The 143,821-nt window shown below is 46.1% G+C and overlaps 4 protein-coding genes across 12 annotated transcripts; 1 reads left to right on the top strand and 3 right to left on the bottom strand.

Annotated features, from left to right (window-relative positions):
- Positions 1-158: 158 nt before the first annotated feature.
- Positions 159-5,145, top strand: DRD2 (dopamine receptor D2). 2 transcript variants are annotated; one of them, XM_065738310.1, is made up of 7 exons: positions 159-440; positions 2,551-2,660; positions 2,733-2,869; positions 3,024-3,214; positions 3,433-3,525; positions 4,133-4,448; positions 4,952-5,145. In XM_065738310.1, the coding sequence occupies exons 1-7, from the start codon at positions 159-161 to the stop codon at positions 5,143-5,145; spliced, it is 1,323 nt and encodes a 440-aa protein (XP_065594382.1). The 2 variants fall into 2 exon arrangements, with proteins under 2 accessions (XP_065594382.1, XP_065594383.1); XM_065738311.1 differs by lacking the exon at positions 3,433-3,525 and having other exon boundaries at positions 4,130-4,448.
- A 16,190-nt stretch (positions 5,146-21,335) lies between these two features.
- Positions 21,336-27,335, bottom strand: ANKK1 (ankyrin repeat and kinase domain containing 1). The gene is made up of 8 exons (XM_065738309.1): positions 27,148-27,335; positions 25,854-26,148; positions 25,140-25,291; positions 24,605-24,654; positions 24,339-24,494; positions 23,965-24,083; positions 23,448-23,493; positions 21,336-23,214 (listed from the first exon to the last, which is right to left on the bottom strand). The coding sequence occupies exons 1-8, from the start codon at positions 27,333-27,335 to the stop codon at positions 21,866-21,868; spliced, it is 2,355 nt and encodes a 784-aa protein (XP_065594381.1). The 3' UTR covers positions 21,336-21,865.
- An 11,272-nt stretch (positions 27,336-38,607) lies between these two features.
- Positions 38,608-52,595, bottom strand: TTC12 (tetratricopeptide repeat domain 12). Its single transcript, XM_065738296.1, is given in 23 exon segments — positions 38,608-38,756; positions 39,707-39,932; positions 41,248-41,347; positions 42,146-42,247; positions 43,090-43,158; positions 43,965-44,066; positions 44,207-44,341; positions 44,817-44,880; positions 45,082-45,174; positions 46,020-46,188; positions 46,766-46,854; positions 47,834-47,903; positions 48,763-48,951; positions 49,040-49,100; positions 49,819-49,890; positions 50,035-50,094; positions 50,256-50,377; positions 50,519-50,596; positions 51,637-51,667; positions 52,153-52,298; positions 52,403-52,474; positions 52,477-52,509; positions 52,553-52,595. Coding segments are annotated over 23 exon segments (2,202 nt in total). The 3' UTR covers positions 38,608-38,680.
- A 2,067-nt stretch (positions 52,596-54,662) lies between these two features.
- Positions 54,663-136,072, bottom strand: NCAM1 (neural cell adhesion molecule 1). 8 transcript variants are annotated; one of them, XM_065738378.1, is made up of 20 exons: positions 135,845-136,072; positions 98,602-98,676; positions 96,628-96,846; positions 95,920-96,063; positions 94,935-95,072; positions 94,344-94,461; positions 93,818-93,987; positions 93,550-93,692; positions 89,669-89,698; positions 85,990-86,140; positions 85,218-85,402; positions 84,770-84,866; positions 84,264-84,434; positions 83,729-83,860; positions 72,469-72,593; positions 71,598-71,778; positions 62,082-62,289; positions 61,776-61,892; positions 59,789-60,571; positions 54,663-57,538 (listed from the first exon to the last, which is right to left on the bottom strand). In XM_065738378.1, the coding sequence occupies exons 1-20, from the start codon at positions 135,894-135,896 to the stop codon at positions 57,418-57,420; spliced, it is 3,360 nt and encodes a 1,119-aa protein (XP_065594450.1). In that variant the 5' UTR covers positions 135,897-136,072; the 3' UTR covers positions 54,663-57,417. The 8 variants fall into 8 exon arrangements, with proteins under 8 accessions (XP_065594450.1, XP_065594442.1, XP_065594443.1 ...); XM_065738370.1 differs by lacking the exon at positions 59,789-60,571 and adding an exon at positions 82,632-82,646 and having other exon boundaries at positions 135,845-136,067; XM_065738371.1 differs by lacking the exon at positions 59,789-60,571 and having other exon boundaries at positions 135,845-136,067.
- Positions 136,073-143,821: the final 7,749 nt, after the last annotated feature.

The raw sequence follows: 143,821 nt of genomic DNA, 5'->3' as shown, positions 1-143,821 counted from the left end.
TGTAGCACGCTCAGTCTTCAGCCATCAACACATCGGAATTCAGGAGCAAGGCTGCATATGTATGACCATTTGGGTTTTATTTTACATGTCAGTGGTTGACTGTTTTTTCAACACCTTCTATGTGCAGGGTGGAGCTGGGACCAGGCAAGTTCACCTTCATGGATCCCCTAAACCTCTCCTGGTACAACAGTGACACTGGGGACAGGAACTGGAGCAAGCCGCTCAATGAGTCCAATGCAGACCAGAAGCCTCAGTATAACTACTATGCCGTGCTGCTCACCCTCCTCATCTTCGTCATCGTGTTTGGCAATGTGCTGGTCTGCATGGCTGTGTCCAGGGAGAAAGCCCTGCAGACCACCACCAATTACCTGATTGTCAGCCTGGCGGTGGCGGATCTCCTGGTGGCCACTCTGGTCATGCCCTGGGTGGTCTACCTGGAGGTAGGTGGCCCATCTTTTCCCCGCAGTACTGAATGGTTCTGGTAAAGGAGTGGAGAGGGGAAAGGTTTAGCAGCTTGGACATCAGCTATCTCAAGACGTCCTGAATTTCCCCAGAAGTGTTATTAGGAAGAACTTCTTCTCAGAAAGAGTGTCAGGCATTGGAGCAGGCTGCCCAGGGAAGTGGTGGAGCCACCATCACTTGGAGGTGTTTGAAGGAAGGGTAGATGTCGTACAAAGGGACATAGTGGGCAGTATTGGTGGTAGGCTGGTCTAGATGATATTTAAGATCTTTTCTAACCTCACTAGTTCGGTGATTCTATGTTTAAAATTTCCTAGTAGTTGAGTTTTTCAATAAACAGACATGATAGCAGATGACAGCTTCACTTGAAAATACACTGCTGTTAGGAATGCTGAATTACCACCCAATTGCATTGAAAATCTGGCCTATAAATGCAGGGATTAAGAGTGAAAGATCCCAAGTTTGTTTTCAAGACAACACCAACAAACTGTGCATTCCCAAGCACAAGAATGAGCCTGAAACACTGTGTCACACTAAAACTGCTCCAAGCAGTAGTCACGAACCTATTCCTGAAGGACCACAGTAGTAAGAAGAGCAAGCAGTTGTAGAAGTAGATTGTAAATCCAGAGCTTTTATGTCACAATATGTAAGAGAAACAGACTCACAAGTGAGCTACTTGTCACATTACTGCCGTTAGCACGTCGCTTCAGTACAGAAGAGCTGTATGCTTCTGCAGTACAGAGCTACACTTGAGTGGCACATTGTTTTACGAAAGCCACATACTCCTAAAATACTGTTTACCCGGCAGCAAGGGGCTCTTGCAACAGTAAACAGCACAAAAGAACAAAATATGCCTCTAGAGGAAAGAGCGGAGTAGCAGAAGCTGTGCTCCCCCCGTCCTTGGCTGGGATGGCTGCCTTCCTCAAGCAGCCAAGAGCTGGGATGCTGGAGACCGACAGAGAAAGCATGAGGTTGGAACTACACCGAATTTGCAATTCATTTTCAGGCATTTCATTAGGAGAGGAAATGATAGAACAGAGGCAAGCAGTGGAAGAAGCCATAATCAATCAGCTCGTAAAGTATTAATGCAAAGCAAAACAAACCCACTGATGTGACATGGGCTGTCGAGAAGCCACAATACTAATTATCACTCCAGTTAATTATTGTTTGTGTGGCACTTTAAAAATGTAAAGCATTGTGCATGTGCTAAAGCATATTAACGTGGCCACAGGCTGGTTGTGACTGTAGCTAATGCCTCTGGGATTAGTTACACTCATCTATTGTATTTCTGTCTGACATAGCACTCATGCTGTGTGTGAGGAGCTCTGGCTCTCTTTGGGCCAGCCAAGGGGATCGGTGCATGTTCCATGCACTCAAACCCATGAATTCAGGAACGTGATTTTGCACAGCCTTGTATCTAGCTGGAAACCTTTGCCTTTGGGCAAACTCTAGTCGAAGTTACTGATGTGACTTTCTCTCTTAAGAGATTTTTTAATCACTGAGTATTCATCTGTCACTCAAGCTTCAATGCAGTCATTCTTTCTTTCTTCTTCATGCTGCCTATGGTTATGTATATCAGAGCAGAAATAACCAAAGAATAGTTATCTTATTCATTCTATTTTCAAATGCAGTAGGACTCTATTTTTATTAGAGGGAAATATACATTTTCCATCACATGCCAAATACAGTAGTCCTAATAATTGCTATTAAACTTAATTTTCAAAGTTCAGTTTCAACAGCAAAATGCAAGAAGGAAAAAAGCCTACTGCTAGCTAGAAGCATCATCTCTGTCTTTGTCTTTGTCACAACAAATAACGTGTCAAAGGATTTTCACTCTGAATTAAATTCATTCCACAAAATTAATACACATTACATTTCTTCCCTGGTTCTATAAACAAAGACACAAGAGGAAGGATTCTGCTTCCCTGTTACTAATCTTTTCCAGTAGCAGATGTAATTCAATTTAAAACACGTCTAATAAAAGCTATAAAAACAAGTAGGGTTGCTTGGGATATCGCCCATGTCCATCCTGTCAGACCCCTCCATAGCACTCCTTGGGCATTTCCTGCACTGACTGCATTCTCTCTGCAGGTGGTTGGGGAGTGGAGGTTCAGTCGGATCCACTGTGATATCTTCGTCACCCTCGATGTCATGATGTGCACGGCCAGTATCCTCAACCTCTGTGCCATCAGCATTGACAGGTGAGGGCTCTGCAGCGACAAACCCAGGGCAGCACTTGCAGAATAACGCAGGTCTGTACCCTCCTGCTGCAGGTACACGGCCGTAGCGATGCCAATGCTGTACAACACCCGCTACAGCTCCAAGCGTCGGGTCACCGTCATGATTGCCGTGGTCTGGGTGCTCTCGTTTGCCATCTCCTGCCCAATCCTGTTTGGCCTCAACAAGGCAGGTGAGTTGTGCCACCTGCAGCTGGCTGTTGGCATCTACCTGGCTCTATGGGGTTGAGTGTTCCTTCCACTCTGGGCGCTCTCAGACAGAGGAGGGGGAGGTTGGTATCAGTTGGAGCAGCAGGGACATTGAGCCCGAAACCTTCTGTCTTCCAGATGAGAAGGAGTGCATCATTGCCAACCCTGCCTTTGTTGTGTATTCCTCTGTTGTCTCCTTCTACGTTCCCTTCATCGTCACCCTGCTGGTGTATGTGCAGATCTACATCGTGCTCCGCAAGCGCAGGAAGCGCGTCACCACCAAGCGCAGCAGCCACGGCCTGGACTCGGACACGCAGGCACCACTGAAGGTAAACTGTGGCTTGCCTCCTTCCTTCACTGAAAAACACGAGGGACACTTGCCTCCATTACTGCCTCTCCAGAGTAGTCCTCCATCTTAGCACCCTAGTCACACTGACTAATTTCTGCTTCATGCTCTGTGCTTGTGTTTCCATGTGCCTCCCCTACCAACAACCCTTCCTAATTACTATCTACTTGTGTAACCTATGAGCCGGTGCTTGCCCCATAGGACAAATGCACTCATCCAGAAGATGTGAAGCTCTGCACAGTTATTGTGAAGTCCAATGGGAGTTTCCAAGTTAATAAGCGCAAAGTGGTGAGTGTTAAAGAGAAGTGGGAGTTTTTTGGAGCGTTCAGCTTTCCCCTTTTCTCTCTTCTCAGGACTCAAAATGAATTTATGCAGTGTGGGAGAAAAATAAGCTAAGAGCAAAGGTTACCATTCAATCTCAAAATTTAAATATTCTTCCTGCTCCTTAGAGTGAAGCAGGGGGTTTAACACCACAGAGCTTGAAAAGTCAGACTAAGCTCACCTAAAGATCAGCTATAAAAGCCATGACATTTTAACAATTTTTGTCTCTTTGATTTTCTACTCCTCTCTATTATTTACTTTAAGTCTTGGACTGCATTGGCTGTGTTGGGTTTTGCTTGTTGATTTTGTTTTTATTTACACCATTAAAACTGAAATCAAATATATGGGAAGTGGAGACAGTGTCTCTCCAATTTCTTAACCTCCTTGTGCAGTGAATGTACTCTCACATGTAAACAACTTCTAGACCTTTCTCCAAGGCTCTCCCAAAAAGGTAGGGAGGGAGAAGAGGTGTTGACCGTTTTTCAGCATCATCCAGCTTCACTCTGTAAGAAACGTCCATTGTTCCTCTCTGTATATTTACCTGTCTTTATGGCGCGGGCATTTGCTTCTCATCCAGGAGGCGGAAAGTCACATAGAGATGGAAATGGAGATGGTGTCCAGTACCAGTCCCCCTGAGAGAACCATTGCCAAGCCAGCAGCACCAAGCAACCACCAGCTGGTTGTGCCCGTTGCCTCTAACCGGTGCACCTTGGACAGCCCTGGGAAAGTAGAGAAGAATGGACATGCCAAAGAAAACCTACACACAGCCAAGGTCTTTGAGATCCAGTCCATGCCTAATGGCAAGACAAGGAGCACTCTTCTCAAGGCTATGAACAGGAGGAAACTCTCACAGCAGAAGGAGAAGAAAGCCACCCAGATGTTAGCCATCGTACTTGGTGAGGGTGCATGTTGGCTTTGCCTTGTGTTCCTCAAAACAGGCAGCAGCCATTCAGGGTTAAGGCATCAAGCCTGAATGTTCAACACACAGTTTTCCCAGGTCCCTAAAGGAACAGTTCCACTCAGTGCATGAGAAATGTATTTGTGCAAGCAGGCAGGAGGCTCCCAGTAGGAAGGCTGCATCCCTCCAGCTAGGGATGTGGCACAGGGCTGTACAGAGGGCTTGGGAAGCTGTCCAGCTGCCCAGTGTTTGCACTGCCAAAAGACAGGCACAAGAAAGCTCATGTGCTTTCTGATACAGCTTACAGCACAAGAGGCAGCATAGTTCAGCAAGACATTGGCACCTCTGAAGGTCTATTTACAGCAGCAAAGAATTTCTTTACCACTTGGTTACTTAGGATATAGAAGGAGACATATCAACAAACAGAAGGTTTACTGTTTTCCATCTCAGAAATTTTCCAGTGTTCAGCAATCAAAATCTGTCTCTTTCCTTTTCCCCCAGGTGTTTTCATCATCTGCTGGCTCCCATTCTTCATCACTCACATCTTGAACATGCACTGCGATTGCAACATCCCCCCAGCAATGTACAGCGCCTTTACGTGGCTTGGATATGTCAACAGTGCTGTCAATCCAATTATTTACACCACCTTCAATATTGAATTTCGCAAGGCTTTCATGAAGATCCTCCACTGTTAAAAGTAAAAACATTAACTACATTTTTACGAACGAGAAAAAGAAACCAATGCCATTCACGCGCACAAACAGGCAGCCATGGAGAGGTCTGGAGCTCTTGTGCTGGGCATGAGGAGCGCAGTGGAGTGCCGTGCCCACACGCCTCGTGGCAGGGACATCGTGAGGACCTTCGTGCTGAGGTTCTCCCACCCCTCGGGGCGACCTTGGGGCTCCAGGGCATCCATCCCAGGGGCACTTCTAAGAGCTACCCTCACACTGTGTTTGAAGTGGAAGCAAAAATGGAGACACACCCGCTTGATTCTTGCCTGTGGCCATCTAACCTTGAGTGCATTAACCACAGACGCTCACAGAGCCCTGCAGGCAGTGATGAGTCACTGCTGCTGGCTTGTGCACGGACTCACCGATACGATTCTCACCAAAGACAAGAGCATCTTTTCCGCTTTGCAATAGGAGCCAGACAGAGCTTGCAGAAACTCCATACAATATCTTTGCCTTCACCTCCAGCTGACTTACCCAGCATCAAGCCCTGAGGGAAAACACACATCCACACCAATTTAAGAGGTACCCAGGTCGGTAAAGAAGGCTCTGCCACTCATGGATCCCACCCCTGCAACGTGCAATGAGCAGAAAGAGGAAAAGGAGCATAAGTCCCATGCAGGACCACTATGTCAATGTAAATATGAGTAAATAGGATGAATTGAATGGAAGCCCAAGCCAAAAAATAGGAGAGAAATTAAAGAAGTGATATTTTGTACCACACGGTATGCACTCAGATCAAACAAGACACCAATCACCACTGATTATGAGCCAGCCCAGCAGCAATTTCTACCCACCAGCATTTCATCTTCAGACTCTCTCAAGAAGTTAAAATCAGGTGAGGAGTGATAGCACGATGAATGTAGAGACATGAAGACTGTGCCAGGAGAGACTGCGCATCTGGGGCCACATCCATTTGAGATGCAAACTCGGACAAGACAAGTTAGGTCCAGTTCTTCCCACCTAACTTTAAGGCACCATAAAGCCAAGGATCACCTCAGATATGATTTACCTATGTTTCTCAACAGAGAGTGTGTAAAGTAATGTCGTGCCTAATTTAAATTATCAGCAAATGAGATCAAGACTGTGTATTTTGGAAAAAAAAAAAAGCCAGAATAAAGCCCAAGAAAGTCCCTAGCTAGACTTACTCTGTGTCCAGGTGGTACTCTGGATGGGTCTGGATGTTTCCAGCATCCCTTAACCTCTGCTATGTTTCACAGTTTAAAACAAATGGAAATCTATAAGAGCATAATGTCACCACGCTGACTGGCATTGCCAAATCCACTCTATATTTATCATACTCAGTTCACAATATATTTTGTAATTTCTCTGTAAATAAAATACAGTAAGATGAATAAAATGACATGGAAATAGGTCTGGCTAGACACTGAAGTAGGCTCTGGAGAGCTTGATGATGACAATAGCCATATGCAGAGGCAGGCTCCCTCATTCCAATCACCTGCTATTTTCTAAAGATGTTAAAACAATCCAGAGAGCAATATTATCCCCTTTTTCTCTATGCAGTTTGTGGAATATCCACACAGCTTCTGCTTTAGATCAGACAAAGACCGCTGCCAAGCAGCGCTTCTTTTATTATCTGTTTTTACTTTATTGTTAACAAAGTGTTTACCCATGGGATGGGCTGTGCTGGCTGTATGTGCTCCAGCTGTACATCAAGGAGAGACTGTGTCAGGCAGCTGTAACGCATGCTCTGAGTTGTCTTCTGAAACCAAAGCAGGAGTCCCACCTTGATCTGAAGCTTTCCCATCTAATCCGCTGTTCCTGGAAGAAGCTGATAACCAGTGTTATTAGTATTTTGCCCATGGGCTTTTATAACATTTGAAGATGGCTCTTCGAGGTCTGCTCATAGCTATAAATTTAAATTACAGATGCCTAAATGTGTAACTCAAGAGATCTCAGGCACAGGAGTCAGAGGAGTTTCAACCAGGTATGTGCATGCAGTGATGGGAATCCATTCAGACTGCTCTTAATTGAAAGATTCAAAGAATCATTGAACGAGGAAAAAAAAAACATTGATAAGCTAATCCTTATTTTTCTAACATACTTCAAAAAGCAGAAATGTGCCATTTGACTCTGAATTGTCAGGTGAGGAGCTGAATCAAAACAGAAAATTATATGCATACACACACACACACACACACACACACGATTAAAGCATTTGGAAGGTGCCATAGGTGATACTTCCTCTGTACTAACTCCTGGTGCAGGTCCTGAAATAACCTAAATGAGGATAAAATCTTAACCCTGTGGCATAACTTTACCTTCTGTTCAGTGATAACTCAGGGTGGGATGAAACCACCACCTGTACTTGCTTTCTGAATCCAGCTCAACACACTTGAGTTCTAGTTCATCTGGTGATGAGCAGCACCACAGGGAAAAGGACTGCTCAGAAAGAGATCGTGTTCTTCATAAATTTGCTAATTAGGATGAAGAAGAACAGGTGTATATTCATAGAGATTAAGTATTTTTTTTAAAGAATTATCTGCAGCCCATCATTCTGGGGAGACCTCATTGCAGCCTTCCAGTACTCAGAGTTTACAAGCTGGAGGGGAATGACTTTTTGCACAGGCTGATAGTGGGATAGTAGTGACAAGGGATTTTAAAAGAGGGGAGATTTATGTTGGATTAGGAAGCAATCCTTTCCTCAGAGGGCAGTGAGTTGCTGGCACTGCTGCCCAGAGAGCTGTGGGTGCCCCATCCATGCAGGCACTCAAGGCCAGGTGGGATGGGGCCCTGGGCAGCCTGAGCTGGTGGGGGGCAGCCCTGCTCATTGCTGGGGGTGGTACAGGGTGGGCTTTAACTCCCCTCCAACCTGAGCTGTTCTGTGATGACCATTAATCCCAATGAGATTTTAAGACACCTGTTCCTAACACTCTGGACTCAGAAGTGTTCTAAGGGAATATCTCAGTCCCTGCTGTCATTGGGAAGGCAGCAGTGTCCTGTCTGCTCACCTCCTCCTCCACAGTTTTGCCTTTCTCAAAGGCACCCACTCTGAGATAACAAGCTATAGCACGTTCCATCTACAAACCAATCCTTCATAGCTCTGCAAGAAGACGAGAGCCCATCACCTGTGGCTTTATACAGAACAAACAACTGCCAAGAGCAAGAGCAGCCTTCACAGCCTGTGTTGGCACAGCACCTGGCACGGGGACATGCAGCCCTGGGCTGGGGAGCTCCTCACAGAGATAAGGCAGCTACCGAGCATAGGGCACCGAGGTCTCCTGCTGCAGACCTGGGCACAAATATGAGTAGGTTTTCTTTCCCTGTTGCAAGGTGAATTCTGCTCAGAAACACTTGTTACAACCCTTTGCTGCAGTGATTTTGTGATTCAGTATTTGTGTCTGAAGCTTTAGTTCTGCTCATGGAGTCCTCGTTCCTGTGTTTCCTCCATGACTCACGGCTCTGTGCTGCGATGTAGTGAAGCAGCTGGGGGATATTCTTCCTGCACCCGTGCTTCCCTGCTTGCTCCCACTGCAGCTGTGGGTCTGCTGGTCCTCCTGCCCAGCTTGTTGAATCTTGCTGAAAGAAAAAGAACAGAAAACAAAACAAAACAAAAAGCCACTACCTCTGTAGTGAAAATTTCCAGTGAAGACGTGGCTCCTGGAGAGTCAGGAATGTACATTACCCAGTACAAGTGACAGCAACTAATGTCCTCATCCAGCACTGTAATTAAAGAGACTTGCACAAGCTAACCTGATGTCATCTGCTTATTTTGTTCTTTTACCAGAAGCCGTGACAAAGCTGTTTTGCTGTAATGGGTCAGTCCAGTTACACCGTATGTCATACAGAAACAACAGGAAAGGATGGGCTGTAGGTGAGACCTTGTATTATTTTCTGACTTGCTTTGCAGATTAGTTGCACTTCTTCTTTCTCCCTTATCTCAGTTCTTGCCCAGGAATCCCAACTTCTGTCTAGACAAAGCCTCAGATGTGGGGAAGAAAGGGTGCACAGACACAGGCAGAAAAGGCTCTTAAATCTCCCCAGCTCTCTTCTGGTCTAGACAGAAGCAGACTGGGGAGGGAGGGATGACAAACAGCCGGGAGCAGTCTCACTGGTACTGCTGGCACACAACAGCTGCCTGCATTTACTTCTTGGCACTGCTCAGCCCAGCCCGCAGCAGCACAGGTTGAAGGCGGTGATTGAAAGGAGCTGCTCTCACCAGGACACCATTCATCTGCCTGGCCTGCAAGAGTCATGAAAGCTGACAAATGAGCCAGACACATCCACCAACCTGCTACGAGTTTGGTGCGCAGCAAAAAACAGTTCTGCGGAACTAACAAATTCTCGGTGTCCTCATGAAGAACATACACAGAAGCTGTCAGAGCAATGGGGCACTGCAGACAATCTGCATAGGTACAATATTTTTAGCACTATAGCTAAGTAGGAATGAATATGCATAAAAGACCTAATTATGGATTTCACTGGTCTGAGCTCACCTGAGGAGAGAATTCCCACCACCAGCAGCACTGCTGAGGCCAAGGAACTGCTCACAGGGAGCTTTTCTCCTCCTGCCTTTCTCTTAACTTATGCTAGAGACTGCTGGATTGATAGAGATGTTCATTTAGGAACATTCACACTTGTGCAGTGCTTATGCCACACTGCTTCCTCAAGCTACTGAGGTATTTGGCATTTATGGAAGAATCAATACAATAGGTGCGTGTGAAGCTCAGCCAGGCTCAGCACAGCAGCAAGACCTCAACCTCAGCCTCAGCTGCCACACCAGTGGAGTTCTGTCCAAGATTATTTTTCATTATATGACAAAACAACAAAACCCACCAAGCCCTTCCTGCTGCCTGGGCTGAGCTACCAACCTAGAATTCCACTTGATGGCATTTTGGTCCTTGGCATGAACCAAAGGCCTTGGTCTACTCAGTTTCGAACCAAAGCAGGATAAAAAGGTAACTTCTGCATTGAAGCATTCAATTTACAAAATAAAAAGTATCTACAAAACTACTGAGTTCAATTCAATCGATGTCCCCATTATAACCCAACAAAGTAAGTGATATTCCAGGAAGAAGCAGCAGGACATACACACAGCAGGAAAAGGAATACCAGTTGTACCTGCTAAATTAACTCATTCTCTTTAATCAAGGCTTTAATAATTAAAACAGGTCCCTCAACTCGCATCTTTCTGAGGATACCAGACTGTCTGATTCATAAATAGCTTTTGACTCATAAATAACAACTTTCTTCACCTAAGAAAGAGTGGTGATGATGGACTAAATATAATTAAAGTATAATGAATAATTAACAGACCTAGAAATTGCTTATAAGAGACTTAAAAAGCAGAAGTAAACAAACCTCACTTGGGAGAAAATGGGGTCATAGCTTCAGGCTTTGTAACTGCACCAGGTATTTGCTACAAGCCACTCATTTAGTAATGCAGCCACAAGGCTGGTTTTACAGACCACAAGGAACCACAAAATTAATGTTTGCAAGAAATCAGATCTTGTCTGCAAATAGTAACAGTGACAAAGGAGCTGACAACCTCTGCAGATCTCTTCAGCTCCATCAAACCATAAGCTGCAAAATGTACAGGGCTACAGAGAGAAACATGGAAAGTGATGGAACGAGATGGGTTGTGATCCCAAGACAAAACAGGTGAGTTTGCACATAGACTGTGGAATCCAAGCCTAATAACTTGGCTGGCTGTAGGCAGGGACACTGGGAAATGCACTTATGGATTTGTAGCACAGCACACATTCCTTCTTGTCCCCTATCAGACAAGAGATGGTGGCCTGAGGTTGTGCCAGAGGAGGCTCAGACTGAATAGCAGGAAAAATTTCTTCTCCAAAAGAGTGGTCATTGGCACATGCTGCCCAGGAAGTAGAGGAGTCACCATCCCTGGAGGTATTCCAGAGCCACGGAGATGTGGCACTGAGGGACACAGTCAATGAGTGACATTGGTGGCAGGTGGATGGTTGGACTGGATGATCTCAGAGGTCTTTTCCAACCTCAATGACTCTGTGATTCTATGCACAGTTTTGCTATAAATGACGTTACAAGTCCAGAACAACAGGGAACCAGCTCCTGCAGTACATGTGAAGGCTGGAGTCTAGATGAGAAAGTCACACCAAATTAACCTGGGGATGGAGATTTATGACTGAATTATTATGGCTTGGCAATTTACTGTGCTATGGTAATTGAGTTTGGGCATGTTCTCAGCTGGTGGCAGATATGCAGTAAACTGCTCTGGGCTACACGTTCATTATGCTTACAGTAACTCGCTTAGCTTGCACTTGCTATGGGTTAGGACTGTGCAAGGTATTACTGTGGATGTTACTTGTTAGCCCCTGAGCCCATTTAACCCAACCCTTCAGCAATGTGCATTGTCCTGACATCCTGAACATATTGTTAACATGAAAACATTTTCCAAGAGCCTCAGCAGGTTTTGGACAAGTTCCACCTAATCTCTATGTTTTTTTTTCTGTTGTTTGTTTGACGATGGCTGTTTTGTCACTCCCCTCTCCTGTTACTTCTGTCACGTCCTGTGACATCTCCCTGCACTCACTGGCATCTCAGGGGATGAGCCTTCAGCAAAGCACAACTGTGTGCAGGAACAAGCCGGCCGACAAATGGCCCTACTCAGCTCTCTGGGGAGACAACAAATATTCCAGCAAAATGAGGCAGGTCAGGCTCAGTGAAACCCTGTGGCAGACTGCATCATTCCCAAAGAGACCAATTCCCCAAATCTCTTCTGAAGAGACTTTTTCTTTTCCTGCTTGGAGCAGACAGATAAGCTTGTCCAAAGAACAAGAATAAAATCTTCACAGTTATCAGAGAAACACTCCTCTGCCTTTCTGAAACACAAGCTCTTGTCACAGAGCAGAGCAGCAGCACAGATACCACGGAATGAGTCCAGCTGTGCCCTAGACTTAAATTCGGCCATAGCCAAAAGCTGTCAGCGTCCACAGTGTTTCTGCCTTTCTGAAGAAATGCACCTCTGGGTCAACAGCAGCAGAGAAAGGCTCATTTTATAGAATCACAGAATAATTTGAGTTGGAAGGAATCCTCAAAGGCCGTCTGGTCCCACTGCCCTGCAATGAACAGGGACACCCACAACTCCATCACTGCTCTAAGTCCAGCCTTCCTTTATTGCATCTGATTAGTGCATCTTTTTTGGTCCATCCTGGCCAGATCTTCCTCTTCTCTAAAGGGAGATGGAATCTTTAATGCAATATTTTCAGACGAGTAAGGTTTTTAATTCAGAACAATGATCACAAGTTTCTAGGATGAAGAGGTGAGACTTGTTCTGTGGGGGCTGGCTGAGCTATTTGGCCACTGGATAATCAACTGCCTCTATTAAATGACTTGCACTCATGCCACTGAGCATATCACAAGTGGATATTTGCATTCTGGAGCTATTTCAGACAAGAGATCAAGAAAAGCTCTGGGATATTCATTCCAGGACTTCTCTTCATCAAGTGGCATTGGATGGAGAGATTTGTTATAAAACCAGAGGTAAGTTGTTCTTGTTGATCCCCTGTGGAATTTGGTTGACTTAGGCTGCACATACATACAGGTGGATGCACAAAATAGGTGCACACTAAACCTAAACCTAAAGCCCCTGTCTAGTAATCTGTGCCCAGAAGTTCCAACTCCAACAAGCTGGACACTCACACAAAGAAAAGCTCTGTCCTCACCTCCTTGAGAAGGAGAGCAACTGATTAAATGCAGCAGTGCTTATTAGTGACTCATAAAGGCATCAGCAGCGTTACCTGTGAACCAAACAGAGCACAGCTTTCCAACATGGGTACAATGAGCAACTGCCTCTCTGAAGCATGATGTGATTCATTCTGTTCTCGTAGGGTTTTATTCTATTTGTAAGTCACATATGCAGAAGAACTCGGCCCATGTTGCTGTGCTTGGTAACAAAACAATGAATGTTTTGTATGCTTCTAATTTGGGACTTGCTTATTGTCAGGTGCAGTACTTTGCAACCTGGTTTAACTACAGCAACAACAGTGCAGTGCTGGAACAAAGTCCTCTGGGAGGTGATCTCAGTAACAGACGGCTTTTAAGGACAAGTTAGAGAAATGTGTTGCATAAAGCCGTTCCTGAAGACGACAGGATACCACCCCAGGGTTCCTCCCAGCCCTATTCAAAACACTCTTGGTAACACCCATCGCTGCCAGAAAGAGAGGTGCAGTTTGAGTAAAGGCAGCATCACACACAGACAGCCTTTGAAGATCCATTTGTGTGATAAAACATGGCAAGAGACTTGTCACAGCCTTGATCTCTTCATTCCCTGCTGACTCCAAGGCTGGATCACTGCAAACCATAATGGCTTGCAGCAGGGTGGGGATGGGATGGACAGTGGGGAGCTTGAGATTTAACAAGTCATCCTCAGAGCAAGAACAGAACAACAGGAAAAGGGGAAGAATGGCAGCATGCATTTATAGGCAGACAGATGGAATCACAAGCAGGAGCTGCAGGGATTTGAATGGCACTGTGCTATCATCTATTGAGCAGATTCATACTGATAAGGAGCACAGTGAGACAGGACTCAGAATGTAGGTAACACCAGGAGTGGACTTTTACTACTAAGGACAAGAGTGTTTTGGCTCCTTTCCAGATTTCCATCTGGAAATTTTGCAGATGTAATTCCAATTACATCAACCAATTTATCAACCATTATTTTGATTACAGTAATATTGAACCAAAAACATTTGATGTTTGACTAGTGCAAACACAAATGCATACTGAAATATTTCATTTCCAGTGAACACCAGTCTCCTGTGCTGCATCAGCAGTGAGAGGGAAGGGGTTGTCCCCCTCTGCTGTGCCCCTGAAAGGCCCCACCTGCACTGCTGTGCCCAGGCCTGGGGCCCCCAGGACAGGAGGGATGCAGAGCTGCTGCAGGGGGTCCAGAGGAGGGCACGAGGATGCTCAGAGGGCTGGAGCACCTCTGCTGTGAAGACAGGCTGAGGGAGCTGGGCTTGTTCAGCTTGGAGAAGGGAAGGCTGCTGGGAGACCTCATTGTGGCCTGCCAGTGCTTGAAGGGAGCTTACATGCAGGAGGGGGAGTGACTGTGTGCATTGTCTGATGGTGACAGGACAAGGGGGAATGGCTTTAAAATGAAAGAGGGAGATGTTGGTTAGATGTGAGGAAGCAATCCTTTCCTCAGAGGGCGGTGAGGCGCTGGCACTGCTGCCCAGAGAGCTGTGGGTGCCCCATCCCTGCAGGCACTCAAGGCCAGGTGGGATGGGGCCCTGGGCAGCCTGAGCTGGTGGGGGGCAGCCCTGCCCATGGCCGGGGGTGGCACTGGGTGGGCTTTAAGTCCCCTCCAACCTGAGCCATTCTCTGATTTTCCGATATTCTCCTTTAAAGAGTTTACCATGGAAAACAGAAACTTTTCAATGAAGTTCCCATGAATTACTTTCATCAAGGCAAAAACACTTCTGAAAAGAAGTTTTTCAGCAGAAAATCCATCATTCCATGATAGGCATGACAAATCCCACTTGCTCACTTCCCCTTAGTTAGGTTGTAAATTTCTCATGTGAAAAATTGTTTCTAGTCAGATACAGCACGAAGAAACCACTTAGGAAATCAATAACAGTCACAGCTTTCACCTCTCTGGAAGGAATGTGAGATGTGACAGGACCGTTCTTTGCATCCACAGATATAACTCTCCACTGGATTTCATTTGTTTATCTATCTATCTATCTATCTATCTATCTATCTATCTATCTATCTATCTATCTATCTATCTATCTATCTATCTATCTATCTATTGATGTTGATTGAGAATCATATGTGTTAAGAGTCAGGGGAAGCAAGAAGCAGGAAGCTAATAGCATCCATCATACTCCAGAGTGCTCCATGACTGGCTGAAGATTTGAGATCCTGTGGATAGAACTGTTTTCCTTTACATAAACAACCTAGGAGATTTAGAAGGTTTCAAATCTGCCACAGGAATGCAGTACTGGGGGTAGAAGCTGTTAGCCACTTGAAAGCCCACAAACATAATGCAGACACTCTCAGTGCATGGATAGTGGTTGCAAATAACTTTCCCAGGTTATGTCATTTTAACCCTTAACACCCCCACCATTTCCCTATGGGTCTCTTTGATGGAAGCAGCAGGAACCACATACAGACTGCTGGTCCAGCATTCCCAAATTATACACCCATGGCATAACAGAGTGAGGGATAGCTGCAAAAACTGCTCACAGAATTGAAGTCAGTGATACTTTTGATCCAATGCAAGGGGAAATACAACAGCAACCTGAAAAAATAGGAGAACAGAACGATTGTTTTCTTAAAAAGCTAGTAGGAGCTGCTCAGATTCAGTCTCCCAGCCAGACTTGTGTAGAGATATTTTATGTCACCCCTGCTGCCAATGTGTTTCAGCAGCAAGCATTTAATTAACTAAAGGCATTTGAAATTGCAAAAGAACCCAACTGCCTCTGGAACTGATCCTCCAGCATCTTCTACAATGCATAGTGCTAAATAAATGGAATAGACTGCGAAATCAGATCAGGAGTGAATTACACTCATTGCACATACACGTCTATAACTCTGCAAGGTGCCAGATGACAGAGATTCAGCCTGTCTGGTTTTAACTTGTTTTTCTGTTTTACAAGCACAAATCACAGAGAACCCAAGCTTCAGATGCATTAAGTCCTTTCGGTCCCACGGACAGAAGTGATGTCATCTGAACGTTGCCCCTTGGCACTGTAAAGCATGTCATTTTGAGAGGGATTTGAGCAACAAACGATTCTGTGATTCTGTGATTCAGAAGACAAGACTTTCAGGAGCAATGACTGGGGGTTGCTCAAGCAGTGCATGTTCGCTGGGGCTGCTGAATAAGGTACAGATCCAAGGTAGCACTCTCAAGCCAGGTATGCATGGCTTATGTAGGCTTATGTGAGATCATTGAATCATCCTTCATAGAAGGATTATAGAATCACAAGGTTGGGAAGGACCTACAAGATCTTCTAGTCCAACTGTCCACCCATTCCTATTGCTACCACACCATTGCTATTGCTACTAAACCATATCTCATAGCTCCTCATCCAGACGCCTCTTGAACACGGACAGAGATGGCAGCTCCACCATCTCCCTATGCAGGCCATCCCAGTGTCTGACTACTCTCTGAGAGAAAATGTTTTCTCTTATGTCCAATCCACATCAAATCATTCAAATTGAAGAAGACCTCCAGGATCATTCAGACCATCCACCTACCACCAATACTGCCTACTATCCATGTCCTTCAGTGCCATATCTCCATATTTCCTGAACCCTGCCACTCTCTCTCTGATTTCCATCTACAGACCTCAGAGCCTTTTATAGATATTGCCTACCAGTGACCTTTCCAATCCTGTTGCAGAAATTAGGCAATGGGAAAGCCTCACCTGCTCTTCCTGCCTGCCCCTGGCACACAGTTACTGCACTGGAGGAAATAACTGCAGAAAATCAGAAATGCCAATGAAAGAAGAAATACTGTGCTGGAGGAACTTGCTTCCTGAGCAAGGCAGCGAGAATCGCTGCTCTGGGTTTGCCCGGGCAACTTAACATAGCAAGAAAACAGGATTTTTATGAGACTTAAGGATCGACATTGCTGGCCTTATAAAGAATCTGAGTGGTGCACTTGAGCTGGTGGAAGATTTATGTCCTGTTCCTACTCCTTACAGGAGGCACAGCTGACACGTGCTGTCAGCATTGACAGCTCTCGGTTAAGAGATATATGGATGGTTATATCATGTTATCAGCAGGGACAAAAGACTAAACTGTATTTGAAGAAGGGAAAAGGAGGGGGGGGGGAGGTGAAGACCCATGATTAATTTTAGAAATAAGCACCAAGTTGCACAGTCACAAACTGGGGGCTGGAACGCAGTTTTCCAGAGTTTGTAAAGACTCATTTAATTTCTATAGAAACTGAGCAGCAAACAGGTAATTTTCTCTGAAAATTGCTTCAATCACCTCCATAATGCTCTGCAAAAGGAATACATTTCCCTTGTGCCTTCTTAATCCCCTGTTATTTTCATTATAAATTTAATTAAGCTCTTCTGGAGAGCGCTCCACGACACCTGAACTGAGTTTTGTTTTTCTGTCAGAGAGATGATAGAAATGAGCTACTGAATTATGTGTCAATAGAATTTCTTTATTTTGTGTAAATACTTCAAGTGACGGAGATGTTCATGTTCTCCCAGCAGTGCTGAAGGCTTTGCTCCAGCACAGCACCATGGCTGTGCTCCTGAGGACGTACACATGGATAGGAAGCTAGGATGTGAGCCGTGGTGCTTCCAGCTCCCATGTCATAGACTATAGAGCAGCTCAGGTTGGAGGGGACCTCAAGGATCACACTGTGCCAACCCCGGCCATGGGCAGGGCTGCCCCCCACCAGCTCAGGCTGCCCAGGGCCCCATCCCACCTGGCCTTGAGTGCCTGCAGGGATGGGGCACCCACAGCTCTCTGGGCAGCAGTGCCAGCGCCTCACCGCCCTCTGAGGAAAGGATTGCTTCCTCACATCTAACTGACATCTCCCTCTTTCACGCCATTCCCTCTCATTCCATCACTATCAGACCATGTGATGTCCTACAGCTCAGTGTGAACAATGAGTGCCATCAGCCTGGACAGGCTGGGAAACAGGCAGGAGCCAGTCCCTCACGCCTCACTTTCTTCTCCTCCTTTTTGGAGGTTAAAGTGTGTGAAATGAGCACCAGAAGTTCCTGTCACAAATCCAAGCCCCTGGGAGCACTCATCAAAAAAAGCCCTCCATGGACTGACTTGGGTTACTGCTGTGGGTTTGGGCTGTTCTTGGGGTTGATGGATTTCTTCATTTGTAAGATCAGGCAGACAGACATTCCTGCTGCCAGTCACATCCATCATCCTGCGGAATTTCAAGCATCGCTGCTAAGAAAACATCTTCAAAGTGGTATTGGAGTAAAAATGTCACACCAAGGGAGAGCTATCTGTCTGTGCCTCATATTTAATGTAATGTCTTTGACAGCTTAACAACAGCTAAACAGCTCAGGTCTCAGCAAGAGATCTCCAAGCTCTATGAGAATGAGAAACAAGACATTTTAATTAGAGGCAAAGCTTCCAGCTTGCTACCAGCATTGCTCTGCTTGAGGCTACGAGGAGCACTGCAGCTGCATGGATCTGAGTCCTGGCATTGCTGTGGGCAGCAGCACAGTGTCTCCCACCAGAGAGACCTATATGGTGTCACCAGGCACCTCCTGAGGACATCAAGGTGCATGGTGCTGAAGGACATTTTGCACAGAGGCAACGGTTGGTGTTGGCCATGGACCCATTCTTAATTCTGCTGTTGTTGATGACAATGTAATGAGTTTGCCTTCAGCATGCCAGTGGAGGCATAAGAATGTAATTATCATGCATGCATAGGTGTTGTCTTTTTCTTTCTCCTGTAACACAACTCCAGGCTACAGAGTTCTTTCATCTCACCTGCAGCAGCCTCTAATCCCACCCTGTAAGTCTTCCTCCTCCTCCCTTTGAAAGCTGGCACCAAATAGTTATTAAAAAAATCAAAGTGAAATTAGTAGATGTTATGGGGTTTTGTTTGGTTTTGCTTTAAATGTTATCAAAACCAGATATTCTGAAGTTAGAAGGAAGCAGTCAGCGAGTTAGAGAATCACAGAATCACTGAGGTTGGAAAAGAGCTCGAGGATCATCTGATCCAACCATCCACCTACAACCAACACTGCCCACTGACCGTGTCCCTTGGTGCCACATCTCCGTGTTTCCATGAACACCACCAGAAACAGTGACTCCTTCACATCCCTGAGCAGCCTGTGCCAATGATGGCTCTTTTGGTGAAGCTTTTTTCCCTAATGTCCAACCTCAACCTCCCCTGATGTAACTAAAAGCCATTCCCTCTCATCCAATTTCTGTTACTCAGAAGAAGAGGCCGAGCCCCACCTCACCACAACCTCAAGCCAGGGAGATGTAGAGAGCAGTAAGGTCTCCCCTGAGCTCCTCTTCTCCTCTTCTTCTGAACAATCCCAGCTCCCTCAGCCGCTCCCCATAAAACCCCATTGTGCTCCAGACCCCTCACAGCTCCGTTCCCTTCTCTGCACAGCTCCAGGGCCTCCATGTCTGTACTGTAGTGAGGGGCCCAACGCTGAGCACAGCACTGAGGTGCGGCCTCAGCAGAGCTGAGTGCAGGGGACGGTCACCTCCTGCTCCTGCTGGCTGCACTACTGCTGACACAACCAGGATGCCGTTGGCCTTCTTGGCCACCTGGGCACACTGCTGGCTCATGTTCAGCCGAGCGCCGACCAACACCCGCAGGTCCTTTCCCTCCGCACAGCCTTCCAGCCACTCTGCCCCACTCTGCAGCGCTGCGTGGGGTTGTTGTGAGCACCGTGCAGGACCCGGCACTTGGTCTTGTTGCACTCCATCCCATTGGGCTCAGCCCCGCAATCAGCCTGTCCAGGCCCCTCTGTGTGGCCTGCCTACCCTCAGGCAGATTGACATTTCCCCCAACTTGGTGTTGTCTGCAAACTTCCTGAGGGTGCACTCAATCCTCTCATCCAGATCAGCAATAGAGGTACTGAACAGGACAGGCCCCAGTACTGACCCCTGGGGAGCACCACTGGTGACCAGTTGCCAGCTGGATGTAACTCCATTCACCGCCACCCTCTGGGCCCAGCCCACCAACCAGCAGTGAGTGTACCTGTCCAAGACAATTCCACTTTTTCCAAAGTAACACCATCCACTTTCCCACAGAACATGGCTCAGTTGCAAACAATGCCCACTCACCAGCAGCACACAGTGCTCTGCTCTCACGGCTGGAGGAGGTTTCTTAGTTTCTCCCTGCCTGGAAGCAGCCCACCCCCTGCCCTGTATCTGGCAATACCCCACTATGAGTTCAGTTTGTCAAATGTCACAAGGAAAATAAATGTGCAAGGGACAAAGAGACATTTAATAGCAGTCACAGCCATTGCAGCCACCCCACCTGCTCTTTTATTTAGCACAGTCCAGAGAGCTTCAGTGGGCTGGAGCTCAGGCAAGGGGAAATGCACGCTGCATTAAGCAGTGAAATACAGTTATGACTCACATACGGCAATATATCTTCAGTCTCAGAGCACTTAAAGATGCTTCTGTTCTGTCTGCTCTGCTCTGATCAAGTGGCTGCCAGCTTTCCCAGCACAACGAGCACTTCTTATGCCTGGAGTGAGCTACTGAGCAGACCTTCCCCATATAGGGCAGCTCCTGTTGTTGTCTGGGGTGGAAAAGGTGTTCCCTGCCCTGTGGCATTTGCCCTGCACAGAATAAACAGGGCTGTAAGTTGTTTACTTGCATTGCCACATCTTTCTAGCTAAAATGAAAGAGAAAGTCATAATTCCATATGCATTCTGGGAGGCCTTGTATCACAGTGGGAGTATCACAAGCCACACAAAAACCCTGCTCACTGCAACAAAATAGTCAAATTCATAGAGGCTATACATTTTCCATGAAGGTAGTCAAGCTCTGGAAACTCTTCCAAATGGAAATCAAAAATGAATTCCCACCAGTGACCTGACTTGAGCCTTAAGCTGAGAATAGAATTCTCTGAATTCTGTTCTATATCAACAGAATACAGAATACTGTTCTGTATCAACCTGATCTGGTGCTCGATATAGCGGCCGGCAAATATCAGAGGTCCCTTCCAACCTAAGCCTCTCTATGATTCTGTGATAGCTTTTTTTGGCCCCAAAGTCTCCCAGCTAACACTGCATCACTTGCTCTGCTGCCTAACTTGCTTCAGGACAATCCCCCTGATTTCTTGCCTGTAAAAACAACCCTTAAAGTAGGACCAGCTGCATAAATGGGATGCATTTGTCATCACATCTTTTCCACGCATCCACAGAAACATCCACAAAAGCATATTATCAGCAAAAAAAATTTGAATCTAGACAATTTCATTCAATACCATGAGCAGCAATTTCCAGAGGAGCCTGTCTGATCAAAGAGAAGAGGAGCCTGAGAGCAGCCTTGCAAACTAATAGCCCGCAGCTAAGGCAGAAATGAGCCCCACCTGACTGCATCCACCAACTGCACCCATTTCCTGGCTTATCCTTCCAGCCGTCTTCGGAATGACAGCCTCAGTGTTTAAGGGATGGAGTGGAATTACTTCGCAGTGTGCTGCATTCATTTAAATACTTCTCACCAGTGAGTTTTCTTCCTTGGTTTATTTTTAATAAAGCTCTTGTTACAAAAATGAGATGTCAGAAAATCTGACACATCACTGCACCATTTGCTTAGTGCCTATTTCCAGCAGAAGGTGAGAATCTCAAGACTCAATTCCCACCTGCGACAAGCTGTTTTACACCAATCTGTTCTGTCAGAAAACAAAGAATAAAAGCAGGAAAATATGTGGAAGACACCTATATGTGCATTGTTATGTGTGATTTCAGCAGTGTCCATTTTAAAGGGGGTACACATACCTGCTTCCATCCCCACACAGTGAGTATCACAACAGAGAAGCACAGCCTAATGCCAGCATCACCAGGACAAAAGGATCTATAAATTTGAGCACTCTCAAAAATTACCTGTCATCTCCCCTCTATAGCTCTGTTTTCTTTTATTCTTTTAGTGTTTATACTTAGGAATTGCCATTAAAAATAAAACTCCCTGTAATCAGCAGGTGACAGGATATACTTAAGTTACTTAAGACCCTGATACTGGAAAATTCTAGTCATAAATGACAGATGCAGTGAATCTACAGATCTGTCCTTCTTGGAACAGTTCTGGGTCTTGAAATCTGAACATCATTCACCAGGGTCCTATTCTGCAATGTATTCATCAGTGAGTCCTTGCCTTGAAGCAACGTAATGATGTTTTCTTTCTGATGTCTAATTGCCAACTGGAGGGCTGTGCAGCCAGTAATATCTTCCACATTGAGCAGAGCACCAGCCTTGATCAAGGTCTTTATAATGGCCATGTTGCCCTTGAGGACAGCGAGGTGCAGAGGTGTCCAGCCCACTTTGTTCTTCACATTGACGTCTGCCCTGCACTCCAGGAGATTGATGACAGTCAGAAAGGAGCCTCGCTGCACTGCAAAATGCAGGGGGGCCCACTCAGATTTCTCGGTGATGTTGGGGTCTGCCCCACACCTCAGCAGCTCACAGACCACCGGCTCTTCGCTGTAGCGCGTGGCCAAGTGCAGCGGTGTCCAGCCCATGCTTCCCCTGGCGTTCAGCTTGGCACAGCTGTCTTTCAGCAGGTGGATGATCTCAGTGTGTCCTTTGAATGAAGCCAGGTGCAGGGGGGTCCAGCCTTTGTCTGTCCGCAGCTCAACATTGGCTCCGTACTTGATGAGTTTCTCACAGATGAGGTACTTCCCCCTCACCACAGCCAGGTGCAGGGCACTATAATGGTTTTGGTCCAGGCTGTTGACAGAGGCCCCGTTCTTCAGCAAATAGTGGACTACCCTGAACTTCCCCCGCTCCACAGCCACATGGAGTGGGGTCCTGTGGTTCTTCTGCTTCTTCTCCAGGTCTGCTCCCTGACTGGCAAGGAGCTTCACCAGGCTGACATGCCCAAAGCAGGCTGCCACATGGAGCGCAGTTTTCCCATCCACCTCTTGGGTGTTGGAGTCAGCCTGGCGAGAGAGCAGCACTCGGGCCACGTTCTCAAAGTTGTTCTGGGATGCCAAGTGCAGAGGGGTCCACCCATCATGCTCCTGAGCATTGACACACGCCTGGTGGTCCAGCAAGAGGCGAACAATTCTGTCATCCCCATTTTGAGCAGCGAAGTGAAGAGGTGTCCAGCCATCCTCATCGGGCATGTTGATGTCCGCACCGTGCTCTATGAGCACCGAGCAGATCTCTGGTGACCTCTTCTGAACAGCCACGATGAGCGGGGTGTATCCGCAGACTGCCTGGCTGTTCACGTTGGCTTTGCAGCTCAGGAGAAACTTCACCTTCTCCACGTTTCCCTGGATCACCACGAAGTGAAGCAGTGTGAGGCCATTCTCGTGAACTCTCCAGATCTCCTCAGACAGAATGTCCTCTGGGCTTTCCATCTCACTGTGTGAAGGTGGGACATGACTCTCCTGCTGACTGGTTCCTAAAAGCAGGGGAAACAAAACAACAGGGGAAGAAAGGCCAAGTGAAACAGTTTGGTGTGCACAAAATAGGAGGGACGGCATTATAGTTCATTTTCCTTCATTTAAAATGAAAAGTCACCCACACAGAAAACTTCCCTGAGCCATATCCTTATCTCTGGAGAGCAAGGAAATAGGCCATTCTTCTGGTTTACCTCTTCCTTATCTGTAAATGATGAAGGAGTTCTCGACTTACCACTGGTTCTGGTGTCTTGAGAGAAGATAAGCTCTTCTTTGTCACTCTCATTTTCGGGAAGGAGGAGAGAAAAAACAGTAAGAGAAAGTTGCTTGTTTGTAATATATCATTTTTGCACAGATTTCTTCTTTGCTCTAGAGTTTTGTGTTGTCATTCATGTGTTTTTTTATCCAAGCCTGTGAGCAGAGCAAATCATGACACTAATGGATATGGAGGAGCCTGAAGATATCTCAGGATATTGTGAGATTTTTCTCCTTTGCTCCAACTTTTAGATATGATAAAGCCTCCACAATGGAGGTGGAAGGAAGAATCTTCCTGTTGCACCATCTATTGTTTAGTGCAATGATCAGCTTGCTGGATTTACTTGGACTTTTCCCATCCCCATAAATGAATGACAGATGTTCACACAGGGTGCTGAGGTGCGCTGATGATAGTGATGGGAAATACCTCCTCGGGAGCTAGAAGGAAGATGGAGGGACTCAGTGCACTTTCCTGGGCACTGGGAAGCCTTGCTCACCTGCTGGTTCCCAGAGATGGCAGGTTTGTGGGACATCTTCCTGACAAGGCGCTCATTTTCTGGATCCACAACAAGGCTTTGTATCAGTGATAGCAGCATGTCTGTTTCTACAGGGATATCTGCAGGAGCAAGGAGACCTGTTACTGTGCAGATTACCCAGTCAGCACCCAGGGCTGTGGGAGTCCTCCATGTACCCTCTATGTGGGGAGGAAGGAAAGAGGGACAAAAAGGATGTGTTGACAGCAGATGGGTACCAAGCATTGACAAGGGGATGAGCACTTTAGCTGGCAGCCAGTTACATGGAAGCTTATCCCCCAGTTGTTAATCCAGGCAGCTGACCTTTGCCTAATCCATGCCCTGTTTGGCTACTACACCTGTAAAGCTTGGTCTTTGCTTAGGGTCTTGGTCCCAGCACCTCTTCATCAAGTCCACCATCTGCTGGCATTCCCCTGGCCAATCATCACTGATGGGTTCCAGGCAGGGCCTCTTGCCTGCTGCTACCTTGACAATGATGGCCATCATGTTGGCTCCTGAAAGAGTCACAGCGGTATACACTGGGGTTTTTCTCTGTGGAGATGGCTATAATAAACATATAATGAGTGTGGAGCATGTAAGGAGTGCATTCACTAATCATATTTACCTGCGTAAGGCTTCTTCTGCATAAGCACCTCCCAGATGACAATTCCAAAGCTGCAATGAGAGATTGTGAGCAATGATTCCCACGGAGTACTCATCGTACACAAACAGAAAATCCACGTATAGCTTTCATCTTCTCAAGAAATGGAAAACTTAGGAGAGGCGTCCACCAAGATGGGGGAACTAGGATTTCACCCACCACGCCCCAAAAGGACAATATTTTATGAATCATCACATACATCTCTGATGTCTCTGTCACAAAGTTTGTGCAGTGGATGAGTGACTTACAGCATTTCTCATTTCAATCTCCGTCCCTACACAGTCCATTTCATTCCTATTGGGTTATAGAGTCCCTGACTAGTGCAAGTGCATGTGACTGCATGAATGCTCCTTTGCTTGTTCTCTTGAGTCCGTGTAGTGTAGTAGAAAAGGAACTGACAGATATCCAGAATGTAGCTTTTATATGTGGGCTGCAAAGCAATTTGGCCAGAAGGATATTTGGATGCTGTCTCACCTATGTGCAGAAAGGCAGCCCTTACCTGTACACATCATATTTGATTCCTGGAGGCTTGGTGTTCTGCAGAAACATTTCGGGGGGGATGTAGCTCAAAGTGCCCCTCAAAGCAGAGCTTTCAATATATTGTATTCGGCTTGACTGCTCCATCCATTTAGACAGCCCAAAGTCTGAAATCTGCAAGCAGAGAACATGAGAAGCTTTCCCCTAATGTTCATAATCTCACTTCTTATTTTAGCTGGAGGATATCTCTGTCCTTCATGATCAAGAATATGAGGAGGTGCCTGATAAACCTGAGATAACCCAGCTAAAATCAAAGCAAATGCTTTTCACGAAGTCCAGCAGGTCAGCATTTTCTACTGTGTTCCCAGTTCTGGCACAATTAAAGCAGTGAGGCGCTGGCACTGCTGCCCAGAGAGCTGTGGGTGCCCCATCCCTGCAGGCACTCAAGGCCAGGTGGGATGGGGCCCTGGGCAGCCTGAGCTGGTGGGGGGCAGCCCTGCCCATGGCCGGGGGTGGCACTGGGTAGGATTTCAGGTCCCCTCCAACCTGAGCTGTTCTATGATTCTATGAATCTCCAGTATGATCTGGAATATATCATGAAATCTGCTGCTTCTTGCAAGCCACAGATGTCAAACATTCATTGAGTGTTCCTGAAGATCCTAATGGCTTCTGGACTCACAACAACCAATATACTACTATGAGAAAAAACTTGTCCCTGCAAACAATAAGGCCATACCTTGACATGCATATTCCCATCAAGGAGGATGTTCCCTGGCTTCAGGTCTAAGTGAAGCAAAGGAGGTGTCATGCTGTGCAGGAAATTCATAGCCAATCCCATCTCATGGATAACCCGGAATTTCAGCTGCCATGACATTTTGTGAGTGGGAAGAATTTTCTCCAACGACCCCCTGGCCATGTATTCCATCACTATGCCCAGAGGGCTGTTGCAGACCCCGTAGATAGTGACAATGTGCTGGAATTTGATTTTCTCCATCTTGGTTGCTTCATCCATTAGACAGTTCACACTGGTTCTGGGTGAAAAGAGGAGAACCAAGAGATAGTGTCAGCACTGATCCATAGGTGGAGTTCCTGTACAGCAGCTTCGGGCGATCAAAGCAGCCCTGTACCCCCCTAAAAGATTCAAATTTCCACTTGAATCAGTCCTGGGGCAGTCTAGACAAGCCTGCCCATTGCTGCCAGCTCTGCCAGACCTGCTTCACTCAGTCTTTGCATTTCCCAACCTGCTGAACAAGTCGGGGTGCCCAAAGCGTGCTGACAGACGCCAAACAGTACAAACATAAAGACTTCTAGAAGTTAGGAAGCACTCCCTGGGAATGAATCTGAGCTCACAATGACATCCTGCTGGGCTACCCTTGTATCAGCACAGTTCAGCTGAGCAAAGCCCTCTGCCAGACTTTCTCTAGTGGAACTGACCACTACACTGGTCACCCCAGCTGTGCTATTTCCAGTAGGACAGCTCATTCAGAAAGGCACAACCTGCAGCATGGAGTGCTGCACAAGAAGGGACCCATGTGGTTTCTGGCTCCCTTCTGGGCTAGTACTGCTGAGCATGGACCCACCTGCTCCCTTCCAGCATAGGGCATAGGATGGTGGATGCTGGCTGGTGCACAGCACTGCTTAGCCCCTGCCCTCTTGCTCTGGGGATATCCATAAGATTAAAGTTTCTTGAACTCATACATACAGAAGTAAAACTGATCAACTTGATTCATGATTTCCCAGAATAGAAAAAGTAAATGCAATATGCAGAGCATGAGTGCTGCAAACCCAAGGCATGGTCACTGCCAAATTAAACCATCTCCACTGGAGTCGGTAACATCACAAGAAAAGGGATATCAGCATGTGGCTTTTAACTAGACAGGATCCTTTCAGCTTGAATGCAGTATAAATTTAGAACAAATAATTTCAACAACTCAGCAAGCCCAGCAACAACAGCTGGAAAATCCTCCACTAATTTAGTTTGAGACACACATATGTGCCGGATCACAGTGCCAGAGGAGAGCGGGCATTACCTCTCCACGCCGGGGTCCTGCAGCAGGTACGGGGAGCATTTCACCGCGTAGACCGTCCTCCACTTCTTGTGCTTGACTTGGTACACGCACCCAAAGCCCCCGCTGGCCACCTTAACCCAGTCCTCCTCGAAGTCCTCTTTGCTGAAGACAGTGAGGCTGCCCCGTTGCTGCTCTGCCCCCAGAGCCATGGCAGCAGAGGCAGCCCAGCACTGCCAGCTGCTTGAGCGTGTGTGGGAAGAGCTGAGGAGCTCCTCCACTCTGAGTGTGAATGGGGAGGTGCATGGTGAGCCAAGGGGTGGGTCCCCAGACCGTGTGTGTAAGGAACATCAGCACATAAACCTGAGAAACTGCTTGAAAAGAAAGGTAAGCAGCATGGAGAGCCAGGTGGCAGGGATGAAGGAGCTGCTGACTGCCTGGAGGGGCATTTCAGGACAGGAGAGCACAGCAAAGAGCTGGTTGAGGCAGTTCAGCCAGCACCAGCACACAGGCTGCTGGTGATGGTTGGTGACCCCTCTCACAGTGGTTGCTCCCCTGCCCAAAGGAGCAGGCAGCAGCCGTTGTGGGATCAGTGGGACACTACTGGGATGGCTCAGTGTGGAATGGGCCTTTCTGCAGCTCCAAAGGGCACCCCTGAAGTCAAATCCATATCTTTCCAATTTGGAGAGAAGGATGTTATGGAGAACCATGTCAAAGCCCTTACTGAAGTCCAGATAGATGACATCAGTGGCTCTTCCCTCGTTCACTGATGCAGTTACACCATCAAAGCCACACGGTTGGTCAGGCAGGACCTGCCCTTGGTGAAGCCATGCAGGTTGTCCCATATCATTCCCTCTCTTCCATGTGCCTTAGCACAGCTTCCAGGAGGGTCTGCTGCATCATCTTCCCCAGCACAGTGGTGAGGCTGACAGCTTGGTAGTTCCTCAGGTCCACCATTTTTTTTTGTTTTATAAATGGGAATGTTACTGCCTTTTTTTCCAGTCACCAAAGACTTCATCCTTTTTCATCTCTTAACAGTCAGCCTACCCTAGCTGAGAAAGGCTCCATTTTAAGAAACAAGCTTTCATCACACACACAGCACGGAGGTGCCCACTCTTTATTAACAGCTTCTCACATTTACAATGCACTCAGGTACTGAAGCCCACCTTTGTAAGAGGCACTGCAGCGCTGGGCCCTGCAGGATGCAACTGTGTTCTGCAGACAGCAGTGACTGCAGGCACTGCCCCAGCACCACACAGCACTGCTGCACTGCCACATGCAGACACTGAGTGATTTCTTCCCAAAATCACAGCTGCATGGCTGACACGTCCTGGCAGTCCAGCACACTGTCACAGCTCTGGAAGGTTGGGATGTGTGTTACCAGCAGCCACTGAGCACCCCTTGAGCTGTAGCTTTGCACAGAACCTGCTTTGGTTGCAGATGTGTCACAGGGAAGAGGGCAAACCTTTGGGGCTGGGGTGCTGCTCCTTTGTAGCTATGTCACCCTTGGTGCACACACTCTTTGACTTGCTCTGTGCCTTAAGTCTCCATCAGGTTTTAATGACACTTGTCTGGGGCATAAACAGCGTTAACAGCTTAGCACAGGGACTACCTATGTGGGTAAGGCAAAGTCAAATGGAATGTGGTGCTAATTTCCACAGCAGTACTGCAATGCAAGGAACAATGAATGCTTCTGCAAGACACTGAACCTTGACCTAGAGGTTTCAGCTACCTGGCAGATCTGCTTTCCCTTTTGGATGGGCTGCGTCTGCAGTCCTCTACTCTGCAGTCTGTGGGCTCATGTATGCAGAAGGAAAGAAAGGAAGGAGAGAGATCTTGCTCCCTGGGTGAACCAGTCTACAAAAGCTATACAGTGTGCAGTTCAAAAGCGTTTGCTTTTCTGATTACAGTAGCAGAGGAGTGGGATCAGTAGGACCAAGCAGTTATGTGTAGTTCATAGGCCATGGATTTCTCCAAATCGTGGATAACTTAGGTTTTTGGTTTTCTGTCTGTGATGCAGCCAAAGGGAGATGAAAACACTGCCCAGGACAGTAAAGCCAGTCAGGGATCCCAGCAGAATGGGCACCAGCACGACAGAATTAGGACCTGGAAAGAGAAAAGTCATCATTCTGTGAATAGCATTGAGAGGAGAAAGGAGATTAAAACCCTCTTTCCAGCATGCCAAGCAGGTGTGGCTGCTCCTTTCCACAGGGTGAATGACAACCACGACCATGGCAGGAGGTTGGAACTAGGTGGCCTTTGAGGTCCTCTCCAACCTGAGCCATCCCATGGTTCTGTGACCCTATGATTTGGTAGTGCCCTCTCAGGCACATTGCCTGCTTTGCCATAAGGTCTAAGCTGTAAATATTCTTTGAAGAAAATAAAATAAAATAAAATAAAAAGTAATCAGACATACAAGAAATTAAGTGACTATCAGAGATGTGGCAGTGAGTCCCTGAAGTCTGTCAAGCTCATGATGTGACAAACTGAATCCCTCTCCATTCTAACAGCTGGGCAACATCTAATTAACAGAAACCAGCTGCTGCATTTCAACTATGGACTGGAAGAAAAAAGAAAGAGCTCCATAAATTGAGCTGAGACTTCAGCAGGATAGAGCTGCCAAGCAGGAGACCCACCTTCCACAGGGCTGTACTCTGAGCTGTCCTTTGCTCTCAGAACTGGACCAAATGAGACCAGATTGTGCAGGTTTCTGTGGATGTTCCTGTCCCCTGGCAAGGGGAGCAGCTCTGCTCCAACAAAGCAGTCCTGGAAAGAGACAGAGGAGCACTGAGCAGAGCCCAGCACATCCCTCTTAGCACTCCCTGCCTCCATAGAGCTGAGCATCCTAAACCCACGGAATGACCCACATTGAGCATGAGGCACTGGCATGGGTTTGGCATGTGCCTCATCCCTGGGCCTTGCCAAGCTTGGGGAAGGAAGATTTGAGGCTTTGGAAGGTGCTCAGGTCAATGAAGGAGGACCCTGCCCACGTACCTGCTCACAGCCTGCGTGGCCCTGCAGGCAGACATTGATCTCACAGTGCAGATAGGCCACAGAGTGATTCAGCATCTGGAACAGCTGGATGGTGAAGCTGCCAGCTCTGGACTCACGGCTTGGCAGTAGCTGGATGTGTCTGCATTCAGGTGGCAGCCTGGCAAGGGCAAACAGAAAACAGCTTCAGCTTCCACCACTCCTGGGTAATGACAGGGAAGGGGCAGACACTGCTCTGCACAGGCTGTCTGCCTGGTCCCACGTGAACAAAAATCCCCCAAACCTCAGTTTCCCAGCCTGGATGTATGCCTGCTGTGGAAGCCATGGTTCTAGAGCAGTAGAATTGTTTATTGGAGGTTTATTCTGCTAAAACCTCTAAAAGGGCTGGTTTAAAACCACTAAATTAAAACCACTAAAATGTGGTGCTCATTGCCTGACTCAGATGCAGAAGCAGCATAGAGGTGAGCTCCCACTGCTCACCAGGGTCTCCTACTTTTGGGCTGCTCTGCTCCCAGGCTGTGTGCTCCCCCAGGAGGAAGGGCAGGAGGATGCTGTACAACACTGCACGAGAAAGTGGGACAGCTCATTTGTATGGGTCAAAGAGTGAAAGGACAGCCCTGTGTCTTATGGTACTGATTAGAGAACAAGTCCCCCCCTCCAATCCAAAGCTCTTGGTGCAATACCTGGGCAGCAGGCAGCACACGGCGCTGGGGCCCTGCGGGCTGCTGGACGGCGTCACGCAGCAGGAGCGGACCTGCAGCACGGGCTGGAGGCTGCTCTGCACGGCCACGAGAGCCAGGAAGGAGTCCTGGGTGGGGGGGGAGCCCTGCAGCCCCAGGCTGGTGTCTGCCACGGGGCGCAGCGTCATCCGCACGGTGTAGTTCCCGGAGCCGCAGAGCTCATCGCTGACAACTGCAACGCTGCAGGGGAAAGAAGAAACCAGCTGAGCCCAGCCCTGAGCTGCAGCTGCTCAGCGCTTGGGTCAGCTTCCCTGGTGAAACCAAACAGATCTGCAAGATGTCTGCAAACAAGTTGAATGAAATGAAGAGCAGGTAGACCGTGGTGTGACCAGAACCACCTCCTGCCTGTGCACAGCCACGTGGGGATGGTCCACGTTTCGCTACCATCAGACACTCCCACATCCCAGAGCTGCATGTAGAGCTGTTTAGGAGGAGAGGCGGAGACACAAAGACTGCTGTGCAAAAGAAAGCTGGGTCTGCACGGACAGTGTTAACATCTGAGATGTGGAAATGTTTCTTTTTTTTTTAAATACATATATGAGGTCACAGCAGGATGAACTAAGTGCTCACAAACCAGCAATACATCACGCCCGTGTTGTTGAGCCCATAGAGCACTTCAGATGTTAACCCCTCCGCCCTCTGAGCACACGGCAGCATCTCCTGCACCAATTACCCGCTCAGCACGGGGCCCTCCAGCTGCACGGCACTGCGGCGACGGGCATCTCCTGGCTGTGACCCCAGCGGTGTCAGTCCCGTCACTGAGCCTTCCTCTGCTTCTTCCGTCACCTCGTGGGGTCCAACCTCTTCCTCGGTGCTCAGGGGCGGCCCCGCAGCTGATCCTGTTGTAGGCAGCTCAGAGTGCTGCCCGGCAGAGCTGTGCCCCTCAGCAGCAACCACAGCTTCTGCAGACACAGACTGCACTGGGGGTAAAGCAGCCTGGCTGCCCTGCAGTGCTGCGGGGTGCTGCTCTGTCCTCGTGTTAAATGCAGCTGGCAGAGTTGTGCTGCTTCCTATGTGTCCTGCTTTCCTTGCACTTGTACTGACATCACTTGGCTTTGGATCTTCTCCCACAATGCCCTGTGCTTGAGTGCTCTGGTCGTGCTTCGTGGCTGATGGCAGGGGAAGGTGCATGGACACTGAGGAAGGCAGGCTGGCAGGGAACCCAGAGTACATTCTCGGATGAGTAACTGCAGCCAGCAGCTTCCCAGATGTTGTTGTTTTCTTGTGGACCTTGGCTGAAAATGGAGACAGCACTGGTGTTGGCACTGGGGCCTCCATCACCACCAGGGGCTTGGACACGCTGGGTGTGAGCTCCAGGTGCTTGGCAACATCAGGGCTTATAGGAGTGGGTGATGTTGGTGCTGCCTTGGGATGAAGAGCCACTCCTGGACGGGTGGTGCTGCCCACAGCTGAACCTCTCCCTGTGCTGCTAGTGGGAGATACGGGCGACACTGGTACGATGCTGGGCACAAGCCTAGCTGGTGATGGCAGCCTTTGGAGTGGCTCAGAGCTGAGGATGCTTGTGGACACCCTCAATGGGTAATTTGTGGTTCTGGCTGTGCGCAGGCACTCGGTGCACTGTGCATGAGCAGAGGATGGTGCAGGGATCAAACCCTGGCTGGTGCCTTGCAGTGCTGGCTCCTTGCTGGGCTGAGCCCGATCCACTGCCCCTGTGATGGCAAATGGAGGCTGGGCTGGGAGTGGGGGATCTGGCAGTCCCACCACTGGCAGTGATGAAGAAAGTGTCTTGCCAGCTGTGAGAGGAGCTCTGGGGGCAGTACGGGGGCTGCGTGTGGACACCACTGGGATATCATGGCTGTGTTCAGTGGTAACTGCACTCAGACCTCGCTGGTTCATGAACAAGAGGGTTCTGTGGCTGCCTTCACCCTCAGCAGAGGGCCCCCCCAGTAAGCCTGGTCTGTCAGTGGGAAGTAGGATAAATACGGGCTTAACCAGGATTAAGCTGGAAAGACTCAGGTTTGGTAAGTCCCCAAGATCTAATAACGAAGAATTTGATGCTGTGAGGATTTGCTGAGCAGAAACCAGAGTCCCAGTGCTGATATTTGGGAACTGTGTAGGCAGAGAAGAACCCTGCATTGGAAGCAGGCATAGCATACCATCAGCATTTCGAAGAAGGAAGGACAAATATGGGTATGATGGTAACATGGTGAGGTGGTCAGCTCTGATAGCACTGAGGTTTTTGGGAGGTGCGTGGTGTGATGTACCCAACTGCTGCACCAGCAGCTGTGCCAGGTGTGCTGGGATCTCATTGGAAACAGCAGCCCCCATCGGTTCAGGATGTGTCATGGTGCTGGGCTGGCTTTCCTGAGCAGGGGGTGGGTGAAGAGCCCCGGAATGAGCTGAAGTGGGTGAAGTTGGTATGTGAAGTCCTTGCCCAGCAGAAGTGGGGATGCCCACTAACTGGGGTCTAGCGGAAGGAGCAGATGCACTCAGTGGCTGAAGTGCTGCATGAACAGCATCAGGAGTGCTCACGGCTCGAAGGGCTGTGTGCTCCAAGGTTGGTGTGCGTGGGGAGAGTGCAGATGTAGCTCCTTTTGTCTCTGTAGTAGTTCGGGATAGGTTTAAGGTGGACATCTGTGACTGGCTTACTGAGGATGCACTAGCAGAAACCTGTGGCTTCTGAGGAAATCTGGAGTTTTCAGGTTTACTTGTCATCTGGTGATCAGCATCTCTTTGCAAAACCAGGGCTGTGCTTCCTTGAGAACTCCTGTGGTTTTCTTGGGAGGAGTGCTGTTTGGTACAGCTGAGAGTCTGGGGCTCAGGGAGAGGCTGAGGTCTGTCAGCAGCACTAGTGGGCTCTTGGGATGGAGAGTGTGGTAAGTCGCCATGATCCAGGGCTCCCAGAGGCATCAGCAGGGAAGAGGAGTCCGCATGGCTTTGCAGATCATCCCACAGAGCAGGCAGCCGGGCTGTGTGTCCAGACCCGACTGTGACAGCTCTTGTTGAGTTCCTGCCCTCGCTGCCTGCCGTCCCTCGCTTCAGAGGTGAAACAGGGGAAAACTGACCAGCAGTTGTCCGTGTTGTTCTGGAAGAAACTGCATCAGGGCCCCCAGAAGCTGGCTTCAGGAGGAACGCAGAGGTGGTGACCTTAGCACCCACACCCCGAGGCTGTGCAGCTCTGCTGTCGGGCTGCGCCTGGGGGCTCGCGTCTCTTGGCCTTTTGCTGGTGGGAGATGCTGGCAGTGGATTGGTCACCATCTTATCTCTGGTGGGAAGTGGAGGTGCGATTTCTTTTCTGAGAGGATGGAAATGTACTGTTGAAGTCAGAGGAGACGTTTCAAGACTTGGTGCCTCCCTCTGCTGGATGCCTGGGGTGGACAAGGCAGCTGTGAGCTCAGGAGCACCTTGCTGCACCCCTGCACTGGGAATGGGCTCAGGGGGCCCAGCATGAGAGCTGGCTGGGCTGGTAATGGTGACAGCTTTTCCTGAGAAATGTGGGTGGGTGGCAGCCTGTGACCCCGGTGTGGACATGGGGCCGCTTACACTGCTCAGGAGCTCAGTAGGAAATAACTGTCTGTCCCGGAGCTTTACAGCTGCTGTCGTGTGCCCTTGGTCAGATCCCTCCATGTCCCTCACCAGCTCCATCGGCAGCGTGGCTGTTGCTTTTGCAGCCATCTCTGTGTGGCCAGGAATGAAGTCTGCTGTCATTTCATTGGTAGGATCAGCCACCAAAGTCTGAAAATAATTGGTCGCATCACCCAAGTCATCTTCTGTGACAGGCACTGGACTGCTCCCAGCTCTTGGTTGGGCTCCTCCAGGAAAGCTCAGGTCTGGGGCTCCACCAACATGGTGCTCGGCTCTGGGGGCACCTAGCAGACAGAAATGGAGCTTTGTCTATTTCCTTGTCCATCAACTTCCAACAGTTTGCAGCAGCGCTTTGCAACAGGCTGAGAGGGAAGTAGGAAGTTAAGGAACTGCTTCAGGAGTAGTGAGCAAAGTAAAGGGAAACCAAAAAGCAGACATACTGCCAAAAAATGGATTCTGATGGATGGTGGAGACTGGGATGTCAAGTCTATGAAAGATTATGAATTATGATTTTGTACAAATAGATGGAACTTGCGTAGCTTGGTCCCAACTCATCAAAGCAATACAAGCATCTACAGATTATGCATGAACTCACATTCTTCAATGAATTAAAGTCCCAGATAAGGAAAATGCCATATATACATAAACTCCTTTCAGGGGGACCACTCTGCTGCGAGTGACAGCAGCTCTGGGGACTTGCTTGAGGCACAATAGCATTACAAAATCAATTTGCTTACACGCTGTCTGAAGTATTTGGCCAGATAGCAGTTCCCAAAGAATGTTGTGCTTGCTCATCCCCCCATCACACACCTGAGATCCACGGCACTACAGCTAGCACTGAAAAGAAGGTGGAAAGACAGCAAATGACATTGAGACAGAGCACATCACTCACCAGAAAAATCCAGCAGCCCCGATGCAATCAGAATAAAAATGGGAAGCGTGTCCTGCATTTTGTGAAGCAGCTCCTGAGTCACCCCAGTAACAATGTGTTCAGAGGAGGCAGCTTGCTAAGCAGCCATTGATGCCTCTTCGCAGAGAGCATTGGCTGTGCTTGTTCTGAAGGGGCAGAATATTGGGTTACTTTATAAGAGTTTAGGCCAAGCAGCAACCAATAACCTGGTCCAAAAAAAAGTAATATTCAGAAGCCTGGACCAATGGGAATCAGCTGATTTTTAACAAAAGAAGATACTGTGTTCACGTGCATGACAAAGATGGAAAACCTGATTCTGAATGTGAGAGGCAGTGTGTGGGGAAGTACTTCACCTCTGAAGAAAAGCTCAACATGCTACCTGAGCCATACACAGAGGGATCAGCCTGGGACCCAGGTGGAAGCCCCTCATAAAGCAAGCTGCCCAGCCCTGTGAGCCCAAATAACAGCCTTTCTACCCTTCAAGTGAGTTCAGTTTCTGTGATTCTGTGAAGTAGGCCACAGTTCTGCTTCTGCAGAGCCCTGCAGGGTTTGTGTCCCAGTTACAGAGCTGAGGTTCAGATCAATGGAAGGGGATCCCACTGCTATGCCATCAGCCCAGAGCAGTCTGAGCCATCAGCTGATGTTATCTGCCTGGAGTTGTGCAAGGCCTTGGATGTAGTCCCATTCCACATCCCTATCTCTAGATTGGAGAGAGATGGATTTGAAGGCTGGGCTATTTGGAGAATAAGGAATTGGTTGGATGGTTGCAGCCAGAGTTGTGTTGTCAATGGCTCCGTGTCCAGGTGGAGGCCAGTGATGAGTGGTGTCCCCAGGGGTCCATCCTGGGACCAATGCCCTTCAGCATCTCTATCACTGACACAGACAGTGGGATGGAGTGCACCCTCAGCAGTTTGCTGATGACACCGAGCTGGTGGTGCAGTGGACACAACCGAAGGAGGGGACACCATCCAGAGGAATATTCCAGAAGAATGGCTTTAGAGTGAAAGAAGGGAGACGTTGTTTAGATGTGAGGAAGCAATCCTTCCCTCAGAGGGCGGTGAGGCGCTGGCACTGCTGCCCAGAGAGCTGTGGGTGCCCCATCCCTGCAGGCACTCAAGGCCAGGTGGGATGGGGCCCTGGGCAGCCTGAGCTGGTGGGGGGCAGCCCTGCCCATGGCCGGGGGTGACACTGGGTGGGCTTTAAGTCCTGAGCCATTCTGTGATTATGATACAATTTAAACTTGTATATCAGCAGAAGAGAAGGCCAGGGGGTTGTCTGGCAATCCTGTACATCCCGATTTCATTTATCACTGAGCCCTCCTGCCCTTGCAAACGCTCACCCGGAGCTGGCAAGCAGCACCACACAAGTGTCCTTTTAGTACCAGGCACCCACACACGTACAGAAGCAAAAGAAGCTCTGGGAGACAGGAAATTTGGAACAATGCAAGTTGAGGAGATAAGAGAGAAAATTATTACATAGCTGTGAATGTTGTGAGTGCAGTGGAAATCACATCTAAAAAATGAGCAACATTCAGATAAGCAGAGTAACAACAGCTCAGAGAGCACTGTAAGAGACACCGAGGAAGAGGTGATCACTCTTGAGGGAAACCAACAATAAGGCATTATCCATCCTTCAGCAGACTGATGAAGCATAGCCCAGCAGACAGTGCCTGATCTGTGCTGACAGCCCCACTGCCCATCCCGCCCCATCGCTCACCAAGGTCATCTCCTTCCCACTGCCACAGCTGTTTAGAAAGGCATGTATCCTGACTGGCACCTGGGGCAGCAGTCCTGGAGCACAGGGACTGATGTTCTGCGTTTTTTTGGTAAGCCAGTGCTTGGTGTTTGTCAAGCTTTAAGTGCAGTATTCCGTATTTGGACTTGACCAGTACATAAAGGCATCAAATATTAGTTACCTATTTGCCTTGGCCGGGTGTAATTTAATGGTAGGGATTTGAAAACAGTGAGATTATTGATCTGATGCTTTTCACTTCCAGGGGATAAAAAACAGGGCAAGAGAGTTTTTCTTTCTTCTAAAATGAGAAGATTCAGCTGCTGTTCTGAAAAGGAGATGATATCAAAAGAGATGATAGATAATTTATAGGCTACTGTTCTAGAGGGATGAGATTACATACATAGACCATCACAAGTATCAAGGACACAACTGGAAGAACTGTTTCAAAGTCAAACATGACTCATAAATGTATTACATCTCTTGGTTTCCACATTCAGGACTAAGGCCAAAATGAAGAATCGCATTTACGGTCACGTCCTTGTCTATCTGAAGTTCTGCAAGCTTGTACTAGAGATTTGTACGTAGGTTCACCTGTTTGTTTTCAGAGAGAACATCTGTTAAACTTGATAGCCTTCGACCAGCAGCACTGCTCACCATGAAGAATCTGCAGTGGATATCCTTTTCAAACTCATCTGAGACATCCGCTGAAGCCATGGGGCTTTGATTTAAGGATGATTAAAGCACACTTCTGGTGCTTTGCCTTCATGCTAAAGCTCTGTTTTATATCGGGCAATGAACTTCAGCAATAAAACTGCTACACTTCAGTGCAGAAAGACAGTTCTTCAGACTAAACTCCTCTTTATATGATTTAAACTGGCTTTTTGGAAGGACACTTAAGAAGAGCGATGCATTGCTGCCTTTCTTTGTGGGTTACAGTTAACTAAGCACTGCTCTTAATTCGTTATTGACCTCTCCAGAAAACACAGACATGGAAAGGATGTACCTTTGTGTTGTGGTCTCTAACAATTAGAGATGAACACAAGAGGCCATGAAAAAGTCCTTGGGATCAAGAATGTCAGCAACTGTTCTTACTCCACTCAAATGTAAAGGGCAAAGGGATGTGACCAAATTTACAGAAGTAATGCTGCTAAAAGAAGTCATCCTTAATTCATACTTTAACCTCATTGCCATAAGTTATCACTAGGACTTACAGCTCAGTAAATTAGTATGCTAAAATCAATTTACTCAAGCAGGTGACATCACACATGCAATACCAAAGCATAACGTAGCCCCCAGTAGGCGAGGGATTGTTTCCATTTTCTTGTAAGCTCTGGGCACCGGCTCACACCACAAAGCAGACAACCCATTGCTCAGTGGTTAAGCAACAAGAAAGGGCAGCATCATTTACTGAAGTGAATATGAGCTGAGCAGTTGTTATTTTTAGTTGTTAGCTTAGATAATAAATCATCTTTCTCTGATATTTATATCTATATCATTTCTCTGGCTTCTGTGTGTGAGCAAACACTTGAAAGTGACTGCAAAGGTTATCTGCTTTGAATTAGCTTTATTAAGGAAAGAAGAAAATGTGGAACAGCAAGGGATATTAACAGCATTTATCAAAGCCCTCTGGGGGACATCAGGAGCTGTGCACGTATTTCATAGAGGAGTTCAGGATGGCCATGCCATTGAGCTCCCTCAGTCGAAAAATATGCCTGAAAAGACAAAGGGAGAGGTTGCTGAGAGGATGGGAAGTGATCAGCAACAAGATTTGTAAGCTCCCACTGCTCTGCTACGCCCCCTGACCAAACCATCAATGAGTGTGTTAATTCCTCCTGAAGCAACATGACAAAGAGTTTCTAAATTACTACTCCCCGTGAAAAGGAAAGCCAGAGTTCCAGATAACACTTGACAATTGTTCGAACAGGCGACGCTCTGAACCAGCAGAGCAAATCAAATACGGCGTTTCCCTTTCGCATCTCTGCAGCGCTTTGCACAGCTCAGAGCAAATCCTTTCTTGCTCATTTCGGAGCTCCAAGAGATGCAAAGCACTTCTGGAACTTCAGCATTATCCTTTGTGTTACCTGTTGTTTCCTGCAGTGGTTCAGGAGGTACAGCAGCATGTAGAACTCAGCTCTAACAGCGCACTGTGTCCACCTGGCAGTGTGCAGGCAGCGGGGGCTTGGCACGCTCTTGGCAGGCAGCAGCACAGACATTCTGTGCTGACATTTATACTCCTGTTGTGCTTTCATTTCTGACCTCTACAAGCTTAACATCACTCTTCCTCTGTCTGTTCTTCCAGCACAAGTAACATGAAACAATGCAAAATGAGCTCCTGGAAGCAATTGGAGTGAGGAACAAAGAAAAGCAGGATGGTGCAGACAGCACAGCAATTGGGAATTCCAGCTGGAGGAAGAGTGACACTTCATAGGACTTTTAAGCAAGCTGCTCATCTGCCCTGGACCTGCTGCCTCTCTGCATGGAACTGACCTACACTGGTTTGGTATAACTGGATTCCCCATTTTCCTTCCTCCCCCTAGTTACAGTTCCCATAAAGGTACACATTTCCATTTTCCAAGAGTTACCAACAAGTAACAACTGGATGGTGCAGGAGAATAACAGTATTCTGCTTCTACTGGTATATATAGATAGATTTTGGCAATACCTTGGTTCTGCAACACACAGCTTCCCCAGAGCAATGGCTGCATTCTCCTGCACTGAAGTTTTCGCAGCATCACCACCAGCATGTGTCAGCAGAACCATCACAATGTTGGAATTCAGTAAGGATGTTGCTGCTCCAGGAACAACGAGGCACTGGCCAAGGCAGAAAGCAGCATTTCCCACAATCATTTCATTCTCTGAGTCCAAGAGCTTCCGCAGCACGCTGAACTCTGTGAACAAGTAAGATTTCATGTATACAAAGCACCCAGACTTGCTCAAACAGCACTGATACCATAGAATCTGCTGACATGGAAGGGACTTTTAGAGGTCATCTAGTTCAACTGTCCTACAGTGAACAATAACTTCCATTGCTTTTACCTGAACTCTAGAGCAGAACCCCCAGCACTGTTCCACAGGGAGGGAATTTCCTAGGAAACCTGCAAGAGACAAGGCATTGCTTCCCCAGGTTCAGGATGCTGTATGCTTTCTCCTCTTCACCTGTCTAGACTTCTATCTCAGCAAATTGCATCTACACACCAAGAGGTTCTCCAGCACACACTTTGTGTTTCTCCATTTCTTACACATTCCCCTGAATCTGAATGTGCCACCATTGCTGCTTGCTGAATAAAAAGATCTTGCACTGTGATGGGTTTTATAGCTCCATTCCAACAGGATTGAATCTCCTGGCAGCAGAGCTATGGCTGGGTTGGCAAAATGATGACAAAAATAGTGACTTTTCACAAGGTGAATACCCACCCAGAGTTTTGGTGAAAACAATGAGAGAGAATTGCTCTTGCTATCTGAGGAAATGGAAGCTTCACCTACAGATGACAGCAAAACTAATTTGGGTGTACAATAGGAAGATGATGCTCTGAGAGGCTTTTAATGAGTGAAAATCCTTTGGGTTCAAGCAGAACTACACGAGCTGACAATTTCTTGACAGGTTCAACCATTTAGATCATACTTAAGTATTCTCTGTTGCAATTACATAAGCATTAATTGAATCTGTATTTTAAAGCAATCTAAGTAGTGTTACACCACACAACTAGAGCAAATATTAGTAACTCAAAAATACCTCAAGACACCCACCTGTCTGATACTGGCAAACCACCTCCTCACCCACTTCCTTTTAATATGAGGCCAAATATCCACACATAAGTTGAAGGAAACTGTAAGCAACCCCAGCCTTTGGAATTCAGCTGTCTAAACACAGCTTCATCTTTTAGCCACCAACTTCTGAAGTGTAACAGAAAGCAGGTCGTATTTCCAGAAGTGCCATTTTCAAAGATTTATGGCCTCCCAAAAAAAGTATTTCAAACCATTTTATGAAAGTAAAGGGCAGTTTCTCAAACTCAAGCTTTCTATCTGATCCATGTTTGCATCCACACAAACTAATGTTCTTTAAACATTACTTAGAAAACGTGACAGAAGTCTTGCAAGAGTAAAACAGGGGTTTAGTTCTGTCCTAGAAGGGAAGAAGGCATGGGGATAATGCTGAGATTACTTTTCTACATTCTGTCTCTAATTAGTGAAGCTGTCACTTACTTTTGTCTGACTTCACCACCTCTTCTTGGGCTTGTCTGCTACTTCTTGTGCAGATGGAAAGAGTCTTTATAGCATAATTGGATGTGATCTGTCCTCCAGCCTAGATTGGGTTTAGAATAAAGTATAAACTAATAAACATACAGTTCATGCCCCAACTTACTCAAGTTCACAAAACAGTTTAGGTAGCACAAAACACAGTTATTTGTTATGCCTAAGACCATATCCCAAATAAAGACCTCAGAATGAACTGAGATTGAAAAATAGAAAAGAAACCTCTCTTCCATGCCAGCAGCATGCAGAGTTCTCTCAATCTCTGGAGCACAGTTTTTTCTAACAGCTCTGGTGCTTGCCAGTTAGAGCTAGACTGGTACAACCTTTTTTCAGGCTGATCTAATCTGCAGGACAGCATGTCTGTGCCATCTGCACCAGGTTGCATATACACATCCCACCAGGAGAACAGTGCCTACAGACTGTTACAGGTATATACTTAGGGATACATTCCTCCCTGGCCTGATTCAGCACTCACTGGTCATTGGGGCAAAGGGCTCCACTGCCTTTCAGCTGTCCAGATTTGATCACCCTAAGCTTTAATCCTGAAACAGAGCCCGCAGTAGTGGATTCCTGCATTTGCAGGTCTCCACAAGTAGAGCTGTATGGGCATTTTGTTCATGCAGAAATAACTGAGAATTTTGAGATACAGACTACAAGGCAGCAGTTAAGCTCCAAACTTCTTACAGCTGTGCTGGAGAGCCCCGGCACTCTGATGGAATGGATGCAAACACACAAAGTGACTGCACAGGTTTTTCTCCTTGGGAAAGGAGGCTGAATGCAGGGGCAATTTAGGTTTACTTTAGGGACTACAGAAAGAAAAACAGTGATATCAGTGGGATTCCCTTACCTTCAAGAATTTGATCATTTTCTTCACCACTCCTCCTTTTACTGCTGCTTCTACTGCCAGTGAGGATGCTGCCAGGATGCGACTCAGCACTCCAATGGCTCTCTGAGTAAGAAAAGCATGGGAGAAAAAAGAAAAAATATATATTTGTTTGTACAGACAACTTTATTTAAAGAGTTTTCAAATTATTTTGGTTTCGCAGATGGCAGAACAAACCCGAACTCATTCAAGTGTCCAAAGGATAGAAACATAATGAAGAACAACTTTAGGATGTGCCTTTTTTTATCATTTACTGGAAAGCGAGCTCAGCACAGCTTCTGAAGATTTCAGTATAGAGGGAGGTGAGATCAAAGCACCATTGGGACGCTCCCTGCATACTTATTTATTGAAACAAATACCACAAGTGACAATGCTGAGTCTCTAATTGCACATAAAAAAGATCAGAACAGTTCGTGTGAGTTCAGAGAGGTGAAGAGACTCCCAGCTGAGACCACATCTGCTTCCACCCATTTGCCTTGAATAATTACTCTATGTGGGAGTTACACACCATTAGTAGGAGTACAATGTCCTAGGAATGATTCACAGCAGGAACTATAAAAAGGAACAGCTGTTAAACACCCAAACTGTTCTTGCTCCTTTGCTTCCTGATTGATTTATCACTTTCTATTGAAAACCATCCAACGGATGAAACAATTTGTACAGGCTTCTACTTTGTAGGTTTCAAGGAAACACTGAAGATCTCTTGCATCAACCAGAATATCAAATAAACCAAGTGGCATGTTATTTTTTTTGTTTTGTTACTACTACTAACATTCAACATTTGTTTTGTGCTTCAGAGCCTAATGGAGAGGCTTCCACAAGGCTTGCACAGGACAGGGGCTGGCACTGAAGTGTTCAGGTCTGATCAAGTGATATGATCTTTTCTTATTCCAGAGATGCCTACTTACTGTCACAATTCTTCCATCCTGATCCCCAAGGAGGGACATACATCTGTCACTTATGTCCACAGCGAGGCACTGTAAAATAAAGCCCAGAACTCAGGAACAGCTCAAAGCATTCAAGCAGAAATGCAACAGACAATGACTTTGTGTTACAAATGGAGATGGGGTGCACACATGGCCCTAAGTTACTAACTCTTCAGCAGCTGTTCTTTTTTAATGCTTCTTTAAAGTAATTATAGGATGTGCCAAGCACCTAAGAACATTCCAGAATTGTAGACTGATGCAAAACAAGCCATTTGTGCCACAATGGCATGGTGCCATCACTTACACTGCATTTCTGTCAAAAGTGTGTGTCTGTGGGTGAATCACTGGATTGTGATGGTTGGAAAAGCCCTCCAGGACCACCCAGTCCAACCATCCACCTACCACCACTAACCCCTGTTCCTCAGTGCCACACTCAGATGTCTATGCAGGGTGGTACTAATGGACATTTCTTACATTCTTCTCCTTTTTATCTTACTTGAATCATCAAGGTCCCATAATGGTAACCATAAACACCAACAAAAATTAACAAGTAACCAAGCACCAGCAAAAGCTAATGTTGGGGCCTTAGGAATGCCTCTGCATGTTTGCTGTGACAGAGGGCTCTATAGCCACACGGTGCAGTCATGCTCCTCTCCTGGTACAGAGTTGAAGCTCATGCTGTTCCATGGCCATTCTCTCTCTCAGTCTATTGAGACTACATTTAGCTGAAGAACTTTCATGGGGCCCATGTACAGTAATAAGGGAGGAAGACCCTCCAACTGCTCCAAAATACCGAAATCTCCAAGAAAGCGATCACAGCAACAAAGCTTCCACAGAATGGCTCCAGCCTCCTTTACCTGGATGATGGTGTTTGATTCCAGCAGTAAGTTCATCATGAGGCCCAGCACTGCAAACACACACTCCTGATATTTGGGTGTGCCAACATCAGCACGTCCATCCTATGCAGAAAGGAGAGAAACGTGTGATCAATTCAGAGGCTTAGCACTGCTGGGGGAGGCACACACACATCACACAGGTGCCATTTTCGGAGGCAGCAGGGCAGAAAACACTGCTGTAAGGAGCCACCAAGCCTCCTTACCACCAGCTGTAAGCAGGCTTGCCAGCACTCGTTGTACTCAGCCATCTGCTCTCGGATGGCTGCATCTGCACACAGGTTCCCCATTATGCCAATGCAACATGCAAGGGCTGCCTGGTCTACCAGCTTGGCTGAGGCCTAAAAACAGAAGAGTAAAAACAAATTAAGAACAAATTGCAACATACAGGTGCTCCTATCTCTCCAACTGAGAGCTCAGAATCTTTCATAAATCTTTCATAGATGGCTGGAGTTGGAAGGGACCCTCAAAAGCCATCAGGTCCCACTCCCTGCAGTGCTCAGGGACACCCACAGCTCCATCAGTGCTCAGGGCCACGTCCAGCCTGACCTTGGCTGTGTGCAGGGACGGGGCAGCACCGCCTCTCTGGGCAACCTGTGCCAGTGCCTCACCGCCCTCAGTGTCAAACCTTCTTCCTTATAGCCAGTCTGAATCTCCCCTCGTTCAGCCTGAAGCCATTTCCCCTTGTCCTATCACACAGACCCCAATAAAGTCTGTCCCCTTCCTTCTTACAGTCCTTAAGATACTGGAAGGAGTCGTCATGAGACATGTTGCAAAAGAATATGTTGGAAACATAGAAATTAAGACTTTTCATACCAGCAGTTGAGTGAACAACGGTAAAACAGATGTGGAAAAGGTGAGGCGACACTGGGCTTTGAACCTGTTGAGGATTAAGAAAGCCATGTATGGACAGCTTTAGAATTAAAAAAAAAAAGCAGAGAAAAACAACAAAACAGCAACATACAGAGAAGGTAAACTGAGTAAAGAAGGTGAAAGAGCAAAGAAGGCTGGCAGCCCCTATCACAAGGTCACTTAATATATACCATTACAACTCATCAAAAAATGAAAAAGTGCAAGTTACTTTTCCTCTTGAATTAAATCCGACAGTATACTCATGGCACTGCTAGCCCGGGCATCAGTGCTGTTGACAAACATCACCAATATCTGCAACCATCTGTTATTAATAGAAAAAAAGACAAAAAAATTAAAACTGCATGTCAGCCTTGGCCTAACGATTAAAAATGTTTGCAGAGAAGATCACTGATGATGACTGTGTGGTTTAGAGGGACATGCTGAGCAAACCCAGCAGTCTCTGGGGGTTAGTGTGGGTGTTTTAACAAAAAGGCTTTACAGGTCTTGGGATGAATGTTGTATTTAACACAGTGAAGCACACACATCTGTTGGAGAATCTGTTCCGTTCATACATTGGTTTAAATCTTTCAGCACATTAAAATCTTCTCTCTGCTTAACAGGTTAAATGGGAAATGATTTTAAACTGGAAGAGTGCAGATTAAGACTAGATATCAGGAAGAAATTCTTTACTGTGAGAGTGGTGAGACACTGGAGCAGGTTGCCCAGTGAGGCTGTGTATGCCCCCTCCCTGGAAGCATTCAAGGCCAGGCTGGATGGGGCTGTGAGCAACCTGGTCTAGAGGGAGGTGTACCTGCCCATAGCAGAGGGTTGGATCTGGATGATCTTAAAGGTCCCTTCCAACCCAAACCATTCTATGAAGGCAACGGCAAGACAAGAGCAAAGAGGTAATGGGCTTTTAATTCTCTGCTTATTGAGCCTTGGCCACATTGACTCATCATAAACACCAACTGCCAGAAGAGGAGAGAGCAGCAGCCTGAAAGCATAAGCCATCAAGAAGCAACAGGGTGAGTTCTTGAGGAGTGCTGCCACACACCCTTATGATATAAAAACCCACTTGGTGCTCTGCTCAGTGTTAGTGGAGTGAGCTTTGGACCTGTGGGAGCCCAGGGTCCAGGGAGTTCAACGAATTATAGTTTCATTTGTTACCTGGATAGGTCCTGGTGCCTGAGCAACAGCCTCCTCCCATTCTCGTTATCTGAGTAGAGAGCGATGAGTGCCAGTGTCTCCTTTTGGATCTCTAATTCACCAGAACACAGCAGCACCAACAGCTGTGCATTCACATCAGGGTGAGTCAACAGCAGCCGCTGATTTTCTTCTGAAAAAAGAGGGAATCTAAGCATGATGTCACAGGTGATGAAATCCCCACCATCTCTCCTGCTCTCACTAACTACATTTTCCCTCGTGCATCAGCTTGACCCAGCGACACACGGCTCAGTGCAGGTGCAAGCACCAAGCACTCCGTGTTTTCCCTGTGGCAGTCAGCACCACTTCACTACCCCAACCCCTCCCAACCTTCCTGCAAACCTTAGAGAGACAGAGGCAAGAGATACCCAACCAACAACCCCATACTGCTAAAGCCAAAGGAGTTCACCCTCCTCTAACAGCACTTCTGCTTTTTACAGTAGAACTGCTTAAAAAAGACAAAAGAACATGATGTTATCTTAAGAGCCAGCAATAATCACAGGGAATTGACTTGCTGCCCCTTCAGCACATGTAAGACATGCACAGAAATAGCCTTGAAACTTGGCCCCACAGCAGTATAGCTCCAATCCTCAAAAATTGTGACCCAAGTGCTCTGGGAAAGTGATGCTCGTGCCAAACAACAATTCTAGACCCAGAATTTGCCATATTAGCAGAACATGAACAGTGATTAATGTTGATCACAGTTTCACCATTCCCGGCGCAGACAGCTTGCCAAAGGGAAAGAAGAGAAACAGACAGATCCACTTCAGCAGCGCTCTTTCTCTCTGCACAGAAGCCCCTAAATGAGAAACATTAGCTTGCAAAAGGAACCCAGGGCAGATGAAACAATGAGGGTTAACTCATCAGGAAAGCCTCACAGCAATGAGGATCTCCATATGAACACTTAAGCTCATAAGCTTTAACAACAGCACATTAGTTACACATTAGTTCTTAGGACTACCAGACATTTTCCAGATGACCTCCTCTAATGCCAGATCGGTGTTTTACTGAACCTACACAGCCCTCAGCACACACAGACCCTCACAATCAGTATGCAGCACAGGTAATGCATTCAGTTCTGCACCAGAGCTCTCCTGGTGAGCCAGGGCGTGAGAGCTTGGTGCAAATCTGGAAGCACATGGCAGCAGAAGAATGGCTCTTCCCTTCTCCAACCACATCACACTGTTCTGAGCCAACTTGTGCAAAATTTTCAGATTACATCTTTTCTATGCATTTTGGATGCACCCATCACCTACTGGGCAAGAGATCCTTTACAGAACTAAGTTTAGAAAGCAACTGAATTAGATTTGTTTCTTGATTACCAAAGCACAAGCTAATGGCTGCCCAGAACACACAGCAGCAGGGGACACTGGACCCAGAGGGAATCCTGGTCCTTCAGGAGTTTCAGAGGTTACACTGTGGAACCAAGGTGAAACATTTACTGATGTCTAGCAAGATATACTTAAGGCAACTATGCTTTTACTTCAGCTGTTCTTTTACAGCAAGCTTTTACAGCCTTGCTCTCACCATTAGAGATAGGGGAACTGTGCAGAAATATAAGATCAGAGACAGAAGCAGGAACTCATAAGTGCTGTCCACTGCATCCAAGAGAGCTCTATTTGTTTGGGTCAGATACAAGTCAGTCCATTCAAACATTACATCCAGTTATCTTGTGATCATTTCATCTGCATTTCGTGAGGAGATAGAATTTCCTGAAAACAACATTGTCACTTCCTCATGCTGTAATGTGCTACTGTTCTCTTCTGGAGAGCTCTTACCGTCTTATGACCTCGTTGTCATTGATGATACTGAACCCATTGTTTGTTCTAAATAAAGTTTGCTCAGTGCCTGAAAAGACGCAGAGAGAAACAAGTCAGCTCTGTGAGCCATCTGGCTGATGCACCATGGTGAAGGCAGACACCTGCTCCACTGCAACACAGTGCTGAAAGAAAAGGTCACCAGATCAACAGCTTTTGGGAAAGGACTTCTGCATTGTGAAAAGAGGGGAAAAACTTCAAGAGCACTTGAAACAGAAACAGCTTTGAAGCAGAAGACCACTCAATTAGAGTGGTCTAATTGTCTGGCATGGTGGAGAATGATTGACTTCATGGTCAAGGGTTTTTATGAGGACTTAAACAGGAGACAGATCATTACTCTTCAACAGAGAATTGCAAACTTTACAAAACTAATTTGAGACTGCTTAAATGATTGTAATAGGACAAGGGGGAAAGGCTTTAAAGTGAAAGAGGGAGATGTCAGTTAGATGTGAGGAAGCAATCCTTTCCTCAGAGGGCGGTGAGGCGCTGGCACTGCTGCCCAGAGAGCTGTGGGTGCCCCATCCCTGCAGGCACTCAAGGCCAGGTGGGATGGGGCCCTGGGCAGCCTGAGCTGGTGGGGGGCAGCCCTGCCCATGGCCGGGGGTGGCACGGGGTGGGCTTTGAGGTCCTCTCCAACCTGAGCTGTTCTGTGGTTCTATGAAATGACCAAATCCTTAAGAAGTATAAATAGCTCAGCTAGTGAATTGGTATTAATTATAAAAAATATATGGAAACAACTACTGTACTTAAATGTTGAAACAGCAAACATCGCATGTTGTATTTTTTTTAACAGAGGAATAGCTTTTTGGTCATTTAAAAAGTACTGCATTGTATTCACCCTTCTGGGTTACAACCCACCGTGGGGAACAAGCTTTGCATCAAGCACTCACACTCTTTCATGGCTCCTGTCAGAACCTGGATCCCTCCTGTATAGAAGAGGATATTCTGGTTGGGCCTGTTGAGTTTCTGCAGCAGTTCTTTTATAGACAGAGCTGCATGCTTTCCGGACTGAAACGCCTTCATGGCTCTGTCTTCCTCTTGTATTCTTTTTTCCTCCAAGTTAACCTCGTTCATGCAATCTTGGAAAGCAAAAGAAATCACAGTAAGTTGGCAAAATGTTCTGATCAGAAAGCAAGTGACAAGAGTAGGAAAACAGACACTCCTTACCTTTAAATAAACGTTCCTTTTGGGGATCGATCTCTAAGAGCTTCTGGTAGCACTGCCTGGACTTAAGTCACAAAAGAAACAGGCTCTTATTTTCAAAGAGGAACAGGGAGGTGCTGACATCCCTAGCTGTCAGTTCCAGGCCTACAGTACTGCAGAAGTCTGAGGAACAAGATTTATGGAAGGAGGCAAACCAAAGCTTTGATATCTCATTTTTTTTTGTTTTAAGTTTTTACACTTCCATAAGGATTTCAGAATGCAGAATTGAGTCTTTATTTTGACATTCAGCATCACACAGAAAGACAAAGAAACCCTACTGCTCCCTTTAGCACCTTGCAGCTTAACAGTTCACTTAACCCAGAATGCAAGGAGATCTTCAGAGCAGCACACAATCACTTCTTACTGCACAGTAGTTTAATAACACCACTGCACAGAGTGATTTAGGATAAAAACAGAAGAAATACATTTTGCTCATTTGTCACCAAGTGGCGACAAATCCCCACCAGATAAATCATGAGAACTGAGCTCAGGACTGCCTCACTGCCCTCAGGCTGACAGAGAGCAGCTGCTGCATGTTCTGTGCAAACCACTGCAAAGGACATAAGAGATAGAAAGAAGACCAGGTTTTAGAATTATTTATCTTTGCAGGAGGACAGAATTCCTTTCAAGCTCCACAAACTTTTGTGTGTCTGTGGCAAAATAACAACAAATTTTTTCTTTCACCCACATCATCACCTCAGAATCACAGGAATGGTCTAACAGAAGTGACTTAGTCAACTCACCTCATCGTACTGCTTAAGCGCCAAGTGAGCTTTCCCCATTAGAAAATAGGCTTTAATGCATTTTGCATTGCACTGTTAAAAAAGGAATTTTACACAAAATCTTCAGAAACTTCAAATATCTCCCCCCAACACATTCCCACTTCCATTCGCATGCAGTTTCTGTACTGTCAGCTGCACACACACACTTGACCTGACCACAAAACACACTGAACGTACCTTTAATGCCCACTCACAATCACCAATGGCTTTTCCATATTCCTGCATCTTCAGGTACGCCTGAAATACAGCCAACAAGGTCCTTTTTCTAAGCCTCTTCACCTACTGCCTTCTGTGAAACTCCCACAGGATGCAGAACCATCCTTTTCAGGCCCTGTGCCACTAACAGAACACAGAGCAGTATGCTGGTCGGCATGCCAGCAGCTCGCTCCCACACTGACCTGTGCTCTGTTGGTGTACAGCTCTGGCTTGTCCTTCAGCTTCTGCAGGCCTTCAGTGTACCTCTGGGCGGCTGTGTCGTAGTCCCCTTTCCTAAAGGCATCATTTCCTTTCTCCTTCAGAGCTGCAGAACAATACACACATTCCAAGTAACACTTTGGCATCTGTTTTGTCCCCGCGTGGTGACACACCTCAAACCACACCAGCCAGGTATCCCCCTAAGGCCCCTGGAAAAATTCCCCCTGGAAGAGCCCCTGGTGATTACCATTTGCTAAGCGTTCATTTTTCCTCCTTTGTTTAGCTCGTTCTTTTGCATCCTTCTCCAAAGCAGCCAGGAAGCCCTCTTGGATCCAAGAGGAGAATTGGTGGCATTTTTGATATGAAAAATTAAAAAAGAAAAATTCACTTTATTAGAAGTTAAACTGCAAATGAGAAATAGAAGTCATTTTTAAGATACATCTGAGCTGTTTCTCTACAAAGAATTATAGAATCCTTAGAGTTAGAAGGGACCTTTAAAGGCCATCTAGTCCAACTCCCCCTGCAATGCACAGGGACACACACAGCTCTGCCAGGCTGCCCAGAGTCTGATCCAGCCTTGCCCTGAAATTCTCCAAGAACGGGGCATCAACCACATCATAAGGAAATCTTAAGGAAATGCTTCAGAAATTAAACTGCAATGGGAATGTCACAGCATGACACACCTGAGCTCTCAGGGCTGTACTTTTCCATAATTAAAGAAGCCAAAAGGATGAAACCTCTCTGGGGGGAAGGGCGATGGCAAAGGTATATATGTGGGGAGGCGTGGCAGGTTGATCATATCACCTTGCCATGAACTCGCAGTGGTGTTATGTGCTCACCATGGTGGAGATGACCACTTGGTGGCTTGAAACATATGCAGCACTCCATGCTACCGCCCTAAATACCATCTTAGGTCTTGAGAAACAAGTCCTTTTGCAACATGGCATTCCAGAAAGAACTGAGTCCGACAACGGGAATCATTTCAAAAATTCACTTGTGGATATCTGATCCAAAGAACATGGCATTGAGTGGATTTATCATATCCCCTGCCATGCACCAGCTGCTGGTAAGACTGAATGCCACAAGGCAGCTCGCCTCCAGAGAGACATTTCTTGTTTTTTAATTCAGAACAACTTTCTACATGAAGCACTGACAGCATTCAATTTGTCATGCAGTGACAAATTATACCAATGGATGTGCACAGCCACATGGGTATAAGCCACAAATGTGGTTCTAGATGTGACCAGTTTGCCCCCACTTTAGTGGAGGTGGAATGAGATCTTGTGTGAACTGAGAGCGATCCTCACGGCACCTCTGCTTCAGCAGACAGAAGGGGTACAAGGGCAGCAGGGAGCACCACCTTACCTGAGCACACTGCCTCTGGGTTCTCAGAATCCTATAAAAAAAAAAAAAAAAAAGGAAATACAGCAAATGAACATTTGGATATGGACAGTTCAGTAGAATCCATAGTAGCAATGGAACAGCTGGTGAAGTACACCTGCCAGTACCTGAAGGGAGCTTACAAGCAGGAGAGGGAGTGACTGTGTACATGGTCTGATAGTGACAGGACAAGGGGGAAAGGCTTTCAAGGGAAAGAGGGAGATGTTGGTTAGATGTGAGGAAGCAATCCTTTCCTCAGAGGGCGGTGAGGCGCTGGCACTGCTGCCCAGAGAGCTGTGGGTGCCCCATCCCTGCAGGCACTCAAGGCCAGGTGGGATGGGGCCCTGGGCAGCCTGAGCTGGTGGGGGGCAGCCCTGCCCATGGCCGGGGGTGGCACTGGGTGGGCTCTGAGGTCCCTTTATGCATCGTTCGAGCTTTTCTGCTCGGCAGATGAACGAACACCGCGTGCAGAAGGCGGGAACACAAGTGCGGGGCACAAACCCGTACAGGAACGCGTGTGTTGATGGCCGTCCTGCCGGCCGCGCTCTGCTCGCTGCAGTGCCGCTCTCGGAGCCGTCGCTCCGTCTCGGCCACGGCCCCGTCCCGCACAGCGGCGTCCGCAGAGCTCAAGCCCTGCACCAGGCGGCCTGGGGAGACGCGACAGGAAAGAGAGGGGCGAAGAGTTTTCCATTTCCATTTCCCTCTCCCGTCCGTCTCACCCACCCCGCTCCCTTCCCGCTGCCGCGCTCACTGATGTCGTCCACGCGGCGGAGGAAGCGCTGGAAGTCCTCCTCCTGCTGAGGGTCGGCCAGCGCGGCCATGGCGGTGGGCGCAGGTTGCGCAGCGTCTGTGGCGTTGCTATGGGAACTACGCTGATGACGTAACTGCGCAGCGCGAATACCGCGTGGGGGGGGCACGGCCGTGCGACCAATGGGCGTGGCCATGCTGTCAACGGGCGTGGCTATATAGAAAGGGGCGGGGCGCTGTCGGCCGCCATTTCGCGTTCACCGCCCGCCGCGCGGCCGTGTGTGTGCGCCGTGTCCTGGGATGCCCGGGGAACAAAGGCACCCCGCGGGGCTCAGAGAATAAAAGCCGTTACAGCTGAGCCCCGCGCAGCACTAGGAGCCGGGATCGTCGTTAAGCTCGGGCTGTCTTGGAGGTGCCTTCCCATTCTGGGCGGTGGTGCTCCTTTACCGTTTAAATGGACACTACCACGCGTATTCCGGCCGGTGCAGGGCTCGTGGAAACACGGGCGGGGCGGTCCCTCCGCTGGGGGAGGGCTGGGGAGGGCCAGCGATGCGCACTGAGGCGCGGTTTATGCACGATTCTTTTGTTAGCTGAATTCAGTTGGAAATGAGACAGCAGAGGGAGTTGCATCTGTGTGCCGCGGGGTAGCGCTCAGCACCGGACGAGGGCGTTCCCAGACCCCGAAGAAGTGGTTTCCGTCTGGAAGGGAATTTACACTGACGGTGACTGCTTCTGTCGCGTCCCGACGTGGGGACAGCTACCGCTGCGGCAGCGCAGACACATGGGGTCACTGAGCCGCTCCGCTGCGGCGCTGCCCTGCACAGCACGCCGAGCTGAGCTCCGGGCAGAGCGCGGGGAGATCGTCCGGCCCAAGCGTCCGCCTACCACCAATATTCGCAGTGGCCGTGGCCCTCAGTGCCACATGTCCGTGCTCCTGAACACCTCCAGAAGCGGTGACTCCACCGCATTCCTGTGCACTCTGTGCCAGTGCCCGGCCAGTCTCCGGGAGAAGCTTTTCCTTCTAGCAACTTGAACCTCCCCTGATGCAACTAAAAGCCATTCCCTCTCGTCCCACTGCTATTATACAGAAGCAGCCAGCCCCCACCTCACCACAACCTCCTGTCAGGGAGTTGTAGAGGCCAATACTGAGTGACTGGTGACCGCTCACCAGCTGGGTGTAGCTCCCTCCACCACCACTCTCCGGGTCTGACCATCCTGCCAGTTCTTTACCCAGCAGAGTACAGCTGTCCAGGCCTTGGGCTGCAGCTTCTCCAGGAGAATACAGTAGGAGAAATCAATGCTTAAAACAGAATTAAATGCAGTTTGATTACTCCAGCATCAACCAGGTCCGAGGGCATGACCTGGGATACCTTACTGACCCTTTCTGAAGCCAACACACTCACACGCATACCACTCAGCCTTCCTACAGGACCTGGCTGACAGCTTCACAGCAGTGTTCAACGTCCTCATCATCTTAAGGCCTGGGACAGAAGGACAGCCTGAACAAACGCTCCTCTCCGTGGCACCCAGCACTCCAGAAGAGCTCCGTACACAACTCCTGACATCTGAAGAAGTGCAGACTGCAGGCATGACGTTTTTTGTTGGTATTTTTTTTTTTGTAATTTTTATTTGAACACAGTATTCTGACAGAATGCAAAGTCAAAATCCTCAGTTAGTATCAGTATTTACACCAGTGAGAATGGGAATAAAGGTGGAATTGATGTTTCACTCGGTAAAAAGATTTTTTGTTTTTTTGTTTTTTTAACAAGATAGAAGGCCCCCAAAAGTAGGGAATGCTGGGTAAGGATGTCAGTGGAGGTCTGAGAACAACTATCAAAACAGCCTAGTGTGAAAACCTGGGGTTTGAAGGCTCCATAGAAAAGTGTGAAAATAAAACTCCACTCTAAAAGCTGAACAACTGGATGCACTATAACCTCATCATCATTACGTATGGTGCAGCATGAAATGTAGTCACTCCACAACTAGAAGCTGATCAGTCTGAGTTGCCATATAGATATATATATGTATGGCATGGATACATATATAAACATATACAGCGCAAACGGCATCAGGTTGGTCCCTCTTCAAAGGTTTAAATAAAAGCAATGAAGCCTAAGCTACCTTGGGAATGGGATATTTATAAATTAAAACAAATTATTCTTCATTAAGGGCAAGTATAAAAACGCTCTCCAAAATTAATCTACGGGTACCAGGGATGGGGAGGTCACAGGGGCACTAAGGGAACAGGACAGACGCGGTGCTGTGACGTGGCCAGGTGCCGGATGGGGCCCTGGGCTGGTGGCCTTACATGGCAGAAACACCAGTCTGGGTGACAGCCACCACAGTGCCACCTGATGGGTGCTGAGCAGTGGCACTGGACATGCTCTGGTTCACTGCACTGAGCAGCGTTTGCTCCTATCAGCTGCTCAGGGAGGCATGATGTATGAGGCCCTAGGGACCACAGACCAAATTTCACCTTACGTAACACCACCACTGCTGTCATGGGTCAAGCATGGGCTCAATGTGACACAGGGCTCTCAAGTGAGGACCTGTCCTGCCCTGCTGTCCTGCCTGGGACACTATTGCCTGAGTGTCTGTGCCTGCATATCCAGCCATCCTCTACTTCCATCCCCAGGAGCTGAGAAAAAAAGCAAAAACCCCACACTTAGCAAATGACAAAACCACTGTTTTTCACAGTTTGAGATCATGTGATGCCACTGTAAAAGATCCCATACTCAGAAGGACACACCAGTGAGAGCGGCTCAGTTCACCCGAGCCAAGCATGGTCTCCCCAACCCCGCCACCCTTCTGCTCGTCCCCTGGGCGTGATGCAACGAGTGCCATCCTCAGCTCGGCTTTGTCATTTAAAGGCTTGTGTTCCTTCTAAGAGTTGTTCTCTTTTTTTTTTTTCCTGAATATATATATTTTTCAAATCTGAACTATCCGCTACACCTTCCACATCCAAACTATATTGAAGCTTTTTTTTTTCAATTATTTCAATACTATGACAAAAAACACGTTTCACACTAAAAGTCACGCACCCACAGTGCACAAGCTTGCAGATCTAAAGTAGAAAAAAAAAAAAAGAAAAACAAAAGAAAAAACAAAGCAAAACCCCCAGAGAAGGAGCACCTCTATACAACGGGCTGGTCTTCCTCTGCCTTCCTTCTGCTCAACCTTCTCTTCTTCCCACCCCAATGTCTCAGTGTTACTCCATGACTCCCATTGATGACCACAACAACACACGTGTGACATCAGCCCCCTTCTGTGACTGTGAAAGGCATGATGCAAAGAGCAGGGCCATCAGTGGGAGTCCTGGCACTGACGCCCAAGTGCTCAGCCATGGTTACATGGTTTGGATGCTGCAGAGCATACGTGGGTAACTTAACAGACACGATGTGCTGGAGCTGTCTCTGCAGAAGGGGTCTTACGTACGTACAGTCATCGTATGGGTTGGAAGGGACCCTTAAGGGTCATCTAGTCCAACTCCCCTGCAATGAGCAGGGACACCTACACGCTGCCAGGAACCCTCTGCTCATGAACGTCACCCGCATGAGAGCAGGACGTTATGTTTTCAGCATGACCACTCCTCAAAGGAAAACTTAAGTGCAGAAAGTCATTGCTTTTAGATCAGTTTCTGGGGACAAAGGAAATGGTAGTTACCAACATTCTTAGGAGAAATGGACGTAGTCACACATCTGAGACAAGACCAGCCCAGCCCTAACTGTACAATCTCTCTTCTGCCTCTCAAAGCTCTGGGAGGGTTCCATGAAGGAAAGAGAAGAATGTCCTAAAAAAGCAGAGATGATATTTTTCTTATGCAGTCAGGCCCAGGTCCAGCAAGGGACTTACACTCTTAATAAATTTAAGTATATAAGGAAACTCTCACCAGCAACTGTCTCGTTTGAAGTTAAGCGTGTTTATGTGGATTGCTGGATACAGACCTTGATTGGTGACAAGTGGTTGGAATATTCCCCACGCCCCACCCCCCTCCCAAAAACAAACCAAAGACCAGCATTACTCTTTTTTCTTACTCCAGTAAGAAATAATAATAATAATTATAATAATAATAATAATTAAAAAAGATAACGGGGAAACTACTGTAAACATTGATATTTTAAAATGTCTCCCTTTGCAAAGCAAGCATGCTGCTAACCTAGGATCTAGAGTCTGGATTGACTTAAAAAAAAAAAAGGCAGCTATTTTACAAATACATTTAAACACAACGAAAGTTAAAAAAAACCTGTCAATTGTAAACACTGGAGAGAACAAAAGTTGGCAAAAATTAACATAAAATTTAAAGAAATGTAGAGTCTGAATACTGCAAATTGAAATACATCCCCCGAAGCTGCAATTTTGGCATTCTTCATAATGAAAACAAGAAACCCCCAAATCAATGCCTAACGTGGAGAACAGAATTCAGCCACAAAGAGCTCATGACACTTTGCATACTGAATACAAGGTGAACAGAAATTATAACTTATTTATGAGGCTTTACCTATTTCAAACTCGACTGAAAAGTATAAAAATAAATTGTGGACTTTGTTCACTAAGTACCATCTGTACCGAGCAGTCACGCAGTACAGTGGTTATATCTGCTATTCTAACCAAGGACAGAACAGGGTCTTCTTTTTTCTTTTCTCTTTTTTTCCTTTTGTCTAAGACCTGTTGACTCTGAGCTCCTCAGCGATGCTCTAAGTGGTATTCTGCAGTTTTGCTTATCTGAATATACAAGGGGGCAGCTGAGCCCCGGATTTGGTGATGGGTTTAACCCTGTTTTTAAAACGTGTTACTTTTTCAAAGCAAGTGCACAACAAATAGAACCTTCCTAAAAATCTTAAGAAAAAAAAAAAAAAAAGAAAAACAGAGAGAACCCCCCCTCCCCATTTATGCATTTTCTGTTCTGTTTGTTTTTTAAAAAAAAGGCAACAGACACTAGAGGGATGAGATGTGTGTTGTGTTTCGTGTTTTAAATGCTTGGGTGAAGTCGTTCTGTCATGTTCTTTCATCTGTTGCTGATCATGCTTTGCTCTCATTCTCATTTGTTTGTGTGGCTTCGTTGGGGACCGTCTTCACTTCTGCTGGAGGTGTCTTAGTTTCCGTTGCTTGCACTTCAGATTTGTCTTCTACTGGGGTTTTCCTGAAGAAGAATCACCAAAATGGCACAGTTTAGAGACAGAGAAATACAGACCATCTGTGGTAGATTAGCGATCAGGAAAGCAAACGTTTCTGGAGGCACTCAAATGTGTCTCCTTGACTGAGGAAATGAGAGATGAAAAGATGAGGACAACCAAACTCACCTCCCCCCAGTTCACTTAGCTCTACTGAAATCCGTCTGAATTTCCTCCCGCATTGGGCTAGTGTAGTGGGAGGATGCACTGTGCTGCAGCAGAAGCACTGAATGCCACAGGAAAACAGGAAACCTCACAACTACAAATGAATTTGGTTTTTACCTTCACTCATTTACGCCACCCAAGTGTCCTGTTAAAGCAGACTGCCACGCTAGCAGTAGATCTGTTTTTCTATAGGAAGTCATCCCCATAATTTCACAGTATGCAGAAGGAAGGGAAACATGATAAGTGGATTTTGTCAAATGCATTTTCACAAGCATATGGAAGTTCATCACCTAATGCTGATTCATCACCTGTCCTTGGCACTTACTGCAGTATCAGAGAGCCCTGTTGGTCCAACACTCTTCACAGCCATGGGAAGTGCCACATTGGGCACACCTGGCAGTCTTCCCATTCCATCCTATTAGCTGCAAAGTCAGCCTGCTGGCTGAAACTCCACTGCACTCAACCAGAGGGTGAGATGAACCCGAGCCTATGGTTGCCACACTGGTTTCAACAAGGGGAAGCAGATGGACAGCACAGGCAGGAGGCAGTGGCAGAAAGAACACAGCTCTGTGTTCCACCATACCAGGAATTCCTTTGCATGGTGCAGACCAAGCTGCACTCACTCAGTTGAAATGTCTCCTCACTACAGGCAAATCATTTCCTACCTTGTTCAGCTCAGCACCAGCTCACAACCCTCTATTCTCTTTGTCTCTATAGCACCCAGCACGATGGGGTAGTGGCTTTTAGCTGCAGGATTCACGTTCATCATGGATGAGCCCTGTGTAACCTTAGCAAAAGCCAAAGATGCAATGTGAACTCTGCCTCCTGCTTCTGGGAGCTGCTCTCACAACAGATCTGAGCTGCCTTTTTGAATCTTAGCAATAAAGCACAGCCTTTGCAGGAGGTGCTCCTCCTGATTGAAGCTGCGGTGTCCGTAGGAAGCCAGAGGGAGTGGGGAACTTCAGTGCTTTTCCTAAAAAGAAGCTGATCCATTTTCAGTCAGCATTTTCCAGGCTTCTGCTCTAACAGCTCTGCCACCAACCACTGTCCAAACTGACACAGCAACAGTTGTCCAACATCTGTCCTGGGGACACTTCCCCCAGTTAGCAGGTGAGAACTTCATTGTGTTCTCGTTGCAGTTACGGTGTCTCTGCCAAACACAAGCTGTGCATTCATCTCAGCTGAGAAAAGGGGACTCTGTCCAGATGGCAAAAGGCTCCCAAAGGACTTCTACCACTGTCCTGCATAGGGCTATTCCTGGTGCTCTCTCAGCTGGGTGAAAAGATGAGGTCCAGTGGATAGAGACACATCCCAGATATACCATGACAACAAACACTCCACCACGTTATCCTGGCCCAAACGCAATTAGTGCTCACCCATGCACAGACAGGAGCACGCTGCCTTACCCCTTTGCATTACCCTGTTACTTTAGGTACAAATCCATGGAATGGCTTAGGTTGGAAGGCACCTTAAAGATCACCCACTCCCAACCCCCCTGCCGTGTGCAGATCAGGCTGCCCAGGATCCCATCCAAAATGGCCTTGAATGCCTCCAGGGATGGGGCAACCACAACCTCTGGGCAAATCCAGATCTCACACTGGCAGTTTCACATGGCTCTAGTTTCTGCCCTGCCTTATGCAGATGTAAGTTCTGAACAGGCCCACTGATCTGCTGGGAAATTGAATTTGGGTGGCTGTGCTCACCGAACAGTGTGAACTCACTGCCTCTCAGGACAGTACTTCCTTTGCACCAAACCAGACTGTAATCTCTTTTACAAAATAATTATCTATGATAGGCAAAGCTGCAAAAACTTAAAAAAATAGAGTCACACATTTATGAGAAATTCCTAGGTTTTTCTTTTCTCTGGCACAGCCTATTCCTGCTTTCCTTCTGGACCTTTAAAGCCAAGCCCTGCTTAGTTAGTTCACTGGTGAGTTAGTTTGCTACGGAAACAATGAGATTAGTTCAGAGAACACCCAACAAGAACACAGCACAAGCACCAGTGCACAAGAGACAACAGCACACAACCAACAGAAGATTAAAGGCAGCCATACTCGGTCTTTGCAGGTGCAGCAGGTACAGAGCTGTCTGCAGTGGAAGAAGCAAGCTCACGAGCTTGCCCGCTAGCCACACTGGCAGGAGTAGTAGTGCCAAGAGCTGCAAAAACATCCTTTGCAAGATCAATGTCTGGTGTCTTGAAGGTCCCTTCGTCCATTTTAAAGTCCTCATTCTGGGAGGGGTTCGTGGTGCTGCCTGAAGCAGCCTCACTCTTCGGATTGCTTGGGTTCTTGGCTGTCTCTGTTGGGCTCTTCACTGCACTGGGCTGCACAACTTCTTTCTCGGGGCTCTTGGTGCTTGAGACTTCCTGCTTGGGCTCTGATGGAGCTGGAGGGCTAGTGAGGTTTGCAGGGGTTGGGGCAGCTGACTTGTTGCCAGCTGCTGCTTTGGAGGTCTCAGCCACGTTAGCAACAGTGCTGGGGCTCAGCACTGCGCCTTGGTTGGACAGGACACTTGAAGACAAATTATTAGTAGCTGGAGCAGAGCTTGGGGTATCGCTGAGATCAACAAGGGGTGCCACTTTGGGCGTAGAGGAGGGTGGTGGTGGAGAGACCGGGGCGGCTCCGGCTTTGGCTGGAGTAGCCTGGCCAGGTGCCATGGCATTTGAGTCAGGGATGGCTGCGGCTGGTGGGGCAATACTGGAGGTCAGGGTGGTGGTCTCGCTGGTGGGGCTGTTCTGAGCAGTGGCAAAAGTTTCAGTGATAGTGTCAGAGTTAGTGGTGCCCGTAGTTACAGAAGGCAGCATGTCCTCAACGGTAGCTGCGGTATCGGCGGTGTGCCTGTGAAGAGGACAGGAGTAGAAGAGAAAGAGAGACAATGAAGCCCATAAACGACAGCATGGGGAAAGGGAAGCAGAGCATGAGAAGGCAGGTGGATGGCATGGCAGCAGCAGCATGGTGTGGTGTTACAACACAAACACAGCACGGAGGCAGAGAAATAGAAAGCTTTCAGAGATGAAATGCACTAAGGGCAGCAAGGGCCGGCAGGGTGACTGAAGGACAGCTAGGAAGAGAAGGAAGAGCAGAGAGGACACAACCTTCAGGAGTGGCTTCTTCACATAGACTATGCTTCAGGTCTTGGTCAAATGTAACCCTGCTGACTTGCAGAGTCTTCTCTTTTAGGCTAACTTCCTTCTCGTCCTCTTACCCCTGATCTTACAAGTAAGCTTTCTACCAATTCCCAGAGCTTGCAGCCTTGTGCCATCTGTAACCATGCAACAGCATCCCAGTGCAGGATTCCTGAATTCAGCCCATTATCTCGGCCCTGTGCTTTTGCCAGCAAGCCTAAAGCCTTCATCAAACCACACATCATCTAATTCTTCTCCTCATGTACACACTCATAATGTATACACACGCATGCAGCTTAGAGGCGATGCTTTCCACCCTTCTGACTGGATTAATCTCTGCCTATTGTTCTAGCTGGAAGAGAGGTTGCTTTAGGACAACGCCTGACAGTGTAATTACGCTTCTGCAGCCACGATATAGCACTGATTGCTTAAGAAGTACACGGATGAGAGGTTGGAAGAAACAATTGGTTTACTCCAATAGAAGCCAGCGTGCTTGAGACCACCACCTCAGGCTTATGAACTATGAGAAAACCTTTGTAAGGTAAGGTAACCGAGATAAAATCCCAGAAGGACAAGGCAAGAAAATCACAAGCATACAGATCTCAGCTACTCTACAGTGCTTTGCTTCTGCATTTCAGCATGCTTGTGGACACATCCTCCTTTCTCTTGTCACCTCACAGAGACTTCTAGCAGAGCCATTTTACCAGTGGGCCCAAATGTAAACACCATCAAAGCAGGTGGGAGTCAGCCAGAGAAGAGAGAAAACATTTTCTCCTTGCTACGTCAGAAACCAAATGTGATGATTTTAGCTTTCTTACTCTCTTCCTGCCCTATGGCATGTGCATGAGTGATCAGCAGTTAAAGCAAATGAGGGTTCTCTACTGACTCTGTGCTAAGGTGGATGAATAGCAACATACTCTGGTTCTGTCAGTGGGGTGGTCTCATTGGGCTCTGTGTGTTTTCCCCCATCATGGTTGGGGGTCCGTTCCTCTTCAGTCCGCACTTCCACAATAGGCTCCTTGGACTCATCTTTCCTGTAACAAGGAAATTTATTAGAATCACAGAGATTACACAGAGATTGGTTCCTATTCAGACCAGGCATCCTTCTGCAAAGACACACTTCAAATACTGACGGTGCCTGTGAGAAATAAGCTGCCCTGGACAGCAGATTCTTTTTTGTAACCCCCAACAAAATGGGTACAAGAAGTAATGATGGTACTCACGAGAAGGCAGCTTTGCCCTCCTCCATGTCTTTGCCCTTGGCTCCTGGTCCAGACTTGCCACATAAGTTGACAGCAATGCACATCAGCAGGCCGCATTTGTTCAGGAAGTAGCAGGTGACATCCACAGCCACCAGGAGCAGCACAAAGATAACAATGAGAATGCCTATGATGGCAGCAGTCCCCAGGCCTGATGTAGGGCTAGTGCTGGCTTTAGAGACCAAAAGAGAAGAAAAGAAAGCACTGTAGTTAGAAGGTGATCTGGGGGTAGCTATGACTCAGGCTTGGCTGTAGGTTGCAAGCATGGGAAGCTTACAAAACATGCACTTTTTCTCCAGCAGCCATGTGTAATAATCAATATTTTGTCCTATAGACGTGCAGGACAACCTACCTGGACAGACAGGTTTGCTAGGACCTGACAGGGCTTTTCCAGTCTCTACTGGCCTAAGGCCAGAGAAAGCAGACCATGGAAAAATTTTCCGCTGCAATGTGTACCCAGCTGGAACTCTGAACAGTTCCTATTCTCTTTCACCACTGCCCCAATGGACACACAGTTCCAACCTAGAACAAGGACAAGCATCATGGCTGGAAGGGAAGGCTGGGCTTTGTAGCATGACATTCCCTGGTGGGACACTGAAAACTGGGAAACATCAGAGGGGCCTGAATAATGATTAGCCCCTCATATGGTGCAAACGAGCCCACTTCAAGTAGCTGACAAGGGTTCTGCAAAGCTGCTCCCTGTCTCTCCATATATTCACATTCCCAAGGAAGCCCTTTTGACAACAGGGACTCGCGAGCTTTGCCACCTGACATCAACTTTCAGCAGCCTGAAAGAGATGAAGAGTGGCTCTGGCAGGGACAGACCAGCATCTCCCAGGATTTGAGGACATGAGGGAGGCATGCAGCAAAGCTGGGACTCACTCCAGGAAGTGAATGAAATCACTAAGGGAACCACACTTGCCAAGGTTCTCCAGCTTTACACAGGCTGGGAAGGTCTGCTAGCTTCTTCCATGGTGTCTTTCGAAACAACACGGGCAGCAGTGGGAGCTGAACTAATGAGAGCTACAGTGATTGTAAGGCAGCAGCCAGGCAGCAAGCAGTAAAATCCACAGGCAACAAATGTACGTTCACATGCATTGCAGTATAGAATCTGACCCAAATTCATGCTGCTCTCTGAAACTTACTGTTGATTTCAAAATTTGAATACAAAGGTGAGACACTTGCACAAGTAAGATCAGCCTCCAAATTTACAACAGCCATGGCAATTGAGCTGGGCCGTGTGAGTGAGCCCTCGAGTCCTGCCACGAGGCACCATCAGGGCTGCTGCCCTGCAAACCAAGCAGCACTAACAGCCCCTGTCGTACTCCAGCATCTTCACTGACCCGTCTTAAAGAAAGGATGTTCACAGGACTGTTTGGGCTGAGCTGGTCAGTAATTCCTCTGCTATCAGCTAAAACTTTCCACGTCATCTGCAGGAAGGCTGACATGGGCTGGATGTACTGGGCTGACAGGACTGTCTGTGTCATTCGAGCAAGAACTGATTCCCTGGTGAAAGAAACTCTTCTTGAAAGCCATCAGCTGTGGCTCCCCAGCCTCTTGCTCCCATGCCCTAAACACAACCCACACTTTGTTCCCCTTGTTTGATTCAGAATAGTTCTTGCCAAGCTGCTGCTCTGCAGGGAAAGCATTCTGCCTGGAGCTCATGCACAGCTCAGCATCCATCCGCTCCTCACCCAGGGCCTGCACGCTCAGCAAGGGCTGTGCATTGACAGAGCTTGTCACTCATGTTTACTGGGACAGCTGAGAAGGGTGAGCGTGTTTCTCGTTGTCCTTAGGAGCCTTATACTGTTCTTTCACTAAGATGCACTTCTATTCATTTCTACTACATTTTTTTTTTTTTACCCCCAAACACTTGGAATCTCTTTGCTGGAAAGCCCTGTGAAGCACCCCTTGCCCCTAAGGCTTCTCCATGCTGTAGCATGTGGAAAGATTAATTCTAGGAAGCGGCCTGGTTTCCACCACTCTTTTATTACTTAAAGACAGGAGTCAGAACATCCTTAGCATGAGGGAGGTAAATGTTCCATTTTGAGACAAGGTACTGAGGGACATGGGACTCCAACAGGAAAGGGAGGTTTTTTTTTTTCTTTTTTCTTTTTTTTCCTGTATTTTACTTTATCTGAAAATCACTCTGAGGTGCCCAACTCTGACAGAGCACAAGTCCAGTGAGTGCTTGGCAGAACGTCTGTGCCACAGCCCCTGCCAGCACCTCACATCAAGCTGTGTAATTCAATGAATTCATCAGCCTCCAACATACGTGGGGAGGGAGTTGGATATATCTTTTCTGTCTCCTACTGCATTCAGGATTCTCACATGGATCACGCAACAGTGAATGCAGTTCTGATCACAGCAGCTCCTGGAGGAAAAACCAAGGCTGTGTCAAACTCTTCACATCTACATCATCTCCCCGGGAGCGAGCTCCTTGGCAGGCTGCTAGAAGCCCCCATGGGAAAGCATCACACAGAGCTGCTGCTCAAAAACAGCACTGGGGGAGAAGGCTGTAAGGGTCTGGTTTGAAGAACTGAAACAACTACAACAAAACTGACTTGGGAAATGCAATCAATGTAACTTAACCAAATAAATGTGCAGGAACGGATTCGGTCATCGCAGCCCTATAAACACCTCTGAGCAGCAGAACAGTACATACAATAAAGGCACTTTATTTGAGCAAACATACAACAAATTCCAAAAGCTGGAAACAGGAGGTGGATGAGTTTAGGCCAGAAATAAGGTATGAAACTGTAACAGGAATCCTCACATGAAAGCAAAATGTCATGTCTTCCTCCACCCATTTGATTGAACATATTTGCTTCACTTCCTAAGGAGGGATGATATGGAGGTTATTTAGCGCTGCTGCAGAAAAAGGCTGTTTGAATATCCACCTTTCTCTACTTCAGATTAGTAACAGAAAGCAAAAATGGAAGGAACAGATGGGTCGTGTTCCGAACAACACGTGCCATTCCACTTCAAATGACAACAGCAGGTTCTCCTGTGTTTGTGTGCACCTATGGCCCATGTTTGGAAGCAGAGTTTTAGCTCTCTGATAGCCATTGGCAAGCACCTGCACAACTTACATTAACACTGTCAAACACCCTGCACAACTTACAGGGGAGAAATGCAAACTGCAAGTAACCATCTGTTCCACGTGACAACAGTGTCTGTTTCCGCACGGAATTAGGCCCAACAGCTTACGCTTGCTTTAACTTAACTATTGTGAAGCAGAAATACCCAGCAGTCTGCTGAAAGCACTTCTTTCACATCAGGAAGGCAAGAGATACTTCCCAGAAACACAACTGAACCTCAACATTGTCACCAACGCAGTGGCTCCTCCAGCAGTCAGCTCCTAGCACCCAGCTCAGCACTTCCCTGTGACTGCCTCCCTTTCCCAGGATGAACATGGGGTAACGAGCATACAAAAGGAGGAACTGTAAGCAGAGAGGAAGTCATATGAAGATTCTGCCTCCAGGAATAAAGCAGTCTGATCACAGCCTGACCCTTGCCACAGCATGTCTTCCCTCTGCACTACTGCAGTGCACATCTGCTGTGCCACTTACTTGGCTGCTCAGTGTACTCCACTAGTTGCAAGAATCAGGAAAGCTTCAAAAATTTATTTTTATCTAAAAAATTAGGAGGGAGCAATTGCAACTGATTTTTGTAGATGAGAAAACTATCACAGAATCATTATGGTTGGAAAAGACCTCATTGAGTCCAACCGCCCACCTACCACCAGTGCTGCCCACTGACTGCATCCCTCAATGCCACATCTCCATGGCTCTTGAACACCTCCAGGGACACTGACCCCACCACCTCCCTGGGCAGCCTGTGCCAATGACCATTCTTTTGGATAAGTTATTCCTAACATCCAACCTGAACCTCTCCTGGCACAACTTGAGGCCATTCCCTCCTATCAAACAAAGTCTCTTCTGTTTGACAGGCAGCCCAAGGAATGCTTCATCAGTATCTCCCTAAGAATGTAGAAACGGAATGACAAAATAAGAATACAGCTGTTGGCATGCTAGGGGCCGGGAGAGATCCTGCACAGCTCTGCAGTTCATCTCACATGGAATCATCTCTTCTAGAAGGCTCTGATCCCAACCTTCCCGTAGGTATGACATTCTCACAGAACACATACTTGCAAAGTTGTGTGTGTGGTGAAAATCTGAGTGTTTGAGCCTCTTCAGATTCCAGTTCTGAATGTCTCACCACTGAGTACAGAAAAAGAGCACTGGCTTTTCTGGAAGCTATTTAAAATTTTACTGACATCAAGAATAAGGCCTGGGATCTTGTCCAGTGTTGACTGCCAGAGATCAAGAATCTGATGTGTGTATCTGGAATCTAACATGTTACCAACCCACGTAAATAGGCAGTGAAAATACCACTTATGCTTCATATTTTTCCAAACACAGGGACAGGACCTCTGTTTGTATGTATCTCCTTGTTGACTGGACTGCCCATTTCCAGCTGAGCAGGGGAACCATTTAATACAGCTTTCACCCTGAAAGTGACCTGGGCTTTGCTTAGTCTCTGCAGGCAGCAGCCCACGAGAAGGTAATGCATCCCCACAATGCTGGAGGAAGAACGGCTCCTAGAAAGGTTGCTCTCTCTTCACACATAGTTATGACCAGTAATAGCTTCAGCAAGTTGCTTTTAATACTCCAGAGCTGGGTGCTCAACCTCACCAATGCCTCAACCTGTGCCTACAGACAAGCTGATATTAGATCTATGGATCAATTTAATAAACTCAGCTATGGGAAGTTCACTCAACTTTTCAGGATTACCATTACTTCCATTACACTAAGGTGTAAACTCAGAAAGCCAAACAAATCTGCTACATTCCTGAACACTGGAGGTCAGAGCGTGGCTTTATCCATTTTGTTTGGTTAAAAAAATACCCACATGCTTTTGAGTGCAATGCTTGCAAAAAGTTTTCTTTCATAATTTAGACAGAAAAGAAGTTCACAAATCATCATGAACAAGGTCTGAATAAACGCAGCAGAGTCTTAACGTGCAGAGCATGAAACGCACACATAGACAAGACTGATAATGGCAGGGTTTGTTCTTTGTCCCTGTTAGCATCTGGGCAGAAAGATTAATCTCATCCTGCACAGCCAATAGTTTTTGAGACATCCTGTACAGACAGCTCAATAACTGTGCCAACCATTCCCCTCTTTTCCACCCCAGGCCCACTTATAGAGAAAGGGAAACCCAGATGGAGAGAGACACCCATTTTTAGAAGAGCAACAGGACCAAATGGATTTCGCATCACAAAAGACAATTCATGAGGTGCACAGGGTTTTGTTTTCTTTTCTTTTTGAGAGGAAAAAAAAAGAGGGAAAAAAAGAACGAAAAAAGATCACCTGCAATTTGTTCAACGAAATGCAATACACAGAGCTCAGTAACAAAGCTGCATTATATTTACACCAAGGATTAATCCTGTCTGACAGCGTCACATGCACAGTTAACCACAAATATGATTAAGATCAGTAGTAATCATTTAGATCGTCAGGTCATTTGATTCAAGCTAATCTTCTCTGTTAAAATGGCAAGAAAAGAGATCTCTCTACAAAGTTGATAGTATAGCAGTGGAGCACCAGGCAACGTTAGACAAGCATCCATTGCAAATCTGTATGTTCTTGGGATGGATGATGCCCCAGATCCACTGTGGGTCATGGGATATCTGACTGCACATGGGGGGCCAATGAAGTCCCAAGGGATCAACCATGTGAAAGGAGAAAGAAAGAAACACCTTCAGTGCAATTCCCACAGATGTCTGTATCCATGCCACCACAGTGGGCCAACCTGACGGCCATACATTGAACCCACTTGCAGAAGCCCACAGAGAGATATGGGCAGTCAATGGGATTCTCTCTGGCAAGTTTGCTTCCCTGTTTTCACTCTCCTGGCTGACGTCTGTGGGTAGGGCTTCAGAAACCTCATGCTCAACACTGTGGTGATGAGCACCAGATGTGTGGGCAAATCAGTGAAGATCCCTTTGTGGGGCTTTTTGTGCGTGTGTGCCTGGGAGGGCTTTTTTTAAAAGGCCTTCAATACTGTACTTTCCTACAATGAAGAAAGCGAGCGAGCAAAAAGGTCTTCCTTTACATTCATTAAAAAGGGCAAATTCATTACAAGTAACAAAAGTTGTTAAAGATAAAACACCTTAAACCTTTTTTCCTTGTTACAAAATATTAACTCTTTCAAATGACACAATCCCCCCCCCCTTCCTCCTGAACTGACAGGATCCTCTGAAACAAAGTTATCTGCTTCCAACACCTTGGCAGGACCCAGGCCTCTTCAAGCAAATATTGCTTTATTTTAAGTTTCTAACAGAGCAAAAGCAGAGTCACTGCAGAAAGAAGCAATGAAACAAAGGAGGACGACGTTGATGGACTTCCCAAGGTCGCTGCAGGTGCCAGACAATGGTTCCCAGGAGGGGAAAATATGGTTGTTTAAAAAGCAAATTTGGTGCATGTGGCAAGCGTGGATGTTTCCCGTGAGATCCAAGGTGACATGTATGACGACAGACATAGGAAAGGAATAAGGGGAAGAGGGGAGGGAAGAAAGGACGAGAAAGAAAGAAAGAAAAAAGAGAGACAGAGAAAAATAGATAAAAAAAAATTAGGTCATAAATATAGAAAACATAAGAATCAAAGGTTTATTTAATTTAGTAAACTAAAATGGCTAAAAGTTAGAAAAAAGCAGTAGCACATTCACAGCGACAAAAGGGCCAGGTTCAGAAGCTCAGCAAAGTCCAAAGCTGCAAAGCAGAGTTCAAGTCGGGGTTATGGGGTTAGCAAGCAAATGAGATTAAAAGTGATGGAACAGAAGGCTCAGCGATCAACACAAGAAAATGCCTGTCTGATATTTGAAAGGACAACACCGCCTTTTCCAAAGAAAAAGAAAAACAACAATGGCTCTTCTGCAGCAAACAAACAATCCGCCTGCCTGCCCAAGTCCTTCCCCAGTGCTTACTGTACCAGGGGTTCAGATAACAGATCCGGGTGAGTAAAACCTCAGTGGAGGGGAGGCAGGCTCAGGAGCACGGCTGCTTTTTCCTTCAGCCTTCCAGCTGCCTGTGAACTGACCTAACACAATTGTATTTTCGTTAATTCTCTTATCATCCCAGGACACTGTGAAAACTCTACAGAGGGGCTGAAGGAAAGGGATGCACGGAGCCTCTTCGCTACTGCAATTCGGCGTATCAGCCTTCATTTCAACAGAGCCCTGTGACTGCATGTCAGAGAGATCTAGGCTGCCCTCTGGAAATACTTTGTTGAACATTATTAGTTTGGAGAAATCTCTGTTGGAACCAAAGCATCTGGAAATAGCTCAAAAGCCCTAATAAAAGCCAAAGGTCTACAAAATCAAGCTAGAGAAACCAAGTCACCCATGCAGCACAGACACCAGCAGTCACTTCCTTGCACCATGCCCTACTTGAACCAAGGCACATTCTTCCCAAGAAACATCTCCATTCATTTGCTGTGTCAGGCCTGCAGCAAGCTTGCAGTCTGAAAACCACCATTTCTCAAAGTGCTTCCAACATTTCCAAGTGCAACGCTGGAAGGAGCAAGCTGAGATCCTGACTGCTCCCACACTTCACATCTGATAAAGTGAGGCCAAGGAAACTGCACTCACGAATGCAGAGTGGACATTTGAAGAATTCCCGTTCTTTTAAGAAGTCCTTTCCTATTTAAGGAGGGATTTAAAAGGAATCTGAGATTACTGCTCTTCCCTTTGCAACAGACTACAGCACAAACTGCGTATTCCAAAGGAAACTGAGTTCTCAAAGACTGCTAATCCCCTATGCAGAACATCCCAGCTGTCCCAGGTACCTCCTGGCACCCTACGAGTGTGCAACAAACACCAGGAGAGAGCCCCAGCATGGAGAGGCAGCACTGCAGTGTAGAACAAATACTGCTTATCAGCTCTTGGGACATTTCCCTGAGGAGATGCACAACAGTAAATGAACCCTCAGCCTGCTGCTTCCACTCTGATCTACTGTTACAGCCTGAAGCTAAGTTGCTCTTTTCCAAATGATCCCCACCTTTCCCTGCCTCATTAGTCAGTTGTCCTTCAAATATGTGAGAGCAGTGAGTAGCAGTAGTGCTGCTGAAAATGAGAATCAGAGGGTAAGTTGCTTAATGAGTTACAGAGTCTCCTTCCAACACAACTGCCGCCTTGTTCGAACACACTTCCCAATCTGCCTTTTGCCCCATTCTCTCCCCCTCCCCATCCTCGTGCTTGCTGCTGTACACAGCTTCAAGCCCCAGACATCCAGGTCACTCATTTGGATGCTCAACAATGCTACCTGGCTCGCTCAAGTGCAGGTTCAGCACACAAACTGCACCAGCTGCTTGCCTCAGACAGGACACAAGTAGGGGTGAATTAAGGACTGAACTCTCAATGAAAGGGGAAGACTGATGAAAACTTAGATATTCTGAGCAAAAACAGGAGACTGAGCTAAGAACCCAGAGTCCACTCCAACTGCTCCCCACAGCATGGACTGTCAGCACCAATCTGAGCACGAAGCTGCTCCAGTTGGGCTGTGCAGAGAGGACTTGACCCGCAGTGTGCCTGTCTGCCTCCAGCCAGTCTGAGCATCAATTTACAGCTGGTCCAGCAATTCCACCCCCAAGGTTCTGGGTTCGTTATTAAACAGTTCAAGACTACACCTGTGTAGTAATAAACACTGACTGTCTTTTTAATGCCTGCCAGCAAACCGCAGGACTGCTAGCACCTCAGCTCACAGGGCCCACCTGTTTCTCATGGCATTTATGTTTTTACCTCATTTTTTTAGGACAGAAGTCTGCCTGAAACAAGTTTCCAACAGCACACTGATGCAATTTGGTTACCATTTCCTAACTCCCTGCCAGACGTGAAAATAATGCTACTTTAAAATTACATTTTTTTAATCTCTGTATTTAATAAAAAATCTCTGTAGGAAGATTTTCCCTCTCACCCTTTATGACTGCCAGCAAACTCCTCGTGTCTTTTTTCTCCAAAGGTTGAACTGGATGGACAAATGGGCAGTAAGCAAGCACAAAGCAGGTTTGGAAGGGAAATCTGAATTGTGAAAAGCATTGCACCAGAGATGTAAGTGGTCTCCCTTGCTTTAGTTTAAGCTGGAATCTTACTTTCTGGTTTCAGAAAGCCTTTTCTGTCCACTGCTTTTCACATCTGGCAATGCCATTACCCTGATACTAAAGCCAACATTCCCTGCGAGCAGTCAGACAGCTTTGTCATGTTGCATTCCTACCAGTTTACTGCTAATGCTGTACATACCGTAACGTGGACTACACCGCAGGTATGTACGTGGCAAAAACCAAGCTTTAGATGGGTAACCAATTATGATAATGGCTTTAAGCAAGCAAGTTGTCAGGGTTACTCAGGCACATTAAAGGATGCAGCACTGTTGCATTAATTGGAAGCAGAAAACAATGGTAAAGCTTATGATTCCCATACCTGGGATGACAGTAGGCTGAGCAGATGTCCGGAAAGCATAGTGAGCTGGTTTGGACTTCCCCTGCTGGTTTTCAGCTATCACATAAACCTCATACTCTGCATTCCAGTCCAGAGACTTGAGCATGACGTGGTCGCTGCCAGAAGGCAGTCTGATCTCTGGTTTCCATTCTGAAGAATGTTTCTGCAGGACGATGTGGCAGGTGGGGATGCAAAACAAACAGTACAATGTCAGTGGTCAGCCCTGAGAGCAGGGTAACAGCTAACTAACACATGGAAAAGTGGGAAGGGTTCTACATTAAGAGCATTCCTATACCCCTTAAGAGTGTGAAGTTGTACCTTCTGCAGGACAGATCTATCTCTGACCTTGTGTCTGGCCTAGCTTATCAGGACTGCTCCACTCAGCACTGTTTAAGATTTTCAAAGGGGTATGCAACTAGGAACTTGATGATTCCTACTCCAGTCTGAGGGAATGCAGATGTTCATTTTGCCTATAGCTATTTGAAAAACTTACTTACAAGGAACCTTAAGACAAAGGCAGAGTGGGGTAGGCTAACAAGCTGTTTGATCTCCGCTGGAATTTATGCTTTTGACACTATGTTATCCTTTTGATACCCTGTACTGGTCTACCTGCAAGACCACAGAATGGCTCAGGTTGGAGGGCACCCTGAAGATCACCCAGTTCCAACTCCTTTGCCATGGGCAGGGCTGCGCCCCACCAGCTCAGGCTGCCCAAGGCCCCACTGCACCTGGCCTTGAGTGCCTGCAGGGATGGGGCATCCACAAGACCTTAGCTTCATGGCTGCTTACACAGTCATGCCTGAGTACTGAGCAGGCTACAAACAGACAAGGTTTAGGCATGGGTTGTACTTACAGCTTTGTATTTGATCAGGTAATGCCTGATTGGGGAGCCACCATCATCCTGCTTGATAACGTTCACTTTGATGGAGTTTCCGTCCTCTCCCATTTGCCCTTCCAGTTTGGGTGCACTGGGTTCCCCTGAAACAATGGCAGATTTATGCTTAATTGTAAAAAAGAAATCATTAGGAAAAAGTACTCAAAATCAGAAAAAATACTTAGCTACATTGTATTGGGCTTTCTCAGACATATCTGCAAGACCCAAGATTCGCGTGCATTTGGTAGTTTGCTTTCACTTGATGTAATTTACCATTTTTGCACATGCCTGAACAGATTCAGAAGTGAAAAAGACACAATAATTCCATACAAATACCCTGGAGCAAAACCCAGTTCTTCACTTTTTCTGCTTAAAAATGCCAGTCTGAGTCATCTGGAAAATGCTGAGTTAGAACCTGTGTCAAACAGGCAGGATTCCCCTCTGCAACATGGATGTAAGAAGCACCATTGAGAAGTGACATGTAGTGCCAATTGTGTTTGCACTGTGCATACTGCTTTGTTTTTATACTCTCTGGACCATAGACTCACTGCTGTGGTCACTTAAAGGGGTGTGCAAAAATGGTACAAGTGCAACAACACTCGGTTCTTTTACTGGTTTACCTAATGGCAGTGAATACAGGCTATAGAGAATGAGACCCATTTCATCATTCTGTAATAAACACCTTGAAAAGACACAGTTATCTTTTCCAAATTTGCACTGGACATCAGCAGAAAACTGCAATTTTACTCTTATCTTCAGGGCACTCTGATTTCCATCCATACCCTTTCACATCCACGTCTCCAACTGCCCTTCCCTAGCCAGGTCCCCCATAGCCTTCACACACAGCCTGGGGGATGGTTCCCCTCTCACACTGCAACTTCTGTCACCTCTCCCAACAGAAATCAAACCCACACATGCATTGTGTATTTACAACATCCCGTTTCCAGGAATAATGCAGCTGACTGTTCAACAGACACGCTTTCTTCTTCCTATTATCTTGGGAATTTACTGTGCAAGAGACATGTCCACCTATTTATTTGCTTCTGTGGAAAAGGAAAACCATCAAAGAGCCACTACAACATATGCATCACATTGGCAAAAGAACTGAGATGAGAAATGAGTGCTGGTCTCTCTTTCAAGAAATGACACAGACCCCAGGAGCTGAGATCTTGCTCAACTTTGTCAGCTCTCGGATGCTTACCTTGATCCATTTCATGCAAGACGAAGGCACAGGTTCCCTATGCAGATCCCACCTGAGGTTGGACTTGGAGCTATTATTTCTACAGCTCTGAAATACCCCAAGAACTCAAATGCCACTGAAATTCAGTCAGATTTGAGAAGATTTGATTGAAATAACCGTACATCTCGCTGAAGCTTGCCAGGTTGTTCTGCAATACTTCCTTGTTGTGCCCTGTGATGCAGTCACACTGCTTAAGCCATGAATTCTGGGCTTAAAAGCTGTTCAGGAACTTTTGACCATTTCAGCTGTTGCACTCTGAAGGCTAATCTGCCCAATTTCTTTACGGGTAATTTAAGCAAAACCAACACTGCAATTATTGGTAAATTAAAGCTTTCAAATCACCTGCAGTTGGCACTTCCAACCAACTCCTAAGATTAATTGCACTCTGTTGGCTGTTCTCATTACAGGCTCATAATCCCCACTGTATTTTATATATCAATTAAGGTGGCTGAATGTTAAAAAAGCAAAAAAAAAAAAAAACAAAAAAAAAAACCAAACCCAACCCAACAAACCTCCCACACTCTGTTTTGCCAATCAGACAGACTTGAGACATTTAAAAAGCATTTCTATTTGCTTATCTGAGAGCATTTTAGAGCTGGCCACAGGGAATTCAAATACAGAGAACACAAACCTTTCTACAGGTCTGTGAATGGTGAGCACACACTTTACCATCCTAGCTCATATTGACTTATGGCTCTGACAAAGCACCTCTGTCTTTACTTGCAGTGCCACTTGTGATTTGGATGTCTGTCTTAAACATGTGCTGACAGACGCCCTGGAGCACAGTGAAATACACAATTAAGAGATGGACCAATTCTGGATGTATCCCAAAGAGAACAAGACCCAAACTCTGAAACTGTGACACTTAAGCTAAAGAGTCCGATCAAAACCAGGCCACCAGTGTCACATTGTGATGTTAAAGCTCAGCCTGTTGCCCAGAATAAAACTTCTCAAACCTAGTTCTGCTGTGTTGCTCTAGAAGGGAAAGGACATGATAACGTAGTACTTCTACTGTGATCAACACTGGCCAGCAGCACCAGCTATGGGAATGTAGATATGCATTCAGCTGCCAACAGAAAGCACCTGCAGCTTTCACTGGCCAGAAAAAGGGTAAACTTCCAATATCTTTCAAAGTAGATCTTCAGAAGGAAATCATTTAAAGAAAGAAATCAAGTACATCAAGTACAGTTGTTGTTTTTTTTTTTGTGAAACATCAATAAGAAATAGCAAAACCTAGACTGAAGCAGCAACTTAAGATTAATTCCATCTCCTTACAGGCTAACACACACTCCAGCTAATGTATCAGCTGTTCCAAGAAGGCACTTACAATCTGTGGATGCACAGTGCTTTGATGTAAGAGACATACATTTGTGTTTCACAAAGTAGTTATTTTTCTTAAAGACATAAGGATGGAATGCTCCTTTTTCATCAGTAAGCAATGACCACATCTGCCATCTACTGTACAAAGGAGGGGATTTTTGTCTTTCCTGTGAGCTTACTGAGGCTGCATATTTGAGAATCTCTTCCCAGCCCCTGTTTCTCCTGGAATTATGAATGATGAAAGCAGGGAATGCGTTGAAGAGATTGGAAATTAAATGTGAACAAGTGAGTTCTAGATGAGCAGGGGTACCTTACCCAGGCACACTGAAAATACCAGATACAAAAATACCAGATTAACCCAACAATCATCTCTCTTCCCCCAATCCTGAAAGAAAAGATCACTGCCAAGGTTATTGATTTTGAATACTGAGTTGAAGAAGCTATTACTGAAATAACTGTGTCAACACTTCTACCCAAGAACTAAATGAAAGCAGGAACAGAAGTCCTGCTCACCGTTTCCCTCATGCAAGAAAGTAGCTCCCAGGAGCACCCATGGGCTGCTGTTGTGCTGGGCACCAAGCCACCTGTGTGCTGAAACATTCATGAGCAGCAGTGCTTGGCTTCTGCCTCTATTTTGACAGACTTGATAAATGACTTGGCTGGTAACAAGACAGAGTAAGATCAACATCTCCTTCGTACTCTTTGCCATCTTTATCTCAGAGAGAAAATTATTAATAGGTAAATAGATGTTGAAGCGATAAGGGAATATTGTGCTTAAATAATCTGACTTCTTATCTAATAAGGCTAGAATTTTTTTTTCAGTGATTGAGTACCAAGGCTAAAATGGGAACGAACATCCTTTAGAAAGTTGCTCCTTTCTGATACAAGGATTTTGAAAGCTGGAGCTGCTGCTGCACTTGTGCAGCCATTCCAAGCATTAATAACTTTCTCCTCTGAAATCTTTCTTCACTGTGAGCAGCACAGTTTCTAGCTCCTGATTCCTTCTTTTCCCCATTGCTTAGGTGTGCTTTCTGCTTCAAGAAAATTCTCTTCAAATAGGAGAATATAGAGCATTGCTAACTGCTGAAACCCACAGCTGCAGCGGTGCCAAAACCTGGTAAAGAATATTCTCCTTAAATACATAGGATTTAATTGATCTTAATCAGGCAGATATCATCCAGATACAGGGCTGAAAAATTAAAAATGGGTTAGTGTGTAGTTTCAAACAAAGGAGGAAGAAGTTTAGTGGAAGGAGTTTAGTCCAGCAGTCAGCATCTCTACAATGAGTCAGTGTCAGTAGCTGAAGAGAAAAGGTTGTTGCCAGAGGTTAGAGAGGGAACTCATGCTCACAGGACATGCATCCTCTATACAGGAAAAGGGGCTGAAAAACAAAAGAGCATTATAAAGGTGTGCTACATGCCTGGGGGGATCTCCCATTTACACTGAGCCTCTCATCACCTCTCTTCTCCCACCAAACGTGGTCTTTCTGCCCAGCTACCGAAAAGCAGGTCAAATTGGTTACTAGACAACTGCAGCACTTGAGACTAACAGCTTAAATCCTTGTCCAGCTGGCAGCAAAGGACAATCCTGATCCTTGCTGGGCTCAGAGAATACAGTTGCAAACTATCTGTGGTTATTTATGCAATATGCAAACAAAAAGCTGATCTTTGCATTTCTGACCACTGTGTAAATGGGATTAGATTGTGATCTACAAAGTCACAATTTGAAACTAACAAACACATCACAGCTATCAAAGTCTCCATGATAAATACACAAAGGTGAGAAAGAGTAGGTAGAAGTTTTCAGAATGTACACAAGAGAAATGAGTATCAACAGCAAGAAATAAGGAACAAAAAAGAGAACATGCAAAAACGAGACAACCACATCTTCAGCCCTCCAGGATTTCACCTAGAAAGGGAAGAAAACCTGGAAGAGGGGCTGCTTCCACACATGCAGTCAAGCAGGAGGGTTACTGGTGTTAGTTCTGTTTTCCCGACAAACCCCAGCTCAACCCCTGGCCTGGTTGTGGTCCAAGACAATCTGGCACTTCAAAATTAATTGATTGAGGGAAAAAAAAAACAAACAACAAAAAAACAACAAAAAGCCATCTGCTCCCTGGATTTCAAAATGATTTATTTACTGGGGGCAGCAGAAAAGCAGGGCTTCCCCTCTCCCTTCAGACTATGCACAGTGTGTTAAGTGGAGTCTTCAAAAATACAGTGTTACAGAAAATAATTTTGCTACCACATTTTAGAGAATGATTTCATCTCCACATCCTGCAAGGGTCAATCATTTGCTTCTTGATTTCACAGAAATCCCCAGCTACTGTAACTGCTCCTGTTAAATGAGTTCAGACCTGGATTAATTCCTTTGCCTGGCTCTAAGACGTTGCGTGGGAGGGATGAACTGCTCTGGAAAGAAAAATGCAGTAGTACTTCTCATGTATTTACTGCTAAGTGTAGCTCCTGCCATCTACTCTGGGTGTGCCTATATACAACTTATAAAAAAAAAAGGTATCTCCTGGCCTAGCTGTGGTTAGGTTTTGAGCTCAATAGATTTATTTCTTAACTCGTAACGTAATGCTTACCAATATGCAAATCTGAGAGATGAGGAATGTCTAATCCTTTGGAAAAGCTACTAAACATGGATAGCATGAATGTATGTATATAGACATATAGCAATGAGAGCTAAAATATTGCTCAACGAGAAATAAGGTGATTTGCATCATCTGAACACCTTATCGTACAATTGCCCCAGTAGTCTGCAGTTGTCAAGCTGCTCCTGTAAGATGCAAAAGGGTTTTAGCTATTGGTATTAATGGAAAACCATGTTTTTGAGCATTACTTGGATGCCAACTCTGTAATTCTGTCAGGGAAAGAAGCAAATGACTGACCCATGTGGGCTCTGTCTTTTTTTTTTTTCCTCCCTCAGATGGCCACAAGTTGTGCCAGAGGAGGTTCAGGTTGGATATTAGGAAAAAGTTCTCCAGGATTGATGGGGCACTGGCACAGGCTGCCCAGGAGGAGGTAGGGTTGTGGTCCCTTCCAGAACCATAACGATGTGGCACTGAGGGACACGGTGAGTGGGCAGTATTGGTGGTAGGTGGGTGGTTGGGCTGGATGATCTCAGAGGTCTTTTCCAACCTCAGTAATTCTGTTCTACAAGATTTCTCCAAGCTCGGTGCAGACAACTAAAGTTTAGTTCTTCACATGCAGACAGTGATGAGCAACTTCTCCAAAAAGGCTGTAGAAGGACTTTGGAGCCATGGAATTTGGAGGACTCTGGTCATTGACCAGAGGGTATCCTCCCCCCAAATCTAGGCAACCAATCAGAACAAAGTATTTTACCTTCTGTTCACCAGCGAGGACGACATCATCAGCACCATGCAAGCCACATGACAAAGGCACATGATACGCACGCACATGATTGGTTGAAAGGAAAGTGGAGTAGGTCACATGGAAAATACAAAAAAAATTAAAAAACTGATGTAAACAATGGGCAAGGGAAAAAAATCAACAACAGAATTACAGACTAAATAAAACAGAAACTGAATTAGCCAGTATATATCAGAAACACTGGGGAAACAGTAAAATTGCCTGGAAACACAAGAATATTAAACAACGGAAAGCGCTGGGTTATGACCCTGGGAACGTTAGGCACAGCTGCATCACTGCTCATTAATACCAAGTCAGGGAAAGAACAAAAGTTATTCAAGAGAAGGACTGTGCCCCAGGACTTGGACAGCCGAAGGAATCCACAAGACTGTTGGAAAGAAAAAGGGAACACACTGTTATTCGGGAACAGTCCAGGCAGCAGAGGTGAAATGGTCAAAATCACAGCCCACGCAGTTCAGTGAAGACAAAACTTGGCATTTCACATTGATGTGTTCTCCCTTCTGCAGAAAGAAAGGTCTTCCTATTAACAACAGTAATTGAAAAAGGAAAACCTACAACGCATATACATTTCCAAGGACAGAGCTTTTGCCTGAAGAACTGCAAGGATTTGGTCAGACTGACAATTACCACCCAAAGCACACCAGCTCCATCCAACGTATTCAAGAGCACTGACTGAGCTACATGCAGTGATTTCCACTCATGAGTTCAGGTGTGCAAGGGTTTTCTCTGTCAGTGAGGAACGAAGCGTGGTGCACTGGAGGTTGACTAAGATGGCACGAGGATGACAGCAACTGCTCACAGAGATGAAAAACCCTAAAGACTGTATTACAGGAATAAAGCAAAACAATAACAAAAAAACAGTTTCTGGAATGGAGGACACCAACTCCACGCACTGCTTTCCTTCCTAAATTACTATCTGCTTTCTAATTTGTCTTTTCCATGAGTATTCCTTTGCCTCATATAAATGAGGCTACTGGGCAAAAAGATCCACTCATTCTAAAGAAGAAAGAATGTCCTATGAAATAGCAATGCAGTATTTTCCCTCACAATTGAGGCTACCTCCTGGCCCCACAGATGAACAACCAAAACAGAGCATCTGCCTCCTAAAAAACCACAAAGATTGTTAGTAAACTTGCTACTTGCTCACTTCTCCCTCTCCACCCAGCCCCCATGTCTGATTAGAATTAAAAGCTCTCTTTGGCAATGCAGACCTCATTTCAGATGTGTCAGGAGTTAAGGTTTGGCTTATTGAATCCATGAAAAATAGAACAAGAAGAGTGCCCATCGTGGTCATCAGCAGCTAAAAGTACATGTCATGTTGTATGTACAACCATGCAGCGTGCCAATCATACATAACACTTTCTTCATTTCAAAGTTCCCTCGGCCCCAAACAAAAAATAATCACACTTTGTGCTTCTATTATTTTCCATTTAGAGGTCATGGGCCATTTCTAATGCACAACATGTAAACAAACAGGTCGTTATCTTTAAGGCCATATTCACAGACACATTTTATTACTGCAGATCAAAAGAAAAAAATGGAGTTTGTAGAAATTATTAGTTGTTGAGAACACACACATGCACCACATAAACCTATGTCTTTCTGGACTGCTTTTCGTATTCCAGGTCTATATGGCAAGTAATTGCTTGAATTCTCTATGGCATCTGATTTCACCCTTAAAGGAAAAATCCCTGCTTCTGTGGTGATTAAAATCACATGATTTATACATGTCCTCTGTGTCAGGAAGGTCACTGAACTCTGAACAGCTAGTCTAAATCCCATTTTTCACTATGGTTCTTCTGCCTTCAAATTAACTATAAAATTGAAGCTTTATTCTCATAGACTGCTCAGATCCAGCACTGAAGCATCTGTTCCTGACTCAGTATCAGAAGGAATCTCACCAACAAGGCACTGAGCAAGGACAGAGGGAACCCAAATCCTGCTCCCAGCTGAGATACTGACTTCTTGTGAAGGCTCAGACATCCTCACACAGGCCAGACAGGAGCAACACTCCCTCTCCCTGCAGCCCTCTCTCCTTTATGATACTCATTTGCATCTTCTTTCAACATCCAGCACTGAAAGCTGCAATATTAACGGTCTGTCTCTAAATTCATAATCAGCAGATTATCTATTCCACATCCCTCCTGTGAAGGTGGCCTTACCTCTAAAAATCAACACATTCCTTTTGGAAATGAGCACCTTTCCTTTTTTCCCCTTGTTTCTTCTAAATCTCATATGTCAGTTTTTCACTGCATGCTTGGCAGGACAGCAGTAAGGAGAAGAGTCAGAGTGGTACCGTGCTGCATTTTAACAGCTACATGCTCACGTAACAGATTAATGTCCAGTTCTTGGTTAACAGACATCACACCAACAAAGCATCGTGCCTTAATTCCCTTGACGGAAGGCTACAGCATAACAAGCAGCACTCTGCACCAAAGGGGAGCAGTTCCCATCTACTCACTTGGTGGGTCTGTGCTTTCTGATGCAGGAAGAGGCTGAGTTGCTATGGAAACATGAAGGATAGATAGGACATGTAAAGGTGAAGCATAGCATGAAAATAAGTTATCAGAGGCATGGAGCAGGGGTGATAGGAAGGAAAGAGAAAGCCTAACAAAGAGAGAATGAGAATGACACTGAATCCTTATGGCAGATAAGTATTACCTGGAAGGACTGCAGAATTGTGCTCCCCTGCCAGGGGAAAAGGAGCCAGCTTGGGTGGGGTCTCACAGCAAACCAGGCTCCAAGAGTCTCTGCTGAGGCTTTTTTGTCCTGATGAATTCTGAAGCTCTGAATCTAATTTCAGAGGCAGCTACAGTGTTTCTGACTAATTTGGTCGTGAACAGCAACCTGGTTCACACTGCCATCCTGCTAAGCACTAGGATTCTCAAGAGGAAATATGGCATTTTTTGAGAGGAGGTAATGAAATGAAAAGCCCCTTAGGAGCACTGCTAAGCAGCTCCCTTCCAAGAGCAAAGACAGACTGTACAAGCACCAAATACGAGCATTACTGGGAAATAAGCACAAAGAAGAATGTCACTAATTCCAAAAGTCCTGGGGCAAATGCAGCACGAGAAACATGAGTTGTGATTTCTTTACTGCTCTACAGAAGCACCATCACTGCTGATCATTTCCCCTCTATTCAGCTAAGAAATAGTCTCTTTCTTTGCTGTGCTATGAGGATTTCGAGAAATTCAACCTCACACCACGAAAGTCAAGCACATCCCATGGAGTGGAACACAAGTTGATTAGAAATCTTAAAATCGAAGGCCAATAACAAGAGCTTTCACAAGGACAGGCTTGTACTCTGCTCCAGGGCAGCACACCTGGGAGCTGTCTGGGACTTTTTCCTCTCCTAGAAATCAAACCTGTACTCATCTGCAGTTCCTCTACCAGGAGACTCGGTTCTTAATCAAGGGAAGAAAAATGCATAGAAAAGAAGGAAAGTACCCAGGGATGTTAGACAGACTGCACCACACTCAGTGAGGAGATGCATGCAGAGCAAAGTCACCAGGACAACCTCTTCCACCATACTCACTCTCTGCTAAACAGAAGGTGGGGGCAGCAGCACTTGCTAAAGAAAGAAAGGAAGGTGAGGATGGGAGGTGACTCCTATTAAAATGCTGCCCAAAGGAGGGCAATTTAAGAGCAAAACAATAAGACTGTCAGATCAAACCTCCCTGGACACAAAGCACAAGCAATGGAAGCACTGCTTCCCAACTCAGGACGTGACACTTTGTCAAACCTGCATTTTGTATTCTAAATCCTTGTTTCAAACAATTTCCTTGTAATGTAGGATCACTGAACACGTCAGTCACCAGAACTCCCAGGAGTTCAAACCAACACCACAGAAGGGCAGTGGAGATGCTGGCCAGCACTCTGCATGGCTGTGAAGTACAGCCTACATAACCACTGCTTAATTATTAGACAAGCACTCTACATGAACTATTTGAATTGCATGCTGTACAAGAAAGACAGATGTTAACCCACAGTTCTGTTCTATAAAAGACCAGGATTACCCAGAGTAGGATGACTATTCTAGTGTCAGTTTTGTTAGGAAATAGGCAGTACCAATTACTTCATTTCTAATGAACCTGGGAGAAAAAAGGCACTAGATTAACAGCTATGTGTGTTAGAATAACACTCCAGGAACAGAAAAAAGAACAAAACAAATGCAGAAAGGCACTTACGTGAGTGAGGGATACCTGCAGTATTTCCATGGATGGAACAGAGACAAAAATAAGAGACAGAGATACACACACACACAAAAACAAAACAAAAAAAAAAATGTAGAAGAGATGAGGAGACAATGAATATGGAGCTGGAAATTCAAAATACCACCAGATGTCCCACATCCAACCCTATGGAGTAGGGGAGGGAATAGGAGTTATTGCAACAAAACTGGATATCAAGCACGAGGGCTGGTGTGCAATGTGGATTCCTACACAGGACCTGCTAAGCAGCAAGGCATGTGTACTGCCCCACACTGCTCAGTTCTGGTGAGGGAGAGGTTAGGAGATGAATTCAAGACCATGCACAGATCTCAGGGTCTCCAAGCATGCATATATATGAGATAGGAATATTGCTTGCTCTGAGTTAAGGAGACAGTCCTGCACAGTGGTTTCAGAAGAGTTATGAACTAGGTTCAAAGGTGTGGATGTGATGGAGGGAAGAAGAACACGCTCTAGATCTAAACACGAAGGGAATGAGGAAGAAGAACCCCAGGAACTGTGAAGGGCTGAAACAGGAAGAAAAGTAAACGTGTCATGGCACAGCATTTTACCATCTGAGTGGAAGATTGGCCAAGTAAAGCAGGCAAGAGGTTATGGGAATAATTTCATGCACTGCATGAACATCTTTAAGGAGTAATTTGCAGGAAAATCACCCTCCCTCCTCTTCTTCATAGTTCATGGAGGCTCCTTTGTTGAATTTACTGATTTCTGATTTGCAAGCAAATTCTTTATTACCATGCCCCTTCTGAAATTGCTTCTTGCTCTTATTACAACACTGCTGAACTCTCTATCACATAACCACTTCTATTCGACATAACACAGTTTATACCTATAATCCAGGGCACAGACCAGTGTGAATAACTTCCCTGCCTCCCATTTTTAAATAAGATTTTTAATTAGAGAGGAAATTCACTACAGTCAAAAAAGTTCAACAAAACAAAGGGTGCGGCAAGGTCTGCAGGAGAAGAAGGCATTGTCCATGCACGACAGACACCCTGGAAAGATGCAAGGAAAGAGAAACCAAAGAAGCAGAGGAAGGTCTCAGTTTTACTTACGAACTGGCTGTGTCTTGAAGTCGGATGGCAGGCTAATCTCACCCACACCTTTGCCGTTGACTGCAGACAGTCTCACCGAGTAGGTTGTTTCAGGTTTCAGACCACTGATAGTGATTGTGCCCTCCACATTGGCTGTTGCAGAAACAAGAGAGAGAAAGCAAAGAAAGACTCAAGTCAATCATAAATGGCATGTTCCTATTGCACTCCTGACACATTTCACCCATGTAACAAAGCTACAAAAACAGTGCAAAGAGAAAGGTCAGAGCTACCAGCTCTGTGTGAAAGAGCTGATTAGGGAGGGACAGAGCCACAGATGTTCTAGAAGAGATGTAGTGGAGCTCATAGTAGACACCAAAGGGAATCAGCACTCTACTTGTACCAAGCTGTTACTAAAAACAAATGTTAAAGAATGGGTGTGGGGCCTCAGTGTAGATACTGAAATTGCATTAATGCTGGCTTACCCCCAAGGGAAAGAAGGGTGTTTTGAGATGCAGACAGAGAAGGTAACATTTTTAATACTAATTTTCCATCTTACCTTCCTTTGCATCATACAGTCTTGAATGCCATTCTCCTTCGCCCAGTGCTCTCCACTCTGCTTTGTACTTGAGGATGGGCACCCCACCGGTGGCCTCAGGTTCATCGAACTCCACACGGGCAGTACTAGAGTAGGGCTCCACTCTGTCAATAGAAGGAGAGGACGGAGTATCTGGGGGAGAAAGGGGAAACAACCAGTGATACATTAGACATCTGGAAGCAAGGGCTGCCCCAGATGGCAGGGAAAGCAGAAAACTAGGAACACCAAGAGCACTCTTGTCATGACTTGACTAAGGAGAGGACAAGGACAACCTGACACTGTCCTCAAAGAGCTTTTAAGCATACTAATTAGACAGTATAGAAACCTTCATCTTTGTGTCTTCTCTAAGAGGTCAGAGATTCCAAGTACTTTCTCCAAAATCAAATATTTCCTTTAAGAAAAAAGGACAACCTGAAGAGAGTAGCAAGAAAGTAGCATTTCCTTATCTCCCTGCCTGGGATGCTCACCCGCCTGCACAAGAATGAACTCTGAGGATTCCTGGCCAATACGGTTCACAGCAGTGCAGTTGTAGTTCCCAAAGTCATTTTCAGAGTCAGGTGTCACCTATGGAAGAAATTAAGGAGCATGTTTGGATCAGAAGGCACTTTTCACTCTGCTAATGCCATTTGTATTTTACTGGGGAGAGAAGTACAATAAAATTAATGTGCTCCCATGGAGGGCTGCCCACAGATGGGAAAACTACAGTAGGCAGAAAGTCAAAAACAAAGAGGGGTTGGCGTATCCCATGACTTGATGCCCTTTGCATTTGTGTGCCAGAAATACTGCAAAACCTGCCACCCACTAGCAGGGCACCCTGATGAAAAACTGGGCCTCATCAACAACAGAAACAAATTACTTGGTGGCACTGAGCCTTCCTGGCTGCATATCCCCTTTCCCCTTTGTGTTTTTCCTCACCTCCAGGTAGCTTGCTGATGGAGTATTGTAAATCTTGATGTTGCTGTAGTTTGAACTGGGAAGCAGCTGTCCATCCCGGAACCAGGAGATGACAGCACTGGGGTAAGCAAATACCTCACAGGTGATGTTCACTTGATTCCCTTCCCAAGTATAGACAGCCACAGGGCCCTGAAGCTTGGGAGCATCTGAAAGAAATGTTCTTGTGAAGGCAACGTGATCCAGAAAAACTTCTGAAGGAGCCCAGTCAACCTCACTGCAAGGACTCCTTGATGTGGGAAAAGGAACCAAGGTGGGGATATGGGACAGTCTTCTCATTCAGGGGGCTACTGGTGGTGGTGGTGTTTTGTTGAAGGACATAGGAAGAAGACTGCTCAGCACCAAAGGCTGTTTCTCATGCAGTGTGGGAGGATAAGCAGACAGCAAGCTACACGCCTGGGGAAGTGCAACGCTGGTACACTCAATGAATGAGCCCACAGCAGATTCATGGCCCATAATCTTCTGAGGCTGCCAACAGCACCTCTGCTGGAGCCAACGAGTGCAACCATTTGCACGTGTGCACACAGCAAAACGCAACTCTAACAGCATTATTTCAGACTGAGCTGCTTCACATGCCCTCTGCTAATAATAACAGTAACAATAGCAATACTACTACTACTAAAATAATAATAGTACAGATTTCCCTACTTGTAGGTGCCTCCACCTCATCAGAAAACACCATCCCCCTCTGCCCACCTGACCCCCCACATACGCACCCTGCCCACCTCCCACTTACACTGCACTTCGAGGTACATGGCCTGTGAGTCCTGCCCGATGGTGTTGCTGGCTGTGCACACATACTCTCCGGCGTCTGTGTACTGGATTTCTTTGAGAGTCAGTGATGACACCCTCGCGTGGCTACGCACCACAATGCGCCCATCCAGAGTCTGGCAGAAAAGGAAGAGAGAGTCAGGGGCTGGGCAGCAGGCAGCACTGCAGCTCAGGGACAGGAACAAATGCGAGTCTACCTCACATCAACCCTCCAGTGCTCAGCACTTGGAAGGTGAAACCATGGGCACAGTGCTTCCTAAAGCAACTCAGCCTTGTTGCACAGGTTATTCAAAGCACTCAGGTAACGGGAACAAAAAGAAAAGAAATGAAGGACTGAAGTATCAGATGCTGCTACGTCTTTGAGGACAGCTGAATAACATCAAGCTGCTGCTTAGATTAACAACTGCAGAGATCCAGCTCTGGTTAAAGCATTTTTGCCAGGATGCTCTTGCAGAAAACCTTCATAGCTAGTACTGTTTCCACTCAGAGAATTTGAGACAATCTTCTCTCACTGATACTTGTTTTATTTCAGCATCCTTGAAATGGCATAAGTAGGAACAGATCCAAATCTCAGAGCTGAATCAGGCAAAATGAAAGCTCAGCGCTTTCACTAGAGCACAACACCAAACAGGTACAGCAAACAGAGCAAGCAAACTACAGGACCCTTCTAAAGACAACCTGCTTCAAGGTCTTGTGATGCTCTAAGAAAATTCTAGAGCTAACCCTGTTGATTGCAAGCCAGTTCAGAAATTGCTCCCACAACCAGGAGAGTATAGAGACATCAACGAGAGAGAGCAAAGGAACACAACATCCAGACTGTCATCTGCTCAAAGGGACTGCAGCCACCCAGGGATCCAAACCAAACACCCTCCATGCTGGATCTCCTGCAAACGTGGTTGGCTTGGAAGCTTTAAAGGACAAGCTTTCTCATCCTGTTCCCAACATGATGCAAGCCGACAAACTGAGCACCCTGCTGCCACGGACTGCCACACTTCAGACAATTAGTGCTCCGAGAGCACATTTCTTCTTGAAAGATGTGGGACAAGTACTGAGATTATGAGGATAAACCTCGAGGAAATCACACAGATGGGTGCATTGAGTTGTAGCACAAAGTATGTTTCAGATACCTCAAGTGCTCAGATCCTGCAGGCCTGAAGCATCTTTCTGTTCTGAGCTGGGGACCTCAAGCTCTGAGACTAAGTTTCTACACACAAAAAAGTTATTACCTCTGGTAGTTCTCAATACTAACCAGTTCATTTGAGCTAGTCAAATTTCAAATGAAGAAAGTTATTATCTTCTGACACAAAAACTGTTAGTATGCACATCTCTTCTTCCTTCTTCTACCACACACAGAGGTCCTCTACAGCCAATGCCACAAGCTACAAACTCTATGCCCTCTCCTGTACTTGGTGCCCTTGTGTTGCTGGAAACTGACATTTATTTCAAGAACGTATTTCCTAGAAGTGGCAGAGGATCCCACAACACTGCATTAGTCCACTGTGGTATCTTACACAGCCAAAACCCAGCTCACTTCTGAAACTATTGCAGTAGGATCCATAAACATAAAGACTTTGGATCTGCAAAGTTTCTTTGCTTTCTTTTAGTTCATGAGGTGACTATCCTGTTGGTCTGACTCAATCAGGTCAGAGTTACATTTATACATACAGCAATATATCAGCCCATGATCCCTACAGCAAAGATAACTCTACACTGTGTCACCTGCCTCTCCAGGATTCAATTCTAACAAAACAGTGCTAGACAGTTCAGATGAATCAATAACTTTACCAGTAATATAACCAATCCTGAAGATGAGGCTGTATATCTTAACAGAAAAGGCATGTGTAAAGGTAAAGGGTTATCTTTACACATGACCTCAGGGAAAAATTTTCAGACAGAACAATCTCCACGCAAGAAAGCATGCTGCCACTTCTCCTCATTCCTATTTCTGACCATCAGATACCAACAGTCCCTGGCTATTGGAGATGTGGAGTAGGTAGAAACCCGAGAGCACAGCTACTGACATTTGTAGTCCCTTCACCTAACTTCCATGGCTTAGACAATTTTGCACAGTAAGCTTTCAGTAGTGGTGGGACATCCTAAGAGACACAAGCAATAACTCACACCTTAGCAGGGCCATGGATGGGGCCCTGGGCACCCTGAGCTGGTGGGGCAGCCCTGCCCAGGGCTGGGGGCTGGGCGCTGGTCTTTAAGGTCCCCTCCAACCTAAGCCTCTCTATGGTTCTATGATAGCAGGCACCACTGCACAGTGTGTGATGGTGCTCTGTACTGACGAGTGCTACAGGTTGTGCTGAGATGCACAAAGGTGTTCTTCAAATTCCACACACCACATGGCACACGGTCACTACATAAACAACTCGAGTAGACGTTAATACAGTGAGAAGGGGAAGAGCTGAGACAGGCAGGGGATGCATCTGCACCCTTCTTCTCTGTAGGATTTTTCAGTCCTTTCTTGGACTAAAGCATCCATGCCAATCTAACAGAGTCTTCCTCACCCACAACCCTGGAAATCCTGACCATGGCCACAAACTCCTGAGTGAGGTGTCCTCTCCTAGCTATGTGCTTGCACTTCACTAACTCATCTGTAGCTCTTCATATTTGCAAAGTTGAGCTTACTCCCAGTTGTTGGGAAGGCATCACCAATCAGGGATGTAAACAAGATACAATTTTGCTTTCAACTGAGTTTTTAAGCATCCACTGGTGATAATGTTTTCATCAGTGAAACCAGTGAGGGGCATGTAATGGCAGATGATTATTTCTCAACACCACCATCAGGACCACGGCCCCAGCTGAAGAGGGCACATATTTCAAAGTTATTAGCAATAATGGGGTTGAAAAATGTACTCTTCCATACAGGAACGGTTTACAAGATTAATGCATCTGCAGCATTAGTTTTCTCTGATTTCATGACTAATCATGTCTCGGAAAGGAAGATTCCTTTTTTAAACAGTACTGAATGTGAAAGAAAACAGCAACAAACCGCACTGTATTATCCCGTACCCCTTCACTGACTCCTGAAGATGAAAGGCAGATGACAATAATTAAGTGGGAGCATTTTCTGGAAAAAACATAACTTCTGAAAGATTTAATGGCATTGATTTTGAAACAGAATATGATGCAGTTATCCTCTAAGAGAAGGCCAAACTGAAGAGGTGCCATGAGCAAACAGATGAGTTGGTGGGAGCAGAAGAGGCTATCTCAGAAAACAAATACCATCCCAGAATACACACAGTAGCTAATTCTTAAAACTCCAGAAAAGAGACATGATCCACACGTGTAGCACTGAAGAAAATGGCGAAGCTCTATTGGTCAGGCTGCAGATTTGCCTTCCCTTTCTTCTCCCTCCCCCAGCACTTTTTTTCCCTTTTTTGAAATGACAACCAGGATTACTCGCTTCCAACACAGCTAGTTTGCTCATCCAAAAATGTGCAACTACATGCCAAGCAACTTCTAACACTATTAGCTGTTTCTTTAAGGTACTGGTATTTAAAGTATTTGGTATTATTAATGCTGGTTTAGTTGGCGTGGTTGCTGGACTAGAGATTTGTTAATCTGTAATGCTCAAAAAAACAAACAAAAATAAAAACAACTAGGAAGTTTGCTAAAGGTCTGGTATGAGAGTATACCTCTTGTTTCTCGGGCCGGGTCCACGAAGCCTGGAGAGAACAGATATAGAACACAACAACAAGAGGAGAAAAAAAAGCAATAAAAGTTTATCAAAGGTTGCTTTCAGGTATCATTGTGTAAGCACCACGCTACGTTCTGTGTACATGCAGGCTCCAAGCTGTGTATCTCGTGTGTGGGGTGATCGCAATCTCCATTTCCCAACAGAACTTCCATTTAGACTTGCACTCAAAATTGATCTATCAACACCAAAACCCTCTCTCTGCCTCAATTCTTAAATACTGTGACTATTTCCCTTGTCACATCTCATCATTTCTGGAAACATGTCTAGGCTTCCAAGGGAAATAATTCTGATGACCGAGGTCACTTAATTGCAAAGATAAGCTACTGAGCTGGTTGCCACCTGGACACGCCGACTGCCATTAAGTCTGGTATCATTCATGTGCTCATGCATTTGTACAGGTTTACATGCATACTGTGAGAGGGAGGAGTCCTTCAGCTGCGCAGTGCTGCAGCAGTCTGAGCCCCTGCACAGGAGACAACCTCCAGTTCGTCATGTCCAGCTCATTAGGGATACGTGCACCCAATCCTTACCAGGCTTGGGACAATTAAGCAACAGGCATCGGTCAAACATGCACAAACCTTACCCAGAAACATACATTCACCATTCAGAGACAGACAGCAACACTGTGGACTGTGGTTCAGTCTCGCTCACAGCAACAAAAGTTGCAGAGTTCCCTTTTTCCCTATGAATTTCAGATGCTTTTTTTTTCTTCTAGTGTCTGTTTCAATCACAGCTTGATCCATTTCAATTCAGGAGTCAAAAATCACCTGCTAATATCACAGCCACAACAGCATTTTTGAATGTGAGGCACAAGCACTGCTGGCATGTGGATATAACAGCATACACAAGAGTGATGTTACAGAAATGTAGATGAAAGTTAAGGAAATGAGAATAAAAAGCACAGTATTGTTTCCACAGTGCTTGCAGTGAAAACTATGAGACTTCAGTATTAACAAATGGTACAGACAGTCTGGTTCTATGAAGTCTTTGACAAACGCAGGCTATTTACTTCTGATTAGAGGCCCGAGGTGCTCTCCAGAGGAAAAAACAAAGCTCATCAACACATGCATGAGCAGGGGCTCTGCCCAGAAGCTCCGTATCTCATTATTTCTACATATCTACCTCCTCTTGTGCACAAGTTCCTTGAAAACAGAACAATCACCATCAGAATTCAGCACTGTCCCCTTTTCATGTACCAGTCACTACCAGAACTAGTCAGGACCACCTCACTGATGTCAATGCAAGGCCCCTCTCAATTTTCTCCAGAGGTTCTACAGCACCAGCACAGAGGGGTAAAAAGAACAGATGTGCTCCAGCCTGTGGTGAGCAGCACGAGTCAGTCTCCAGGAAGATGAAGGAGGGAAGAAGCCAGCTCCCACACTCCCCCAGTTCGTTGCCTCTTTGTACTGGGCTGGTACGTACAGGGACAAGGCAGAACCAGAACCTCCATCCTGAAGAGTTTTATCTTAACTCTTCCTCACCAAGACCAAGAGACGTACAAGCTCCAATTCTGTACTATGTGGGTTCCCCAGAGGAGAATCGAGAACCTCACACATCTTCCATTTGGGAAGGACAACTTGCCATTACAAAAATGGTAATGTGATGCAGGTACTGATGGCTACACACCACAGCTGCTGCCATGGGAATCTTAAAACTTGGGTATGCCAATGTACAACACCCAAACTATGCACACTGACACATCTTTTACAAGGGGAGGAAATATACTGGAGGTGATGAGGAATACGGTATACCGGCTTAAATCAGCATTACATCTGGTAACAAAAAAACCCACATTCTTCCTCCCCACAATGGTGCACCGATAAATGCTTGAGGAAAGATAAAATGACTTGCAATGGCTTGGCTTTATGCTAATGACTTTCTAGGGCTTCTAGCTCTTGCTATCTTTTACTGTACAGATAGAGAAGAATTTCAATAGGGGAAAAGCTTCTCCTAAATAATGTGTTTCTACATTCACAACCAAAGTGTATCACGTAAAGGGTACACAGCATAGAATGTCCAACAGAGCTACTCTGTCCTGAGAATTTTCTGGAAGTCTGTACCATTCACTCAAACTTATAAGATGAGATAGAAAACAGGAAAAAGTTTAAATTGAAAAAAAATAACCCTACAACAACAAAAAAAACACACACACACACAAAAAAAAAAAACCCCAAAACCCACAAAATCACATGAGAGAAAGGGAAGAAAATCCTGCCTAGAAAGTGAATGTTGTATGACAGTAATCTTTGCCCTAAAGGTTTGAATCCATACATGAACAACACAGTGATACCTCAAACCTTTGGTTTTCTCCCCATACACCAAGATACTACCAGCACATCGAATGTCATTCTTTAATACCGATCACGGATTTAACTGTATTAGAAAGGATATAGGATATATGAGAGTCTCAAAAATGGTTAGCAGTTTTGCCACTGAGGTCTCATTAGCTTAATTAGGTTTGACAGACAGGACTCTCTGCAAACAGGCGCCCCTACAGACTTCTACTTGATTGAGTCTTATTTCAGGTCTTATATTCTTCTCCCTGGCTACGATCTAACTCCTAGTGCTGGAAGCAGAAGAGGCATTTAACTCCTCCCATCACCCTTCTAGACTGAGAAAAGACCACAAATAGCCTTCTCCTATTGAAACAGGTCCCCCAGTCACACTGTGCTAAGAGACCAAGCCAACAGCTTCCAAAGGCAACAGGAACCTCTCCTGAAATGCTGCAGGGACCTACACAAACCCTCAAATACAGAATATACTAATATTTCTCTGCAGAGGGCACCCTGATTAAAAAGTCCCACACTAACAACACAGTGAAGAGTTGACATCATGAGGGCAATATAAAAAGCTCACTTAGGAGGCGATGGAGCAGATTGTGGATGACTAAGAGTGGTTACCTCTATAAATGACTGACAGTTGCTGTCCCTAAGACTTCCAGGTTCTCAGCTGCTACCTTCATACCGAGTCAGACCCCCTGATACTCCCATGTTAGCTCAGCCTCGAAGCACCCTGTCACTATAACACTGTTAATAAGCAGTAACTCCCTACTCTAAATTGTGTCTAAGTTTTCTTCAGCTCACAACTGTCAACTTATTACATAACAATTACACAATATCCAGAGTAATAAAGTGCATCCTAATCTTCTCTGGTAAAGGGGAATTATGGCCAACAATAAAAAAAGAAAATAAATAGCACCCTTTTAAAAGAGAAAAACTGCTAATTATTTTTGCCTTTTAAGAACAAAATGGAATTGATGTGATCAACAAAACAAGTGAACACAAAGGCAGCCAGGCTTTTGTGCTTCAAGTATGTGTAGAGTTAGCATACAATACAGGAGGGCAAGAATGAATTAACAGGTTCATTTTGGTCCACTGCATTTTTGAAAGAACATCCCACACCTCTTCACCTACCACTCTCCCTGATGGTATCACCTTCACGATGACAGCATGGACAACACTAGAATCAGGGTACTCATTCCCACCTCTCAGCTTGGAAACCCTTTCAGAAGTATTTTTATGTCCTTCAGGAAACTCCTCCAAAAAGGGTCCAGGGCCTAGTGCTTTGCAAGCCAATTCAGTTCATACCAATGCAAGCAGGAATTAAAAAGCACGGTCTCAGTTTTTACAAACTTTGATGGCTCTCTGTACAAAAGGACACCCATGGGATTACTTCAGCCACAGAGCTGGCCCTTCAACAGTTAGCCTGTGCAGGACCACAAGCATTCTCACTATGGAGGGGGGAAGCACCATGCTCCTGTTTCCATCATGCAGCACTGATCTCTGCCCAAATGACCAGGGGTCTTGGGAGTGGTGGTACCTTCTCTTCATTGCTGATGTTCCGGGTGGAAGTTTTCCATGTGATGGAAGGGATTGGGTCCCCAGATGCCTCACAGGTCAGTGTGATCTGGTCCTCCAGCTCCATAGCTGTTTTATTCTCCACGTACGTGATTTTGGGTTTTGCTGAAAAGAAAAATAAAAACAGTCTTCATTCAGTTGCTGCTCAGAATGAAGCTTGCCTGTAAGCAGCAATATCTGAAACAAGCATCATGAGGGGGAAAAAGGGTTTTTGGCAGGCAAAAGTTTACCAAAGACTTTGAGATGAATGGTGGCATCCTGCTCGCCAGCCTTGTTCTCAGCAATGCAGATGTACTCTGCTTCGTCACTCTTATCCACCTTCTTGATGATCAGCTCAGATCCATCATAGTTAAAACTGTATTTCTCTTCATTATCCTCCTGCTCTATTGGCTCTCCATCCCTGCAGGGCACAAAGCACACTGGTTGTGCTGGGGAGGAGAAGCAGCCAAACGCTGCTTGTGAGGTTTTATGTTAATGAGAACTGCATTACTACACTGAAACTCAGTGTCAGAGGTATCTCCATCTCTTCCCAGCAGTAGGAGAGAAGAGCTGTGGTGTAGTGCTTCGCTGCCTATCAGCGTTAATTCACAACCCAAACTAACTGCAATTCCCTGCTAGGAGGAATTCCTTCTCTTGGGAGGAAAAATGATTCACGTTATTGCAGTTAAAAGGTTTCCCCTCCTGCCTGGTTTTCCAGGGCCTTACTGAAAACATCCATGCTCACAAAGAATCAGGACACTGCATACAACATCTTACTTTGTCCACGTCATGGTTGGCTCAGGAAAGCCATCAGCATCACATGCTAAGGTGACAGACTGGCTGAGGTTGGCAGTGGCGTTCATAGTGCTCTGCCTGGCACGCACAGAAGGAGGTACTAGAAGAGAAGGAAACCACACTGAAGTTAGAAAGGGGAGACAGAAGATGTGAGCAAGAATGAAGCCTGGAAGTCTAACTAAATCTCTTCAATATAGACAGATGTCAGTAGTGATTCAAACCCCTTCAACTGCAACGTGCAGGTTTCAACCATCAGGTTTGATGTATGTGCTCTCCAAAGCAACTGGTGTGGGAATGGAGAGATGCACAGAGAACCTGTGCAGTCAACAAAACCACCTGTAAGCCTCAACACCCCTCTAAGTCACGAGGCACATAAACTTACCCTGAATATAATCATTTCCTATACACATTTGGTAATCGTGGATGTTTTTATTTGACACAGCAGAGAAAGATTAGTAAGCTGATAGACAGAAACTTGTTGTTGTGAATGTGGAGTCACATTTCCATCAGATGTCTGGAGTGCAGGTGGTACAGATCTCTGTCACTTACTGCTCTTAACTCTGAGCCACTCACCATTTACAATGACCTGAATATCTTTGAAGTTGATCTCCCCACGAGCCAAGATGCGGCCCTCACAACGATACGTCCCTTCATCTGTTTTCTTGATGCCCCGGATCTGCAGGTAGTTGTTGGACAGCACTATAAACCGAACTAGAAGAGAGAAAAGGAAGGTTCATCCAAAGATCCTCAGGAAAGCTCACTGCATGTAACAGGTTCCTCACCTCCCCCTCATCCTTCCTGAGTTGGAGGCAAGGCTTAATGTAATGAAACTCACATCACATTATAATGGAGATGGTGCTACAATCAGATCTGATATTACCAAGAAAGAAACCAGACAGAGTTAGCAGACAAATTGCTTTGTGTTTTATACTCAAAGTACAGAGAGATAAATAGATAAAGATACATAAAACACATTTACATTTAATAAATATCAGACAAGAATCACTTTAAAACTTGCTCCTCTAGTCCAGTGGGGGAAGGGTTTGAGTCTTGTTACAGTTCCCTTGTGCCAGCAATAAACTGAAAGAGAGCTAAAGCACCAGTGCTCAGCTGGAGGCAGGCACTGGATCCTCACTGTCTGTGAAACACCAGTCTGGGAAAGACAGTCTGTAGCATTGTGAAACAAAGGGAAACACTTGCTAGGAGCTTTCAGCCCTGTTTCCTTAGGAATACAACAGAGTAGAGCATCACAGCATGCAGCTTTTCTGTCCTGTTGGTTTTTGTTGATGTTTTTTTTTAATCTAAAAAATGCTTCTAGCATTCTTCTATTGCAGTGTCAACGCCTGATGGCCATTTCTGTGGGAACATTATATTCCTGACATTACCAAATCAAAGCACCTGGAATAACAATGTTCACATCCTAAGATACTGGGTACTGTACAAATGGCTTCCCTCTCTTTCTCATGACTGCTACAAGGGGTACATGACAGTATGAGCCTGCGGGGAGATGGACATCTGACCCCTAAATGGGCAAGCACCAGGATGCCTTGCACCTTACCATCTTTTTTTAGGATGACATCCCTGCCTTTGTGTTTCCAGATGATGGTAGGAGGCAGCGAGCTGACCACATCACACACAATCACAGCATCATCTCCTTCCTTGAATTCCTGAGGAGTGGGGGCATTCTTGAACATGAGCTTTTCTGAAAGCAATGAAAGGAGAAAGTCACTGCAGCTTTTTCAGCACACATCAAGCCATGTTCCCAACTCAACCCAACTCAAGACTGAAAAAAAAGCAATGAAACCCCAGAGGGCTTGTTCTGTAGAAACCTGTATGCTCCAGAAGGGAAGATACAGCTGCACTGTACTCAACACACTGCACTGCAACATCAGAACCTCATTTAACTTAACAGCCCAGCTCTCATAACGTGTTTGTCACCCACAGAAGCTGTCGTGTACACTTTCTCCTCCCACACATTTATGATGCACTAGAATCTTTTCCTTCTGCCCCTTGCTCTCCCATCCTTCAGAAGAATTTAAACAGTAGACAAGCTGGTAAACACCTGACAAGCAAAGGTCTCAACATTCACTTCCTCCTCAATACCAAGAAAGGAGAAGAATCTTCTGAACACGCCCTTTTCAACAACCTCTTTTCTCCCCTTTGGCACTAACAGCCTTTTCTAGGAAGGTGAGGTGCTTCCCCCTTCCTAATCTTGCCTCATGTATGTGCAGGGAAAAACAAGAAGTAGTTTTGCAGTTGTTCTTACGGAAAATTTTCACATTGACGGTGGCTTCAGAGTCTCCCTCCTCCACACTGCTGACAACACATTTATAGATGCCAGCATCATCGATGTTGGCATTGTAGATGGTGAGGGTGGAGGAGAAGTCATCGTTTCGCACCACTGAGATGTGCTGTTGGTTGGGTGTCAGCTTCTCACCATTAGGGGAAAACCAGGAAATGTCTTTGTATTTGGCTTCCCCCGCCACTACAGAGAAAAAAAGAAAACAAAGCCAACCAAAGTGAGTTCCCAACTAATACACACACAGGAAATTAAATACAACCAGTAGGGAATTTAATACAACCAGTAAAAAATTCTCTCACAGTACGGTGAAGGGTCAGCTGCTGTCCTGCAAAAGTTATGTTAGGTTGTTTCTTAAAATCTAAAGGGCAACAATTTCATTTCACTTCAGAAAGGCCTTCTATGCATCCGGGGATCTCACGTCCCAGCCACTCCACTATGTATGTTGGTCAGCTTGAGAGCAAAAAAACAAGCTAAGTCTTCCTGCTCCAGTTCTGCTGCGTTTTTGACAGATATGTGCATTTGCTGCTTTGTGTACCAGAACTGTGACACTGCTGTAGTGGCAGCTATGGTATTCACCAGATTAAACCTACTGCTGCATTCAGGGTAAGTAAGCACTGTCTCTAACTGGTTGCAGGCTGCCTCTCTCTTGTATCTCATCTCTCCGCGTTCCCCCACATGGCTTTGTTATTTGGGACAAGTTCCCATTACTGCAGGGGCTTTAACTGATCTCACAGCTTTCTGAAGGTATGCATCATCACAACAGCACTTACTCAGAGTACATTTTGGTTTTCAAAGCACAGACATTAACTAATTACTCTGCAGTTAAGCATCCCCTGATGAGACAACCTCACTGTTCCTCTTGGTATGCTCTGGAGGAACTGAGGGCATTTTGCTCCCAGAGCTCACTACATCACCTGTTTGCAATATGCTGTGTCCCAGGATGCTATCATGTTGGGGTGCCAACATACCAGTTCCTCCAATCAGAAACCAGGCCAGCTGCTTTGAAGAGGGCAAGTACTAATTTGAAAAACACCATCAAACTGAAAAAACATCTTTGGGGCACATGGAACGTGTCAGCACTGCACCGCATGGTGCAGGAGAACAGCCTAGGGGAGCAAGGGAGCTGCACAAACCCTAACTTTTGTCACAGAAAAAGATTTTCAGCAGCATTAAAATCCTTAGTTGCTGAGGCAATGACTCTCAAGTGACCTGGTATTCCCATTACTGCTCTCAGCAATTGAATGGAGATACAATTTGGAAGAAAATTAACAACCAAAAACCAAGCTTAAACCTAAACTCAAAAGACCTAAGAGTTGTGGAAGGATGCAAAGTGCCATTGTTGTGGCTGTTGCCTGAGCATAGAGGCAACACTTCATTTGTTGTTTTGTTTCTTTCTCCATCTAAAAGCTGTCTGTTGGAGCTGCTTTCTGCTGCCAGCTCTCAAGGGAGAGTATATTTATTCTTCCCAGTAAACACCACAGGTTGCCTTTGCTACTTAGTCTTATAAAAAGTAAGGGAATATGAGAAAGAGAGAGAGGGAAGGAAAGAGGGAAGGAAAGAGGGAAGGAAAGAGGGAAGGAAAGAGGGAAGGAAAGAGGGAAGGAAAGAGGGAAGGAAAGAGGGAAGGAAAGAGGGAAGGAAAGAGGGAAGGAAAGAGGGAAGGAAAGAGGGAAGGAAAGAGGGAAGGAAAGAGGGAAGGAAAGAGGGAAGGAAAGAGGGAAAGAGGGAAAGAGGGAAAGAGGGAAAGAGGGAAAGAGGGAAAGAGGGAAAGAGGGAAAGAGGGAAAGAGGGAAAGAGGGAAAGAGGGAAAGAGGGAAAGAGGGAGGGAAACTTTGCATGTAGACTTGCTGCCTGAGCTTTTCTCAGGCCTATCATGCTGATCGGCCTTCCCAGCAAACCCAGACGTGCAGACACCTGATGCCATAAGCCATCACTCACCTTGACATAAGAAGAACTTGGATTCTCCAACGCTGATCTCCCCCTGACTTGGAACAATATCCACTTGTAGAGAGGCTGGAAAAGAAAGAAGGACTCAGAAGAGGGTTAGACAACAGCAGCTGTCTTCAGCAAAGAAGCTTGGCCAGGCTTCCAACCCCTGAGGCTTCTCCATGCATCCAATAGAAGAGCGTCGGACCTTTATTGGTATTTATCTGAGCAGATAGTGCCATGGGCCCCTGGGAAACTTGCAAACATTTGGAGTCACTTCCAGCCCAATATAAAGCCACACCGAATGATAGAGAAAGCACTGACTTCACATCCCTGCCCATGGTACAGCACAAGGAGTGGTGATGGTGTCAGCCTTTACACACACCCCTGAACACTGACTGGAGCAGGCTCACACACCTGCTCTGGCAGCACTGTACAGGGATTCTCTTTGCCTTTGGTGTTCTTGCTCTGATACCACATTCTCACAAGCCCAACCATCAGCCATGGTTGGGAGCCACTGGCATACTCTGGGTCCTCTGCAGCATTTTCCATGCAGAAACTCGAGTCCAAACAGCCAATGCACCCCAGATGGACATCTACAGCAGCCAGAGCATGACTAGATAAAGAAGGAAATCTCCTCCAAGACACTGACAATGACCACTGACAACTGGTGCTTTCTGCCTCTACAGGAGAGGCTGAGACTTGCCTCCAAGTTAATCCAGGCATATTTCCCCTTACTTTGTCCTACTGAAAAGCACCAGCAATGTTCTGGTCTCTTCTGCTGTCTTCTCACAGGAGATCATCAACACTTTGGCTTTTACATTAGGGATGTGTTTTAGCTTCTTTTAAATAAGAGGTGGAAGGTGTTTTGGCAGCAGAAATGATTTTCCCACGTGCAGAGATGGCCTCAAGTTGCACAAGGGAAGATTCAGGCTGGATGCCAGGAAAGCATGTCTGGGCACTGGAATGGGCTGCTCAGGGATGAAGTGGTGTCACCATCCCTAGAGGTGTCCAAGAAACATTTAGATCTGGTACTAAGGGACGTGGTTTAGTGGGGAAGTAGAGGTGGTAGGCTGATGGTTGGACTAGATGATCTCGGAAGTCTTTTCCAAGCTTGGTGATTCTATGATTAACCCTTCTGGGTGAAGCACCTATTGCTTGTAACCTGCACTCAGTGAAAGATGCTGCACTTCTGTGCTCCCTGCAACTGATTGCAGCCCGGTCTCAAAAGAAGCACCTAAAAATAATCTTAAGTTAGATAATAATTCCAGAAAGAAATGAAAATAATTGTTAGACCTTTTAGATCTCCCTTAGGACATCTTTATTTAACTCATATGTTTTGTCTGACGGTACTCTCTCTCCTTACTGTTTTCAATGAAGCGTACACTGCCCTTTCAGCTCTTGCATTCAGCCTGTTTTATTGCTGGGTAATCTAATTCCTCTCAACTATACTACTTCAGTATAATTCACTCCCAGACAGAACTGCAGATACAAGGAACCAAATATAATAAAAGGCTAAAGGTTTATTAGGTTCACCACAACAAGGGCTAAATAGCCTCCTTCTGTAAGTATACTTCTTGCTGTTCATTTCTTGTTCCCTAAATCCTTTCACCATACAACATGCTTTAGGTGGACAAGCTTTAGAAGGGGGTTGGACTAGATGATCTCCACAAGTTCTCTTCCAACCTCAACCATTTTGTACGCGTGCACAAAAAAACCCCAAGGCTGCTGCATGTATTAAAACAACCCTGCTTCATTACACTGAGGGTAGGAAATCAACAACCACTTCAGAATTAGAAAGCCAAAATGAAAGCTACTGAAACTTCTGGCCTGTGTTGTATATAACCCCATGTGACTGCTCCTTTTCTGGTTTGAATTACATTAGTACTACACGAGGGAAAAAGGAAAGCAGAGAGCTGTGGGTGCCCCATCCCTGCAGGCACTCAAGGCCAGGTGGGATGGGGCCCTGGGCAGCCTGAGCTGGTGGGGGGCAGCCCTGCCCATGGCTGGGGGTGGCACGGGGTGGGCTTTAAGTCCCCTCCAACCTGAGCTGTTCTGTGGCTCTATGATAGCTCCCCATTTTCCTGTTCATATACATTCATACATTAGGCAGAAAATGTAAAGAAATTCTGGATTTCCCCTAGCTAGATCCTGATGCTGCAGCATCTTTGTGGCCTAACAAGTCCATGTCAAATGTGTTTTTCAAGAGGCCGGAATGAATAGGTTTTATTTCTAAACTGCAGCCGTTATCTTGCAGAAAACAATCACTGTAATTGAGCTATTTCCCTCTCCCATGCAGCTAGTGCACATCTTGGCAACTTCACTGCAAGTGCTTTGTCTGCTGCGCTGTGTGTTTCCATGCTGTGGTGCATCCACCAGGACACAGAGGCATTCCCTTAGCTGCCAAACACACCTCGAATTTTAGGAACATGTGCTGCTTCAGAGACGAGCAGCTTCGTGCCCGGGGCAGCGTTCCCTGCAGTACTTAGGAAACACACGTGGGGGTTGAGACAGCAAGTCCAGAGCTATACACAGAGCGAAGGACTCCTGATAAAAAGAAGGACATAAGCTGAAAGACTTTCTGATGAAGCATCTCGATACAGAGATATACTGCAAATTAGGAGAAGCCGCCAGCTGAGCAGGGAGCTGTGCAGCCGGTGACATTCCACCACTTGTTTCCGTGGTTCTGGGACACGGTCACACTGCTTAGATCAACTTTTTCTATTTTAGGATGCTCTCCCTGCTTTCATCTCCTCTCTGGCACACATTCATTCCTTTCATAGAACAAGCTTTAAAACAAGCAGAAAAGGCCAACCCCCAAATGCTCGTTCTAAGAGAAAAAGTGCTGACACTTGAATCCCTGCCCCTTACACTTGATTTACCTTTCCCCAGGAAAGCTGCATAACACCAGTGTCACTGAACAAACTGCTGCTGTCAGAAGCACTGATTTGTCTTCTAAATAATGTCAGTGTCTCATTGAATGCTGCCACTAAACAGTGACAACGTGACTACGGAGCCAGTGGCAGGCAGTGCTGCAGCATTAAGCGGGCTGGAAAACCAGGGCTGAACAGCAGCACTGCTGGGCAGGCCCTCCTGCTCTGCTGATTCAGTCCCTCCTGCACAGAAGGTGAACTGCTCTGCAGAGAACAGATCCTCAATTCCTTCTGCCCGTAAGGGGCACCCCATGCAGCTCATTTGCCCTGCAGATCCCTGGAAACACCACTAAGCATGCAGGAACCCAGCTGTGTGCACCCAGAGCCCTCGAGTCAAGGAGACCGAAAGACACTTCTGGAAATCAGGCATCACCTGAGCGCTCCTCTGAATCATTCATATTAAGCTCATCTACAGTCTTTACTGTGCACCAGGGAGAATTCAGCTCTAATTGTTCTACTGATAAAGGCAGGTTGAAGCAATTTGCTGACCTCGTAACCTGGATAAATGAGTTCATCGTAACAACGAACCATGCCTTAAATTAAACAAACAATTGTTCCCTACTTCGTTGCTCAGTATATGCTCAGGCTAACAAACTCAGCACCGACATGGACTGTAATCACTAATTATTATTTCTGCTCTACAGTTCAGAGGAACGGAGACCATTTTTCCTCACTCTTCACTGAACAGACGCTGTAAGCCCATTTGTATTCTGCTTCCAACTTCAAGCAATAAGGGCCTTTTTAGCATCGCATAATAACTGCATTAAAAGGGCTCTTCATAATCACACAATAACACTTTTTATAGGTCTGCCCTCCCCCATATCTCTTATCTGGTTACAAAGTTCCCCAGCTCCCAAATAACGGTGAAAACTCCCCTTTGATTTGAAAAACTGTTAATGCAACTTCACATTCATCTGCAGCTAAATACAATTAGCTTTGCATTTAAACAAAGAAATGAGCCCAAATTAAGCCACGATTTCAGTACGAGGCAGGGAAAAGGTGTCCCTGCTGGGCTAAGACTAAGCCTAGCACAGCAGGCTTCACCTGCTAAGTGACATGCCACGAGCAGCAGAGATGTGCATGCTCATTGCTGGGAAGCAGTTCTGCGTCCCTTTGGCTTCACAGGGATTGCTCCACGTTACAGGCAGGAAGGCTGATGACCACACTGCTGCCTTTCTGAATCAGAGCACACAATGACACCAAACCTTTCTTCACGTGCAATCAGGCTGAAGCAGCCCATAAACCACTGACACAGAGACTCAAGCCAGAAATGTGGGTGCCACATCAATTGCTTTTGTGACAGCAAGCACAGAATGAAGTGATGCCTCTGCCATATCCTTGCCAAGAATCCTGCTCCTAGCTGCTCAGATGAAGAATTACTGGGATCAACTGGATCTAAACAGTGCAGGAGAGACGTGGACCTGAGGAAGGGCACAGAAATGGTGCCAGGGATGGAGCCCCTCCCTACGAGGACAGGCTGAGAGCTGGGGCTGTGCAGCATGGAGAAGAGAAGGCTGCGGGGAGAGCTGAGAGCGGCCTGTCAGTATCTAAAGGGGCTGTGAGAAGGAGGGGACAGACTTTATTGGGGTCTGTGTGATAGGAGAAGGGGAAATGGCTTCAGGCTGAACGAGGGGAGATTCAGACTGGCTATAAGGAAGAAGGTTTGACACTGAGGGCGGTGAGGCACTGGCACAGGTTGCCCAGAGAGGCGGTGCTGCCCCGTCCCTGCACACAGCCAAGGTCAGGCTGGACGGGGCTCTGAGCACTGATGGAGCTGTGGGTGTCCCTGAGCACTGCAGGGAGTGGGACCCTTAAAGGGAGTCCAACTCAAACGATACGATTCCTTGAATTTGAGGTTCACTTCTTAAAGTCTGCACCTTGAACCTGGCACACTTCTGAAGCACACATAAAATTCCAGAAATAAACAGAAGTGACTAGAAAACAGCAGACACCAAGGGCAAAGCACACTGCGCGTAAGGATAGGACGTGTAAAGGTCTGAAGTCTGTCAGATTACAGAGAAAGATTACAGGATACGATTACTTGAGATGCAGCATACTACAAAGGCTCAACAAACAAAGCGCTGCCTCCTGCGCAGGGCCATTGTGCCACGAGCACTGGTGAGCAGGAGGGGCAGTGGGGACAGAGCTCAGCTGCTCCGCGCATCCCATCCCTTCTCCCCATCACCATGACAACCACTCGCTGCCACCAACCAGAGGAGGGGACTGCGATACCTTTGGGGAATACGGACAGGCAGATTCACAGAGGGCGCGAATGCGTAACCACGAGAACACAAAGATGGAATTCACAACCATTTCTTCTAAGCTTAACTCATTCAGAAGTGCGTTGTACGGCTTCTCAGAGACATCAGTGGCTTTACACGGAATAGTTTTATGCCTCTTCTGATGGCATTCTTGATAAAACACATTTTCCTGCTCTGCTCACAGCCCTACTTGCCACAGCAAACATTTTTGGTTACCTGAGGCAGAGTAAGCCACGATGTTTTATGGGTCTGTCAAATCAGGGTATGGACAACTACAATTAAAAATTAAGTTACCATCTTCTGCTAAGTAGATACCTATGTGGATGAGTGGCATTGCAATGTAGGTATATTGAGAAAAAAAAAAGAGGGAAAAAATGGATTTGAAATGATCATCATTTGAGCGTGACCCTGCAACAGCAGCTAGTCCATCTTGGCAGCTGTGTGTGCACACACAGTCAGCTGGGCAGCACTGCTCCCTGCCTGTAAATCAGGCAACACTACAGCAGTAACATCCATTTGCTGACAGCAGCATGGAAGAGGAGCTGTATGTGCAGCATTTCTCACCCACAGGTCATGTGTTTATTACCCGTGAACCTTTTCTGTAAGAGGAAGGAAATTTCATTGTTAAAGGGAGAGAAAGAATCAAGATTTATCAAGTTTCTGTTTGGAAAGAGCTGAAAATCAGACTTCCACTGTGTGTGCAGTGTAAAGAAGGAGACAGATTCCTTATTGGGGTCTGTGTGATAGGACAAGGGGAAATGGCTTCAGGCTGAACGAGGGGAGATTCAGACTGGCTATAAGGAAGAAGGTTTGACACTGAGGGCGGTGAGGCACTGGCACAGGTTGCCCAGAGAGGCGGTGCTGCCCCGTCCCTGCACACAGCCAAGGTCAGGCTGGACGGGGCTCTGAGCACTGATGGAGCTGTGGGTGTCCCTGAGCACTGCAGGGAGTGGGACCTTTAAGGGTCCCTTCCAACTCCAACCACTCTGTGACTGTTTAACAGTCAGCCTTCCAGATAATTCAGTAGCTGTTCCACACAATGTCACGCTCATTTTTTTCTTCGGTGTGAATCACAGTAATCAGCTCTTGCTTTTAGTTCCTATTCATCCCAACACAGAAGTGACCTCATTTCACCCAAACTCTCGGCCAATTAACTGGGGCATTATGTGGTGCTCTGGCACTCCATATTCAGACACAGCATGATCTCACAGCCTCAGCTCCCTCTGCAGCCAGAGACTGTGCTCACGAGTCACACGGGATTACTGATTTTGAATGACATGACATAAAAATGCCTCTGCTTGTGCTTGCTGTAAGAGACTAATATCTTTTACCATTGCCTCAAAGGTTGCTGATGAACATGTCCGAACATGTCCAAGTTAGTCCTGGGAAAGGGTTGTGAAATCCTTTGTCTCAGGGACAAGCTGATGGGCATGTCCTGGGGCGGCCTAAGCTGCAGCTCAGTGGCCATTGAACACTCTTTTGTGGAACTCCCCTCCAAGGGAAGATAACCATCTCAGGTGATACTCCCCTGACGCTGCAGCTCAATGACCGGAGTGCTGCAGCTCAATGACCGGAGAACACTCGTTTATGGAACTCATCTCCAGGGGGAGATAACCATCTTAGGCGATACCCGCCTGATGCCCAAGCAGGAGAGGTTCGAGGGGTTCGTCACGTAGACTGGAGAAATCTGGGAGATAAATAGAGGGGTCCTGCAGCCACGAAGTTGGAGGGTTTTCTCTGGAGTGGCTTTCTCTTGGAGAAGCTTTCTCTTAGGAGAGACCTCCCGAGCTGATCACTGCCTGCTGCTTCCTGGAGAGGCCTTCTCTTTGGAGAGACCTCACGAGCTGATCACTGTTCGCTGCTGCCCCTCCGGGGGTTGACCCCTCGCCGCTTCTCCCGTGCTGACCCCGCACCCCTCCTCCTGTGCTGACCCGGTGCTGCTTCTACGGACAGCTGCTTGCTGCTCAGGGCTGCCCGTCGCTGCCGCTGTTCTCCCCGCTTCTGCCGCCCCTGCTCTTCTGCTTCGGACCGTCGGAGCCGCTTGCGACCGGACCGCCCCTGGGATCCTGGCTGGTGACTATCCCTGCTTTGTACAAGCCCTTGCTTCCTTCCTATCTTTCCTATCGCTCGCCTTCCCTTCCCCATCACCCTAACAGTGTCCGCCTTCCCCATCTCCCTGGTTTATAGTGGTAATAAACTGGTCGGACAAACATCTGAACCGTTGTTTCTTAATCTCACGCTGGGTATATACATAATCAAATGAACCTTCGTCGCCCTCCTTTATATTGGAGCGTGACATTTTTTAATGGCGTAGTCGGCAGGATACCCTTCGTGAGAGTGTTGTCCTTCCAGGTATAATTTGAATCCTCTTCTGTGTGTGCCTCTTGGAGTTGTGAGGAGTGATATTTTTTCATTTAAATGTGTGTACCTCTCCAAGAAGATCGCTCTAAATTCTGAATCTGGTAACTTAAGTGTGAAAATGGTACCTTTTTCTGTGTGTACCTCCTGGAGATGCAAGAAGCGATATTTTTGAAAACTTAGATGTGGACACCTCTCCAGGAAGACCGCTCTAAATTCTGAAACTGTACTGTTTATGTGTATACCTCTCGAGGACTTGTGAAATACGTGCATGCTTCCTCGGGAAGACCTCTCTGCATTTGGTGTTTGATAACTAAAGCTTTTTCGTGTGCGCCTCTTGGGTAGTGGGGAACTGTGTACCTCTCCAAGAAGTTTGTTTACCTTAGAAAGTGTTGTTTTTAGCTTTTGTCTTTTTTTGTGCTCCTCTCAGGAGCAGGGTGGAGTGATTGGAACTGTATTTACCCTTGCTTAATAGGTGTGTTGTGCCTCCCTGGGTGGGGGTGAGGTGTTAGTTGTGCTTTTGAATACCTCCTCTCTCCCTCGGTGTAGACCTTTTGTGGGTATTGAGAAAATGTGTGACAGTGCCACAATGAGTTGTGAAGATGTATTATTTGAACTTTTGGAAAAGCATGGTGCTAAACCCACGCCTCCAAGCAGGTGTCCAGCTGGAGCTCTGGGAGCTGTGTGACACGGCCTGATCCTCCCATCCCGTGCACTCTCTCCTGTTTTGTCCCATGCAAGCAGAAGGTTGATGGCACACATTCATGTGGCACCATGCAATGGTCTGCATCTCCTCCTGGAGCTGGAATAAATGAAGCAGAGAGGTAGCTGAGGCATCCAGTACTCTGCGTGTATAATTTATTTTGCACACAAAAGAGCCCATAAAAATGAACGCTCTGCTACAGTGGTTTCATGGAAAGGAAACTAACAGGTGCAGGCTGTAAACCACGGTCACTTGGCCTAAGCCATAGCTAATCACCAAGATTACAATGAGGCAGCCTAGTATTAAAACCACAAAGGCAAGACAAAAGCTGGACACATCTAATCTGCGCTAAAACCACTGCAACTCTTCTGAAGATAGCCATCAAAATTTAAGCACAAATCCATAATCCCAGGGAAGTAAAACCAGCCTGGTTGGGCCATACACATCAGTTGTCACTTACACTTCTTCCAGCTCAACACTTAGCCATGCTCATGTTTTCACTTCCACTTCCCTGTCCCCTCCAGAGCTCCTCTGTGCAGGACTGACATCCGAGCACGCCGTGCTGTGTGCCAGAAGCAGTGCTGCTGTCTGCACATTCTGCACAGAGCTCCGAGCAGGACACGTCTCTCTGCTCTTCTCCTCTCTGAAGTGCTGCTGTTGTTCCCTGCACTGCTCCACGTCCTTTCCTGGATGTAGTGGCTGTTTCCATAGCAATGCCAGCTGCCCACCCTCCTTCTTCACTGATTTTGACCATGGAATGGCTCTGCCCTGACTAAACTGCAACTCCTCAGCAGAATAAATCAGCACGAGGCTCGAGTCTGCAAGCGTCCTGATTGCTGCAGTAATGTGAGGGGCCTGCAGTGCTCTTAATGAAGCTGCCTTATAGATTTATTTAGCAGACAGATTAAATGACTACATCTGAATAAAGGCAGTGAGAACCCAGCCTCGAGCTGTTGGAAGACACAGCACTTGCTTTTAAAAAGCCATGTCACAGGTGCAGGAAAGGAGAGAACGCTCACTGGGTACCTCTGGTAACTGGTGAATGCTCAGCAGCTGCTGACCAGTCTGACTGCAAAGGCTTGAAATCTGTGGCAATACCATACAATGAATGGCAACCAAGATTTTCACAATACCACGACTTAAAAAAGGAATCACAGGATACCATGAGCTAAAGCAGTGCTTGGTACCAGCACAGGGAACTTGGAGCCAAGAGATGCCCCATGTCGGCTCTGCACCTCCAAACATCACATCCCCTCCATTGAGATACGCTCCCTAAACAGGAAAACAGAGACTGTCACTAGGGATTACACAGAGCAGAATAGCAGCTAAGCTCTTTAGGGCAGGGACTGCTGGTTTTCTCCAGGTTTCAAAAGCCCTCAGCACAACAAACCCATTGGTAACCACAGCCCTGGTGCTCTCTCACAGCACGGATGAGTTCAGCGCACTGTGAGAGTACCAGCTCCTGAAATACAAGGATGGTATCGCCAGGGTGATGTGTAACCAACAAGAGACTTCCTTCGAGCTCTGAAGTATGAGGCCCTTCTGTCTCTTAGAGCTCCCTTGTATGCATTCCCCTCCTTACTGACTCCAGTCCATCAAGCTCTCATGGGCAGAACTTTCACTAAGAGGTCTATGGCTTCCAAGATCAAGGTACGACTGCTGAATGCAGACTTTTTTTTTTCCTTGTTTAAAAACAGCAACAAACAACCCAGTGTGTTTTCAACTTGGAAGAAACAATGAATGATGACGTTAAAGCACCTCCAAACCGATCCTTCTGCAACGCTCCTCAGCGCCAGAACTGCGAATCATTCCTCTAAATGAAAGTTTCTCACTTCAGCCATCATTCCTGTCACCCTCTGTCACCATTACTCTTTTCATCACCAAAACCATGAATGCAAGCAGCCCTGAACTGCACAACACAATACTATTAAGGCTGTAAATCTTTGGTGCTGACGTTAATAGAACACTGTTTATTGGCAATGTGTTAAAATAGGGCTTTACTGGAGGTGCTGTGTAGGGGCAGATAGCGGCGATATATCGAACCTGGTGACATTTAGCTAGAAGAGCTTCCACCAGAACCTATTTCCTGCCCACTTAGCCAGCTCAGGGAAGAAAATGTCAACTAAGGAACCAAGAATTCATTTCTATTTAGTTAATATTAAATATTACATTCTGGAGTGGAGAAACTGGTGAAAGAAAGCAGGAGGGGAGGGCTGCAGGGAATGCTGGGCTTCAGTGCTCTGCAACTCTGAGGGCTCAGACCTTTGGGGGCACTCGAACATCCCCTCCTGAAGAGCAGTCCTCCCCCCATCACTTTCCAGGGCATGAAATAAAGACCTAAGGAAAACACCACTGTTATATGATACAGAACAGCAGAAGAGAAAATGCAGAAAGAATCAGACCAGTGTCCTCTGGGAGTACAAGAAGAATGAAAGCATCCTCAAACAGAGAAGGTAAAGAAAAACATACAGGAAAAAAAAAAAAGGAGTAAAGCAATCAGGGTCCTGCTGAAAGGATAAGCTTTAAGTGTCACTGTGCTGCCACGATTAAAAATAGCAAAAGATAGTGTACCACTAAAAAGAAGCTTTTATAATAATTGTTACCACTATTAATTGCTCTTTGCTCTAAAGGCCCCCAGGGAGCAGTGGGATGCGCGAGTGCCCGACTCTCCCAGATACAATATCCTGCCTTTTATCTCCATCATCAAAAACCCATGTTTGTTGTTGCAGTCAAAGTCCCAGTGCTTCATTTCCTAACCTTACCAGCACCACAGCTATGCAAATAATCACAGATTCACACAGGTCAGTCCCAACCCATCCAATTTTTGCATCCATTTCAGTCTGAGAAGCAGCAGAGCAGCACGGTGCCAAAGGAGCCTCCCAGAGCGTGCATGGATGAGCGGTTTCGGGCATCTCGCACAAAGCAGCGGGCATGAGGTGTTACATAAAAACGAAATGGATGCAATAAAGTCGTCGGAGGGGATCAATAATTTCCATTACCCACCTCCTCTGGAAGCCGCAGCGGCTCCCGGAGCGCCACACTCCTGCAGCGCCGCCCTCAGCCGCCAGGGGGCGCCCGTGTCCGCCACTCCGTGCGCTCCGCGGCCCTGGCAGCGCTCACCGGCACGGCGCGGCACGGCGCGGCGCGGCGCGGCGCGGCACGGCGCGGCACGGCGCGGCACAGCACGGCGCGGCAGCTGCTGGCTGTGCACCGCGTAGGAACAACAGCAGCAATGCAACCTGCACGCGCATCAGGAGCAGAAGAACGCAGCATTCCCACCCAATTCCGCCCCCCCCCTCCCTCCCCCCCCCACGTAACAGCGCTACTTTGTGCATCTTGCGAAGTATTTTTAATGAATGCGAGTTTTCTGCCGGGTCTCTGAACACCGTTACAAACCTGTCGGTGCCAATAACTATTAACAAGAAAAAAAAAAGTCCTCCGGAGATGCTTTCAATTAAAACGCTTCAACTTTTGTAGCGGTGACAAACGTCCCGTTACCATTTCCACCTGATCTGCTTGTATGTAGGCACACCCAGGTGCTCCGCAGGACCAGCTCATCTCACAGTACAGCATCACGCAATCTTTGACGTTGGATCACAGAGACCACCCCGCCCATCACCCACCAATACTGCCCACGGCCGCACCCCTAAGCACCACTTCTACCCGCAGTGCTCCGGTGTGCGTTCCTGGCAGAAACAGTGCAGGGCAAAGAAACACCGCTGCAACTGCCATCCCTCCTCAGGTGCACACTTCTGCCTGGGGAGAGGGAGGGAGGGGATGCGGCAGCAGCAGCTGCCTCCCAGTGCACACCACCCAACTGCTCCTGCCTGCCACTGCTGCGTGTTTTTCCCTCCATGTTTTATTAGGAACAGATGGGGCCCCTGGCTATTATATTATCAAGTCTCCCTACACAGCTGCGCAGCTCTGAAATAGTGATCTCTTGAATAAATTTCTCCTGCTACTAACAACTGCTTTCCTTGCTGTAAAGAAGACCATAGTGGGTCTGGAAAGCTCTCTTCCAGTGTCAAAAGCCATTGGATGGGTTTATTTTGAGCCACAGCATATTTCTGTATTCCACAATGAAATCCTATGAACAGATGCCAGAAACCCTGTTCCCCGCCCCCAAAAGCAACTAGTACAGCCTGCAAGAAGCATGAAGCCAATGGGCTCACAAACAGACCAAAGAGAAATAATGAACATTTCTCACTCAATGGTCATCTGACAGAAGAGACAGACGTGCCCACTAACCCTAAATTGCTTCTGTTCTGCCTGGATCCAACGAGCAAGGAGCCAACATCCAAAACTCACCAACAGCAATAGACTCCTGAAGGCTTCCAGCAATGAGCTGAGAATTGGAAACAAAGATCCACAAAGAGCAAAGGAGAGAGTACTCCATCTGATAAACGTGAAGGGGGAACTGGACCCCTCAGACATTCAGAAGGCCAAGGTACTTAACGAGTTCTCTGCTGTGGTCTTCGTGGCCATGCAAGCTTCCCATGTGTCTTGCATCCCTGAATTTCTAAGGGGGGATCAAGGAGCAAAATCCCTCCCAGCGTAAGAGCAGAGCAAATCTGAGACCACTTCATGAGGCTGAACGTGTACAAGCTCATCAGGCCACACAATATGCACCCCAGGGCTCTGAAGAGCAGGCTGATGTGGTTGCCAAGCTGCTCTCCATCATATTTGAAAAACTGTGACTGTCAGGCAAAGTATGTAGTGATGGGAAAAGGGAAATACCACTCCTGTTTTCATGAAATGAAGATCCAGGCAACTACAGGCTGTGGAGCCTCACCTGTGTGCTGGGGAATATCACAGAGCAGATCCTTCTGGAAGAGGTGTTAAGTACACATGAGATGAGTGGGTGATCTGAGACAGCCAGCACAGCTCCATCAAGGGCAGAGTGTGCCCTCTGTGACAGACTGATGGCATGGTGGGCAAAGGAAGGGCAAATGATGTCATCTACCAGAAGCTGTGCCTTTGACACAATACTGCACCACATCCTTACGTCTAAATTTCAGAGAGATGGATTTGAAGGCTGGACTATATGGTGGATAAAGAATTGGTTGGATGGCTGCTGTTGTCAATGGCTCCACGTCCAGGTGGAGGCCAGTGAGGAGTGGTGTCCCCCAGCAGTCCATCTTGGGACTGGTGTTCTTCAGCAGCTCTATCAGTGATGTGGATGGTGGGATCAGCTGTACCCTCAGCAGTTTGCTGATGACACCGAGCAGAGTGGTACAGTTGGTACAGCAGAAAGAAGGGACACCATCCAGAGGGACTATGATAAACTGAAAAGCTGGGCCCATGTGAACCTGGTGAGGTTGAACAAGGCCAGGTGCAAGGTGCTGCACTGGGTTGGGCAGTCCCAGACATGAGCACCGACTGGAGAAGAACTCCTTGAGAGCAGCCCTGCGGAGAAGGACTTGGGGGTCCTGATGGACAGAAGCGGGACATGAGGCAGCAGTGTGCGCTTGCAGCCCGGAAGGCGACAGTGCCCTGGGCTGCAGCAAAAGGCAGATACAGCTTGGTCACTACTTGCTCACCACCAAGAGGATTCTGCAAGATGGTAGAACACCCAGCACCTCCCAGTGCCAAGCCAGCTAGTGAGCTGAGTCCTGGGACCTGCAATCGGTGACTGCAGTTGGTTAGTTACCTCACTTTGAAAACTTAACTAGATTTCCACTACCTGATCTGAAGAAAAATAAACAATTAATATGCCATGTCCTGAAAAAAAAAAAAAAAAAAGTCCACCCCCTCTGCCACTGTTCCATTGCTGCCACACTCACGTGGGATCTCGAGGGGCTGGCTGGTACCTGATGTCCATGTCGGGGCCAGCAGGCAGTGTCTGGCAGCCCCAGCTGCTGTCTGGGCGGCTGTGCCAGCTGGGGGCACATGAGTCCCCATATCTCCCTCACAGGACAGCTGATTTTGATCCCATGAACAAACCATGCTTGCCCATCCTGGTGCGCAGTATGCTTTCCATGTACATAAATAACATTAACCTAAATCCCCAGAGCTTACTCAGGCTGTATTCCCCTCACCCCAATACAGATTCAGAGAAAACAATGCTTTGCTGCATGCCTGGCAATTACCTGGCATCGTTCAGCACAGCTCAGACACCGCAATTACGTTTGGAAAATTAACAGACTGAATTATACACATCTTATGGAAGCTGGGCCACTTACATTCACTGCAGAACTCTCTTATGACCTAGAAATGCTCTGACACCCCAGATTCAACCTGGGGATCTTCCTAAGGCTACTGCTAAGTAACATTTCCAGTTATATGATAGCATCCAATTACCTACCCATTCATGAGTGTGCTAGAAGCGTTAATGCAAAAGGCAAGCACAAAAATGCCAAACTGATTTACTTTCGGACCCTTTCCTTCCAGCACCCAACAAAGGCAGTAAAACAATCCACGGTTCATGCAAGCATTTATTAAGCCAGGGAGGCAGGTAACTGAATGAGCTGCCCTATGAAAAAAACCATGAAAGAGAAAGGTCTCATTGGGATGTTAATGAATGCTGCATCATTAACACTAAATTACTGGCTGCAGAGTTAAACACAGAATGCAAGCAGACTTTGAACCAAGCCAAGCAAGCTAATGGTTGCATCAAACAACAAGGTCAACCATTCTGCTGCCCCAGTTATTGAAGTGGGAATTCTTGTTGCTATAAGAGGACATTAAAAGGAATTTACTGTCACTGTCATGTTTTACATTCACTCTTGGTTACAGTTATTCAAACTATTCCACATACCGAGTTTGCAACAAAAAGAGATGTTTTGTTTCTGGAAAAACAAAGGATGACGACAAATGAAAACAAGAGGAAGAAAAAGAGACAGAAAACAACAAAGCAATGCAACCACAGTGCAACATTGAAGGAAGCATCACACTGTACAAATCAGTAGATTAATAAATTAAAGGATCTTCAATCTTGCAACAGAATAACCACGGACACCAAGGAATCCCTGAGTGTCTGTGCATGATGTGCTTCCAGCAGTACTCTGTGAACTACGGGCTCATGGCAGCGTAGCAGTTTTGACAACCATTACATGCCCCCCGAAGCACGATGCCAGCTCAGTCTGACCACGGTCTGGTCTTTAAACATTTCCAGGAGGAAACCTCAGAGGGACAGCGAAGGCACACCACCCAGCCCTCACTCCTTGTTCTGCTTGCAGTAAGAAGGAACACCATATTTTGTGTGAAAAACAGTCCTGAGACTTCCAAAGCAACCTCCTGCTGAAAGAAACATTTTGAAATAAGGAAGAGAAGAAAGCAATGAAAGTGGAAGAAGTTTCACACTCTGCATCTGATGCAGGCTTTCTGCCACATCCCTCCCTTACGATTCTCCTGCAAGAAGTCAGATCGGACCCAATAGGTGGTTCAGTTAGTGGTCCTACAGAAAAGGCAGATCTTTGCTGTATTCCAAGCTTTTATGCATCACCTGCATTGCATTCTGTGGTTAATCCCACAGCATCCTTAGGGAAAAAAAAAAACAAAAAAACCCAGCCTTGGTGGCTTTTGCGTTCAGTGCAATAAAAAGATAGCAGGGGCCGTTGGATTTAAATGGCATACTCCACAAAACGGCACCCTTAAAGAAGCTAAAAAAACCTCAAGCAATGAAATAAAACTCTTAGTATGTTCTATTTAAATCCACCACTAAATGCCACAAGTCTATGAAAAAAATCACAGCAAAGAGACAAGGACAGCAGGTATGTGTCAGAAGGGACAAGGTGGCAACAAGTGATGAGTTGCACAGCCCCTTGTCTTAGTAGGAAAACATCTGATCAGTAGTTCTGTGCTATTTAACATCTTTCCCGTGGTAATTAGAATCACAGAACGGCGCAGGTTGGAGAAGACCTCAAAGCCCACCCAGTGCCACCCCCAGCCATGGGCAGGGCTGCCCCCCACCAGCTCAGGCTGCCCAGGGCCCCATCCCACCTGGCCTTGAGTGCCTGCAGGGATGGGGCACCCACAGCTCTCTGGGCAGCACTGCCAGCAGTTTGGGCAGCTAAGCTGGGACATAAACTCTGATTTTTGATAAGAAAAATGATTATTTCCTAAGAACGATGAGCAAAAAGCTGTGACAGTTGTGAATTCACAGTCTGACCCATTGCTTCTGATGCCATCTTTGCTTTCCATCATAATTTAAGAAAATCCAAGACAAATCTATGTAATAGTTAATAAAAAAATAATCTGTCTCCTTTCCTCACCTGATGGAGAGCAAAAGAGCTGAGCATCTTTGAGGGAAAGATAAGAGAACAGGCAAAAATGAAGATACATACTATTCTAAGTCCACCCCATATCCCTAGGACCCTCGCTGTGGGCTGACACAAGCCCACCCCTCACATCTACCACAGCATGTTAGCATAACTAAAGTACCAGAGGGAAAGAGAAAGAAAAAAAAAAAAGAAAAGAAGAAAGCTGTAAACGAGAGCACTCAGGTCATGGCAGTAAATCACAGCCCTTAATTTCACGTGAAAGAAGGGAATGTTAGACTAACACAGGACCCTCAAAGAGTCCTTTGTTAAGATGGCAGCTTGTGCATAAATAGGTTTCAGAAGCCCAGAGAAAGGAGGTATAGAAAGGAAAATGACTCTGGATTTTTATTTTATTTGCCTTGTTTTATCACCATTCAGAGAGTAAAGCAGCTGAAAAAAAATCAGGCAGAGATAGAACTGACAATTAACCTTCACCGTAGCACACATGTAACTGTCTGCACTATTCCAGTGGCAAAGAGCTCTGCCAAAGAGCCCTGCTGCATCTTTAAAGGCAGGAGAGCACAGAAGCAGCAGAAGAAAAGCACAAAACATTAAGTTACACTGTCTTTATTACCGGTGCAGATTATACACTCACCAGTGATAGAGCTGCAAATTAGCTGAAGAGAGATGCTGCACTTGTGTCATCTGCCATTGTGATTGCTGCCTCTCCCATTCCTCTACTCCTCTCACAGTGCTTTTTTAGCTCTACAGACATTGCCTTGCATGAGAACTACTTCTCCTGGTATGAATGTGTCTAAATTGCCTTAAGAATGTCTGTACTGAATTGTGGAACAGTTCAGAGACCTTCAGACAGCCCTGTCTGTGCACTGACTTACCTCCTGACACTTGGACATGAGCTGAGAGTATCCCCAGAGGTCACACTGGGCCAAAGGGGAACCCAACCACCACTGCTGGGTCCTCCTCAGGATTAGCTCTATGTTCTTTGCTGAACCAAAGCCATTAAAATAGACCAAAAAAAAAAAAGCAACAAAACAGTCAAAGAGCCAAGGGCATCAGAAGCCCCCACATAAAATGCCATACCAGCAATTAGCAGAGGGGCCATGAAAGGCAATGTGCATTCTTACAGCTGTCAAACGTGAGCAGTTGAGAGAGGAGAGTGATCCCCTGTGCCCACACTGCACACCAAAGCAGACCGTGCTTCACCACCTCCACCACACCCTTCCACGCTGCATTTAACATAGACAGCTTTTCTTTTTTTCCCCCTTTCTTTTTCCCTAAAAAGGAGAGTTTGTGTGGGAATGGGAACATTTCTAATAGGAAATGAATTACCCTATTCTCTGACACCACACTCTGGTGTCTATAATTAAAGATCTTCAAAATGGATGCAGCAGTTTTCTAAAACTGAATCCCTCATTAATTACAGCCTACAAGATGATCCTGCATTGTTCCGCGCTATAAATGGAGCGGTTATCAGCACATGCCTTGACCGCTCATTAAATCACGCGGGAATGAGGCGGCTGAACTTGTATGGCACGGGCACAGCCTCGGTGCTTCTTCCCAAAGGGAAAGAGCATGCTCACAAGGCAGCTGGGCATCATTCTGCTGTAAGCTGGGCTGTTTACTAGCAGCCAGATGGGCTGCGGATGTTCCCAGCTACCTTCAGCCGACACGCTGCCAGGCTCTCGTGCTTGCAGCCTGATGCAGCAGTGCTTTTCCAGCTGTGAACTGGTTGCCTTCAGGAAACCTCCAGCCCTTCAGCCAGCGTAACTGCCTGCTGCTTTGGGAATGAATTGGGCCATCAGCCTGAACGCTCGTACTGTAAAATTAAACAAATGCTCTGTGTAAAGGGTAGGATCCTAAGGTGACTCCTGGATTTCCACCATTTCCCTGCTTGCTTAAAGACCCGAAACAAAATGGTGGTAGAGGAGCCCAAGTGCATCTAAGAGTTGGTTTGGTGGTTGTTTTTTTTGTAAGAGCCTCAGCTGAGCTTTTCTCCCACCCACCCCAGGTCACCTCCTTGTCTCCTCAGCAGGAAGGCCAGCAGCAAGCTCTGACACAGAAGCACCATGGTGCAGCAGCGCTCCTGTAGCAGTCATCTCTACAGAACCAAGCAGCTCAGTTTGCTCAAGTGAAGTCCTGGAAGACCTCCTCCAGCCCAGGGTGCACTCCTCTGGAAGTGGCACAAGTCTCTTGGCGTTGTGCAGCTGCTATTACATTTACTAAATTTAAACTAATTCCAGAAGGCTGTAACCTCCAGCACATACATCTTCCTGAGGAAGCTACGAAAAAGTCCCATTTGGTAGAAATCTTTCCAGGCTTGCAAAGCCCCTCTGTCGGAGAATCTAGTTACATTAAAATCTACGTGAATTTTCTATGTTAAAAATGCTTTCACTTCATTTGAAGTTTAATTTGTGAAAAGTGCAGAGGATCCGAACTTGCAGACTTCACTGGTAGCTGTGAGCTGCCTAGATTGCATCCTGGCAGAGCAGCACCCTGGGTGAGGAGTACCTCCTGCTGTTATTACTGAGCTCCATCCCTACATTCAGTCAATAAAGCAGGACAGCTAAGCAGGCTCACATCTCCAGATGCGGATCGAAGAATTGCTTACTTCCTCAGCTAATGGCAAAAACATGCTGCCAAGTCCTTTTCATTCCCAAGGAGAGGCCCCTCCACATCCATCACTCTTACCCTGTTCATAATCAGCATGTCAAAGTTAACCAGTGCTACAGCACAAGACATAATAAACAGTGAATCATGACATTTGTAATATCAACTGCATCTCATACGAGCTCAGTGACTAGGCTTTCATCATCTAATTAGCCCTTGAAGATGTTAACCCAGAATTAAGCATAATGAAAAGCTTAATTTTGATATATCGACGATACACATTAAACGTATTATTATGAACAGCTCTCGGTTTACAAGATACTGTACAAGTGACTGTGGTTCTGATCTGAGGCAAACACAGCAAACCAGCAGAAACAGAAGGGAATGGGGAATGAAAGGCCGGACTGCACGCCTCACAAAAGCAGAATAAACAACACAACCCGTGGACAGTCAGGAACAAACCTGCACAACACAGTGTTGTGCTGTTGTGACCCACCATGCTCAACTTTTGTGCAGCAGATGAGCCATTAAACATGTATGTCAGTGAAAAAAGATGCACGTGCCAACGGCAGCAAACTGCTAGAACCAGCTTCTTATCAGGGAACCAAAACTATGCTGGTCTGCTTTGCAGAAAATGCAGATGCCCTTCTAAATAATCAGAGGGGTGAAAGGACTGCTGGACAGACAGTCCTTAAATAAGGGAGCAGCCTTTCAGACATGCCCAGGGAATGGATTATACACAGCTCGCACAGTGTAACCCCATTAGTTTCATCAGGTCCCATATACATGAGGTCAGGATGCACATTTACCAGAAGCCCCGTGAAATTTTAATGGCAAGCAATATACAGTTACAGAAACCAATCTCCTCAGTGGAATGACTTCAAAAGTGGCAAATTTCACAAAGCCACAATGGGTGTTTGAAACAGAAGCCCTGACACGAGCTCAGCTACCCAACATGAGCAGGGATGGCCGTTACCACTCCAGCGAGCGCCCAGACTCAACGACTTCTGCAGCCATTTGTACGCTGAAGTTTTAATACTTGCTTAATTGTTGTCTGCAAATCTGAGGGAGCTGGGACAAATTCTGGAGACCTGTATTTCTCACTGCAAGATGAAATGACCCAGAGTACACAGTTCCAGAAGACACAAAAGGTGACTGATGGATTGAGCCAGCAGAGATTTCAAGGGAAATCAGAATTCTATGACACCTCCTCTGAGTTCTGACATATTTTAACAAATTCTATCATATGACAGAAATAGGATGTGAACTAGTTCAGCTGGTGGGTAAGATCCAACTCAACACAAACCTGAAAGCAAGAAGGGAGTGCAATACTGCATAGTAAATCCCAACTTCCTCATAATTACTTGATTTATTACTGTTACTGTCAGTAACAGTAGTAAAACCTGTCCTTTAAACAACAGACGTGAAGGTAAACACCCATTTAAACAAACACTTGCAGAAATCTGGGTACTCTGTTCAGTTCAATATGGTTCAGTATGAAAATGACTTTCAAGTTGCTGATATTTGCTTCTGAGTCTACATTTTCCATTACCAGCACACAGACAGAGCAGACACAAAATGAGCGACCGAACTGCTCAGCCCTTAAGAGAGGCAGAGACAGATCTTCCTCTCTTGGGTTGTGCTTGAATGAAAATTACTCAGTAGATAATACATATGAGACCATACCTAAGTTTAGGTGTCTACAGTCACCTGGCTGCCCCATGCAGATCAATCACTACGTCAGCAGCAGACAGTAACATCAATATTTTAGATGCTGATTTCTGAAACAGACGTGCTCCAGAAAAGAATATAGCAACCAATGCCAAGAATCTTCCCCTACAGGAAGCAAGCAATCTAGTTCATATTTAGATGCACTCTTGTATTATTTTGAAAAGTCTTCTCAAAGAGGGAAGAAAATACACTCTTATTTGCCTTTATTCTCACAAATTGAAATAATACTACAAAAACCATTCAATATGCATTATTCCAACTGTGAGAATTATAGGAATGAAAGAGAGCAAAAATAACGTGGTGGTATATTTGATTGGTGCTTTATTCAATGTGTCACATCAGATTCTCTTGAAAAAGCTAAAGATGAATGAATGTGTCAGGAGATTGGTACTGTTTATTGATTCAGCAAACAAACACCAATGGGAACCAGGCAAAACAGCACATATTTCTGCTCACATCTAATGGGCAAAATAATTGCAGGAAAACATATTTTAATTCCTTATTCAAAATAAATAAGAAATAAATAGCAAAGACTGATACTAAGAAGAAGAATGAGCTGCAATCAAATAAAACTCAGAAGGAACAACAAAGTATGTGAGCCATGGCACCACGTGGGCTTTTATTTGGCTGATAAAACTTGATTAAAAAAAAAAAAAAAAGACGACCAAAAGCCCTGGAAGAAGCAAAAGGAAAAAGAAAAATACAGACTAACTACATTAAAATGCCTTCATGCTGTGAAGGCTGACAATGATGTCAGTAGTGCTTAGTTCTTGAGAACTGCACTGCCTCACCGTGATCACCAAAAGGCCAAATATGGTCAACATCTTCATCTGCAACTGCAGCAAAGCACAGTGTGGCAGAGCACACCAAAGGTCAGCAACACCGAGGCATTCACTGCACAAAGGCATTACATCCCTTAAATATATGCCATGGATATCCTGGGACTGACCAACAAGAGGATCCTTTTCTCCTTCCTGGACAATAACTCCAAACAGTCAAACCTATGAAATGTGTTTTGGGACCAGAAGCGAGACCAGCATGTGAATTTTCCGTATTTGTTTTTGTAAGAAAATTGTATTTATGAATAGCTCTCTTGTTCATCCTGTGGCATCATGAAGTGTCTAGCCAAGTCCTTCACCAAGTGGGGATGAACAACAAGGAAGCAGGGTTTTTCATTCCAGCACACTGCCCCCTTCATTAGAGTCACACTAACAATACTGCCGCTAATTACAAGTCTACAAACCCCTCAAAGAAGAAAAACCTCAAATGAGTTTGCTTTGGAGCAGATGTGCAAAGAGTTCACAAGAACATTTTGTACAGCAGCAATCCTCAAAAAGAAAATGCTGAGATTACTATGCATGCCTTGAGATTAACATTTCATACGTGAATAAAATGTACTGTAGATCCTAAATGCTTACATGGTTCAGGAGGACAGATCTCAGGGACAGCACTATCAACAAGGACTCTCCCTTTCAAAACCCATCCCTACAAAAGCCTGTCCTAATGCTACTGTGCTCTTCTTTAATGAAATGAGGTGATGACTAAGGGGTCATACTAATAAAAACAAAGAAACAAACTGGAAACTCTGAAGAATTTAGTTTAAATACAGTAAGATCTCCAAGATTATACCTACAGATAGGCAAGGCACCATTTATTGCAATTAAACCAGAAAGTCAAACATGAATTACCCACTGAGAAGAGACAGTTGAAGGAACAGAACAAGGGTCCTTTCTTCCCTCAGAGGTCAATGGCCATTTTGTTTCTACACTCATCTCTTTCAAACTCCCTTTTCTACCCTTGTCCCTGTACTGGGCAGCCAGACCCAGGCTGCTCCTGAAGCAGGCACTGCAGAGATCTCCAGTTCCAGTAACATTTCTTTGCATGACAGTAACCACTCAGGAATGCATCTCTCAGCAAAGTTAACTGGCTGAAATCAGCTGTTCTCCCCATTATAGAGAACGACGTCAGTGCACTGTTGCAGCAGTGACCTCTGTGCACTTCCTGGGAGGCAGCGAAAGCCCCAGTGCAGGAAGGAAAGACTGCTGCTGCTCCAGCAGAAACGTGGCTTTCCCAATATGCCCAGTACAGCAAAGCCATCAGCATTTGCCAGTTATGTTAACAGGACTATCTTTCATAGAATGGTTGGAGGTGGAAGGGACCCCCAAAGGCCGCGTGGTGCCGCTCCCTGCAGTGCTCAGGGACACCCACAGCTCCATCAGTGCTCAGAGCCCCGTCCAGCCTGACCTTGGCTGTGTGCAGGGACGGGGCAGCACCGCCTCTCTGGGCAACCTGTGCCAGTGCCTCCCCGCCCTTAGTGTCAAACCTTCTTCCTTATAGCCAGTCTGAATCTCCCCTCGTTCAGCCTGAAGCCATTTCCCCTTCTCCTATCACAACAGACCTGCTAAAGATTCTGTCCCCTTTCTTCTTACAGCCCCTTTAGGTGCTGACAGGTAAACACATATTTTCATGATCCCCTCACCATACAAAGATACGTGACAGCTAGCTTTCTCCATCATGGAAAAAACTCAGCATCACCACATCAATAGTGAAGAACTATTCACTGAGAACTCACATGCTTTTAAGCAGCTCATATCAAGTGGAATAGATCTCGTTCATATAATTTTGACAAGTCTTAAAACATGAAAAGTTAGTCAAGTGTTTTCTAGGAGGTGATGATCAGTTAAATGAATTAAAAATCAAGCAACTGCTGCCAAGTTAAGTCTTGGCTCTAACTTTTTCTGGAAGTGCGCTGTGGGGAGACAGCTGAACAGATCACTATACAACTTGTGCTGTGGGCATCTCGTTATTTCCGTTTTTCTGTTCCTCGGCTGCATATGATAGTTTTGCTTGTACAAGCAGCGTCAGCTGTGTAAAAGGGCATCTGTACTGAACAGTGTTTTAATGTTCATTTTACATGGAGAGAAACAGTTGAGTTCAAAGACATGCAAACCACTGCCTGAATGCCAGTTAGCATTCTGCTAAAATATAACAAATATATAACAACATGAAATTAAGACAACTTTTCAGTAGCAACAGGCAAAAGACTGAATCACTGCCACAGAGGACGCTGGTAAGAACAAAGCACAGTATTCCTTCTGCAAGCATATCACTGATTTGACAACCTTTAAGGGTCCCTTCCAGCTCAAACAATTCCACAACTAAGTGATTAGGAGGCTGGTATTACAAATATTGCCATTATTTTATGTAATTCTTAATACACATCAGGAGCTTTAATTGCACTCAACTTTGAGTTCTCTGATACAGCTTTTACTTTGTTTCTGTAGGCAGTTGAATTTTACCCCCAACTTGCTCCTGTAGTGAGATGAGCATGCAGTAATCATAACCACAGAATGGCTTAGGTTGGAGAGATGGACCATAAAGCCCACCACCCCCAGCTCTCTGGACAGCAGTGCCAGCACCTCACTGCCCTCTGAGGAAAGCATTTCTTCCTTACATCTAACCAACACCATACCTCTTGTACTTTAAAGCCACCCCCCCTTGTCCTGTCATTATTAGACAGCGTACACTGTCACTCCTCCTGCTTGTAAGCTCCCTTCAAATACTGGCAGGCTGCAGTGAGGTCTTCCCGCAGCCTTCTCCAAGCTGAACAGCCCCAACTCCTTCAGCCTGTCTTCATGAAAGAGCTGCTCCAGCCCTCTGAACACCTTACATACCTGACTATTTCTGCTTCTAATGATGAGACAGTATTCCAGAATCCCACCAGCACTGATAGGAAGGCACACAACAGAATAGCAGTGTACATACCACGCTGATCCTAACACACGACATGAGGAGGGGTGAACCCAAGGCAAACTGCATCCCATCTGTGCCCCTCCTTGTGGAAAACACCTCCCACGGGCCAGCATCCTGGCAAACACTCCAAAGCATCAAAGCCACTTGAGAAACATAATAAACGCATGTAAGATACAGCACCCCTCATTACCATTACAAACTATAATGTGGCTGCAGCACAAGACAATTGAGGATATCAGAACTGCAGATCCTTTGCTCATCACAAGCATTTCGTACAATTCCATAACTCTGAAACATACTCTGATAAGAGAAACATTGCCTCGTGATGAAGCTAACTCCAACTTCTGCACATATGCACACACGTTAGGAAAGCTAATGACAACAGTGAGGAAATTAATTATCAACTGATGTTCCAGGGACACCTAAACAACCCTTCTTTAAGATGGTCATCAAGAAATACTGATCACTTTGAGATGTTTTGATAAGAACAGTGTTGAAATACCAGATTAAGAAATTTAGAGTCTTAAGGCATTTACCGTGGTGACTTCCACTGGAATGGAACAGGAGAGCCCTACCCAATTTTCTGACCTCTAAACAAAGCCCTGCCTACTCAGGATCAGTACTGACTCGTAAATGATGAGGTGCTTGGGTTCTTGTTGAGATGCATTTTTCTTCTCTTGATGGAGAACACCAAGCCTTACTTATTCTCATGCTGCCTCTATTTCCTCAAAAGGTGGTTCTGAAGGTCTTCCGTGTCAAACAGTAAACTGAAAGCTTTACATCACCAACACACAAATAATTAAATATGCACTTCAGTGATTTTTCCTCATGAACGTACTGAAAGAGGGAAAACCAAATCCAAAGAACAGCTGCTACAGGAAGCAAACACCACCGTCCAACCGAGAAGCTCCAAAATAGGACAAACCAGGAGATGTTAAAAGGAATGAGGCATCTTTCTATTAAATAAGCTCATTAAACCAAGTACACAGGAGGATGTGGTGTGAATTGAAATGAACCCACAGGTGATTTTGTTATCAGCCATTTCCTCCTGGGATGTCCTTTAGTTCATCAGAGATAATGAACTGCAATCACAACTATAAACACTTTTCTAAAGAAAAAAAAGAAACAGCCACTGGTTAATGACAGGGTATCTTCTGTGGGAGGCTAATGAACAGATTAAAAACCCAACGAGGATACTTCTCTTACCATTACACTAACAATGAAATGCACACGATGCTCTGCATCGCTCAAATCCCATTAGAGTTCTACTCTTAATCACCTGTTCTGTTTCCCCTTTTCCTCCTAAAATTGCTGCAAACTGGCAAAAAACAAAATCTCAAAGTTTGGTAACAGATGGTATGAGAATGCTGCATCTGATGTATGCATAAAGTATGAATTTAGTCACTTCTGTCATTTAGACAAACAACAAAAAGCCCTGTGAGAACATGACTTGTTGTTCTGAAATAAAAATTACTGCTGTCGAAAATACAAGTGAGACCGTATTAGTAAGCCTCCTTGAAACCTGGCAGTCAGATACAACTGTTCAACCCCATATAGAAAACTCTGAATATAAAGCCAAATATGTTTATGGGGTTCAAAATTAACAAGTAAGAATTTAATTACCCACTGATCAGTATTTCTGAAGTTTCTTCTTGCTACGTGTTCACACCCATTTGGTGCTTCCTTTCCCTGGAACCGGAGCAGACCTGATCATCTGCAGCACCTGAAGACCACAAGAAGCTTCAGCAGTATGGGTCACCAATCTGCACCTAGGATGCAGCTCCTCCTCTTGGCCAACACCTAAGGGATGCCTCAAGTCACTGCTTCTGGAAGCTGAGAGCCACAGCTGCATTCCACCAGGCTGCCCATCCCAACATGAGCTCTTACTCCATCTTTCCTTTTATCAGCACTTGTAAGGAACAAAGAGATCTCCATCTCCCATTGCTTAGCTCTACTTGAAACATCAGCCACAGGTTTTGGAGATATTCAGTAAGGAGACCATTTAGTTGGCAAGGTGAAAGAAAAACCTCAGTTATCCTCTTTTATACCGGCTCCAGACTTAATTCTAAAATTCACAAATTCTAAGCAGAAATAGCAGCGTTTTGGCAAAACACAAAGTCACTTCAGTTAGAACTTTTTCCACAGTCTATCTCAGCTCTAGAATTTTTCCCCTTTGAAGTACAATTCCCCCTCAATTAAGATTTTTCTCCCTCAAGAAGGCCAATTTCTCCCTTCTCATCTATCAGCACAAAAAGCCTGCTGCTTATAAAACTGCTAGATGTCTGACATAGTGCTGGAGTTTAAATTCCTAAGGGATTTCCAGCCAAAGGCTCACATCGAGTGCTCTGCCTTGCATCTTACTCAGCACTAGGAACTTAGCACTAAACAAAGAAACAGCACTGAGAAGCAGTTTGAAGTCGGAGCAGTGATCCATCTGTCCCTCCCCACAGCGCAGCACACGGTGCAGCTGCCAGCTCCAGGAGCACGAGAGCTCGAGCACGAATTGCTTAGCTGGGAATGACATCATGATTTATAACACAATTTTCTAATTCTAGAGCAATAATCCATAATGAATCAGATGAGGCTTATGTGGGACCTGCTTAGCTTTTAACCGGAAAAAATGGCGTTGTAATTCTTCTCATTTTGTGAAATAAGAAAAAAACGTAAGCTCTCATAACAGAAAAATGGAAGAAGCAAGTCACAGCTTCAGAGATTAAAATTAATCCTTTCATCAGATGATGACAATACATTACGAACAGGATGATGATGGGGAACAAGTGGTTGGTGCACAAGCCTTCCTTTAAAAGGACATGCACTCTAGCTGCAAGAAGTGGTTTTCCTGCCTCAATCTACTGTTGACCTTCATGCTATTTTCCAGCTTTATTAGAAAAATAAACAAACAAAAAACCCAAACAAAAGAAAGCCACTGTCTTCAGGTGCTTCCAATTGAGATGTCCAGAACAAACATATTTCTCATACAATGCCACATCTCTGGGAATCCTAAGGCTCTCGGTGTCACCTCCTCCATCCCTCCATGGCCTCATTCCACACTTCAAGTTACCTTTTTACATTACTGATGCACTTTCCATCTATTTCACAGCCCTGCTGGATGGTCTGGGGGCCTTTAGAAGCACTGCCTGCCTCAGCAGCACTCAGCTGAACACCACGGTTTCCTTCCAACGAGGACAGAGCTCACTGTTCTGTTTTTCTAAACATGCAAAAAACACAAAAAGGTGTGTGTGGGGGGGGGATGGGGAAGGAGGCATATGCAAAGCCTGGTTCCAAAATTCTTTCCCTTGCAAATTTATGAGCACAGTGTTTTCCATCTGTTTTCAAAGAATGGAAGATAATAAATTACTATTCCACCTTCTGTTCTGGCAAGCAGACCTCGCTCTCGCCCCCGCCGTGTCCCAACCCACCACCCCCAATGGCCATCCCCACGAAAGAGTCAAACAGACTGAGACACGCTGTGCAAAACTTCCTCCTTTTGGGTTAATTTACAATTAGATCAGTGGTGCATCCAAAGAACAGCAGGCACCCAGTGCCCCAGCCTTGGGCAGCACGCAGAGGTGATCCCACAGCTTGCAGCTCCTCACTCACAACGAAGTTGGTAACGGTACATTCATACAGTCCTATCAAAATTGCAAAGTGGTAAACCATATGCCACAAACAAGCAGCAGATACTGTGAGGAACAGACAAATGGCAGTAGAAAAAGTCATTGGAGAATATGATTATAACCAAGCAGTAATCTATTTCCACCAATTCCATTCAGTAGCGTATATCTGAATAAGATCCAAACGATTAACATCTTATCAGCTGTACATATCATATACTGCATGAAAGATCCTTGTGCATACTTTTGCTATATTGATATTTTTACAGCTGCTTCTACAGAAGAGTGGTTGGGCACTGGAAATGCTGCCCAGGGAGGTGACGGAGTCACTGTCCCTGGAGGTGTTCAGGGAGCACAGAGATGTGGCACTGAGGGGCACAGTCAGTGGGCAGTATTGGTGGTAGATGGACAGCTGGACAGGATGATCATCTTTTCCAGAGGTCTTTTCCAACCTTAACAAATCTGTGACACTAAATGCTTAACGTACATACATTTCCATGATAAGAAATGGCATAAAGAATAAATGAACAGCAAGCTGTATCTGAAAAGCCTGCCATTTTGACTGGAAAGAGTCTGTGCAGGCTAGTGTGCTATACTAGGTGAAAGATAACTATAATTACATATTAGAAGCCAGACTAACCATTCAAGGGGGAGAAAAAAAACACACTAGTAAAACCAAAGAATATCAAAACATAATCAGACTCTCTCATCGCAGCTAAAAGATAAATGCCAGAAGGCAGACTGCCATCTAAACAAGAATGTCTTAACAACTTCATGTGCATCACTATGGTGTCTTGCCCAATTAAACCACTGTCAGTGCAACCATCTTAACAGAGATTTTGAAAGATTAACGCCCAAAGGACAAGGCTTAAGAGCTGCTTAATATGAGAGTAATATTTGAGATCCTGAAAACTGGTGTAAGATGTTCTCCACTCCAACACAGGCCAGACAGAAGGCAGGTATTTTCAACAGCAAAAAGACAAGTCTGTTGTGTGTGAAAGAGTCACTTACCTGCAAATCACTTCCCAGGAAAGCAGAGCACAGTTTTCTTTATTGAGAGATAGAGACCAGAGATGGACCTATACACACTCTGCAAACACAACAGCCAGAGCTTTGTAGCCCACATACAAATCTGAAGAGAAGTTGCATTTCTCTTCTGTAGCACTTGGTTAAATTATCCACCATTCTGGATCCTGAGCCAACAGAGGCAGAACTACAACACTGCTTATGGCTTCCCATCAGCTTGGCGGAAAACAAGATTAAATGAAGAAAATAAGTTACTGTTTGGTAGAACAAAGTCTTATTCAGCATTTATTCTCCTCAAGCATCCTAAAAATCTCCCTTGCTGGCTTGAGACCAGGATCCATATGAAGCTCATGTATTTACAGTGCCATCAAAGACACTATTTGCTACGACTGACAACACAAGAAGAAGATGAGAGAAATTAAGTTACTGCACGTCCTCCCCAAGAACAAGCACTGCTGAACAAGCAGATCTCTGCACAAGTTGGAGGTGTTCTGCAATGATGTTTGTGGCAGGGCAGAAGGTTCTCTGCCTCAAACAGTTTACCAACAGCAAAGACAAATTTCCCCCAAGCAAGCCACAAATCAACAGCTCACTGAATCAAAGGCATCTAACCCCAAACATCCTTCTTGAAAGCATGCGTTCAAGGCAATGAGCAACACAGAGCTGAGCCCTCTTACAAAGCTGTTATCTTGTACAGGATATGTATAGATCAGATCAACACAATACAGAGGATCTCTGCTGAAATCCTTTGTGTATCAAATAGTCAAAAACAGCCATCATGGTCCTTCTTACCTTTTGTGCAGGAATAAAATATGCTCATGTCATACCCTATGCCCTTCTGCACCATCACGATTGAATTATTTTGTCCATCACTGAAGATAAAACTTGGATGATTACAACATGCTGGAAATACTCTTGCCTTCACATGACCAAGCTTCTGAATACAGTGATGTTTTAAGACAGAGTTATAGAAAATTAATCTTCCTGACCACCAAATCCTTCTGATTTGCTGAAAGCAAAGATGTCAGACCTGCATGCAGCCAAACGCACTACCTGTTGGCTCAGGAGTAATGATGCATTTACCTGTGTCCCTCCCCTCGTGTCACGGAACCCCCTCTCTCCTCTCTTACCTTAGTTTTGATGACATGTTTCAACCTCACTGTGAAATCTCACCCAAGATATCAGTTCGTTATTCTACTTCAAAAGCACAAGGTAATGAAGGATACTGCATATGCATACACTGAGTGAATGTGTTCATTATCTTCATGGATTTACTTATTATTCCAAAGTAAATCAAAAACATCCCTCACCATCATCCACAAAGTGCGTTTGTCATTTTCCCCCCAAGACAAAGCAACTTCACAAAGAGAACAATAAATTAGTGCCACCTAGTGGAGCTCAGAGCGCTAACCTGGGACAGAGCTGTCAGACTACACCTTCCACTACACTGCCCATCATTTATGACTTCATTTACAAATATCAAAACTTGCCTACAGTAAGTAGATTGTGAGAAGCATCACAGCATGGTTGGAGGTGGAAGGGACCCCCAAAGGCCGCGTGGTGCCGCTCCCTGCAGTGCTCAGGGACACCCACAGCTCCATCAGTGCTCAGAGCCCCGTCCAGCCTGACCTTGGCTGTGTGCAGGGACGGGGCAGCACCGCCTCTCTGGGCAACCTGTGCCATTCCACTCTGCAGTAAGTCTAGCTGTAGTACTGCATGTGATCTTCATTAGCACAGAATAGCTCAGAATGGTTTTGATACGTGGATAAAGAGATGCAAATGCCTTGCACCCACAAAGCACAAGAAACACAAGGTGATGACTGTCACCCAGTAACCAGCACACAGAAGAAATGAAATGCAGAAGCCCCAACCCATCGCAGACCTTTTGCTTTACTTTCTCCTAACAAAACAGTTGGTGACTCCTAAAATGCTTGCATTTACTTCTTCACTTAGCTGTGTAATTCTTGTTAAATGAAAAAAAAAGTAAATGCAGGTACTTTAAAATGCTTCTGGCTCTGACATGAAGTCAGGCAGAGATATTTATAGTTCTAATCCATTTAAAGTGCTAAATTCCATGGGAATAAGCAGCATTGCTTTCACTCACCACCTGAGCTCACTGCCATCTTCAGGAAGGAGGAGATAAGATAAAGCCGTTCACCTGATACGAAAATATCTTTTTTCCTTTCCCCCTCCCCCTAAAATACTACTTACAGGTACTTCTGTACCTTCCAGTAAATCACCTACATGTACAAACTAACACATAAAAACACACAAACACACCACTTAGCTCAAGAAGTGCACAGATAGATTCTCTTCTCTTGATGCTACTCAACATGACTTCCCCTCCTACAAACGCTGCCCACCCGTGAGCTGCATCCCACAGATCACCAACAGATTAAACTCCAAAAGGTGATTATGGAAGACTCCATAATAACCCCGTATGCCTGCTCGCAGTCCCCAGAAGCACAATATACTTCTAAGAGATTCTCTCTTGAAAACACCACAACCAAAGCATGTTTACAGAAGTCTGTTCTTTTAAATTTCGCAGACTTGTAATAATTTAATAAGTTACTTGGACAAGAAGCTGTTGATTATATTCTCTGCAATGCTATACACAAGTGCCTGATGACTGTTTCTCTCAGTATTAACACATTCAAAAAAAGCACAAAATCAAGTTCTTGAAAAATTGTAATTAGCCGATACTGTCTGCATACAGTTTGCATTCCAGATCATGAACTGCACAAAATGAATGCTGTAAGCACATTGATAAGTGCTATTTAAGCTCTCAGCAACAACAATTTTAAGCTACTTATTAAAGGGCTTTTGAAGTGCACTAAATGCATTGTCTTACCGTAGCGGAGCAATAGCATTAACCAGCACACACCTACACATCTCACAGTCACAAAAGTGATCACAAAACCAACCATCTACTGTCTGGTCAGCAAAAAAAAGTATTTTTTATTACAGAAGGTGATCAAAACAGATCTGTCCTCATACCATGGAAAACCATTTCCAGAAATAAATCACAGCAAATTCACCCCAGTCAGGACATCTCAAACTGCATTATTAACACCACATTAGAAGAAGAGTATCTCATGTTTTCCTAGCAACATAAATTGAACTTATTTCCATGTAAGAAAATACACCCAATTAGTAGATAATTCAAGCATAAGCAAAGGAAAAGAGATAGCAGAGTCTTTAGCAAACAGCAGAGCTCAATGTTATTGATTAAACACAAGCATATGGTAACATCTTTGGGTTTGGAAAGTACAGTGATTAAATCAGTTATCCCAGCTACATTTTCTCCATTCCACAGATGTCTTTATTTCCTCATTGCCACCAGTAGAAGTAATGTCAGCACAAGACAGATTCAGATTCACGTGTCTTGAAAGCAGAAGCTGTTGACAACGCTGCTTATAAGAACCTCAATTACAGACTCAACTGGTAGGCCAACACTCTTACGTGTGCTGCATGTTTTATCTGTACATCTTCTCATTTAGGATACCAAGCAAAACAGTTTGAGACCCATCGCTCACCAAAATGTCCCTAACATCTCCTGAGACATGCTGGTTCAGTTTTAGCTGGTCCTACATGGAGCCAGAAGATGATGAAGGAAGACTGGTGGGGCACAGCCATGGCCTATCCAGAGAGCTGTGGGTGCCCCATCCCTGCAGGCCCCATCCCGCCTGGCCTTGAGTGCCCTGGGCATCCTGAGCTGGTGGGGGGCAGCCCTGCCCATGGCCAGGGGTGACACTGGGTGGAGTTTGAGGTCCCCTCCAACCTGAGCTGTTCTGTGGGTCTGTAGAATTGATCCCTGGGAGTCCTGTCAAACCTGGGACACTCTACAACTCTTCCATTCTACCATGAAGTTCAAATTTCTAAAGCTTGAAGTAAAACGTTTTTATTTCTTTGAGGCTGTCAGACACTTTCCTACCTTGTGCAAGGTGCAACAGAAAAGCTTACCTTTCTGGAATTTGCCAGCAGAAGACAAAAAGAGTATAGACAACAAGATTTGCATGCATTGCCCCAGCTTTCCTCATAAGAAACAATAGCAGCAGCACAACACCACAGCACCCCAAAAGAGAGCATATCACTGCTAAGACAGCTTGTTATTCCAAAATGTAGGCAGCCTGAAGATGCTTCCAGTCTTTGCATCTCCTGTACATGTTCCAAAGGCATCAAAGGCCCGGAGGTTTGGTCCCTGCATTTAGAAGGCAGCACGAAGCCTTCCGCTAGCGTTTTGGGTTTTGTCTGATAACCCAAAGAGTGTGCACGCAGTGAGCGGAGGGCATCTCCCACCCCACAGATGACACTGCACACGGAGGAGTCAGTCCCCTCTCAACCCTACCCCCAGCACTCAGAAAGCCAGGATGGCTCCACATGCAACGCAGTGACCAAAGGGGACTGTGCTTCTACAAAACACTGCGCTAATTCTCCTGCATTCAGTCTCTCCACTTGAATGGAATAAAAACCCTTTTCAGAACAACAATTCCGATCCCCCCCCACTTTTTTTCTCAGGCACGCTATGGGACTCCTCAGTGCATGCACAATGCAAATAAGGCAAACTTCCTTTGAAAGAGTGATTAATATGCAAAGACAGCCTGCTTTCTGTGGGATGCGAAGAACCACCAACGGGCATTTCCAAATTCCGAGGTTTCTTCAATTATTTCCACTGTTTATTTTAAACATCAGATTATGCAGTAATACCACGCATAAAGACCAATTTGCCAATATTATGTAAACAATGCCAAATTGACCATTCATCTTTTGTGTCATATTTAAATGCAGCCTTAGATATCCTAGCTACGAAGATGCTGGAAAAAAGAATTTAAAGGTGAATGCTTTATAAATCCCAGACTTTTTGTTAAAAAGATCACATATAAAAATCCAGTGTAAATAGCATTTATTTTCGTAAATAAAGCAAGAAGTCTTACAAAACTTGAAATATTTAAAATAATATTTGCTACTTTATAGAAACTAATTACAGTGACAATTAACTAACTTCTGTATGAATATAGTGCACAATTCCAGTAACATCTCAAAATGTTTTTTCCATGGAGACACCAATTTTCACTCACCACCTGACCAACATTCCCTCCACACAACCCATCCATAATTGGGTTGCAGCTACGGGGCGTGTTCCTGCCATTCCCTGCTCCTGGGTCCCTTTGGAGCCAAAAACAGTTCCTTCCAAGAAATGCTCCTACAGTCCAGATTTTGGCTCACTCCACTTTCCAAGACATCTCCTCAGCACTCCTCGAGGCATGGGTTGGACATCACCAACCAGGTGGAGGAAGCTCAGAATCTCAAAATGCCACCATGCAGAGCTGTATTGCTGTATCCATCTTCACCCATGGATTCACCTCCTCACAGCACATCAAACCATCTGCACGGCGCAAAGAATCACAGGATGTCCTGAGCCAGAAGAGACACAGAAGGATCACTGAGCCTAACGATGTAGTTGGAAGCATCCATGGACCAAACTCAGTAAATTACAACCTTAGTTTTCCAAAGCAATTTGCACTCACTAAATTGGGTGAACTTTCAGTTGCTGCTATTCCCAAAAATAAGCCCTTCTGTCAGCAGATGCCCAAGGATCTGACGTTACCCAGATTAAGGTCATTATTGATGTTCTGCATCTGTCCAAACAACAGCTTCACAAAAGCATCTGTAATACACATACTGCATGCAACAAAACAAAAGCAACTTCTGATGTCCAAGCCCATGCACATCCCATTTCCCAAAAATGCAACAACCAAAGCTGTCTGCTAGCTTCCATCATTCTCAAACACACTGGCATCTCTACTCACACCCAGACACAGCTCAGCATATGCTTTTCTCTCATCTGTGCATGGAAGGCTTGGGAGCTGCAGGTCTGCACAGACTGCTATTATCTGCCACCTTAGATACAATGAAAACCATCACACTTGGACCATAAGCAGGGAAAAAAGTATTTTAACATGCAGTTTTCCCTTGCTTTGTATCTGGGGATAGATGACTCCTTTTAGGTGCCTATACTGTATGCTGAAAACGACTCCAAAATCCCAATGCAGCCCTCAGACAACAACCACTCCGCTATTCCTGCCCACTTCCCATATCTCTGGGAGGGTACAAAATCAGGAAAGCAAAGACACGATCTTTTCACTCCACCTGGAAAAAGCTGACACGGCCCTACTTTTCCCAACAGTCCCCTGGTTAAAAGCTGTGACACATCGGCGAAGAACAGCTTCTCCCCAATCTAGCTTTGCATGCACTTCCACTGACTCCATAATATCCCTTGCTATTTGCAAGCTGCGGGTTAGAGAAACAACACAATCATACATTCTCTACACAAACGATCACAGCAGATGTGTTAAATAATGAGCAAAATGCAGGACGACCTTTTAGACGAGAAAATAAAGCGTGCTTTTGTCTCTTCCTAACGCTTTTCTCCGCTCCTTGCGGACTGATGGCAGCAGATGCGGCGCTCCTTCCTCCTTCCCCCACCAATTGGTTCTGCTTTCTGACAGCCGCTCAAGGCAAACCCATGGCAGTGCCAAAATAAAAAAAATCTCACCAACCAACCCAGCGAAACACTGCCACCACAAACACTAAACCCCAAAACCCACGGCAACGAAGCAATCGCTGCTTCCCAGTGGAAAGAAGGTCTGGCTGTAAAATGTGCTCCTGGAGATGAGCCGAGGAGCGAAGGCACTTCCAGCCTGGAGAGCAGCCACAATCTCTAACACTTAAACACCGGGTATTCATTCAGTTACTGCTATATTAAGTGTCTTTTAAGGAACGACGACCAAAAACCACACAAGCCAGGACTTCTGCATAGGTCAAGAGGATAAAGTTCACATAAAAGACTATTATTTATGAAACCGTAGCCCTCAGGATGTAAATGAAAGGAGACGAGCCATCTGCTGGATCTATAAATCAAGCTCCACGCTACAGGAGAACATCACTTTAATTTAGCAGTAAATTAAACCATCGCTACACCAACGGGAATACACAGAGAGCCACGTCCCTCCTCATAGCGCGGGGAGCACCCCCGGAGCATCCCGAACGCACGGGCTGGTGCCGCCTGTACCACCAACAGCGCTGCCGCTTTGTTCTGGCTTTTTAATATTTAATTTGGGTTCGGGATTCTCCATCTTATGCAGCTTTAGCAGCTCAGTCCCAGCCACGCAGCTCCCCGGGCGCCCTCTGCATTCATTATGACTGTTATTGGATAAACACGCGAGGAGCGGGGCAGCAAACGATACCGGGCGTTGAACATACGGGGGGATGGAGGTGGGGGGAAGAGAGCGGGGAGCGTCCACCGCGCGGAGGCTTCAGGCGCTCGGAAAGTGCGGCGGGCGGGGCGGGCTCCGGCAGCACCTCCCGCTGCACCTGCCCGGCCCCGGGGCCGCGCCCACCCCCCGGGGGTCGCGGGGCCGTCTGCGACCCGTGGGCCGCTCCCGCCCGGCGCTGATTGGCCGCCGCCGACCCCTCCCCTCCAGCGCGGGCAGCGCTGCTCGCTCACGGCCGCCGCTCCCCGCGCGGACGCGGCGCGCGCCCCTTGCACGCTCCCGTGCCGCCGCCCCGCGCCCCCCCCCCTCCCCCCGCCGCGTCCCGGCTGCGTTCCCCCGCTGCAGCCGCCCTACTCTCGCCGCTCGCCTTTTTTCCCTTCTCATTCCCCGCATCTGCTCTTTAATTGCGGCTGCATCCTTTGCGCTCGCATCCTTTCCCGTACAACCGCATCTCCTGCAACCGCATCCCGTTCTTCGCGATCGCATCCCTTCCCTTACAATCACACCCCTCGCGATCGCATCCACCGCCTCGCAACTGTGTCTCGTACAACCGCATTCCTCGCGACCGCATCCCTTCCGACCGCATCCTCTCCCGTGCAGTCGCACCCCTTTCCCGTGCGATCGCACCCCGCGCGGCCGCTCCCCCCGCCGCTCACAATGCGCCCGCCGCGGCCGCACCCCTCCGCCTATTGTCTGCGCTCCCGCAGCCCCCGGCCCGGGGCTCCCCCCCGCCCCGCAGCCCCCACCCGCAGCCGGCATCGCCCAGCCGGTACCTGCGGCTCCGAGGAAACACAACGTCCAGGGCAGCGCGGCGGCGAGCAGCATCGCAGCCGGCGGGGGGGGGAGAGAGGGACCGCTCCGAAATTGCCGTTACGTGCGGGCGGAGCACCACGCGGCCCGCCGGATGGATCTTTCCGTTTTTGCCCCGCGTCCCCTTTCCGCCGCTCCGCTCCGCTCCGCGCGTGTCCCCGCTCCGCCCGCTGCGCCCCGGCCGCCTCCCGGCGCCGCCGCCGTGACTGACAGCGCCGCAGCACCGCGCGGATCCCTGCGCGCCGCTTCTGGAGCGCGCGGGCACCGCCGTGTCCTTCCGCCCGCGCCCGCCTCAAATAGGCCGCGCCACTGGGCGCTGGCGGCCGCCCGCAAAACGCGGAGCGGAGCGGCTGCGGGGTGTGCTCCGTAGGGGGGAATGCACGGAGGCGGTCTCTGTCGCAACGTGCACAGTAATTCGGTTCAGTTGCTCGGTGACCGTCTCCATCATTAATGCTGTGTGAGCAGACAGTTGTGTGCATGAGGACTCCTCGTGACATTTAAAGAGCACATTGATGATGAAAAAAACATTTAGACAAAATAGAATAGAATTATTCAGGTTGGAAAGGACCTCTAAGATCACCCAGTCCAACTGGACACCTACCGCCAATGTTACCCACTGACCATGATCCTCAGCATCACGTCTGCACAGTTCTGGAATGCCTTCAGGGACGGTGACTCCACCACCTCTGAAGGCAGCCTGTGCCAATGACCACTCTTTCAGAGAAATTTTTCCTAATATCCAACCTGGGCCTCCTGGTGCCAGTTGAGACCATTCCCTCCTGTCCTATCACTGTTACCCAGGAGAAGAGCCCAACCCCCACCTCTCCATAACCTCCTGTCAGGGAGTTGTAGAGAGTGATAATCATTGAATCATAGAATGGCTTAAGTTGGAGAGGACCTCAGAGCCCACCCAGTGCCACCCCCGGCCATGGGCAGGGCTGCCCCCCACCAGCTCAGGCTGCCCAGGGCCCCATCCCACCTGGCCTTGAGTGCCTGCAGGGATGGGGCACCCACAGCTCTCTGGGCAGCAGTGCCAGCGCCTCACCGCCCTCTGAGGAAAGGATCGCTTCCTCACATCTAACCGACATCTTCACAGCAGAGGTGCTCCAGCCCTCTGAGCATCCTCGTGCCCTCCTCTGGACCCGCTGCAGCAGCTCCGCATCCCTCCTGTCCTGGGGGCCCCAGGCCTGGGCACAGCAGTGCAGGTGGGGCCTTCCAGGGGCACAGCAGAGGGGGACAACCCCTCCCCCTCCTCTCCCTGCTGCCCCCCCTCTGTTGCTGCAGCCCAGGGCACTGTCGCCTTCCGGACTGCAAGCGCACACTGCTGCCTCATGTCCCGCTTCTGTCCATCAGGACCCCCAAGTCCTTCTCCGCAGGGCTGCTCTCAAGGAGCTCTTCTCCAGTCGGTGCTCATGTCTGGGACTGCCCAACCCAGTGCAGCACCTTGCACCTGGCCTTGTTCAACCTCACCAGGTTCTTGTTTGCTCACTTTTCAAGCCTGTCCATGTCCCTCTGGATGTCGTCTCTTCCTTCTGTTGTGTCAAGTGCACCGCTCCACTCAGTGTCAGCAAACTGCTGAGGGTGCACTCCATCCCACTGTTGAGATCCCATTGTTTCTGTAAGATCTCCTAGGCTCACGGTTATAAACCACAAAGTGGACTTACTTACTGCATTCTTTAGCCTACCTCAGTGGCACGCTGAGAAAACACACTTCCATAGTCTGCCATAGTTTGTCTGGTCAGCCTTATTCCATCTGTGCAGAAACCTATGTGCTGGATAACAACATGGTGCAAAACGTTCCTCAGATCTTTGCTGTTCTCAGGTTGGCAGTGCAGACAGCATTGTCCCTTCTGTTTGTAGCTGAATTTTTTATAAGGAGACTTAACAAAGGCAATGTCTGCCTTTGCTCCTTTAAGCAACGTGACATAGAAAACTGTTAAGGCCCTTCTGGTGATGTCATCAACCACAAGAATGAAGATGAAGTCATCTCAGTTTGAGAGAGAAAATGGCAATCCAGAAATTTTGAATCTTGTCATTAAAAACATACATGTCTTGCCCACATACTCCAACACTGATCTCCACGTTTGTCCTGCTCTGGGATTTGCTTGCCACATCTGCACAGTTCTTACAAGTTATCTGGTAGTTACTTTCCACTTCTTTTTTTTTTTTTTTTGATGATTTCCAAAGCTCTTCCATCCTTGAAGTAAAAATTCAAAGTGTAATGTGTATGCTTCTGAATATAAACCTTATACTTACTGTGTGTGGTACATGTCTTATTTCAGTAGTCTTAATTCTTTTTAATCTGTGCAGATGTTTCAATTCGGAAAGGAGAAATGCTGTCTGCTGCTCAGAACCACAGACAGAGAGGGGCTATAAAGACATCACCAGGATGAATCGCCTGTTCTTCCTCGCTCTTCCCATGCCATCAGTGGTGTCTGCTTTTATTTGGAGCATTCTAATTAGCCAGGACATCACCCCATGCCTCTCAATGATGACGGTGTAGCCATCACCACTACCTCTTAGAAAGCAACAGCCATCCTAGTTATGCCATTACTTATGCTGACAATAGTTGGAAGAGTCATATTTTAGGGAGTGATGTATGGACAAAACCAGTGCATGCAGAATTAGAAGAGACTACAGTGTTCGAATGCCCCTGGATAAATCTCTACCCTTAGGACTGTCTTGCTGGCTAACCTAGGCAGCTGTGTGTTCTGAGATATGCCCCTCTCAGCTACAACCAGAGTCCAGGAGTCCCAGGTCCCATTCACCATCTCTAAACTCTCATCTGTCACCTCCCAACAGAGCCTCTGGAGTCCAAAAATCTTTTAGGACAAAGATTTCACATCTGCAAGGCAATTAAAAAAAAGAAAAAAAAAGAAAAAAAGAAGACAAAAACCCCATTGCTCTTATCCACAATTCCAGTGTGAAGGAAATCTAAGAATTTGTTCAAGAGCTTTTTTCATTTGCTTTCTGTAACACTAGCAACAGTTACTTGGCCCTTGATATAACCGCTCCCTTGTCAGATAGGGAAAATTAAAGGGATTTTTCTCCTCTGTAGCAGCAACATGAAACAAGGTCAAATTTTATGCAATGAAATAGTAGTTGGCTGTTTCTTTTGGCTATTTTTATGCAAATAGAAATACAAAGAAGTCTCTGGTTATAATTATCAAAAGACTATTCTATATCCTTCTAATACTGAAGTTGCTTGGTGAGGGTTCCAAGTGACCCCATGGCAAAGGAAATCCATTTATTTGTTCTTGGGCAACATTACCAATCTATGGCAAATACTAATGCAGGAGGAGCTTCTGTTTTTCTTGTGTGTGCTTTAGGACCCTTCTGTCAGGATGCCATTAAATGGTCATGGACTGCTCAAACATAAGGCTCAGACTTTTAGGAGAGCAAATAACGCGAGGAGCTGACAGAAGGTGATGAAATTACACTTCCCGAGTTACTGTTAAAGGACTGGAGACTGAGCTGTTTTATGAGTAAACAAAGTCCTTGGAGAAGGCATTGGAATTTATGTGCTGGACAAGCATCTCTCATGAGTTCTACCAGTTAGGTTTACTCTCTAATTGCTGCTAGCAAGGGAAGAGATGCTTTCATTTTCCATTGCAAGACAAATCTTCCTACTTCTTCAGAATAACTTGTGCAAGTAGGTGACATAGTAGGAGAGGGAATAACACAGTGGATTTGTACTGTACAAAAAGTGTACACACTGTATCACCAGACAAAACCTTGCACTCACCTCTAAAACAATTTGAACAACACAATACTTTAAATTCTCCTCTAGCTGCAAGCCAACTTGATAGGGTTGTGCTAACTGGATCAAAACACACAGGTAGACAGTTACTCAATCAGAAGAAGGAAGAATTCATTTAAAAATCAGCCCAGATCACAGTCTAAAGCAACTTGCAACCATGCAGCATTTTCCTTCAGTCTTTCAGGGTGATGTCTTCCATTTTTAGTTGAAGAGATTTAAAGCATAGAAGAATAACACTAGTAATGGAATGTTGGTCTCTGATTCTGCATTATCCTAGCCCTACATGACTCTAATAATATTTTAGAGAGGATAAAAATGAGGAAAAGTAGTGTTTGTTTTTGCATAATGGTCTTAAGATGGTGCTGAAATGCAGTGAGAAAGAAAATATCCTAAAAAATTATTGCTGTTGAGGAAGAATCATTTTTCTTGAACTGAATTTATTCTTCACTTTGGTAATGAAGGCTGAATCAAGGCATCAAAGGTTCGTCTGATGAATCTTTCCTTGATTCTGATAGCCAGATGTCATCTTTGCTGGTTCTATAACATAAACCTGCAATCCAAGTGAACGTAATATTAAGTAATCTTCCAAATGGTGAGATGTAGACAAGCACTTGGTTCCCTTGGCAGGCATTGCCTGTTCTATAAAGCATTTCGCATTAATGGCTGTGGCAGTTGGTGTCTCTATACCTACAGGTGAAAGGGCTTAGGCTAGCATAAACGCTAATCAAGGCTTCAAAATAGGATTACAGCAATTCCTTGGACGCGTGGCACTAGCTCACTTCACAGGAGGAAGCTTCATCTCTAATGAGGTGGTTGTTAGGTAACACACAAATGGCTCTGTGCCTATAGCAGCAATGTGAGCAGCACTGGATCGTGTAAGATGAGGCGTTTCTTCTGCAGATGTCTACCATCTGCACAGCAGCACCTAATCTTTTTGGAGAAGGGCCATACTTATTATGGAAGGAAGATAGAAAGTAGTTTTTCAAGTCTTAGGAAAAGGATATGCATCTCATCATGCCTAAATGCGGCTAATATGGGATAGATGACACTGAATTCCACTGGATGTGTTGTCACAATACTGTGATTCTGCATCTTCCTTTCTGTTATTTCATATTTCTGTCGATTATTACTCTCACCGAGCAATGCCTATATAAAATTTGGGTTTTCCAGAGTTCTTGTTTCAGGGGAATCAGCTGAACAAAACTGTAATGTATAAAAGCACAGTAAAAGGTGTCCCTGGGCAGCACATGGCCTGGATGGTTGAGACAAAGAAAAGCAACTTGCTGAATACACTGAGAAATTAGATTTAGTGATGTGCCTTGTGCATCCTGTAGGATCCATGGCCAATGGGAAACTGAGCAGTGATCTCCTGGGCCTCAGTTTAAACCATTAACCAAAAGGCTAGTCTTGCATTTAATTCCATCCTCCTGCTTTCAGGAACAACAAAAGATTATCCCTCCTTCCCCTCCCCCACTTTGCAGAAAGCTCTGTAGTAATAATGTCAGTAATTAAGAGGCTGACAGCAGAACACTGGAGTCTCGTGCAGCTCTGCTGTCCCCATAGCGGGCGTAGGCTTGTCACTTCCCTACAGCCACCACACTGCTGCCTGTACACTGTCCCATTGACACCACAACTAGGACAGACATGGGAAATCCCATATAAGCAAGCAAGGCCCATACCACTTGTGATATATGTGCTAAATCCCTTTCTGGGTAGGCAGCAGCACAGAGCATACATGCCCTTTTAATGGTGCCAGATAAATCCATATTAATGACTATTAAATATCATATGTCTGAACCACAGTTTGTTCTCTCAAGTGTATGTATTTCTACCGTGCCTTTGGAGCTTTGGTACATTCATTTCTCATTCTTTCTGTTCTATTGTACAAGGGATGTGAATCTTTTCCTACCCAAATCCAGACTATCCCCTAGGATGCCTTCTGAATGAAATCCATTGCCATACTACCGGGCACCCTTCCTTTCTAATTCCATTCTTTAGCCTAAAACAGTCCCTTGGGCATCCTAACCTCCACTGGCACACGCACTATATCAGAGGAAATGACTCAATTACACAAGCAATCAATATCCACAATGCATTTCTTTCACAACATTGCTAAGAGTCAGATACATCCACAACATCAGGCCATTAAATATGACCATTTGTAATGGGTTTATGTTCATTGTCAGCATTTGCTTTGTAAATGGTAAAACAGTTCTGAAAGTGATTGCACTGGGCAGGGAAATCACACTGCCAGCTGCAAACTTCTGTCTCATGTTTATTTAGGAAACTTATGTGAGAACGGCTGAGTCACAGTGAGCAAGGACTAATCTGCCTGGAGTTGTGTCATTAAGAAGAAATAGCCCGTCAGCTGGGATGAGGAGTGTCACATTTTTGCCTTTGCTGCAGACAGTGATCACGATGCCTTCAGAATCAAGAGGGATTTTAAATCTCCATGACTGACTAAAGCCTTACCCCCCCTTCCTAGCTGTTCCCCAAAGGAGGAAAATCCCTTATGGGGGCACAGAGGGCATCAGTTTATGGCTGCCAGAAGTTTGCTCTTTTTGAAGTTGTTATTTTGGAAAATTTGCTATTTTTTTACTTCAGTAAATTATCCGGAGAATTCACATCGGTGGAAATATAATTTCAGCGTTCTTATGCAATTAATTTCTGCTTCTTTATCAAGGAAGGGGGCATTTGGAGAAGGTGAATGCTATCTTTCATGGTCTGTAACCTGGATTCAGCTCATCAAAGTTTCAGTAATTAACTGAGGCAGTGAAGTCCGGCACTTATCTCTGTCTCTCTGAATGGAGAGAGAGGTTCTTCAAATGAGAATTTATGCCTCCTAAAATCTTGATCTTTCCTCAGAAATTATGCTGTTGTAGTAAATTACTGCTTCCCCCTCCCCCCCTCCAAGTACATTCTAGTGTGCAATAACAAAATTCAAAATTTGAAAACCCACACAAAACAGAAAATCTGGTTTCATCACAGATTCATTTTCTACCCACTGCCCCCATTTATGATTTAACAGCATGGCCAGGGTTGCAAAGTAATACATCTCAGTGTAAGAGAGTCAAAGAACATCATGTGGTCCTATTGCTCACATCACAATGCAATCTCCCAAATTGCCTTCTCCATATAAATCACAGAACAAATTGAGCAAATAAAAGAAAAATACAATAGCAGAAGATTCTGTTTCTCATTTCAGTGGTCTGTTTCCAGTTCAGAGCTCTTCAGTGTGAAAATGAGACCCATGCCACACTTACACCACCACACTATAGAGGTGTGGCAGTGCTGCCCCGTCCCTGCACACAGCCAAGGTCAGGCTGGACAGGGCTCTGAGCACTGATGGAGCTGTGGGTGTCCCTGAGCACTGCAGGGAGTGGGACCACGCGGCCTTTGAAAGTCACTTCCAACACAGACCATCCTATGCTTCTATGAAATGTTCCCCTGCACGCAAACACGCTCCTGCCTTTTGTGTGCTCCTGTTATGTGGAGTTACATGTAGAGATGACCTTGTGTGCTGAAGCACTCATCACAAATGGCATTAACTTCAAAAACTCAACTCACAAGATGAAATTAAAGTTGATCGTGCAGAAGTTCTTAGCCTGTGTTTCCAACAAATCTGTGGAGGATGAACAGCACAAGATAAGCAGACTCTTCCTTCAAGATAAGCTTTACTTTCTTGCTGTGTGAGATTCTCTTGTAGCCAGTGAGATGAACATTTATTAAAATTTCAATAAATAGTAATTCATGGAAGATAAGGATTTTGTACCTCTGAGCTAGCATGCCCCCAAAAGTTATTTTTGGAAGGATGTTGCTCAAGTGCTAATCTCTGTTATTGATGTGCTGCTTTGTCCCCTGGTCTGTCTCTTACATGCAGGGCATGAAACTACAGCAGAGTCTGTAAAACAAAATTAATGGAGTGATACAGAACAACAGTGTCAAATGCAGAGGTGATGTCACCTCTGGGACTCAGTGGCTGTTATTCTTCACCCACTTGTGATTATCTCTGTTATCTTATGCTTCCTCCACTTATGTGATTTGGTCTTAAGGTATATATACATTACTGATTTTAGGGGCAGGAACCAAATTTTGACTAAAACTTGGAGTACTTAATAATGAGGTTTACTGTTAGGAACCTATAGACACTATATCACCACAAATGAATGATCAGCACAGA

Source organism: Cyrtonyx montezumae, unplaced genomic scaffold, assembly GCF_038088225.1.
Source record: "Cyrtonyx montezumae isolate F1298 unplaced genomic scaffold, pur_monq_1.0 scaffold_22, whole genome shotgun sequence".
Taxonomy (NCBI): Eukaryota; Metazoa; Chordata; class Aves; order Galliformes; family Odontophoridae; genus Cyrtonyx; species Cyrtonyx montezumae.
Note: the sequence above shows the minus strand (reverse complement) of the source record. Positions and strands in the feature narration are given on the sequence as shown.

Coding starts and splice junctions, on each gene's coding strand:
- DRD2 (XM_065738310.1), top strand. CDS start 159: ATGGATCCCCTAAACCTCTCCTGGTACAACAGTGACACTGGGGACAGG. Junction 441..2,550: donor CCTGGGTGGTCTACCTGGAG/GTAGGTGGCCCA, acceptor TTCTCTCTGCAG/GTGGTTGGGGAGTGGAGGTT. Junction 3,526..4,132: donor ATAAGCGCAAAGTGGTGAGT/GTTAAAGAGAAG, acceptor CTCATCCAGGAG/GCGGAAAGTCACATAGAGAT.
- ANKK1 (XM_065738309.1), bottom strand. CDS start 27,335: ATGGCTCTGGGGGCAGAGCAGCAACGGGGCAGCCTCACTGTCTTCAGC. Junction 25,292..25,853: donor ATGGGAATATGCATGTCAAG/GTATGGCCTTAT, acceptor CTCTGCTTGCAG/ATTTCAGACTTTGGGCTGTC. Junction 24,495..24,604: donor GCAGAAGAAGCCTTACGCAG/GTAAATATGATT, acceptor TGACTCTTTCAG/GAGCCAACATGATGGCCATC.
- NCAM1 (XM_065738378.1), bottom strand. CDS start 135,896: ATGCTGCTCGCCGCCGCGCTGCCCTGGACGTTGTGTTTCCTCGGAGCC. Junction 95,073..95,919: donor TGTCATCCTAAAAAAAGATG/GTAAGGTGCAAG, acceptor TCTCTCTTCTAG/TTCGGTTTATAGTGCTGTCC. Junction 94,462..94,934: donor TATTCAGGTCATTGTAAATG/GTGAGTGGCTCA, acceptor CTTCTCTTCTAG/TACCTCCTTCTGTGCGTGCC.